Raw genomic sequence first — 122,500 nt, forward strand, 5'->3', positions numbered from 1 at the left:
TCAAAAGACATATCTCCTACGAGAGAGACCCAAGTTGCCATCAGCGTGAACATGTGAGTGAACACCTGGAGAACAGTGTACAATCCAAATGATCTTGAACTGATTACAGCTCCATTGAGGAAGAAGCAGCGGTAGTTCTGAGAAGAACTATGAATGGGTTGTTGGAGTATGCATTCTTCAATTTCAATAAAACATGAAATTTCATTCTCAGATGGAACTTGGTATAGCTCAAAGTTTCATTAGGAACCTGATTGCTGTACAAACTGGTTTAGGGGAGAGAGGTCAATGAAGTATTTCAAGCCTTCAGTTGTCTTCACCTGGAAGAGTCTATTGTATAAGCTTGGGGATCTATTTCGCGCATATATGAGCACAGTTTTTTTTTCCAACATCCCTTTCATCTCTGCAACAAAGCAAAGGTTTTTGTTGGTATTGGAGAATAGTTACAAATGCTATTTGTCAGTACAACATAAGTGTCTCCTTCAACTTTTCTCAGCCTCTTTAATGCCCCTAACCTGTCAGGTGTAGTAATAGAGCTATACAGGCAAACGAAATGAGTTGAAAAGTTGCAGCTGGTCCAGATTGGGGTCTAGAGAGGTGAGGCAACCTTCTTCCCAACCGATCCCACACCCAAAGGTTGTCCGATGACACCCTCAAAGAGCCAGAGTCCATGAAGGAGACTGTACAATGGATTAGGGAGTCCTAAAAATCAGATCTCCACTATCACCTGCATGTGACTTCTTGGCAGGAGAGACGTGGATTCCCACACCAGAATGTCAGTGATACCTCTGGAGCAACTAGTTTTGAGAATCAAAACAATGTTGCCCCCCTTGCTTACTGCCTGGTAAAAAATGAAAACCCTGTCCACCAAACAGCAAGAGTTTCCTGTTGTTACCCAAGAGTCAGGAGTTGATAAACTTTTCATCTTTGGGAAGTACATATGGCTTAGAGGGTGGCCTTAGCAGAAGTCTCCATGGTCACTGACTTGAAGACGAGAAGGGTCAACCTGATTAGGTGCTAACACAGATCCATAGAACCTTGCTGCCTGAAATGCAGAGGTTCGAATCTTGATGGATCAACTGGAAGCAATAGTTCTCAGATCCACTATGATTGTCAAACTGATCTAGGGCCAATTAACAAGAATTGAACATGGTAGCTACAGAGGAATCTCAACATGTAAGGGACACCCAAGCATCTATCATTGACCAAGGTCCTTCCTGAAACTGGTCCCATGATCACTAGATCCAGTCCATTGCAATGACAAATGAGTGCAACAACCTCCAAAGAGGCATATTCCGACTGCGTTCTCTGCTTCCATTGGTACTCGGCCAAGATCAGGTACTTTTGGGGCATGAGATTCCCGCACATCCTTATCCCTTGAAAGGAACGAAGGCATCTCAAGAGATCTACTCCCCTGCCACGAATACAAGTTTTGTCCCAAGTACAAACCAGCAACGTTGGGGTCTGATTAGGAACCAGGCTGGCGGTTATAGGGGAGAGGAAAATTTGAAGCATTGATCAAACTAGAAAGAGAAAAGATATCAAGTACCCTTACCTCTGTTGATTGTGGTAAAGAGTAATTTGAGGCCCAGATGCCATAAGCATGGGGCTTGTTACCTCAGCCACCAATATATAGCTACCAGCTTTGCGCAACTACGTCCTTGAGAGTTGACAATTCTAAATTCAGGATACACAAGTATTTCAAAACAGAGAAGGAAGTGGCACTCTCACTGTCGAGGTAGAAAAGTTAAAATAGAGGGCCCAAGCTCCTAAAAGAGAATGCATGAAAGACCAAAAGAGTTGCAAGTTTATTGCTTTCACCAGGCAGGGAAGACATTCCTCATCTGTAAAATGGTAATATAGGAACAGTGAAAGAATGACTGGCAAACTAATACAGCAAAGAGATCTGCCAAAGGGTTTTAAAGAGGTCTGGTGAGGCTTTGCAGTACCAAAGTCAAATTTCAGCTTGGAAAAATTATTGAATCACACTAAATTGGGCAAAATGACAAGACAAGTAAGACGTCCAGACATACCTGAGGGACGTTTGACTGCAGTTCAGGGAATCAATTGGTTAAAATGGTAAAACAAAATAAAAATGTTTCAATTTCTAAGATCCAATTCATTCTTGAGAAAAGCTGCATATACTGCAGAATAGAGGTGTACCCCCTTAATAGGAAAGTAACTTTTTTTTAACATAACTCAGGAAAACAAGTGAGTAGCATCTTAAAATTACTTGGGTAATCAAAGACAATGAAATTTGCCAAAAGTAGAACTGAGGCTTTGAATGGAGAACCCTATTCATTGCACCAAAGTGACTCATTGTGTCCATTTGCCCAGGTAAAGGGAAGTGGTAGAAGATAGTTGCTGTTCTGACTACTGAAAAGCCATTCTCAGGCTATTCCCAATACCCTCCAATTGCCAAAGGTGGAGAAACTGCACAATTATGAAAGTGGCAGGCATGGGGTCATTTTATAAAACTTCAAAGAGAGGAACCAGTAAGTACTGACTAGATCTAGAAGGTCCAGAACTCAGACTAACAAGCACTTACCTCACAGGAATTGAAAGGGAGAAAATGTCAAATTTGGAAATTTGCATTTTTCCTAACTTTACAAACCTGGAGCTCCTTACAGTTGAGATATATTTTGGGAATAGCTGAAACCAGCCATTAAGTATAATACGAGGTGTAATTACCCTCCGCTAGTTAGCAGAGGAGAGAGAAAAGCCACTTCGCTCAAACCTGCACTAGTAACAAACCGTCACTTTGCAATTGCGGCAGGACTTCCAGGGGAAGGTGATGGCTGGACCAGTATGTGTAAAGAGCTCCAGGTTTGTATAGTTCGGAAAAATACAAATTATTTCTAAATCTGTCATTTGCTTAGACAATATATACAAACCCTTACGCTCTTTACAGTGGAGACTCACTCCATAATGGGTGGAAGTCCAAAAATCAAGTGGCTGGTGACTGAGAATGACCCTGGGATTTTACTCTCCTTTGCAAGAGTTGTTTAGACACACCCTGACACCTCGTTAACACTTGAAGGTTAACGGCTTTAGCAATCTGTGCTAGGATTAAGAATTTAGCAACATGATTTGACCACGTAAGCGGATTGGAGTTAAACTCTACACATAACCTGGACATTGCCCGACTCACCTTGCTTGGAGATTGGGGACATAAATTAATACACATATAACAGGCTACACAAGGGACGTTGGTACCCACCTGCAGTTTGAGGAGGTCAGCTTGCAGAGTTCTTCGGATGCTGGACCCCAATGACATATGAAGTGGCCAGTCACTCAAACATCCATTTGAGACTTGCTCGCAGGTAACATCTGCCCTCAACAGACTGCTACTTGTCCTGCAAGGGAGCTGAGGTGTTAGTGACTGTTTTGTGCAGCTACAACACGCCCTCGTGTAAAAGTATTTAGGTTCCTGTGGGTTAAGTCTTGCAGGTAGTGGGCGGTGTGCATGGTTTGCTATTTCCAAGCCCACATGTAGCACCCGTCACAGAAAAATTCTTCTTGAACACCTGGGACGTGCTGGCACCCCTGATGTGAGCTTAGGGTCGACTACCGGAGGGAGAGGAACCTGGTTGTATATGGCTCATCATTATCTTCCTTTTGACCCTTCCTATGCTCACGAAGAGCCTGCTGATCTAAAGGCGAGCTCTGCAGGTTCTTTAAAGATATTTCCTCAGTGCCCTTACAGGGCAGAATAAAAGCATACCTGGGTTATCTGTTATGGAATGGATACTCTAAATCCGGCAGGGTTCGTATCTTGGATCTGCTATTGCTGGATCCTAAGTCTTAGCTGCAAACCCAGGGACAAAATTGAGTGTTACTCATCGCCATCCCCCTGAATGTAGAACAGACCATGTAGCTCTCTGACTCTTGAGGCCAGGGCTACCAGAAATACAGTCTTCAAAGTTCTGTCATGGTCTGATGACTGAATGCATGGTTTGAAAGGCTCTCCTTTCAGAAAGTGCAGTACATGAGCTACATTCCAACTAAGGGCAAGTGTGCTGGAAACTTCTTATGAGGAGAGAGCATTCCTTCGAGAAGGAAATGTTAACTCTGTTCAAACCAACGGCAAGGCTCACCATCGAGTGGTAGCCTTTCAACGCTGAGATCGAGTATATTTTTTTCCTCTCCGAGGTATAACAAAAACTCAGCTATTTTTTGGATAGTGGCTCTGTGGGGAGCAATACCCCTTCCATGACATCAACCACAAACGATGGACCACTTCACCTGGTATATGGCAGAAGACTACTCATATAGGTCTCCTGCGATCCTCCTCGCAACTGAGGTACAACAAAAACTCTGCTATTGTTTGGATAGTGGCTCTGTGGGGAGCAATACCCCATCCATGACACCAACCACAAAAGATGGACCACTTCACCTGGTATACGGCAGAAGACGACTCATATAGGTCTCCTGCAATCCTCCTTGCAACCTGTTGCTAAAAGCATGGCGCTGTGAGGAGTTGCTGGGGAACCTCCCAGAGTAAAATCGTAGCGAAGCTATTGCTCGGTGGAAGATCTTCACATGTGGTTGTCTGAGTAGATTGGGAAGTGTAGGAGCTCCCTCGGTGCCTTTGTGAGCAGATGCAGAAGGTCCGGGAATCAATCTGCTTGTTGCCCCAATGGAGCTATTCAGGTCCTCGAGGTCTTTTCAGAAACCTCCTTACTAGGCAGAAGGAGCGGAATGCTTAAATGTCCAAGTTGTCCCACAGATGTTGGGAGACTTCCTGCCAGATTGCCTGGGGATTTGGTACCGGAGGCAGTTATCTGGAAGTCTCTGGTTGAGGGACATCGCAAATAGGCCAATTGTTGGTGATCTATTGTTCAAAAACTATTCGCAGCCTACAATCAGAATTTTCCTGCTCAGATTGTCCGCCTGCACATTCTTCTTGCCTGGGCTGATAAGGATATCAAGTTGTCTTCTGTCCATCTCCAGATTCCTACAACTACATAGCAGAGGGCTTGTGAAAAGTACCTCCTTGGTTGTTCATGTACTTCACTACCATGGTGTTGTCGCTTTCCCCCGCACCACGGAGTGCCCTGAACGGAGCTGATGGAATTGCTTGGAGGCTAGGAATACTGCCCTCTTTTTCCAAGAGGTTTTATGGGCACTATTGATTAGACTCGGACCAGAGCACGGAGGCCATGTGGCGCAACAGATGAACCCCAAACCTTGTTGAGGTATCTGTAAAGATCATAAATTCAGGGGGAGGCAAGAGAAGGTCTACTCCCTTGAGAATATTAGTGTCAACACCCACCAGCTTAGGTCTGTCTTATGCTTTGACCCAATCGGAACCATGATGTTCGAATGGTCTTAAATGTTTAGACCAAGAAGTCTTCAGCTGCCACTATAGAAAGCAAATACGCAGGCGGCTGTTGGGTACCCATTTCTCCTAGGAGGCCAGGTGCCCGACCAGCCTTTGCCATTGCTATGCTGGCCAAACGGTCTGCGATAGAAAACGGGAACAGACCTGTCAGGCAGAGGAGCTTGCCCACCCTGAATGGGTGCTCAAGACTTCCTCGGGAGACTCAGGGTCTGGGCTCATACGCACCCAACTGGCAATGACCAAAGCACTCTTATATGACCTACTTCCTGCAGAAGCTTGGCAAGTAGCATTACGTGCTTTTACCGGAGTTATTCGCTTGTCAAAGGCAAGTAAGGCTGTGGGAGATGGGTTGTACTAGCAACCTTTCAGGGAGGAAAATAGTTTTCCCTTCCGAATTATCAGGGATGGGCTCTCGGCCACTTGGTCAACCAACTACCCAGTAGGGTAGCCAGCTCCACCCTGAAGGGTTGGTAAGTTCAACCGAGAGGAACAAGGAACCTTAACTCTCAAACAAAACGTTAATTCTCATCAGTTGCACCCGAGGTGCCGAGAGATTTCCTAGTAAATAAACATCTCAAGTTAATGGCTGTTGAGTCATGCAATCAGCTGCAAACGACTGTTCTGTGGGGGGGGGGGGGTCCTGTCCTCCAACTGCCTTCAATCCAATGGAAGTTGGTCATGTAAGTATGCTTACTGGCTACTAGGGTGTTACCGATCTGTTAACACCATAGTAGCCAGTATTCTCTAGAGGAAGATGGTATTACAGTGAATCCCCTTAGCGAATGCTGTCAAGCAAGAGATCGGTGGCTAACGACTGATCATATGCAACTACTTCTGAAAAGCAAGATTGAGACGTATCCTTAATCCTTTGTCAGACAGGTAATTGTATGCACAAGTCTCGCTAAGGACTAGTAACACACACCGCCAAATTTCTTTAGCAGGCAATCTCTTCTGATCTCATGCCGAGGCGGGACGAACAACACCCAAATGATTTATTGTGTCCAGAACTCGATTGGAGAACATTGATCAATGTTCGCAATTGAGACCTCCTTCTTCCTGTGAACGAGACCCCTTGGAAAAAATGAATAAGTTTTGTATTTCTCCGTCTCCAAACAGCAAAACTAGCATATGTTCTGAATGTTCCCTCCCAGGGAACAGATTCGCTTATGCAAAGTTTCGAAGCCAAAGTATTTTCAATACTTAGACGACTGATCCGAATGTTAGGGAGGAACTGACTGGAATGGAGAGAGTCTACTTGAGGGTAGACTACCTATGTCTCGTTACAGGAAGGTAAGAGGGGAATGCATTACCTGACTTCCGCCAAGGAATACAACCATCGAATTAGAGATCTAATGATTTATTAGAATGAGGTTCCAATTATATGATGGTACATGCTGTAGTTCTTGTTATTTCCCACTGGTGGGCATCCAACCGTAAGAGTATTGTAACACAAGCAACTGGCAAAGAGAACTGCCTTTGCCTGCATGCGGTTGTGTGCAAACGTTTTCGAATACAGGCAATTATTCAAAAGCAAGCTTGAGCATCGTGAACACATTTCCATGTATGAGCATCTTCATGTAGCTCATGGAGTCGCTTACGGGAATGTGTGTGGGAAAAGACGCTACATTATTGCCCATAGATATTGATCGTCAACTAGCTGCAGCATTTTTAACATGTTCGTGAGCATGTGCCCACTCACGAAAAGTACATGCAACCACTGAAGAGATCACACCTACGTTGATATAAAGTGTTTGCCCACCCGCCTTGGGGGCGGACAAGTGTCCCTGTAAGTGAATACTTGCTTGCTATCATTCGTAAACGTAAGGAGAAGCTGACTCTATCACCTTGGGACTAGAGGCTTGCAAATATAACCTTGCAAGGGTATGTCTCACTAGCCCGTTGTTCTCCGAGGGTGAGATGGGGTTAGCAGAGATTGCGAGTAGTTGGAGCCGACATCATGCGAGTCCTCTGAAGAGCTCTCCATTCTGTAGGGAAGAGAACCCTGAGATGGTAACCCTGAAGGATTACGTTTAATGTAACTCTGTCTCTTCCGAAGAACGGTGGGATGTGTCGGCCGCAAGCAGTCAGAAAGCATTCATATCTGCGGCAATAACCTAGCAGACTTAGGCCTAACAAGAATCGTTGTGCCCAAAGGCACAATGGTGACATGCAGTAGCCCCAAGCATTCGACAGTAATCCTTATTTCCAGCAATAACCCAAGGGTTTTGTCATGGGCAAACGCGCATGCGCAACCGAACCTCGTATGGGCCCCTTATTATGGGGTGTTAGCAAGCGCCTGTAGTTGTGTAGACCTCCTAAGGGAAGGGAGTTTGCCTGTATACCTCGCTATGCCTAATGTCAGGTGGGCTTTCCTCCCATGAAGAAGCGTAGTCTCACATGTAAGGGTTTGTTGGCCCAGTACGAAAAGAATACATACACTAGCCCAGTTCCCGAAGGAGGTTGGCATGTCAGGACTCGTAAACTAGTTCTTTGTCAAGGCTTGCCAGCTAGTGTTAACCCCTTCGCTACTATGACATCGGTATACGTCAAAACATGCCTGGTAATACGCACTGTGATATTGTAATATGTTGTCATCATTATTATTACCATTTTTATAACCTAAGAAAGAATATAGCACATGGTTGTATATCACACAAGTTCCTGCTAGGGGAAATTTCACTAAAAAATTCTCCTCTCCCTAATATCAGCCCCTCCTCCTGTCTTCAGCCAACCAACAAAGTTTTTGGTATTCTAGCCTTTATTTCTGAATATGTAAAAGCTATAGTCTTTTCATGTTACCACAAAATAATCACCCAATGGTGACATTCCCTACTTTAGGCATTACCTAAACCCCCCCTCCCTTACACCCCAAATTGGGAAAAGTGTTATCCTACCACCAACCAAAATACTTGCAATTTTAGTTCTTATTCATGATTACAGGTCTAATTTAGTGTATTCACATCTAACCTCATCCCCTAGTCCTTATTTATCATTATAAAAGGTCTATTTTAGTTTTTCTAAATTGTCAGTGTTCAAATCACAGTATTCTCTAGAGGAAGATGGTATCGCGCAAATCCCCTTAGCGAACGCTGTCAAGCAAGAGATCGGTCGCTAAAGACTGATCGCATGTAACTACTTACTTGCCAGTAATGCAAATTGATGTCGGAAGACGAGATTTATCCTTTTTCTTATCTTATTCCCTTTTTCTTAACTATCATTTCTACAAAAGAATATCATCACGTTTTATATATTTCATATTAGAATTGTTCAGTTTTCACGAGTAAAAGTTAGCCTAGTATGATTATTTCCATTTATTGGCATTCTACGCAGTATTCGTCATGTTCTTACATGCGCAGTCTATTTCCAAGTTCGTGAAATTCCCAAAACAGGAATGATCCAGTTCACAGTGACAGACAAACAAACAACCCTTATGTCTAATGAACTAAATTTATATCCTGTCTCTCTCGCAGAAATATGTATCTTTTGTCATCAGTTTTTTATTCGCATTTGTTTGACGTATACATACCTCATAAATTATACATTAGAGAATACTTCTTGTGTCAAAGGAAACAAATGGATATTTTCATCATCATATTATGGATCTGGAGAAAGCGTATGATAGAGTTGATAGGGAAGCAATGTGGAATGTGATGAGGTTATATGGAGTTGGTGGAAGGTTGTTGCAAGCGGTGAAAAATTTCTACAAAGGTAGTAAAGCATGTGTTAGAATAGGAAATGAAGTGAGTGATTGGTTTCCGGTGAGTGGGGATGAGACAGGGATGTGTGATGTCGCCGTGGTTGTTTAACCTGTATGTTGATGGAGTGGTGAGAGAGGTAAATGCTCGAGTGCTTGGACGAGGATTAAAACTGGTAGACGAGAATGACCATGAATGGGAGGTAAAACAGTTGTTGTTTGCGGATGATACTGTACTGGTTGCAGACACAGAAGAGAAGCTTGACCGACTAGTGACAGAATTTGGAAGGGTGTGTGAGAGAAGGAAGTTGAGAGTTAATGTGGGTAAGAGTAAGGTTATGAGATGTACAAGAAGGGAAGGTGGTGCAAGGTTGAATGTCAGGTTGAATGGAGAGTTACTTGAGGAGGTGGATCAGTTTAAGTACTTGGGGTCTGTTGTTGCAGCAAATGGTGGAGTGGAAGCAGATGTACGTCAGCGAATGAATGAAAGTTGAAAAGTGTTGGGGGCAGTTAAGGGAGTAGTAAAAAATAGAGGGTTGGGCATGAATGTAGAGTTCTATATGAGAAAGTGATTGTACCAACTGTGATGTATGGATTGGAGTTGTGGGGAATGAAAGTGATGGAGAGCCAGAAATTGAATGTGTTTGAGATGAAGTGTCTAAGGAGTATGGCTGGTTTATCTCGAGTAGATAGGGTTAGAAACGAAGTGGTGAGGGTGAGAACGGGTGTAAGAAATGAGTTAGCAGCTAGAGTGGATATGAATGTGTTGAGGTGGTTTGGCCATGTTGAGAGAATGGAAAATGGCTGTCTGCTAAAGAAGGTGATGAATGCAAGAGTTGATGGGAGAAGTACAAGAGGAAGGCCAAGGTTTTGGTGGATGGATGGAGTGAAAAAAGCTCTGGGTGATAGGAGGGTAGATGTGAGAGGCAAGAGATCGTGCTAGAAATAGGAATGAATGGCGAGCGATTGTGACGCAGTTCCGGTAGGCCCTGCTGCTTCCTCCGGTGCCTTAGATGACCGCGGAGTTAGCAGCAGTAGGGGATTCAGCATTATGAAGCTTCATCTGTGGTGGATAACGGGGGAGGGTGGGCTGTGGCACCCTAGCAGTACCAGCACTCGGTTGAGCCCTTGTCAGGCTGGGAGGAACGTAGAGAGTAGAGGTCCCCCTTTTGTTTTATTTCATTTGTTGATGTCGGCTACCCCCCAAAATTGGGGGAAGTGCCTTGGTATATGTATGTATGTATGTATTTCCATTATTACTGTCGTGTAGTTTTATATCTTTCAACGGCTATTTATTGTGGAATTACCGTATTACGGAATAACAGTCACTTCAATAAATATATAAAGTTTTTTATACACATAGAATCACAGTGCTTTATCATACCTTATGATTATAAATTATAGAATACCTCGTGTCTAACAATAAAAAGTTATTTTCATTACATTGGATGTTGATGGAGTGGTGAGAGAGGTGAATGCTCGAGTGGTTGGAAGAGGATTGAAACTGGTAGACGAGAATGACCATGAATGGGAGGTAAAACAGTTGTTGTTTGCGGATGATACTGTACTGGTTGCAGACGCGGAAGAGAAGCTTGGCCGATAGTGACAAAATTTGGAAGGGTGTATGAGAGAAGGAAGTTGAGAGTTAATGTGGGTAAGAGTAAGGTTATGAGATGTACGAGAAGGGAGGGTGGTGCGAGGTTGAATGTCATGATGAATGAAGAGTTACATGAGGAGGTGGATCAGTTTAAGTACTTGGGGTCTGTTGTTGCAGCAAATGGTGGAGTGGAAGCAGATGTATGTCAGTGAGCGAATGAAGGATGCAAAGTGTTGGGGGCAGTTAAGGGAGTAGTAAAATATAGAGGGTTGGGTATGAATGTAAAGAGAGTTCTGTATGAGAAAGTGATTGTACTAACTGTGATGTATGGATCGGAGTTGTGGGGAATGAAAGTGACGGAGAGACAGAAATTGAATGTGTTTGAGATGAAGTGTCTAAGGAGTATGGCTGGTGCATCTCGAGTAGATAGGGTTAGGAACGAAGTAGTGAGGGTGAGAACGGGTGTAAGAAATGAGTTAGCAGCTAGAGTGAATATGAATGTGTTGAGGTGGTTTGGCCATGTTGAGAGAATGGAAAATGGCTGTCTGCTAAAGAAGGTGATGAATGCAAGAGTTGATGGGAGAAGTACAAGAGGAAGGCCAAGGTTTGGGTGGATGGATGGAGTGAAGAAAGCTCTGGGTGATAGGAGGATAGATGTGAGAGAGGCAAGAGAGCGTGATAGAAATAGGAATGAATGGCGAGCGATTGTGACGCAGTTCCGGTAGGCCCTGCTGCTTCCTCCGGTGCCTTGGATGACCGCGAAGGTAGCAGCAGTAGGGGATTCAGCGTTATGAAGCTTCATCTGTGGTGGATAACGGGGGGAGGGTGGGCTGTGGCACCCTAGCAGTACCAGCCGAACTCGGTTGAGTCCCTTGTCAGGCTGGGAGGAACGTAGAGAGGAGAGGTCCCCTTTTTTGTTTCATTTGTTTAATGTCAGCTACCCCCCAAAATTGGGGGAAGTGCCTTGGTATATGTATGTGTATGTTCATTACATTATGTACAACATAAATTTCCTTATCACTTAAGAGTAGTTTTATATTTTTTGAAGGGATATTTATTGTGGAATTATAATGGAATAACATAGTCACTTCAATGAATTTAGTCTTTTTTACACAAAATCACAGTGCTTTATCATTATTTAGAGATAATTACATAAAACAATTTTTTTTAAATTATTCTATAATCACTTCACAATGAATGGAAAAACATTTAAGTTGTTTAGTGAAATACAATGGAAAATAAAATAAACTTTTGAAAAATTTATTCTGTAATCACCAGTAAAACAAATGAACATGGAAATGCAGCTTATTATAGAGTAAGTGTGTAAGTATATTGATGGTGAAAAATCTCGTATACAGTATAGTTCCAGTAGCAGATTCACGGCCTCGTAGTGAAAGAGTTAACCACAAGCACTAATGAGTGCTAGCGAACGCTGTCGAAGAGAGAGAGTTCACTCTCACCTGTCAGGATGGGTACATGTGATGTGAGTAAGTGCTGGCTACCAAAGTTGAGTGCACTTCAGGCGAGGCAACAGTAGGCTAAAGCTCAACGCGCTGGCAAGTAGGTTCTCGTAACCTTACAATGGATACTATGGTAAGAAATCTGGGTTGTTCACAGACCTTCGTCTGGTAGAAGACCTCAACCACCCATCTCTCTAGAGCTTAGTGGATGGGTGAGCAACACTGCACATAACTTCTTTGCAAGACTAAGGTCTTTGCAAAGTACTATTTGCTCGTCCTACCCCTACAGGGGATTTGCAAGTAGCCTTATGTCCTCCCCTCGCAAGGGGGTAAAAAAAAAGGATGAGCTGAAGTTCAAGAACAGCAGCTTCTTCCTTGTAAAAGGTTGAAACCATGAGGCGCAGATCCCAAAGGGCCTGGCCTCACGAAGCTCCAAGAAATTTGTTGTGCCCAACGGGAATGATGTAGGCCATAACCTCGACGAGTTACAGCCTACAAGACTCATCGATAGGCATCAACCTCTGTGGTAAAGACACCAATAGGGAAAATGCTTGCGAGACTTGTTTTGTACCCTGAGGGTAGTGGAGCAGGAACTGCAAGCAGTTGCCTAACTCCTTCATCACCAAGCTCCGAAGAGCAAGAGTAGGGCATGAACGATTCCAATTACTGCTGGAGGGAAAGGTGATCAACCCCTGTTGCCGCTGTCGCCAATTCTCCCTGCAAGCTAGAAGGTTGCTGGACGGTGGCTGGTGGAGAGTAACTCCCTCAAAAGGGAAAGTTGCCCAATACCTGGTGGAGGGTAACTCCCTCAAAAGGGAAAGTTGCCCAATACCTGGTGGAGGCTAACTCTCCCTCGGAAGGGAAGTTGTCCAACACCTGGAAATGGATCTTCAGGCATTGCAGTTTGCTTCCCGTCAATAAGCTGAGCTCAAGCTGAAGGTCAGCATCAAGAGCTGCCTGTGAAATGTAGCCAAAGCTAGGTTCTGGGTTCACCCTGAATGGATACCCCCGACTAGAAATGCCGAGGAGAACCAGTCTGCTACCACTCTCATTCCTATGCTGAAGCTGCAGGAACAAAGGTGAGAAGAAGCATAGAGTGCTGCAGTTAACTGTAGCACTCTAGGAAACCATTCCTTAGCAGGGAGACCCAAAAACCCCAAGGAAGGTGGTGGCCGCTGCTGGTTCGTTAAGGGAAGTAACAAAGTTCACACCTAAGGAAAGTCCAAGGTCACAATCTGAAAAGCAAAAGGATTTTTTAAACTTTTGGGCCAGTTGCTTTTAAATGTTAGCAGCCGGTTAAAAGGTTTTGACGGGAGAGCAGGACTATGTCTTTACTCTACCGAGCCGAAATAAAAAGTGACTGTTTGTTAACCATGAAGGTCTAACTCCCGCTAACTAGCATAGGGTAATTACGCCTAGTAAAAAACTTAATGGTTGGTTACAGCTATCGCCGAAATATACCTCCACTGTAAACAGCGTAAGGGTTTGTATATAGTGTCGGAACAAACAAGACGTTTACGGTAACCTAAACCTGAAGTAAGGTGGCAAAAGCCATGCTGCAGAATCATATGGCAAAGAATATTACAATAGTAGTCTGGCGTTCATACATGTACCAAATAGATTCTGTATATAACCTATACAATAGCCTTGCAGACATGCAGGTGAAGGCTCATTCCCAGAGAAGGATCTGATGGCCCTTGCTGAGTCTTCCAATATGTGGACTTCCAGAGCAACCTTGCTATGATGATGATTCAACACAAGGCCTGGTAAGGTGGTCACACATATTTGGTGGCCTAAAACGACAGCCCCTATCTCAATGAAGTTGATCTGATGAAACCAGAAGGGCACTCTTGAGCAGATTTCACTTATCCTGTCATCAGTGAAGGTTTTGCGGCACATCATCCGTAAGTGGAACTCTAACAAGTGGATAAATCAATAAGTGAAACTCTAAATAGTGGATAAATCATAGTTGCCTTCTAGCAAAAAGCTAGGTGGAGCTGGAGGGAGCTAATGGGGATCAAACTGCAAGGATCCAGCTTCTTCAGGAACACAAAATGTTTGACCAGCACCTGTCGTGACTTGCTTGTGGGCCAAAGACGATGTAGGAAATCCTAGATGGTGCTCCAAAATCAAAATACTCCCATCTCAAATACTGACCAACTCTGTAATGGTATCTAATTGCTTCATAAGGTACATTGAGGTGGCAAGTCTGACTCAACTAATCTATAACCCCAAGAAGTGACAGAAAAAATCTGGAGAATCTGCAGATGTTTCTTCAACTCTGCCATGGATGAATTTCACACCTATTAATCATCTAGATAATGCTAGTGGTAAACACCAAGCCAATGAGTCTCAGAAGCCAAAATTCCGAACTGGAGGAGCAGAATGCAATAACAACTGAAAGAAACAGCAATGGTGAATCAGTAAATAGGAATGGGAAATGATAACCATCATGTACCTCCTCTAATATCGGGGTTCAAATCTACAGCCTTTCAGTGCATTGTTACTGTTAACTTATTACATTGGTCCCTTATGGTTGACCATAGATACCCTGGATCCGCAGATATAGGATAACTTACTGTATTGCGTAAACAGTTTAGAGGTTTGTTCACCTAAGGGAAAAAGATATACAGTGTAATCAAGATTTGAGAAAAAATCTGTTTGTAATTCGTTAATTGTACCATGATCCAGCCACAAAATGAGATAGTAAACGAAAACAGCTATCCTCTATAACATGAAAGTACTGTACCATACTACTGTATAACAATTTTAAATGCTTTTACATCAGGGCATCCATAGTACTTTACATGTAGCCCAAATAAAGGACATGGTACTTTACATGTAGCCCAGATAAAAGACCTGGATGTAAAGTTTTGATAGCTAAATAATGAACTCTTTGAGATGTATTTTAAAAATTTCTTAGTAATAACAATGATGTATTAGAACACAATATGAATAAATGAAAATTAAAATATTACGACTCACAAATTTCCATGCCAGATGGTTCAACATATAATTATGAAAAGTATAATAAAATTTCATGAATTTTAGTAATATCCAATTATGCTGATAAAATATATTTTGCATATTTACAAAAAACCTGAATATTCAGCACTAATTATAAAAACTATACAGAGAGGAGACTTTATACTAAGGTTTCATAAGACATCTTACCAAGAAACATTCAACTTGCTCAATTTGTAATAAAAATTAAGTAAGTTTAGTAACTTTCTATTAATATACTGGTAGTAATTTACAATAAAAAATATATAAACATGAATTTACCATTACCTTTTCAAAGGAGTGATACTTATGTTAAATGCTGTAAACACACCAAAATATATATTTTCATAAAAATAAAGCCCTTCAAGTTAATGAGCGTCACTCCTTAAATCATGCAAGTTGTATTTATTTAAATTGCTTAAAATTCTGCAGTGTGAATGCACGTTTGTTAAATTTTCTATTTCATATCTAAAATAGCATTGTCAAAGCTCATCAATAGCTAATTCATGGAACAAATTACTAAAACTATAAACAATTTCATGAACGCACTATTAAAATGTAATAAAGTTAATGCTCATTAATAATCTGTTGGTCCCTAATCAGTATATAAGAGAACTGTTATTATCCTGAATGCTCTGATAAAGTATACTTATCAAGGTACACTATGCTGATTGGTGACCAGTTCTGTAATCTTATTTTCTGCAAGAGACAGCCTTTGTTCCAGAACAACAACAGTCTGTGAAAGTGTGTCCAATTGGGTGATGATGTGCTGTAAAGACCCCTTTATCTGCTGCATGGCAATTGATATATCCTCCTGATCATCAGTCTTGGATTTCTGAGAAAAAAAAAAAAAAAAAATCATAGCTAGGTATATGAAATATTCCCGATATAAAAAATTTTGTTTTTTAATTATATAAGTCATACTTTAAAACAATTTGTCTGCCATTGGAAAGATACAGAAGTACAGTAATTAAAAATGTATATAATTTACTACAGAGACTAAGAGCCACAATAAAAGATGAAATTGCCAAACAATCCTCTATTCCTTTTGAGATGAAATTTAGAGCTCTTCCAGAGACCAAAAATAAACATTTAAAGATATTCCCAAGCCTTTTACCACCCTTACAAACTGAAATAAACATAGGTAATAGTTCAGTTTAAAATAAGATTTTATCACACAAGCAACTTTTAAGGAAATTCATATATATCATGGATTAAAGTTGCTACTTTTTTCCTATTTCGTTTAAATTATTGCTACTGTTGAGAAGCATCCATTGACAAAACTATTGTTATCCAAAACAACATAAAGATCAATTTACAGCATACAATTACATAAGCACCTGAAGATATAATTATTTCTCTGAACCTCCACTGATGTTCATATTGTTTCACTCTTGAAGCTAATTAAATGTAGAATTCTACCATGAGACTAAACAATCTCCCATTTTCTTTCCTTGTAATAGTTCTTCCACTCTAGTAGAAAATCAAGAAAATAGGGTGGTGTATGTCAATACCATGCCATCTCTCAGTGATTGATTGATATTGGGGCTGGTGAGGCAAAAGCTGCAGTTAGGCGTAACAAGATGGCATTAAGAGCATTTCAGCAATAAATAGCTTACTTTTTTATCATATCTCAATGAGAAAACATGTCATAGACACTAAAGCAAAACAAGTTGTATGCAGTTTATACTGTATATAATAAAATTAATATTATAGGATTATAAATGAATGCATAGCTCTGTTACGTATTTTAAAGTGTATCAAGGTGGAGGGGATGCAAAGACTCCATCTGGAAGCCAGGGAGGCTCCAGCCTAAAAAAGTCTAGTAACCACAAATCTAGATCTTCCAACACACTGAGCCTGACAATCCATGACTGCGTTTATTCAGACACAGATCTTCCATCTCAGTTGTGCTTGAAGGTCTCAAATCTGATCTCAGCATTCGTACAACACTGAAATGTCACAACGTGCGCTCACAGTTGTTGGCAAGGATCCTCTCAAACCAAGTTCACTTGTGTATTTTCTTCAGGAAGAAGGCACCAGAGAGCACATGTTAACGGTAGGGACCTGGATGGTGACTTAAGCATGAGGACACATGTCCTGACACCTGAGTCCAATACTATGTAAGTTACTTCCAAGACCAGCCTCTATGCTACATTGAAGTTTCCTCAAAGTCACACGCTGCACTACAACCCAGGGTTTGTAAAAGCCCAAGTACAAGAAATTACCCGAACTTGATCCAATCGAACACAATGTACAAAGCATTCTTGACGCACCATTCAGAAGTCCAATGGGCCATTCAAAACACAAATAAAATGAATACGATTGCCTCCCGTTCTCCCAGGCAGGGGAGTGAAGAGATCTTGCATCGCTTACAAAATACATAGGTACGAAAGCTACAGCACGGTTCCCGCAGACAGAGCAGTCACTAGGGGGTAGTGGTGGAAGAAGGCCCAACAAGCTTCCGTTTCCTTAGATCAGTTGCTGCTAAGGGCCCATCACATCTTTAGCGGGCGCTGAAAAAGAATACGGTGACCTATGTCTATTCTTCCTCTCCTGGAAACGCTCAGTCCATTCACCTGCAACCTGGCCTTCTCATTAAAAGGGAAAGGGGAATGAAAAGCAGGAAAGATAATGGAATTCAGTGACTTCCAGCATCTCCTACGAGCAGGCATGTGCCTTTCAGGATGGGGGGGGGGGGGGGACACAATGACAACGTTCCAGACCTGCCAGCTGATTTCACTCATTGTCCACCAAAACTTGCCTCAACTGGCAACAATGAAGGTGACAGGAAGGATGACAAGAAGGTTTATCGACTTCTATAGTCACCTCTTACGAATGGAATAGTCTATGGGAAATTTGAGACAGGTTATCGATCTCTTTCCTTGGTTCTTCACATGCCATTGTGGATGGCTATGGCTAATAGAATACGGTCCATCATAAAAATGATGACCACTCTGTCCTTGTAGACCAAAGGACCCCCTATCCTCAGATCAAATATCTGTCCTGCAGAAGGTTTTTTCTGATTTGTCATTGGGAAAAGTAGCTATCAATTCAAAGCCTGGGGCTTCAGAATGGCTATCACTCCTCCAGTGTTCACGTTAGTCTCTTTTGGGCACTTTCACTCTGCTTTCATCTACAGACTTCTCTCGGCGATTGCCCATTTCTAACCCCCAAACAAGGGAGTCACTTCAACATCAAGACAGTCTTTCTTTCTCTTGACTCGATCTGTGGATTAAGATATGCTGTATCGAAGAAAGTTATTAAGGACTCCCAAACAGAGGGTGAAATATCTGGGAATACCTTAGCATGACAGCTATGGGGCCTCCCAGGCAAACAATCATAGCAAAAGGGTTAACGCAACTGTTCCTAAGCTTCTTTCCAGATCGAAAAAAGATGACACCTTCCAAGATTTCTGTTGTCAATGAAAAGGTTAATTCTGTACGACTGCCTCCCCAGTGATTGCTCCTGAAGTTTTATTGGTTAACAACCAGTGCTCCATTTTCCTTTGGCTTGGGTGACAACAAGAATGCAGAGTGATCTATCCTATTAGTTACATGACTGATACCGTTGTGAGAACTCTCCGAGAATCTACTGTCCACAGATATAGCGGAAGAGGGATGACCTCAGTCTCCTCCTGACTAGAAGATGTGATTGATGGAAGGAACGAACCTTCTTCTCAACCAAAACGAACACTTGCAGCACCTCTACTTTGTAACTTTCCAAAGAGTTTGATAAAGCACATAGTAGCGATGATGGGTGATGCTTCCATTCTTCTCCAAAGTTACAAAGGGGCCACGTTCACAAACCCTTCTCAAGCAAGTGCACACTTGTGAGTACAGTAGAAGATACGATGCAGCTGCGCAAGGTTCATTTCTGGCAAGAGCAATGTTCAATAAACACGGTCAATCGACAGAGTTCTGGTGTAGAAATTTCAGGTTATCCCTTCATTTCATGGTGGCAAGGTTTCAGTTCTCACCATCACTCAAATTGCTTGTCACGCAGTGGAACAAGAATCTTTCAAGATTCTGCCAGCTCCAGAGAGGCGGCAAAATTCAAAGAAACCTTCCAACATCCCTAGGAATCCTAGACGCTTACAACTTTCTGTCCCTCTTTTACGTGTTTCACTAATCTCTCAACTATCAGTTGAATACATCGATATTCAGAGGGACCCTCATCGCTCTCAACAAGCCACACGCTGAATGGCACTCAGATTAGATGTCAGTCAATCTTCCTTTATCAGGGAAGCTCTTCAATTTCCACAGTTAAGATACCAAAAACTTTGACCAAAATATTTTCAACTTGAATTCAGATCTGGAATCTTCACGAGAATTGACAGGACACTTGAGGAGCAGGCATGGGGAGGGGGACAGTCTTAATCTCCTAGTTGGCTCAAGCTGCAGGGAGAACTTCATGAGCCTTCAGATCTCTTAAAAGAACACTCTGCAGCCCATGGTAGCCCTGGCGAAGTGAGTAGGAAAACAGCATAGGTTTTCCAAGGTCACATCATTTGGATGGATAGAAGATCTCCATTACCTTGGGTCATGAGTGTCTGGCCAAGATCTAGAATCTAGCCAGCCAAAACTTCATCTCCTACCTACAGAGGGAACTAGTGGGAAACAGAATGACTCACTTTCTTGTTCCGGAGGAAGACAATATAACTAATCTTTCAATACAAAGGGAATAACAATAGAAATCTTAAAATTCTCTTTTCTTTCTGGCTTAATAAAACAATCAGACACGCGAAAGGACCAGCCCGGATTTGGTCACTAGAAGCCAGAATTATTGGACCTACCCTAAACTTTAGTTAAAACCTGTTAGTGGTGCAAGTGTTAAAGGCTGGAACGTCACGCAACCTTTACTGCTCACTATTTATGGGAGTATACCCACAGGACTTACAGTTACATTTTTGTTGGGACCTGTGGCAGTCACTCAAAAGGTTGTGTAGCTCAAATAGTTCTTTTGAGGCCACTATTCCATCTTATTTATCTTCCTCTTGTTTTGTTAAAAGTTTTTATAGTTTATATCGTGAATATTTATTCTAATTTTCTTACTGTTCTTGAAATATTCCATTTTTCCGTGTTTCCTTTCCTCACTGGGCTATTTTCCCTGTCGGATCCCCTGGGCTTATAGGATCCTGCTTTTCCAACTAGGTTTGCAGCATTAGCAAATAATAATAATAATAATAATAATAGTCTTGACGTTAGTCTAAGTTAAGAGGTGGAGAGTCTGACTATACCCTTTCTTTGGGTGTATCGGTCATGCTGTTATTTACTGCATCAAATATTAATGCAGAAAGGCTTCCATACCAAGCAACTGTTCTATAAGAGTAAGATGTAGAAATATATTCCCCATCCTCCTTATAGGGGAAAGAATACATTTAGAATGTAAGATAAGTTACGCTTAATTGGCCATACATTGCGATACAGATTATATCCTTTCAAGGATATACAGTAGGTTCTTCCTCAACCAACTGTCTGCGTACAGAAACCTAGCCTAACCCAGGTGTTGGGAGGTGGTAGAAATCAACACTAATGCACCTCCATCAGGTCCGAGTATATTGACATGCCGAGATTTTAAACCAGCCAGTATGGTTATAGGGGATTCCTCCCTTCTAAGGATCAGTCTCCAATTAAAGGATGAGGGCTTGTATTTGTGAAGGAATAAATCACAAAGCTTAAAAGTAATTTGAATTGTTCCCAACAATACAAACCTGAGTCCTATAAGATTCAATTTAAGCCCTAGGTGATGGTCAATATGGCTACTCAAGTGTACTGACTGGGGGCCAGAGCTTCTCTGCCGCTGCCAGTAACTACAGACACCTCATTATAAATCTTAACAGCCGAATTCCAGCCAAGCTTAAAACATACTCCTACTCAAAGACTCAGGTTTGCACTGTTAGGAAAAATACTAAATATGACAAATTCGAAGATAATTTGTATTTTTCCTAACCATACAAACCTTAGCTATTTACAAAGGGTATTACTTTTAGCGCAGCTGAAATGACGAGCCAATAGTTTTTAACGAGGGTTAATTACCCCCGCGCTAGTTAGCGGGGGGTGGGGAAGGGTAGCTTGCTACCCCTCCCCCCTCCACACACCGGTGACTTGCTTCACTTCACTTAGAGGTAGGACTTGACTTGGGGGTCAGGGATGGCGGGCACATATGTGTAAATAGCTAAGGTTTGTATGGTTAGGAAAAATACAAATTATCTTCGAATTTGTCATTTGTTCCGTAACCGAAATACAAACCACGCTATTTACAAAGGGTGACTTACCCCTTAGGAAGAGTGGAAAGTCCCCAGCCTTACTGACTTCGGCTTGCCCGGGGGCTCGATCCCTCAGTGAGCAGCACTAGAGAGAGGGAGCCCCTGTACCTCACAGGTTCCTAGCATCGCTAGGAACGAGTGGCCTACATAAGCAGTGTGAGGAGGAGAGTGTGACTCGTCCTATGAAGTTGACCTTGAGACCTTCAGATAGGAATTCTAGGATAGGACGTTCCCCATACCACCTCGTCAGGGTATGGGAGACGCAACAGTATTAAGCTTAATACTAGGAGCACAAGGAAGCATGGGTTACCTGCAGAGGTCGAGGTCAGCTATGCGAGGACCAGGATGCTGCTTCCCCAAGAGAGGGGAGAATGAAGAAAGAAGTAAGGGTCAGACATACTCTTTCATTCACGCAGACTAAGACCGGGTAACAACGCCCTCAACCTACTGCTACTTGTCCAAAAAGGAGCCTGAGGTTAGACCAGCTGTTGTGCAGCCACCACAGGGCCGATAGAGAACGTATCGAGGCTCCTGTGGGTCACGTCTTGCAGGTAGTGGGCTGTGAAGGTCGTTTGACGCTTCCAGACCCCCGCTTGAAGTACCTGCGTCACAGAGAAGTTTCTCTTGAAGGCCAGGGATGTAGCAATACCCCTGACATCGTGGGCCCGAGGGCGACGTGACGGAGGAGGGTCAGGATTCAGGGCATGGTGGATAACCCTTCGAATCCAAGCTGAGATGGTGTTCCTGGTGACCCTCCTCTTTGTCCTGCCTGTGCTCACAAACAAAGCTCGCACATGAGGACGGACTGCAGCCGTTCTCTTCAAGTAGTACCTCAGACACCTCACTGGGCATAGTAGCAGCTGGTCTGGGTCATTTGTTACAGAACGGAGACTCGCGATCCTGAAAGAGTCGAACCGAGGATCCGGCACTCCAGGATTCTGAGTCTTGGCCACAAACTCAGGGACGAACCTGAACGTTACCTCCCCCCATCCCCTTGAATGGGCGATGTCGTACGAGAGACCATGAAGTTCACTAACTCGCTTGGCCGAGGCCAAGGCGAGTAGGAAAGCCGTCTTCCAAGACAGGTGGCGATCGGAGGCCTGGCGTAATGGCTCGAAGGGAGGTCTCTTGAGAGACCTGAGGACTCGAACCACGTTCCAAGGAGGGGGTCTCACTTCCGACTGGGGGCAGGTAAGCTCATAGCTACGTATGAGTAAAGAGAGTTCTAGCGACGAAGAAATATCCACGCCCTTCAATCTGAAGGCCAAGCTTAAGGCTGAGCGATAGCCTTTCACCGCCGAGACAGAAAGGCGCATTTCTTCTCGCAGATACACAAGGAAGTCCGCTATTGCTGGAATAGTGGCATCGAGTGGAGAGATACCCCTTCCACGACACCAACCACAAAAGACTCTCCACTTCGCTTGGTAGACTCCCTCAGAGGACCTTTGCAGGTGCCGAGACATTCTCTCCGCAACCTGTTGCGAAAAGCCTCTCTCCGCGAGGAGACGCTGGATAGTCTCCAGGCGTGAAGCCGAAGCGAGGCTACGGCCCTGTGAGGGACACCGGAGTGGGGTTGTCTGAGAAGCTCGTGTCGTGGAGGAAGCTCCCTTGGGAGTTCCGTCAGGAGTTGCAGAAGGTCCGGAAACCATTCCGCGTGATGCCATAGCGGAGCTACTAGAGTCATGGAACAGTTGACCGATAGTCTGGTCCTGTTGAGCACCCTTCTCATCAGACAGAATGGTGGGAAGGCGTACACGTCGATATTGTCCCACCGTTGCTGGAAAGCATCTTGCCAGAGTGCCTTGGGGTCCGGGACTGGTGAGCAGTACAGGGGCAGCTTGAAGTTCAAGGCTGTCGCGAACAAGTCCACCGTCGGGGAACCCCACAAAGTCAGGACTTTGTTGGCTATCTGAGGATCCAAAGACCACTCGGTACTCACTATCTGCGAAGCCCTGCTCAGACTGTCGGCGAGCACATTCCTCTTGCCAGGAATGAAGCGAGCTGATAGTGTTATCGAGTGGGTTTCGGTCCACCTCAGAGTCTCTACTGCAAGATGGGATAGCTGTTGCGAAAAAGTGCCTCCCTGCTTGTTGATATAAGCCACTACCGTGGTGTTGTCGCTCATCACCACCACGGAGTGACCCGCCAGGGACCGTTGGAACTGCTGAAGAGCCAGAAAGACGGCCTTCAATTCTAGCAGGTTGATGTGTAGGCACTTTTCTGATTCTGACCAAAGGCCTGAGGCCCTCTGGTTCAGAACGTGCGCCCCCCACCCTTCTTTTGACGCGTCCGAAAACAGAGTCAATTCCGGGGGGAGGACGAGAAGACTCACTCCCTTCCGCAGGTTCTCGTCGGCCAGCCACCACCGCAAGTCCGTCTGTTCCAGAGACCCCATTGGGATCAGAATGTCCGGGGAATCGGATCTTTGATTCCACCGGGACTTGAGCCGCCATTGAAGGGATCTCATCCTGAGGCGGCTGTTTGGAACCAGACGGGCCAGGGGGGATAGGTGGCCTAAGAGACGCAACCACGATTGGGCGGGAAGTTCTTTTCGCCTGAGGAAAGGCTCCGCCACCCTCTTCAGCCTTGCTATCCGGTCGTCTGATGGAAAGGCTTTGTGGAGATTGGTGTCTATTAGCATGCCTAGATAAAACAGTCGTTGGGACGGCTGCAGAGAGGACTTCTCGCGGTTTACCACGATCCCCAGATCCTGGCAAAGATCCAGAAGCCTGTCTCGGTGCCGAAGAAGGGTCGACTCCGAGTCTGCTAGGATCAGCCAATCGTCTAGGTAACGAAGGAGACGAATGCCGTTCCCGTGCGCCCAAGATGAAATCAGGGTGAACACTCTGGTGAACACCTGAGGAGCTGTGAAACACAGCACCTTGAACTGGTAGATCTTGTTGTCTAGGCAGAATCTCAGGTACTTCCTGGAAGACGGATGGATTGGGATCTGGAAGTACGCGTCCTTTAGATCCAGTGTACACATGAAGTCTTGTGGTCTCACCGCAAGTCTGATCGTGTCTGCTGTCTCCATGCTGAACCGGGTTTGTTTGACAAACCTTTCAGAGCTGAGAGATCGATGACGGGTCTCCAGCCTCCAGTAGCCTTCTTTACAAGAAAGAGTCGACTGAAGAAGCCTGGGGAGCCGTCCACGACCTCCTGGAGAGCACCCTTCTCGAACATGGTCTCGACTTCGGCCTGAAGGGCCAGCCCCTTTGCCGATCCCATGGCATAGGAGCTCAACGACACTGGATTCGCTGTCAGAGGAGGTTGAGATGACGTGAACGGGACGCGATAACCTTGGCCGATCACTGAGACCGTCCAAGCATCGGCCCCGTGTTGCTGCCACCTGCGGACGCAACGCTGAAGGCATCCCCCCACAGGTGGACACGCAGGGGGACTGCCACCCCTAGGGCTTGCGGCCGCGGCCGCCGCCCCTAGGAGTCTTGCCTCCCCTGGAGGACTTACCGCCCCTCTTGACCTTGGCTGGAAAGGGCTGGGGCTTAGACACCACTTTCTTAGCTGCCGGTGCCTGTTTGGGAGCCTTAAGAGGCTGTTGCTGCTGTTGTGCAGGGTGCTGCTGTTGTGCAGGGCTGGAGGCTTATAGGGCCGAGTTGTAAGGGCCCTGTGGAGGAGGGAGTCCGTGCTGGATTTCCTCCACCTCTCAGCCGTTCGCTCCAAGTCTTGAGGCTCAAACAGGCTCTCCCCCAGAAGGGAAGCATGTCGGAGCCTACACACATCTACGGCGGGGACCTTCGGATGGAATCTCTCGGACACAGCATCGCGACGCTTCAACACCGAGTTGGCCCACAGGGTGGTAACCTGGTGCGCCAAAAACTCGATGGAGCGGGTGCCCGAGAGCAAGAAGGTCTCTAGGGCCTTCCTATTGGTCTCCTTGGACAAGTCCTCCGATCGCAATAGGAAGCCCAGAGATCCTAGCCAGAAGTCCAGCCACGAAGTGGCCTGCATGGCTCACTTAGCGACCTTCTCGTGGTTAAGGATCTCTGCCGCCGAGAACGACACCTGCCGGGCAGAGAGTTTCTCCAGGGGAACTCCCTTCGCCAGCTCCTCCACAGAGTGATGGAGAGGGAGAGCGAGGTTGTGCTCACCCAGGATCTCGAAATACCTCCTCTGCTGAAGGCGAGGAGGAGGGATAAGCTTGTTCCCGGCAGTGGAACGACTGGAGGAGGCAAGAAGTGCGAGCTGAGCGTTGGCCCTAGCTCTGGCACTCTTCAGCCCCCGAAACCAGGGCAGAGCTGCACTGGTCTTAGGGGCCTTCCGAACGTCAAACACTTCATCCAGAATCGTGTCTTTGCCTTCACGGGGGGCGATGACTGGATCCGTAAGTCTGTTAAGTGTCCTTATCAGGCTTAGGACCTGCCAGAAGGCATGTTCGGACTCTTGCTGTTCTCCTCCCTGCGGGCTGGCAGCTAAGTCTCCTGCCCCAGGAATCTCTTCCTGGGGTGATACGTGGACATTCCCCTGGGTAGTCGTGGGTTCCTGACGAATCCTTGCAGAGGATTTAGGGACGGTCTTGGAATCCTTGGGTTCCCTCCTGGGAGGGATACAGGATCCCAACAATGAGGTTCGAGGGGCCCCTTCCTCACGAGACGATTCTCCTGCCTGAAGCGAAGTCTCCCCCCCTGGTGCCGAGGGGAAGACTACCGCCCCACTGGACTCACCTGAGGACGGAAAGGCCTCGTCCACGGGAGAAGGAGAGAGTACTTGTGCAGGAGAAGGGACCTTTGAGACCGACCTCTTGGGAACCAACTTCGCCCTAGGGGAAGTCACCACGAAGTCCACTCCTCTCTTTCTCTTCAGCGTAGGAGAGACAGCCGCTGGTTTGTCACCCTGGCCGGCGAGTGCTGGTTTCATAGTGCCAGCGGACCAAACCAAGTCTGCTGCTCCAAGGACACAGAGTCCGAAATCCTCGCTAAAGAGAAAGGGATCGGGCGATCCTTTGGAGTGGACACGACGGTACCTGCCTGAAAAGAAGGTGGGGAAGAATGCTGTACTGACCTGTCTTCGTCCTGCACTACCAACCTGTGCTTGGATGGAGGTGATCCCGAGTGCCGTCTAGGAGCACGCGTCCCTGCTGCTACCACCGGCTGTGGAATTCGCCGCGAACGATGGTCGCGCGAGGGCGAATGGTCGCGCGGGAGTGCGGGCGAGCGATCGCGCCAACGCGCAGGTGGATGATCGCGTGGGCGCGCAGGCGAGCGGTCGCGCGGGCGCGCAGGCGAGCGGTCGCGTGGGCGCGCAGGCGAGTGGGCGCGAGGGTGGGCAGGTAAATGAACACGTGTCCGAGGCGACGAACGCAAGCGTTGGCGCGACGGCGAGGGATCGTGCTGCCGCGTAGGTGAGGAAGATCGCTGGCGATGTAGATCCACAGGCGATCGATGACGAGCTGGTGAATGCAGTCGCTCAAGTTGGCGATGGCGCGATGTGGTATGTCGACGCACTGGTGTGCGATGGTGAGCAGCATGCGCAGGTGAATGACCGCGTAATGGTAAGCGATGGCGAGCAGCATGCGCAGGTGAATGATCGCGTGATAGGGTGCGATGGTGATCAGCATCCGCAGGAGGGCGATCGTTCAGGGTTGTGCGATGAGGAGCAGCATGCGTAAGCGGGCGATCGTTCAGGGTTGTGCGATGGCGAGCAGCATGCGCAGGTGAATGATCGCGTGATGGGGTGCGATGGTGATCAGCATCCGCAGGAGGGCGATCGTTCAGGGTTGTGCGATGAGGAGCAGCATGCGTAAGCGGGCGATCGTGCAGGGTCGTGCGATGGCGAGCAGCATGCGCAGGAGGGCGATCGTGCAATGGCGAGCGGCATGTGCAGGCGGGCGATCGCGCGATGGTGAGCTAGAAGCTGGCGAACCATGTTCCTGCAGGAGCGTTGGCGAACGTCGGCGCGTTAGTTGTCGCTGTTGAATAGGCGATACTAAGATCGCCTGTGCGCGCTGGCAAGCAGGTGAACGCTGGCGAGGAGGTAATCGCTGGCGCGTAGGTGATCGCTGGCGAGCTGGTGATCGCTGGCGAGCAGAAGGTCGACGCGTGTCCTGTGAGAGGACAGATGGTGCGGCGCGTTCACGAGCAGGAACGGGAAGATCGCTGGCGCGTTGGCGAACATGTGTTTCTGACACACGCGCAGCACGATGTTGCGTAGCCACAGGATCAGGCAGATGGTGAGCAGGGAGTTCAGCAGGAACTAAAGGGTGGTCAGAGACCGCAGGGCGATGGTCCTCAAATGAGCGCTGACGCTCGGAAGAGAGCTGACGAGCAGGAGAGCGCTGGCGAGGGGGGCGAACATCAGGAGAGAGCCGACGAGCAGGTGAGCGTCGGCGAGCAGGAGATCGTCGACGAGCAGGAGAGCGCTGGCGAACAGGTGAGCGCTGGCGAGCAGGAGAGCGCTGGCGAGCAGGAGAGCGCTTGTGCGCTAGCACTGCTCGCGTAATGGAAGAATCCCTTAGCCCCGAAGGGACCGTTGCCCGTCGGGTGACGAGTTCTCCAGAAGGCGAAGATCCGGCAGGAGATGGTGAGCGGTCTGCAGAGAGGTTCAAGAAGGGCGGAGCAGTAGGTTGAGGCTGACGAGGAGAGTCCCCCCCGGAGGACGAAGACCCAAAAAGGCGTCTCTTAGTCCCTCTGTAAGGGGAAGGGAGGCCCTTGTGGCATAGAGGGCGGTGAGCCTTACGGCGGAGGCGGCCTCGGGGAAGATCGTCGGGACCATCGGTCCTCCGAAGGGGAGTCTCCGTCAAAACACTTCCCTCAGAAGGAAGCTGAGCAGCAGTCGAGACCGAAGGACTCACTTCCCCCTTCGAAGGATGTACGGAAGGAGGAGGAGAGCCTTGAGCACCATCACCAGCAACAGCACCTGCGGCGGAAGGCCCAGCCACGTCGGAGGCCTCTGTCACCACGACGTCGACAATAGACAGAGGGTCTACCTCTGCTACCACCGGCGACTGCTTAACAGCGGCCCCCAACGAGACAAGGTCAATAAGAGCGACCCTGGAGGGCAAGCCCTTAAGCCCCAGGGACGACCAAATCTGTAAAAGATCATCACTGGATAAGGCATTATTAATAACCTCCCCCGGAGGAGGAGGGGGAACCGCCTCGCTATGGGAGACGACGCCCTCTCCCCCCACCGAAGGTAGGGAAACAGAACAAAGGCCTGCGCTCCCACTCGGACGACTCTCCTTAGGAGGCGGCCGAGGGGGAGCTTCGGAGGAGGTTTGGGCGGCGGAAGAAGAGTCCCGAGAACCTTTCTCCTTCAAGGCTAACCCCGGAGGAGAACGGTCTCTCTTGGACTTCTTCTTACGCCGACGGCCAAACCTCTCCCACTGGGAGGCAGACCACTCCCTGCACTCACAGCACATGTTATCCTGGTCACACCGTCGGCCCCAACATTGAGGGCAGAGGGTGTGTGGATCCGTATTAACGTCCGACATGAAAGTCCCACAAGGACGGCCGGCAACTCCAGGGCATGTACGCATAGTAAAGAAAATAACTGAAGGTCAACTTCCAACCAACACACACGCTGAAAAGAAAAAGCAGAAAATTAAAGGCTGTCACGAAGGCGATGAGCAGACACGTCTGATCACCGCCGAGCCAAAAGTGAAGTGAAGCAAGTCACCGGTGTGTGGAGGGGGGAGGGGTAGCAAGCTACCCTTCCCCACCCCCCGCTAACTAGCGCGGGGGTAATTAACCCTCGTTAAAAACTATTGGCTCGTCATTTCAGCTGCGCTAAAAGTAATACCCTTTGTAAATAGCGTGGTTTGTATTTCGGTTACGGAACAACTTAAAATTTGTGATATTTTATTAAAAATTCATATGCATAAATGAGAAAAATATTATAACAATTGGATGTAAAACTATGGACAATGGTACTAAAGGAAGTAGAAATATATGGGTGTAGAATAACACCTCTAAGGGTAAAAACAGAAAATTTATGATAATGCATGAGATTGCAACTGGGATAAGTTATTTCTGCTGTATAATATGTAAGTTGTTGTAATGTGTAATAAAGTTCCTAAATATATCAAATTAGTGATATGTGCAAACTGTAAAAGTAAATGCAACCATACCTGATGCCTATTACTACTTGGCAGTTGATGAGCTTGACTACCATTGTGTGTTCCAATGACAGCTACATCATCATCTGAATCTTCTTCTCTTGGTACCGATACAGTTATGTCATGAGGCTTATGATAACGAGAGTCATCTGTAACTGACAAGGTTTCACATAACTCCGGGGCTTCAATATTAGTTTTATACACCATTACCTGTAATAAATTAGAGAGAAGTCTGTCATAATAACAAAATGGAATCATCACTAACCATCGTATTTATCAATATCAATGGAAAAAATCAATAATGACCAAATGATCATTCAAAGATTTATTTAGAGCATTAGTAAGTATTGTCTCGAGGCTACAGTGAAACTAAAACATACTACAGTTGAATTAATTCCGTTATTTAAAATACTATTATACCAGCCTCAAACTAAACTTACCTGTTTGTCATTGCCTCCAGATGCAAAATACTCTCCATTTGTAGCAAAGTCACAGGAGGGAACCGCACCCTGATGACCATGCAACGTATAAATTGGGCGACCTTCTAATAAATCTAATAATTTCAGAGTTCCATCTGCAGAGCTTGTTAACAGGATATGACCTAGAATCAAAATTAAGTTTATAATAAAAATATTTCCACAAACTCTTCAGTACAACCAAATACAGCCCTAATCAGCAGTTCAAGTGAAAACAAATGGATATATATCCCTATGATTTGTAGATAGCACCTCCAACCTGCCAGTAGGTAGTAGCTATCCTGATAATTTTAGAGGTGATATGATAAAGCATTATGTATACAACTGATAGGTTTGTATGTAAGATATTGTTATTACAAACCCATCAATCCCATACTGTTATTATTATCATTAAAGGGATGGAGATTTATCACCCCAATGTGTCAAACTTGACTCCTACAGTGCTGGCACAAATAAAGTTAGGAGATTATATATATATATATATATATATATATATATATATATATATATATATATATATATATATATATATATATACACACACACACACCGCGATACCTCACAACACAAAATTAATTGGTTACGTAATGACTTTCGTAACATGGTTTTTTTTCGTGGTGTGAGTCTCCTTCCACATGTAAATAGCCTAATTCGTTCCCAGCCTTACAAAAATACCACATTAAATGATTATAAGAAGGATATACTCCACTAAACTCAAGGAAATACAGTACTGCACAATCATTTGGATCATTCAAGAATAATTTAACTGTTGGTAACCAGTAAAAAATAAAAAAAAAAAAGTGTATAATTAGAGCAAACAGTAAAAATACAGTAACACGAATGTGGAACCTTACCTTTGGAGTGAGGCAATGTCCGAGAGCGAAGTGGCAGGGCAGTAGAGAAGCATGACAAACGGCAGAAAACACCAACACTTAACTTTACTAAACAGATTAATAAATGGCAGAAAATGTTAGGAAACATTTTAGGAAACTCATTAACAAGTGGCAGGAAATATTAACGCAACTTTATGATAAGCTTAAAATTAAATTTGTTCTTTTTTGCCTTTTTCTAATTATTTTTTTTTACTTTACGTTCTGTATTTTCTAAATTTAATTACACTACGTAATTTCCTTTATCCCTGCCACTTTTCTTTTGTTTTTTATCCCTTTTATTATCCTCTTGGCCTGCTTGTACCAAAGGCCCTTTTTTTATTTAAACAAATATCCAAGGAAGCTTGCTTCTGCATGCTTCTTAAAATTTTCCTGAAATGACTCAGGCAAACGTCATTTACATATTCAAGCACACAATCTGTGACAATTTATTCTGGATGTCTCTTTTTGACAAAAGCCGCCATTTTATGGTAGCAAGCTAGAGCCTCCTTAATTTCTGCTAAAGAACTGTTCCTGAACTTTGTTCAATTGCATGGCCTCCAACTTCTTCAGGTCATCCGTCATAAGTTCCTCTTGGTGCTCCTCGATAAGCTAATCAACTTCCAGACCCATGGACGTCCCAAGTGTAATGATCTCGGCAACCTCAGATTGAGCGACAGGTTCAGGATCGTCAACATTTTTGGAATTGGCTTTGGCTTTAGCTTTGTCTACGTGGAAGCCCTCAAAATCTCGTGAAGAGACGGCATCAGGCCACAGCTTCTTCCATGCTGAGTTCAAGGTGCGCCTCGAAACCTCCTGCCAAGCTATATTGATGATTTTGAGGCATACCACAATATTGAAATACATGTACTCCTTCCAAAATTCGCGAAGGGTGAGTTTTGTTCTCTCAGAGATTTTGAAACATCTCCTGAAGAGATATTTTGTATAGAATTTCTTGAGGTTAGAAATCATTTGCTGGTCCATGGGATGGAGGAGAGGGGTGTGTTAGGCAGAAGATAGAGAAACAATGAAGGAATACTCTGCTAAGATATCTTCCTCAAGGACAAGAGGGTGAGCAGGGGCATTGTCCAACACCAACAGGCATTTCAGGGAGAGGCACTTTTCTCCTAAGTATTTTTTCACAGTCGGGCCAAAGCAAAGGTTTACCCACTCGGTTAAACAACGTTCTTGTTACCCAAGCATTTGCATTAGTCCTCCACACCTGAAGCTTCTCCTTTATCACTTTGTGGGCCTTGAAGACTCAAGGAGTCTTGGAGTGATACACCAGCAGGGGTTTCACCTTACAATCCCCACAGGCATTTGCACAGAGTGCAAGGGTAAGCCTGACCTTCATAGGCTTATGCCCTAGTAGCTTCATTTCTTCTGCCGTGATGAACGTCCGATGAGGCATTTTCTTCTAGAAAAGTCCAGTTTTGTCGCAGTTGAAGACTTGTTGGAGACTATAGCCTTCCTGGACAGTCAACTCGTCGTAACTCCTAACAAAAGCTTCAGCCGCTTTCGTGTCTGAGCTTGCAGCCTCCCCATGATGCACCACAGAATGAACGCCAGACCGTCTCTTAAGTTCTTCCAACCACCCCCAAGAAGCCTTGAACTCTGGGGGTGCCTGCTTTGATGTCCATTCTCCTGCGTCAGCTTCGGCCTGACCACACACGAGATCACTGAAAATAGCGCTGGCCTTCTAGCAGATTATCGTTTCAGTGATCGTGTCTCCAGCGATTTCCTTGTCCTTAATCCAAACAAGCAGCAGTCTCTCCATCTCATCATGGAAGTGGCTCCTCTTGTTGGAGAAAACAGTCACGCCCTTAGATGTTGCCGCTTTAATGACTTCCTTCTGTTTCAGTATCATTCCTATTGTAGACGGGTTTTGGCCATGTGCCTTCGCAATCACACTTAACAGCATGCCAGCCTCGTATTCCTTGATTATTTCCATCTTCGTCTCCATCGAAAGCATCATCTTCTTCTTTCCCTGCACATCAGCAACTTTCTAAGTTTACGGGCTGGCGGCACACAAACTCTAGTCAGTCTTGAACACAGTCGAGTTCTCGTACCGTACCTCCTTTCATTGCACAAAACATTTTTCGTGATGCGAGTCGCAAAAGTCTTCGCCTCTCTTTTCGCATAGTGAAAATTTCGTAAGCAGAATCTTTCGTGTCGAGAGGTATCACTATGCTGTATGTTATATCTGATTGATAAATACATAAATTAGAAATTAAAACCTATGAAAAATAGATATTCAAATTTTATTTTTTAAACCTGTGCTTGTTAGAAACATTAAAATTTTAAAATAAAAAATATTCAGAATCAGATAAATGTCTTCTTTTTCATTAACAACCCCAGCATGGGCAGGAATCCAACATATTTAAACATCCACCTCTTGGGAATAGAATTTATCAAGGAGCTTTTCCAGATGTAATACAGTACAATCTGATTCTTTGAGCATAACATTTTAGGGCCTCTATGGCACTTCTTGAATCGGTGTAGATGACTTACTTAGAATGCACCGTATCTTCAATTGTTTTAATGATGAATGTCAATTCCTAATATAATCGCGGATAGTTCAGATATAAATATTGATGCATTACTAGGTAATGAGAGCTGACTTATTTTGTCTAATGTCAATTGCTAATAGAATCGCGGATAATTCAGATATAAATATTGATGCATTACTAGGTAATGAGAGCTGACTTATTTTGTCTGAGGACTCTGCAGCACAGCCCACACCCACTGAAGACTTAGAGCCATCAGTATATATGGCATAATGTTCCAAGGCATACTGTATTTCTTTGATAGAAAAAAAAAAAAAAGATGAGAGCAAAATTTTGTTTTCCTTAAGGTCCATGGTAGGGGAAAGAGAGATGGTTGAATAGGGTTTATTCTGGTGTTTGTAGATTGTAATAACCTATTTGCTCTTATGGAGAATGGTGATTCAAGATTGTTTATAAACAATCGACCCAACATACAAGAAAATTGAGATACAATGAGAGTTCCGAGCAAATCTTTCTTCTGATACGAGGAAGAATTTAAGATACGAGGTACAGTAGTTCCCCATATGGCCGCCAGGTGGCCGCGTGTGCGAGAGGATGCTCACGAGGACAGCATCACTCGGTCTTTCCCGTCGGATCTCCGTCAAGTAAAAGTTATCTCTGATGTCCTCCGTATTGCTTGCTTTTTTTACGTGTTTTTTGCGTGAATCAGTGCATAATTCATTAAATAAACAATGGGTCCAAAGCAAGCGAGTGCAAACAAGGGTAGTGAGACGAAAATGCGTATGATGACAATGGAGATGAAGCATGAAATAATCGCAAAACATGAGAGTGGCGTAAGAGTGACTGAGCTGGCGTGCCATTATAAGAGGAGTACATTGACTATATGTACCATCCTCAAGCAGAAGGATGCTATAAAGAGCACCAAGCCTTCCAAAGGAGTGGCCATCCTTTCCAAGCTGCATAGTGATATTCACGACGATATGGAGAGGCTTCTTTTGATCTGGATAAAGGAGAAACAGTTGGCGGGAGATAACGTGACCGCGACGATCGTATGCGAGAATGCCAGTAGAATCTATGATGACTTGAAAGGGAAGCAAGTAACTGAGAAAGGGGAGCATTCGACGCCAGCGGAAACCTTCAAAGCCAGTCATGGCTGGCTGGGTAATTTCAAGAAACAGACTGGGATACACTCGGTTGTGAGGCACGGGAATCAGCAAGTTCTGACGCGAAAGCCGTGGCAGACTTCGTCGCAACCTTTGCCTCGGTTATTGCCTAACAAGTCTTCAACTGCGATGAAACTGGCCTTTTCTGGAAGATGCCCAGGAGGACTTTCATCACGGCAGAGGAGAAGAGACTACCGGGCCATAAACCCATAAAGGACCGGTTAACTCTAGTCTTGTGTGCCAATGCCAGCGGTGACTGTAAGGTCAAGTCACTGCTGGTGTACCACTCTGAAAACCCACGTGCTTTCAAGAGCCAAAGGAACTTGAAAGAAAAACTGCAAGTGATGTGGCGCGCTAATACTAATGCTTGGTTACCCAGCATTTCTTCACAGAATGGGTTAATCTGTGCTTTGATCTGGCAGTCAAAAAATATTTGGCTGAGAGAAACCTGCCATTGAAATGTCTCTTGGTCCTCATCAATGCCCCTGGTTACCCTCCTGGTCTCGAAGAGGACATTCTTGATGAATTCAGGTTCATCAAGGTCCTTTATCTCCCGCCCAACTCCACGCCACTCCTCCAGCCCGTGGACCAACAAGTTATTTCCAACTTTAAAAAACTGTACACGAAGTACTTGTTCAAGAAATGCTTCGATATCACAGACAACACCAATCTCACCCTTCGGGAATTTTGAAAGGAACATTTCAACATCGTGCATTGTTTGAAAATTATTGACGATGAATGGCAGGGTGTCACAAGACGAACTATTAATTCAGCGTGGAAGAAATTGTGGCCAGCTTCCGTCGCTGAGAGGGACTTTGAAGGGTTTGGTACGACAGACCCTGATGACCCCGAATCTGTTGTGATGGATGAAATCGTGTCTCTTGGAAAGTCCATGGGGCTGGAGGTAGACTAGTTAGACGTGAACAAACTTGTCGAGGAGCATCAGGAAGAGCTCACGACACAGGAATCGATGGAGCAAAGACATGTTAGTGAAGTGGCAAGAGTTTTCTAATTTTATGGAAAAGAGGCACCCAGACAAGCTGGCAAGTGGTCTTGCATTAGCCTTGTGTGACGACACTTGCGTGTGTCATTTTCGCAACATTTTGAAGGGGAGACAAAAACAAACATCCCTAAATAGGTTCCTTTTAAAAAGACCGTCAAAAAGTGCAGGTGAAAGCGAGGCAAAAGGAGCCAAGCCGGAAGAAGAAAAGTAAAAAAATGAAAATGAAAACAAAATGTAGAATTAAGTTTAGTGTAACGTAAGATTAACATTTCATTTTTAAGTGTGAGTACAGTAAGCTAATTTCATTCAAGTTAAACTTGAAGTTGAATTTCATTTAAGCTGAATTTAAAGTTAAGGTTATGTTACGTAGTGTTGCAAAAGTGTTGCGTACCGAACGTGTTGCCGTCAAGTCTCTCTCCTTCCCTCCCTCTCTCCCTCCTCCTCCTCCGCATACACCGCCGTTAGCTGCTACCGTCTGTCTCGAAGGTAAGAACTCCATAATAATGTTACATTTCATAACCAGTTCATAGCTATTTGTTTATTTTGTTAGTGTAGGATGTTGATTGCAACCATTAAAAACATGTTTTTCCTCTGTAATATACTGTTTTTAAGGTCTTTTTCAGAGGATGGGAACGGATTATTTCTTTTTAGTAATTTTATATGGGAAAAATTCATCTGAGATACGAGAAAATTGAAATACAAGCTCGGTCCCCGAACGGATTAAACTGTATTTGAAGAGCTTCTTTGTTTGAGAATTGGTGGATAGAACCTTTAATGCAATTTGCATTGTTACAAAATCTCAATGCAAGGACAAGAGTGGTGTGGTCTTTCACATAATACTGAGATATTTGGGGAATATCTAAAGGCTCCCCTAAAAATTTCAGACCTTGAGAGTGTATTGTATCTAAAGTCTTCAAAGTAGCTTTAGACCCTCTTCCATATATTTGACTACCATACAGTAATCTATTCTCAATAACAGTAATGCTTTTTAATCTCTTTGCACCCAATATTGTATTAGACAACTTTTTTATTAGGTTTAGAACATTATTACATTTGGATTTGATGTAAGATACATGGAGTATCGAATATTAGTCCCAAAAATGTAACCTTATTTTGGAATTGGATTGTATCATCCAAAGCGAGTTTTACTCCTGAATCTGCAGAAAAAAAAAAAAACTTGAGCAATAATGTTTTATAAGAATAACAGATACACGCAAAACCAAAAAATCAATCAATCCCATAAAGCCTATATCACAATTCGATAAAAAAGTTTAAGAAGTTGAGAGCCCCTCTATATACATATCAACCAATCATTCATACACTTCTGCAGCCTCATGCCAGAAAGGTGTGTCAAGGTTAATGTGAGTGCCAAATCTCAAGGGTAGAACTGTAAGGCTGTTAACAGGTCAGACAAAGCAAAGGTACTTCGTTCATGTTAGATCAATCAGGAACTTGTCTTATTCTACAAGGTTCAAGACTTAACTATCTAAGGGCTGAAGAGTACAAATGGAGAGATAACCTACTTAACCGAATCTAATTTAGTAATAGTGAAGTTAACCAGGATATAAAATATCAATGTCACATAGAGAATCAAGGGCCTTCTAATATACAATACATCCCCCTGGGCATAGTCACCACTGATATTTATTTGACCTTCTTGACTTACAGAACTGATAGTGTTTATGCTCTACTATTACAAGTTCATGAAATCACTCAAAAGCCTCTCAGTTGTATCATCCTCAGTAAATAATAGAGCAAAAAAGTTTGAGAAATTCTAACAATATCTTCCAACAGGGAACATATTATGAATCTACATTAAATAAACCTAACTGCAACTGAATTTAAGAAGTCCATGAACAAGCAAGATGAAAATTGTGGGGTTAGCCAATAAATGAACATAGCTAAGTGGAAGAAATTGTACCAAACATTTGTAGATCTTGAAAAGGCATCTGACAAAGTAATTAAATGGATATCACAAAAGCAGGGAATAGAGGAAAAAATCATAAAACTAGTGACGTTCCAGTACCATTAAAATACTTCTAAAGTGAAAGTAGATCACTGAAAATCTTAAAAGGCTTTCTCAATAAGCAAATTTTTTGTGAAATAAATTTGCTGTCGAATGAAAGAGGTTAAGGTTGAAGCCTCCAAAGGCGCCGACTCAAGAGGCCGAGAAGGACGTGCCTTCCACCTAGAGCCCTAAGAGCAAACGCTGATGGATCAATCTGCAGAGGTGCAGACGCAGCATTCTCTGTCATATAGAAACTCCACTGCCTGGAGTGTATGCGTGTGTTAGGGGGGAGGGGGGTTCAGGATCTTGCTTGACTAACTGGACTGAAATCCATAAATCTGATTGTCCACTCGATCTTGGGCCAAGTTCACCAGATCCACCCATGGCAACCCAAACGAGGCCCTAGATCCTTAACCCGCCAAGTGCTAGGGGAATGCCACCAAAGGACAACGGTCGCATCATGGGTTTCACGATTTTATTATAAAACTAATATTTTCTAATTTATTACGAACTACAGTACATTACCCAATATTTATATATCAAAGGAATGTCCTTGAAATGGAGATTAATAACTAATAATTAAATCTCACAGAAGTGTAAAGAATATATTTTTTTTAATTTAAAAAAATTAAAAATGATATTTTAATTATAAAATAAATTTTTGAATATACTTACCGGGTGAATATATAATAGCTGCAACTCTGTTGCTCGACAGACACATACATAAAAAACTCGCGAGCGATCGCTATGCAGGTTGCGGGTGTGCCCACCAGCGCCAACTGTCGGCCAGATACCACTCTCGGATGTAAACAAAACCTTCAATTTCTTCTCATCCCACTGCGTCTCTATTGGGGAGGAAGGGAGGGTCGTTTAATTTATATATTCACCGGGTAAGTATATTCAAAAATTTATTTTATAATTAAAATATCATTTTTAAATATTTAACTTAGCCGGTGAATATATAATAGCTGATTCACACCCAAGGAGGTGGGTAGAGACCAGAGTTAATTATGTTTATAGCGTATAAGCTAAGAGTTTTTTCATTTTGGCAGTTATCAATATAACAAAACCAAAATAAATAGGTACCTGGTGAGGAAGTTGACTTAGACGATTACTCTGCCTTGTAAGTCTGTCTTCCTCACGGAGCCCAGCGATCCTCTTAGGATGCTGACAGACTCCCAGGAGCTGAAGTATCAAGGGCTGCAACCCATACAACAGGACCTCATCAAACCCCTAATCTGGGCGCTCTCAAGAAATGACTTTGACCACCCGCCAAATCAATCAGGATGCGAAAGGCTTCTTAGCCTTCCGAACAACCCATAAAACAATATTAAAAACATTTCAAGAGACAGATTAAAAGGATATTGGAATTAGGGAAGTGTAGTGGTAGAACCCTCACCCACTACTGCACTCGCTGCAACGAATGGACCCAGTGTGTAGCAGTCCTCGTAAAGAGTCTGGACATCTTTTAAGTAAAATGACGCGAACACTGACTTGTTTCTCCAAAAAGTCGCGTCCATAATACTTTGCAGAGATTTATTTTGCTTGAAGGCCACGGAGGTTGCTATATCTCTAACTTCGTGCGTCTTAACCTTAAGCAAACATCGGTCTTTCTCATTCAAGTGAGAATGAGCTTCTCGTATTAAAAAAATCTGATAAAATATGACAAAGAATTCTTTGACATAGGCAATGAAGGTTTCTTAACTGAGCACCATAATGCCTCAGATTTCCCTCGTAATGACTTAGTACGAGCTAAATCGAACTTAAGAGCTCTAACAGGACATAATACTCTTTCCAGTTCGTTGCCTACGATCTCTGATAAGCAAGGAATATCAAAAGATTTAGGCCAAGGACGAGAAGGCAGTTCATTTTTGGCCAGGAAACCAAGTTGAAGTGAACAAGTGGCTTTTTTCTGTAGAAAAGCCGATGTTCTTACTGAAGGCATGAAGTTCACTGACCCTTTTAGCCGAAGCCAAGCACACTAAGAAAAGTGTCTTGAGGGTGAGATCCTTCAGGGAGGCTGAATGTAATGGCTCAAACCTGTCTGACATGAGGAACCTTAGGACCACGTCTAAGTTCCATCCAGGAGTTGCCAAACGACGTTCCTTAGAGGTCTCAAAAGACTTAAGGAGATCTTGGAGATCTTTATTGTTGGAAAGATCTAAGCCTCTATGTCGAAAGACCGAAGCCAACATGCTCCTGTAGCCCTTAATCGTGGGAGCTGAAAGGGAGCGAACCTTTCTCAGATGTAAAAGAAAATCTGCGATTTGGGCTACAGAGGTACTGGACGAGGACACAGATGCTGACTTGCACCAGTCTCAAAAGACTTCCCACTTCGACTGGTATACTCTAATGGTAGAAGCTCTCCTAGCTCTTGCAATCGCACTGACTGCCTCCTTCGAAAAACCTCTAGCTCTTGAGAGTCTTTCGATAGTGTGAAGGAAGTCAGACGAAGAGCGGGGAGGCTTTGATGGACATTCTTTACGTGGGGCTGACGTAACAGATCTACCCTTAGAGGAAGACTTCTTGGAAAGTCTACCAGCCATTGAAGTACCTCGGTGAACCACTCTCTCGCGGGCCAGAGGGTAGCAACCAACGTCAACCTTGTCCCTTCATGAGAGGCGAACTTCTGCAGTACCTTGTTGACTATCTTGAATGGTGGGAATGCATATAAGTCCATAAAAGACCAATCCAGTAGAAACGCGTCTATGTAGATTGCTTCTGTATCTAGGACTGGAGAGCAAAAGATTGGTAACCTTTTGGTCAACGAGGAGGCAAAGAGGTCTATGGTTGGTTGACCCCAAGAAGCCCAAAGACTCTTGCCCACGTCCTTGTGGAGGGTCCATACCGTGGGTATCACCTGACCCCTCCGACTGAGACAGTCTGCCAAGACGTTAAAGTCCCCCTGGATGAGTCTCGTCAACAGAGAGATGCCTCGAATTCTAGACCATAAGAGAAGGTCCCTTGCGATCTCGAGCAGCGTGAAGGAGTGTGTGCCTCCTTTCTTGGAGATGTACGCCAAAGTTGTGGTGTTGTCTGAGTTGACCTCTACCACTTAGTTTCGAAGACGCTTCCTAATATCATTAAGGCCAAGTGGACTGCTAATAGCTCCTTGCCGTTGATGTGCATGCTCTTCTGACTTGAGGTCCAAAGACCCGCGCATTCCCGACCGTCCAGGGTCGCACCCAACCCAAACCCGACGCGTCTGAGGACAACACGTGGTTTGGGTTCTTGACTACTAGGGATAGTCCCTCTCTCAGACTGATATTGCTGTCCCACCATTTCAGGCATGCCTGTATTGGTTCGGAGACTGGGAATGATACCGTCTCTAATGTCTTGTCCTAGTTCCAGTGAGAGGCTAGATGGAACCGGAGAGGCAGAAGGGGTAGTCTCCCTAGTGAGACAAACTGCTCCAGGGATGAGAGAGTCCCTACGAGACTGTTCCAACTCCTGACTGAATAAACGTTTTCTTTTCAGCATTAGTTGGACTTCGAGCAGGGCTTGACTGCGAATCTCCATCCCCAAAAATAGAATAATCTGGGATGGGATCAGTTGGGACTTTTAGGTTGACCACAAGTCCCAACTCCCTGGCCAGACTCAACGTCCAATGTAGATCCTGCAGACAGCGAAGGCTGGACGATGCTCTGAGAAGCCAGTCGTCCAAGTACAGGGAGGCTCGGATCCCTGATAGCTCGAAACTGGTACCCCACATTCCTGTAAACAAACCTCAGAAACGGTTGGGAATCCGGGTGTATAGGAATGTGGAAGTATGCCTCCTGAAGGTCGAGAGAGACCATCCAGTCGCCTTCCATAAATGCTGTCAAGACAGCCTGGTAGACTTCATCGTGAAGTTTGTCTTGACAACGAAAACATTGAGCGCACTTGCCTCTTACGTACTCCTGCAGTGAACATGGCTGCCAAATCATGGAGCCATCCCTGAGGGACTTGTTCCTGCAGAGAACGTGGCTGTCAGATCATTGGAGCCATCCCTGAAAGCCTTGTTTATGCATGACATAATTGTACAGCAAAACTTCAAAGGCTCGAAAACAGCTGTGAAGTTGACCTGTAAAATCTTGGAGCGTCTCATGGCCAGGCGCCAGGGAGAGTCTATGAGGTTTGAGAAGTCTATCTGGGCAGAGGCAGGAACTCCCAAGCCGAGAACTTCTCTCGTGTCATATCAGACTCTCGCTCTATAAGCCAGTTTAAAAGAAGGGAAAGCAAAGGCTGTATCCCCCAAACTCCTCCTGGTGATAAACCAGTCGCCTAGCAAACGTAAAGCTCTCTAGGAGAGCGAGAGAGCACTAGCTTATAAAACAACGGCTTCGAAGTAGCTAGGCCTAGTGTAAGCTCTGACGTTTAGGCGAACGAGGAGCAGCAGTTACAAAAAGATCCGGACAAAGATCCTTAAAAATCAGCATGATTTATTTAAAGTCCATAGAGGGCTAAGCAGCTTTAGGCTCCTCTCCGTCTGACAGAGTCCTCAAGGGAATATCAGTAGGAGGGGGAACAGCAACTTCCTCATCTGAAGGAACCTTGTCCGATAATAGCTGAGTCTTAAGCAAGGGAGAGACCTACCGTGGTGGCAATGCTTTACAAGCAGAGTCCACACGCACTGGTGCATTAGTAGCGGACCAGGACGCAACGTCATGTAACTGCTTGACAGTCTGCGAACTGTCAACAACAACAGGTGCGAGAGACCAGGACGCAACGTCATGTAACTGCTTGACAGTCTGTGAACTGTCAACAACAACAGGTGCTTGAGGACGCACAGCGTCCACTCGAGACTGCTTTGACCGCCTAGACTGAGCAGTCAAAACAACTCTAGAATGCGGAGGTTGACGCTCAGCGTCAAAACAAGTCAACTCCGATTGTTAGCGAACGTCCTGAACGTCAACAGGAGCATCAGCAAGTGGCCTAACGTCCAAATGTGGCTGAAAATCCACACGAGACCGCATCGAGTGTGGTTCTAAACAACCTGACTGACGTGACTTAGCTACGCCAACGTCAACAGGACGCACAAAGGAACGTTAGGGTGGCTGAAAGCCAGGATCTCGATGAGATAAACGGCTAGGCTCAACGGACTTATCGGCAGAATAGTCTTCCATAAGGGAGGCAAGCTTATTCTGCATGTCTTGCCGTACAACCCATTTAGGATCAACGGAAATGGTTGCGGTAAGAGACGAGGGTAACGTCTGTGACCGCAAAACCTTGCCAACAAAAAAAAAAAAACTCTCGGAGTCTGTGTTACGCTTTTGTTAGGCGGCGAGCAGTCTTCCGATGACTGCATAGGGTCAGAGCTGTCCTAATGGCTACAACCAGGACGCTGGACCTGTCCTGAAAGGACTGACTTTCGCTTAAGGGCCTCGAAACCTTGTTTCAGGTTTCTTATGCGAAAAGCCTTCGGATGACGAGGAGAAAATCGTCTCTCTCGCCTTATGGTAGGGGTGATCTTGGTAAGATACACCCGATACCATAGAGGGAACGTCTGTTCGCTGATCAAGGCCTCTCGAACCCATAAGTCGTACGACATTACTTCTCCCCTGGGCTTGGGAGCTTGCAAGAGGTCCCGGACTAGGCGAACGACAGGCACGAACAGACGAACCCTCGGTCGCAACACTGATAACACTTTGCGCAATATCACTTTATCACTACGATTTTCTGTTTTGCACTTATTTCACTGAAATCGAAACTTTTACTGATTTCTACCTGAAGCACGCAATTCTACCCTCATCAAAAGGTAGTAATTGCGAAATCAATCGTATAATGCAAGCACATTAATACCAGAAAAAAAACAGTAAACATCTTTTAAGATAAAAAATTCAGTGGCTGGGGAAGAGACTAAACACTAGTTCATTCAAAACTACGTTTTCAATCTCTCACCGTACATTGCCTGGGGACGAGAATAAAAAACTAAAAACGTTTTATCCTTTCTCCCCGTACAGAGACTAGGGACGAGAGTAACTCGAGAACAACGTTACCCGCTTGAACGGAACGTTTTCTCTCCTCTCTCTCCCTCCGTCTCTATCTCTCTCTCTCTCTCTCTCTTGATTTCGCACCTAAGAGAAGAGCCCACTGACGTTTCGTCAAAAAAACATGTTATTTGACCAAATGAAAAAAACTGAAAGGTTTTTCAATTAAAAAGTTCCTTTAAAATAGAATTTAAAACATTTAAGCTTTGAAAGAAGAATGAACAAAACGTCAGAATCGATTTACTCTTTCTGCAAAGTGAAACCGTGATACTCTCTCTCTCTATCGTAACGATAGAGCGCAAACTGCGTAGTATAAATAAACTAAACGTTAGTTCATCTTTGAAACAGTACGAAGACTATTCAAAGAAAATCTTTCATAAAATATCTATTAAAAAATATTCATTTAAAAAGTTTTAAATCATTAGCTCTTTAAAAGTTATTTACGATTGAAAGGGCTCAACGTTGTTTAACTTCGGTTTCCAAGTTAGGACCGCCTACTCTCAGGAAAGGTCGCATATAAACAAATCATAAAAATTTATTTTTATGTTTATTATAAATGGAAAGTTAATCGAAGAGGCCTAATAAAGGCGGTGAGATATAAAATATATAGAGGAAAATCTATAATTAATTTATAACGTGATAAGATAATTGCTAAAAGCCTAAACACACTTCCGTCTAAGGGAAGGGTCGGCCATTTAAAAGTCAAAGAAAGTCCATACTCTCTTTGTCATCAAAAATTAAATCTATCCAAAAACGAGTTCAAGATTTAAGATGAAGATAAAATACCTGCACTGCGAAAGCTCAAACCAAAATGAAGTACTTCACCAAATATGTTGAGAAAACTCCAGGTTCTACAGCGAGTATTGATACGTCTTGTCGACACGTCGACAGAGAAGAAATTGAAGGTTTTGTTTACATCCGAGAGTGGTATCTGGCCGACAGTTGGCGCTGGTGGGCACACCCGCAACCTGCATAGCGATCGCTCGCGAGTTTTTTATGTATGTGTCTGTCGAGCAACAGAGTTGCAGCTATTATATATTCACCGGCTAAGTTAAATATTTAAAAATGATAAATACATATAAAGAACTTTTTCATTTTTGATGGCTTGATAAAATAGTTTTAGATGCATTTTAATTTTTTTTCATGTCAGAATGTTATCAAATTTAGTGAACAATCATATGAAAATCTATAATGAATATACAAGAAATAATTGTGTTGAAGGGATGTGTTCATATGTGTATTTGTAAGTGTGAACTTGCATACACACACTCAGGCCATCACTATTATTACCTACCTTATGAAACAAGAAAAAAGGCATAATCATAAGTAAAAACTATTCATATTTGTATGCTATATATCTAAAGACTTCAATTTTGTTTTATTCATCCTTTACAGATCCCTCTTCATGCAGATTTTTTTGTACTCATAAATTTTACAGAATGCATTTGGACAATCATCACTTTCATCATTTGATATGTCACAATCACAGTCATTGTCAATGTCAAAATTACTAGTATATGATAACGAATCATTATCATCATCATAAAACACCATTCTAATGAATAAAAACACAAAATAATAATAAAATGTGTTGGAAATGAAAATTCTTACCGCTAGCCCATAAACATATGCCGATAGCTCCACCCCCTGAAGTTGATGCTACCTTTTTCCTTTCATTGTATGTAAAACAATGTAATATCTGGCTACTCTTTCCTCCAGCTGCAAGCTGATTGGTTAAAAAATCTATTTACGTCACTGAGCTAATCCTAGGAGGTCCGAGAAAGAATCCCACAAAATTTGAAAAATGAAGCAACGCTAATATCGACGTCGTCCTTTGACAGCTCATAATGCATTGATAAGTCGATGCATAGCATGTTTTGGGTTAAAGAGCACCAAAGTTTCAATCAATGATCAAGGACCTCACCAATGGAAGTGCCACGGTTGCCTCCCTCAGGCCATTCCACTCATGAATGAAGGCAAGGACCTTCATGATAGTGGAGCAGATACCTGAAAAAATAGTTTATTTTATGATACAAGCATAAAACTTAGCACAAAGTTTCCCTGTGATGTTCTTAAAGAAATAAAACTGTGAGCCACTCAATTTTTTCACTTTTCAAGATGGCCGCCACATTTTTTAAAATGGCGGCAAAATCCAATTCTAAAATTTGACAAATTGACCATACAAAGTAATTTTGATGACCAGTGGCCTAAATTTGAGGTAAAACATCTATATTTAAGTCAATATTCACTGTAAATACAATTATGTGAAAACTCTGCAAAGCGCATGCATGAAATTACACTGACAAATTCATACTGATTCAAGTACCTTCGCATATACAGGTTCATAAATCTGTGCATTGCAATCCTGACCTATAGCACTTACAATTCCCAGTACAAATCCTTCTACATCCACATTCTCAGAGCTGTTAACATGATGCTGCTATTGGCTGCAAGCTGGTCCAATATGGCGTCCAAACATTGTCGTCTTTTTGCCAACCCCAACTTTCAGGTGAAGGTAATTTCATAATGCGAACCACAGACTGACTCCATGTATCTAATGTTCTGTATTAGGTAGTCTTGGTTCTGAACTGTAACTGGTGTTGTCTCTACTACAAGAGGTGTCGGCTTGGACTTCAGAAAAGCAGGTGGTATGTTGGTGTACGATTCAGGCAGATTTGATACTTTCTTTGATGGAAGTTTCTGTTCTAGAAATGGAAATTCGCGAGGATTTTGTACACTTTGTGCTCTTGTTGGATGTTGAAACACAGATATCCCTGTCCCATGAAATAATGTCATAGCAGTTGTTGAAGAGGTATTGTGGTCAATATTATCTACAGCTGACGTGGTGAATATATCTTTCTGTAAAACAGCTGGACAAACTATTCCTTCCTCTAGATAGATATTTTTGCACTGCACCGTCACTGAGCCTTGTAGATATTTCCAAAATAAGGTCATACGAAATGTAAATTCCGTGTTGAAAGAGAATATCTATGAGATTACGTTTCCTTGTCTTTGCAAATATAAGGAGCCCGACATAAACTGCAAATGGAGGTTCATGATCTGAAGAGTGTTTTTGGCGAATGCTGCTATCTTTGACTCCCTTTTTATGGAAATTGAACAGCAATAACCGAGCAATTGCGATATCAGAATCCGTGACCCCATTTTCAATCTGGGATTCGATGTCAGGGCCATGTTCAATCTACTAAATCTAGCAATGTATCTGGAATTGCTTCTGATATCAATTCAGGTTTAAAAGTACCAGTAAATTGAACCTTGTGCCGTGACATTTCTTTCCAAACGATTTCTGCTGCCTTTGCCAAAAAACATGGCATCGGTATACTTGCAGGCAGTGCTTTCCCAATATCCTTCTTGAACACAAGCACTACCTCTCGACCTTGATGGTATGCCTGTAGGTCTGGCATCTTGGACAGAATTCTCTCTTTCAATCTTGTTGTGTTTACCTTTATTGCAACTGATGAAAAATCACTTAGTCTTCGTTCATATAGCAAACAAAGATCTGCCAGTTTGAAAACTATACCTCCAGGATTGGCTCTTTGGCATTCCACTGTGTGTTATTAGCTCTGCAAATGCCAGTTCATCGCTAGAGTCGACTTTTTCTTGTCCGTAGTTGTTTCAAGACCATGTAGTAACTTATTTTCTCTGTTGTATAGAGCTGTTGAGCATTTTGGATGGTACTTGAACTCCTGAGCTACATCACCTGAACTAAGCTTTGCAAGCAGCGCCTTATCTTGTAATGTTTTCGCACAACAGTTAAGTCTGTCATTGAGCTGCATTGTCATTGCTTCATGAAGTTCTGATATGGGATTCTCTTTGTCACATAAAAAACATCTCGCAACAACCATTTTACCTAGCTCTTGAGAGGTCTTTTTTCTCATATATTTAGTTGAATCACTTTTATCATCATTGTCCAATTCTGATCTTTGTTTTCTAGCTCTATCTAGTTTAGTGTTGTTAAATTCTATTCCACACGAATGATGACACTGTACATTATTCCTGATCAGTGTTTCTTCTAGTCCTTGACCATCATCAATTCGTCCAACATCTAAAGCAATGGGCATTTCATTTAGCTTTCTGAACTCTAGAATATTCTTGTTAATAAAGTATACCCCGATTTGCTCTTTTCTGAAGTATCCTTGGGTGACATCAATGTTTCATCTTTGTCTACCTGACAGATAAAGCATTTAGTCTAATCAATTTCCCTTTTTTCATTGGAAGATATTAACAAACAAAGTCTTTTTGACATTTCAAAATGAAATAACACAATGCATATACAAAACAAAATTCTTCAATTGAGATTAACTATCCCAAGTTTTTTTAAGCAACTACAGCACAAATTTGATACTTCAACAGTTGAAAGGCCGAGGGATTATCCTTTTACCACCTTCAACTTATAAATACACTTTACTGTATGGGATACGACTAGGTTCGATGCTGTTACCTCTACGCCTAGCCCCATCGTTCATCTAGCGCCATTTAACTCCCGTGCGATCTGTACACCACCCAAAGGAAAAAAGCCCTATCCTTCTTGGCTCGGCTTTCCCTCGTTGGCACACTCCCGTCAATTCAGGTACGACAACTTGACTATATATGGGATGAATCAAGATGTATTTGGAAGACTTAATAAAGCTGACACTAAACCCCATGCCGACTTTCATGGCAGCTAGTTGCACCAATGTACCCTGGTAGTGTAAGCAACTAGCTCATTAAAATTGTAGGATCCCCTGCAGTAGGCTAAAATTCCGGACCTTACCCATCCCTCCATTTAACAGTCTAACCCGGTTGACCCTATTGGCCTTGTGTTCCACCCCACTTCATCATCATTTCATGTTCATTTTATCATCCTTTCATGTTCATTTTATCATCCATTTCATGTTCATTTCCCTGATATAGCCGAAGTCGTGCTGCTTGGGAGTAAATAAATAACTAACTTTTTTATGCTGCCATTTTGTTTTTGAATGCCATTTTGTTTTTGAATGCCATTTTGTAAGAAACCCCTGGTGAGTTATAGGCGATATCAATTACACTATTAGAATTTTAAACTTGCAAATCTGTTTAATTGAATTATCAAAGAAACTAATTTGGTAAAATATCAAGTTTAACCACCCAATTACTAATAAAATGAATAATTCAGGTCAAATTTTGCGCATGCGCACTTTAGAATTTTCATGACATTGTATTTACAGTGACTATTGACATAAATATAGTGGTTTTCCTTCAAATCTACACTACTGGTCATCAAAAGTGCTTCATATGACCCTCTTGTCAATATCTTACATGTAGAAATTCGGGGGTTTTGCCACCATTTTAAAAATGTTATTTTCATTAGTAAAATAAATTTTTGAATATACTTACCCGATAATCATGTAGCTGTCAACTCCGTTGCCCGACAGAATTCTACGGAAGGGATACGCCAGCGATCGCTATACAAGAGGGGGGTGTACTCACAAGCGCCACCTGTGGCCAGGTACTGCAGTACTTCTTGTTGACACCACTTCAATTTTTCCTCGGTCCACTGGTTCTATGGGGAGGAAGGGTGGGTCAATTAAATCATGATTATCGGGTAAGTATATTCAAAAATTTATTTTACTAATGAAAATAACATTTTTCAATATTAAACTTACCCGATAATCATGTAGCTGATTCACACCCAGGGAGGTGGGTGAAAACCAGTGTACATGTATATCAAGAAGCTAAGTATCCCGTATTTCATATTATCAGTTATTCAAAATAACAATGAAATTACAAGTACCTGGTAAGGAAGTCGACTTGAGCCATTACTCTGCCTTAAATAAGTTCGTCTTCCTTACTGAGCGCAGCGTTCCTCTTAGGAGGCTGAACAACTCTAAGGTGCTGAAGTATCAAGGGCTGCAACCCATACTAAAGGACCTCATCACAACCTTTAACCTCGGCGCTTCTCAAGAAAGAATTGACCACCCGCCAAATCAACAAGGATGTGGAAGGCTTCTTAGCCGACCGTACAACCCATAAAAAGTATTCAAGAGAAAGGTTAAAAAGTTATGGGATTATGGGAATGTAGTGGCTGAGCCCTCGCCTACTACTGCATTCGTTGCTACGAATGGTCCCAGGGTGTAGCAGTACTCGTAAAGAGACTGGACATCTTTGAGATAGAATGATGCGAACACTGACTTGCTTCTCCAATAGGTTGCATCCATAACACTCTGCAGAGAATGGCTCTGTTTGAAGGCCACTGAAGTAGCCACAGCTCCCACTTCATGTGTCCTTACCTTCAGCAAAGCAAGGTCTTCTTCCTTCAGATGAGAATGTGCTTCCCTAATCAGAAGCCTGAATAGTAAGAAACTGAGTTCTTAGAACTTGGAAAAGAAGGTTTCTTGATAGCACACCATAAGGCTTCTGATTGTCCTTGTAAAGGTTAAGACCTTTTTAGATAGTACCTAAGAGCTCTAACTGGGCAAAGTACTCTCTCCAGTTCATTCCCCACCAAGTTGGACAGGCTTGGGATCTCGAACGACTTAGGCCAAGGACGTGAAGGAAGCTCGTTTAGCAAAAACCGAGCTGCAAGGAACATGTAGCCGTTTCAGATGTGAAAACAATGATCCTGCTGAAGGCGTGGATCTCACTTACTCTTTTAGCTGTTGTCAAGCACACGAGGAAAAGAGTTTTTAATGTGAGGTCCTAAAAAGAGGCTGATTGGAGAGGTTCAAATCTTGATGACATAAGGAACCTTAGGACCACGTCTAGATTCCAGCCTGGAGTGGACAACCGACGTTCCTTTGAGGTCTCAAAAGACCTAGGGAGGTCCTGTAGATCTTTGTTGGTGGAAAGATCCAAGCCTCTGTGGCGGAAAACCGCTGCCAACATACTTCTGTAACCCTTGATCGTAGGAGCTGAAAGGGATCTTACTTTCCTTAGATATAACAGGAAGTCAGCAATCTGGGTTACAGTGGTACTGGTTGAGGAAACTGCATTGGTCTTGTACCAGCTACGGAAGACTTCCCCTTGAGACTGATAGATTCTGAGAGTGGATGTTCTCCTTGCTTTGGCAATCGCTCTGGCTGCCTCCTTCGAAAAGCCCCTAGCTCTTGAGAGTCTTTCGAAAGTCTGAAGGCAGTCAGACGAAGAGCGTGGAGGTTTGGGTGTACCTTCTTTACGTGAGGTAGACGTAGAAGGTTCACTCCTAGAGGAAGAGTCCTGGGAATGTCGACCAGCCATTGCAGTACCTCTAAGAACCATTCTCTCGCGGGCCAGAGCGGAGCCAACCAACGTCAGCCGTGTCCCTTTGCGAGAGAACTTCTGAAGTACCCTGTTGACAATCTTGAACGGCGGGAATACATACAGGTCGAGATGGAACCAATCCAGCAGAAAAGCATCCACGTGAACTGCTGCTGGGTCTGGAATCGGAGAACAATACAACAGGAGTCTCTAGGTTATCGAGGTAGCGAACAGATCTATGGTTGGCTGACCCCACAGGGCCCAAAGTCTGCTGCAAACATTCTTGTGAAGGGTCCACTCTGTGGGGATGACCTGACCCTTCCGGCTGAGGTGATCTGCCATGACATTCATACCGCCCTGAATGAACCTCGTTACCAGCGTGAGCTTTCGATCTTTAGACCAGATGAGGAGGTCCCTTGCGATCTAGAACAACTTCACGAAAGAGTCCCTCCCTGCTTGAAGATGTAAGCCAGGGCTGTGGTGTTGTCAGAGTCCACCTCCACCACTTTGTTAAGCTGGAGGGACTTGAAGTTTATCAAGGCCAGAAGAACCGCCAACAACTCCTTGCAATTGATGTGAAGTGTCCTTTGCTCCTGATTCCGTGTTCCCGAGCATTCCTGTCCGTCCAAAGTCGCACCCCAGCCCGTGTCTGATGCGTCCGAGAGGAGACGGCGGTCGGGTTTCTGAACAGCCAAAGGTAGACTTCCTTGAGAAGAAAGCTGTTCTTACACCACGCGAGAGAAGACCTCCTCTCTTCGGAAACAGGAACTGAGACCGTCTCTAGCGTCATGTCCTTTATCCAGTGAGCAGCTAGATGATACTGAAGGGGGGGAGGTGGAGTCTCCCTAACACGATGAACAGGGCCAGCGATGAAAGTGTCCCTGTTAGACTCATCCACTACCTGACTGAGCATCGGTTCCTTCTCAGCATGCTCTGGATGCATTCTAGGGCTTGGAAGATCCTTGGGGCCGACGGAAAAGCCCGAAAAGCTCGACTCTGAAGATCCATACCCAGGGAGACAATGGTCTGGGATGGGACGAGCTGAGACTCCTCAAAATTGACCAGGAGGCCCAGTTCCTTGGTCAGATCCATAGTCCATCTGAGAATCTCCAGACAGCGACGACTTGTGGGAGCTCTTAAAAGCCAGTCGTCTGACGGAGCCGGACACAAGATCATGGTACTGCTGCACAGTCTGTGAACTGTCAACCATGGGGAAGCGAGGAAGTACAGTGACAACCCGAAGCTGTCTAGACTGTCTGGGTCGTACAGACAACTCCTTATCGGGTTGCTGAGGTTGCCGCACTGCGTCACAACAAGTCACTTCTGCTGGTTGTTGAACGTCTTCCCAGTGACACACTGACTCCGTAAACAAAAAATCCTCTAACAAGGACTAAGCTTGGACTGCATGTCTTGCAACACAGCTCAAGGTCTATGGGAGCAGGTGTGGTAACAGACGGGGTTAGCGACTGAAGTGGAACCATTACCTTCCCTGGAAGCATGTTATGCTTAAATAAAAGTCCATATGAGGCTACGCAGCTAAAGGCTCCTCTCCAAATGACAGAGTCCTCAAGGGAATATCAGAAGGAGGGAGAAAAGCACTTTCTCATCTACAGGGACCATATCCGAGAAAAGCTAAGTTCTCTCAGTGAGGGTTTCACTGGTGCAAAAGCAGCAGACTAGAAGGCAACGTTATGAAACTGCTTGACAGTCTAGTGAGTTGGCAACAACCAAAGATGTGTGACTGAGAAGCATGCGGTAAGGTATGCAGAGCATGTTGTATGCAGAGCATGCTGTATGTAGAGCATGCTGTAAGGTAAGCAGAGCGTGTTGCATGGCGTGTAACATTTCTCAGAAATTCCATGACCAGTGCTAGAGTGAGTAATATCGCATTACTGTCCATTGAAAGTGCACGTGCCGAGGGAATTGATTTAGACTGTTTTGTTGATGAATTTGATAGCCGGCATGATAATCGTAGAATTAAGCTGCACTAAATGTACTATAATCTACTTCACCTCAGGAAAGGGAAACTCGCCCTGTTGGCAACACTGCATTACTTCATGCATGCTTGCATGGGGTTTTAATATCAACATAATATTTACCTTACATTCATAACTCATGATTCATTTTTGTTTTGAAGATATTTTTGCCATATTTTGCGATTTTGTTAAAAATATATTGCAAGGAATACATATATATTTTTATATTAAGTAATACAAATAACCTCCATTATCATAATGTTTGTGTAGGCATACATGTATATGATTACAAATGCAAGTTATGAAAGTAATGAGGTGTTATTATTGTCATTTGTTATTTCCAAGTTGAATGGGAAGAGGCTCAAGTTGAGGAGAAAGTGGCAGATGCATGCGTTGAGGTGGCTGACTCATAGCATGAGGTTGCTGCCTCAAGAGTTGCGCTTGCTGTAAGGGTTGCGGATGCGCAGTAGCAGGCTCCTGAGGAACGAGTTGAGGTTCCTGAGGTGTGAGCTGCGAGAGTTGTGCTAGCCTAAGGAGTTGAGGCTCTCGCCTTGAGGAGGGTTGAGGTCGCTGCAGCGAGTGCTGAGGTGGCTGCCTCATTGATGGAAGAGGTTGTCGTACCTCAAGAGATTGTTGCCTCGCTGGTGGAACCGCAAGCGGAACCGGAGGAAGTAAGGCATAAGATTCCTGCTCCCATTGCTGAGGTTGCCTTAAGGAAGGCGGAGGTTGCTGCACACCGCTGGTAACTGGCAACTCAGTACGCGGTAAGGTATCCTGAGGAACCTCAACATCGTACGCCTGGCAGACTGGACTGCGGTGAGGCGGAGCGATCGCAGGAGGAGGTGTAACCTTCTCAGCCTGACACTCACGCATTAAGACCGCAAGCTGTGACTGCATGGACTGCAGCAAAGTCATCTTGGGGTCGGCAGACGCTAAGGTCTGCTGAGGCAAAGCCTTAACAGAAGATGAGGTCTGTTGCGGCATCACCTTACCTCTCTTAGGAGGTGTGCAGTCACCTGATGACTGCGGAGAGTCAGAGCTAACCCAATGACTGCATCCGGGTTGTTGAACTCTAGAGGTCTGGACTTTACGTTTAAGAGGTCTTGAGACCTGAGTCCAGCGTTTTCTCCCCGAAATTTCTTCTGCAGACGAGTAAAATAAGGGCTCAATCGTCTGCGGGTGGGAGTGACGGTCTCTGTAAGACACGCCCGCAACCACCGAGGATACTTCTGTGCGCCGATCAAGGCCTGCCGAACCCTTTTGCCCTTCGACATTGCTTCTCCCCTGGGCTTGGGAGCTTGCAAGAGGTCCCGGACTGGGAGGACGACTGGCACGCACAGAAGTACCCTCACGCACAACACTGACACACTTTGCGCTAATCACTTATCACTTTTGAATTTCTGTTTGCACTTATTTCACTGAACTCGAAACTTTAAGTGGTTTGTACCTGAAACACGCAATTCTATCCTTCCTTAAAAGTTAGTAATTGCGAAAACAGAATTACAATGTAACAGAAAAATCTAATGAAAGATAAATAATTCAGTGGCTGGAAAGAGACTAAACACTAGATCAAATAAACTACGTTTAAAATCTCTCACCGCATAAAGCTTGAGAACAAGAATTAACTCTAGAAACGTTTACCTTCTTCCCCTAAAGAGACTAGGGAGAAGAGCAAAAAACGATAACAACGTTACTCGCTTGAACGAAACGTTTATCCAGCTCTCTCTCCCTCCGTCTCTATCTCTCTCTCTCTCTCTCTCTTGACTTAGAACCTGAGAGAAGAGCCCAATCATATATACTCGTTAAAACATATTATTGTTAAAGGAAAAAAACTGAAAGATTTCCCAAATAAAAAGTTCCTTTATTAGAATTAAAACCATTAAGTTAAGAAAGAATGAACAAAACGCTATAAACGGTTTACTCTTACTGCAACGTGACACCGTGAAAATTCTCTCTCTATCGTAACGATAGAGCGCAAGTTGAACGTTCTGAACGTCAACAACTGCAGAGACAAAACAAAACGTTAGTTCAACTTTGAAACAGTACGAGACTATCAAAGAAATTCTTTCAAAAACATTAAAATAGCATAATATGTTAACAGGTAAAACCGAAATGACGGGCTCAATGTTAATTAACTTCGGTACAAGAAAAGACCGCCTACTATTAGGAAAGGTCGAATATAAACAAATATAAAAATTAATTTTAATAAATTTATAAAAAAGGAAGTTAATCGAAGAGGCCTATAAAAGGCGGAGAGATATAAAATAAATCTATAACTTTTGTTAAGCAAAATTAAGAAAGAGAGTCTATACTCTCTTAGACACCAACACTTCCGTCTAAGGGAAGGGTCGGCCATTTAAAGGTGAAAGAGAGTTCATACTCTCTTCGTCACCATAATTAATCAAATTAATTCCAAAAGCTAGCTAAGCTAATAATAAAAACTTCCTGAATAGCGAAAGCTGAAATCTTAGAGCAATACTTCACCAAAAACCGTGAACAAGACTCCAAAATTATAAGCGTATCCATGAACGTCTTGCCGGAAGCACGACAGAGGAAAAATTGAAGTGGTGTCAACAAGAAGTACTGCAGTACCTGGCCACAGGTGGCGCTTGTGAGTACACCCCCCTCTTGTATAGCGATCGCTGGCGTATCCCTTCCGTAGAATTCTGTCGGGCAACGGAGTTGACAGCTACATGATTATCGGGTAAGTTTAATATTGAAAAATGTGGCGCCCATCTTGATAAATGAAAAATTTGAGTGGCTCACAGTTTTATTTTCATGAGAACACCATAAAGAACCTTCATGCAAAGTTTGATATTTGTATCATAAAATTAACTATTTTGATAAAATCTTAAGGTTATCCGCCCTACTATGAAGGAACTCTCTGACTCAGGGTAGTCTGCCACAGCGGGCGCCGGGCAGTAGTCTGTAGTTGAGTAATCCTGCCCCACAGCACCCTCAAACCTTGCCAGTGCTAGAAACTAGCATTACAACATTACTAAATTAAGCAATAAAACTAATGAATATAAAAATAATAATCATCTAAATAAAATCAACAAAACCCCCACAGACTACAGAACCGAAAGTCTATCATTCTAAAGGTTATCCAATCTTCTCTCAAATACGGTTTGGCAAAACTTGATTTCACATCCCCTCAACTTCTCTTAATACCTTTCATCGAGAAAAATGTTTAACTCACGAGCAGAAAGATACTCTGCAATCAAACTTTTGATGAGCTTGAGGGATTAGGCCTTTAATAAGGATAACTAGGTACAGTATCTTTCTCTCCAAAAGAAATTAGGGATACTCACTACACCAGGTTTTAATATACTCAAGTAAGATGGAGTGGAGCTATGCACTTATTGTGTGAAAGGTGTAGGAGTGTATTAGGTACAGTGCCCTGAAAGTAACAAATGTAACAAGGTGTTCTGGACTAAAAATCCATATTGATAAGATTTTAGATGACTGGAATGTATAAAAAAAGCAAATGGGCAAGACAGCAGTATTCTTAAAAAAGGTAAAACATATTTGTTACCCTGGAGAAAAAAAAAAGAATGAATGTGCAGCATTAGTTGATACAGCAATAAGAGTGCTGACAACATGAAAGAAGTGGAAAGGCAGTGTCTAAATAATGGTAAACAAATGTTTCATAATAGTAAAGAAAGTAAACTGATGATGGGTACATAATGCCTACACTCTAATATGCAGCAGAAACATGTGTATAAACAGGAAATGGAAGAGATTTGAATAAGGAAGATCTTTTAATGAATGAGAAAATGGTGGAGAGATGCATTGTTCAGAAGCTGGAAAAAAGGATTTGAGTACAATACATGGATTGAGATGGCTCAGGCATGTGATGAGAATGGACGAGGAACAGTTACTGAAGTCAGAAAAAACTATAACTGGGGAAGGGGCAGGAGAAAAAAAATACTACTACTACTAGTAAAATTCATGACATGTCATACAGTAATCAATGTCTTTTCAGCAGCTAACAGTTAAAGATGGTAAAGCAAACAAGTGCTTAAAGAATATTATAATTCATACTCACCAGAGGGATGGAAAGATAAGCAGAGAACAGGAGCAGAGTGGGCATCATAATGCTGTAATAGCTTGCGTGTCCTTATGTCATAGATCTACAATGAGATAAAATTACTTTTAAGAGAATCATGTTAAATACTTTCCAAATTTAAGACCAGTCATTCATATACCACTTTAAAAAATAATTACAATTATATCAATGAAGGTGACACAGACATGAATTTACTTGAGAGTAAAATGTTTGGCAATTCACTAAAATAAAAAAATGTATTAACCTTACTTTAACAGAATTATCAGTATTTGCTGCAGCTATACATGTACCAGATGGATGGAATGCAACATGAGTAGATGATCCTCTAAGATCTGGAAAGCTGTGCAGAGTACTAGCAGTGTGAATATCGTGAAGTTTCACTGTTTTATCGTCAGCACAGGAGACTAGCATCCGGCCGTCAGGTGAAAAACGAACACATCGTACCTGTAATGCATATATAATACAGTACTGTATTGATTTAAAACACTATAATATCAATACTTATAGCAAAAAACTTGATATACATGTTAACCATGGAAGAAAAAACCCTCCATTGGAATTTGAAGGTCAACTTAAGGATACTGTATCTACATTTTACAACCATATTTAGGATTTGTACTTTGTTATCCATTTCTACAAAAGCATCAATAACTAAAGAAGACTTTACTGTACTGGAAATGACCTCGTGAGACAAAAATATCTGCAAAGTAATTGATTTGGAAATAATTCTTTTTAATCTGCACATATTCACAGTACTCGCAACCTGATAAATTGTAATTTACATTGTAAGTGGTAAACTTGAAAGGGTGGCAACCATCTCTTCTCTGCTTGCTTAATTACTTTTCCCCAGTTCAGCAATTTAAGATTACTGTAATCTGTCCGAACAGGATTAACCACTTCTCTACGACATCAAAACATGTTCGGTATTACACATGATGACACCCCAGATACGTCATTTACAAATAAAAACCATATGGGTTCAAATCACTCTTATATCCTACAAAAAGAGTACAAAACATAGTCTTATATCACATTTAAGGAATTTCATTAAAAAAGCTACTCCTCTCCCTGATATTAGCCCCTTCTCCTTTCTTTAGCCAACCAACGAAGTCTTTGGGATTCTAGCCATTATTCCTGATTGTGTAAGCGCTATTTTAATTTGTTTTGTTACCATGTACAATCATGCAACTCTCTGTAGTTAATTACTCAAACAGCCACTGACAACCCCCAGCTTAGAGACGTAGGGATCCTTACATCGCACCCTATCATCAACTGAAACACTTGCAATTCTAGTCTTTATTGATGATTATGTAAGAGCTATTTTAGTGTATTTCTATGTTGGCATACATGCTCAAATCACACAGAAAGACTTTTGCAGAGTGTAACGTAGTGTGTCATTCTTCAACCATCCCTGGTTCTCACCCTCCCTGACTCCAACCCACAACGCCACCAAAACACCAGCCATGCAAGTTCTTGAAAGCTCTGATAGCTGTAAACACGATTTATTTTTTCATATTTTGTTTCTTATTTTCTCAATCATAATATTTTACAAAATCCTATCATTTTCATGTCATAGATATGATATACTTCAGATTAGCATTGTTCATTGTTTTCACATGTAAAAGTTACCATAATATTATTATATATATATATATATATATATATATATATATATATATATATATATATATATATATATATATATATATATATATATACATATATATATATATATATATATATATATATATACATACATACATACATATACCAAGGCACTTCCCCCAATTTTGGGGAGTAGCCAACATCAACAAATGAGACAAAAACAAAAAAGGGGACCTCTACTCTCTACGTTCCTCCCAGCCTAACAAGGGACTCAACCAAGTTCAGCTGGTACTGCTAGGGTGCCACAGCCCACCCTCCCCCGTTATCCACCACAGATGAAGCTTCATAATGCTGAGTCCCCTACTGCTGCTACCTCCGCGGTCATCTAAGGCATCGGAGGCAGCTGCAGGGCCTACCGGAACTGCGTCACAATCGCTCGCCATTCATTCCTATTTCTAGCACGCTCTCTTGCCTCTCTCACATCTATCCTCCTATCACCCAGAGCTTCCTTCACTCCATCCATCCACCCAAACCTTGGCCTTCCTCTTGTACTTCTCCCATCAACTCTTGCATTCATCACTTTCTTTAGCAGACAGCCATTTTCCATTCCCCTTGCCCTAAGAATTGCATCACATTTCAATATGATATTTTAATTATAAAATAAATTTTTGAATATACTTACCCGGTGAATATATAATAGCTGCAACTCTGTTGCTCGACAGACACATACATAAAAACTCGCCAGCGATCGCTATACAGGTTGCGGGTGTGCCCACCAGCGCCAACTGTCGGCCAGATACCACTCTCAATGTAAACAAAACCTCAATTTCTTCTCATCCCACTGCGTCTCTATTGGGGAGGAAGGGAGGGTCGTTTAATTTATATATTCACCGGGTAAGTATATTCAAAAATTTATTTTATAATTAAAATATCATTTTTAAATATTTAACTTAGCCGGTGAATATATAATAGCAGATTCACACCCAAGGAGGTGGGTAGAGACCAGAGTTAAATATGTTTACATCGTATAAGCTAAGAGTTTTTTATTTCATTTTGACAGTTATCAATATAACAAAACCAAAATAAATAGGTACCTGGTAAGGAAGTCGACTTAGACGATTACTCTGCCTTGTAAGTACGTCTTCCTTACGGAGCCCAGCGATCCTCTTAGGATGCTGACAGACCCCCAGGAGCTGAAGTATCAAGGGCTGCAACCCATACAACAGGACCTCATCAAACCCCTAATCTGGGCGCTCTCAAGAAATGACTTTGACCACCCGCCAAATCAACCAGGATGCGAAAGGCTTCTTAGCCTTCCGGACAACCCATAAAAACAACATTAAAACATTTCAAGAGACAGATTAAAAGGATATGGAATTAGGGAATTGTAGTGGTTGAGCCCTCACCCACTACTGCACTCGCTGCTACGAATGGTCCCAGTGTGTAGCAGTTCTCGTAAAGAGACTGGACATCTTTCAAGTAAAATGACGCGAACACTGACTTGCTTCTCCAATAGGTTGCGTCCATGATACTTTGCAGAGATCTATTTTGCTTAAAGGCCACGGAAGTTGCTACAGCTCTAACCTCGTGCGTCTTAACCTTAAGCCAAGATCGGTCTTCCTCACTCAAGTGTGAATGAGCTTCTCGTATTAACAATCTGATAAAATATGACAAAGCATTCTTTGACATAGGCAAGGATGGTTTCTTAACCGAACACCATAACGCTTCAGATTGGCCTCGTAAAGGTTTAGTACGAGCTAAGTAGAACTTAAGAGCTCTAACAGGGCATAAGACTCTTTCTAGTTCATTGCCTACGATCTCCGATAAGCTAGGAATATCGAAAGATTTAGGCCAAGGACGAGAAGGTAGCTCATTTTTGGCTAGGAAACCAAGCTGCAGAGAACAAGTAGCTTTTTCTGACGAAAACCCGATGTTCTTGCTGAAGGCATGAAGCTCACTGACTCTTTTAGCTGAGGCTAAGCATACCAGGAAAAGAGTCTTAAGAGTGAGATCTTTCAGGGAGGCTGACTGTAAAGGCTCAAACCTGTCTGACATGAGGAATCTTAGGACCACGTCTAAATTCCACCCAGGAGTAGCCAAACGACGCTCCTTAGAGGTCTCGAAAGACTTAAGGAGGTCTTGCAGATCTTTATTGTTGGAAAGATCTAAGCCTCTATGCCGGAAGACCGAGGCCAACATGCTTCTGTAGCCCTTGATAGTAGGAGCTGAAAGGGATCGTACTTTTCTCAGGTATAAGAGAAAATCAGCTATTTGGGCTACAGAGGTACTGGTCGAGGATACGGAAACTGACTTGCACCAGTCTCGGAAGACTTCCCACTTCGATTGGTAGACTCTAATGGTAGACGCTCTCCTTGCTCTAGCAATCGCACTGGCTGCCTCCTTCGAAAAGCCTCTAGCTCTCGAGAGTCTTTCGATAGTCTGAAGGCAGTCAGACGAAGAGCGTGGAGGCTTTGGTGTACCTTCTTTACGTGTGGCTGACGTAGAAGGTCTACTCTTAGAGGAAGACTTCTGGGAACGTCTACTAGCCATCGAAGTACCTCGGTGAACCATTCTCTCGCGGGCCAGAGGGGAGCAACTAACGTCAACCTTGTCCCTTCGTGAGAGGCGAATTTCTGCAGTACCTTGTTGACAATCTTGAATGGTGGGAATGCGTAAAGATCTAGATGTGACCAATCTAGGAGGAAGGCATCTATATGTATTGCTGCTGGGTCCGGGACTGGAGAACAATAGATTGGAAGCCTCTTGGTCAGCGAGGTTGCAAAGAGATCTATGGTGGGTTGACCCCAAGTCGCCCAAAGTCTCTTGCACACATCCTTGTGGAGGGTCCATTCGGTTGGAATTACTTGACCTTTCCGACTGAGACAATCTGCTAGGACGTTCAAGTCGCCCTGGATGAACCTCGTTACTAGGGAGATGCCTCGATCTTTTGACCAGATGAGCAGGTCCCTTGCGATCTCGTACAAAGTCAGTGAGTGGGTACCTCCCTGTTTGGAAATGTACGCCAAGGCCGTGGTGTTGTCCGAGTTTACCTCCACCACCTTGCCTCGAAGGAGATTCTCGAAGCTTATCAAGGCCAGATGAACCGCCAAAAGCTCCTTGCTGTTGATATGCATGCTCCTCTGACTCGAGTTCCACAGACCTGAGCATTCCCGACCGTCCAGCGTCGCGCCCCAGCCCAAGTCCGATGCGTCCGAGAAGAGAACGTGGTTGGGAATCTGAACTGCCAGGGGAAGACCCTCTCGTAGGCTGATATTGTCCTTCCACCAAGTCAGACAAGACTTTATCTTTTCGGAAATCGGGATCGAGACCGCCTCTAGCGTCTTGTCCTTTTTCCAGTGAAAAGCCAGATGGAATTGAAGAGGACGGAGGTGTAGCCTTCCTAGCGAGACAAATTGCTCCAGGGATGACAGCGTTCCTACCAGACTCATCCACAGCCTGACTGAGCAGCATTCTTTCTTCAGCATCTTCTGGATGGAGAGCAGGGCTTGATCTATTCTGGGGGCCGACGGAAAAGCCCGAAAAACTTGACTGTGAATCTCCATCCCTAAATACAGAATAGTTTGGGATGGGACCAGCTGTGACTTTTCCAAGTTGACTAGGAGTCCCAATTCCTTGGTCAGATCTAGAGTCCAATTGAGATCCTTCAGACAGCGATGACTGGAAGAGGCTCTGAGAAGCCAGTCGTCCAAATAAAGGGAGGCTCGGATGTCCGATAAGTGGAGGAATTTTGCCACATTCCTCATAAGCCTCGTAAACACGAGAGGAGCTGTGCTTAGGCCAAAGCACAGGGCCCGAAACTGGTACACCACATCGTCGAAGACGAATCTCAGAAAAGGTTGGGAGTCTGAGTGAATGGGGATGTGGAAGTAGGCGTCCCTTAGGTCTAGAGAGACCATCCAGTCTTCCTTTCTGACCGCTGCTAGGACTGACTTTGTGGTCTCCATGGTAAACTTCGTCTTTGTGACAAAGACATTCAGAGCACTGACGTCTAGCACCGGTCTCCAACCTCCTGTCTTCTTTGCTACTAGGAAGAGACGGTTGTAAAACCGCGGCGATTGAAGGTCCGAGACTTTGACCACCGCTCCCTTCTCTAGCAAAAGAGACACTTCCAGTTTCAGGGCTTGTCTCTTTTCTTCCTCTCGGTACCTGGGAGAGAGATCGATGGGGGACGTCGCTAGAGGAGGTTTGCGTACAAAAGGGATTTTGTACCCCTCTCTGAGCAACCTCACAGATTGTTGATCTGCGCCTCTCTTCTCCCAGGCTTGCCAGAAGTTCTTGAGTCTGGCACCTACTGCTGTCTGAAGTTGCGGGCAGTCAGACTCTGCCCTTAGAGGACTTGGATCCTTTTCTCTTCCCTCTCTTCCCTTCGGCACGAGCACCTCCCCTGCTGGAGGCTCTGCCACGAAAGGGCGGGATAAACCGAGACGCTGGAGTGTCTATCCTAGGTCTAGCAGACAAGGCAGGCAAAGGGGGAGCTTTGCGAGCCGAGGACGCAACTAGATCGTGGGTGTCCTTCTGCACTAAAGACAAGGCAATTTCCTTAACCAAGACTTCAGGAAACAGGCACTTAGACAAGGGCGCAAAGAGTAGCTCAGATCTTTGGCATGGCGTCACTCCAGCAGACAGGAAAGAGCACAGAGACTCTCGTTTCTTCAGGACTCCGGACGTGAATGAAGCGGCAAGTTCGTTGGACCCATCACGGACGGCCTTGTCCATGCAGGACATAATGAGTAAGGAAACATCCTTATCTGCAGAAGAGATTTTCCTACTCAGGGCTCCTAAACACCAGTCCAGGAAGTTAAAGACTTCGAACGCCCTAAATATGCCTTTAAGAAGGTGGTCCAGGTCCGAAGGTGACCAACAAATCTTCGAGCGTCTCATGGCAAGGCGGCGGGGAGAGTCTACAAGACTTGAGAAGTCGCCCTGGGCAGAGGCAGGAACTCCCAAGCCGAGAACTTCTCCCGTGGCATACCAGACGCTCGATCTAGACGAGAGTTTAGATGGGGGGAAGGCAAATGCTGTCTTCCCTAAACTCCTCTTGGTCTCTAACCAATCGCCTAACAGCCGTAAAGCTCTCTTGGAAGAGCGAGAGAGAACGAGTTTAGTAAAGGCAGGCATGGTAGTAGGAACGCCTAAGACAAACTCTGACGGCGGCGAACGAGGAGCCACAGAAATAAAGTGATCAGGGAACAACTCTTTAAAAACAGCCATGACTTTTCTAAAGTCCAAGGATGGTTGAACTGCTTTAGGCTCATCTAGTTCTGAAGGTTGATCATCAGGGTGTGGTTCAGCAACGTCCTCATCTGACAGTTCCTCATCCGATAACTGATGAGAAAACGGCAAAGGAGTAGGCAACGTTTGACTCGCAGAGTCCGGTCGCACTGGTGCATACGTGACGGAGCCGGACGCAGCGTCCTGTAACTGCTGAACAGTCTGGGAACTGTCAACAACCACAGGTGCGCGAGGACGCACAGCGTCCACCCGAGACTGTTTAGACCGTCTGGGTTGTGCAGTCAACACCATACCGGGTTGCGGAGGTTGACGCACCGCGTCAAAACAAGTCAACTCTGATGGTTGATGAACGTCCTGAACGTCACCAATCACATCAGTGCGTTGCCTAACGTCAACATGCGGCTGGAAATCCACACTGGGTCGCATCGGTGGAGGTACTACCCCAACTGGTTGACGCGAGAAAGCTACATCAACGTCAACAGGACGCACAACAGACCGCTTGGATGGCTGATGGCCAGTAGGTTCGGCGGAAATCTTCTCAGCATTGTAGTCCTCCATCAAGGACGCAAGCTTGGACTGCATGTCTTGCAGTAACTCCCATTTAGGGTCTACGGAAGCAGGTGCGGTAACAGACGGGGCTAGCGAATGAGACGGCACAACTTTGCCTCTCTTAGGCGGCGAGCAGTCATCAGATGACGGCAACGGGTCCGAACTGTCCCAGTGGCTACAACCGGGACGTTGGACTTGTCCTGAAGGGACCGACTTACGCTTTAAAGGTCTGGAGACCTTGGTCCAAGGTTTCTTACGAGAAACACCTTCGGACGACGAGGTAAAAATGGGCTCTCTCGTCTTACGTTGGTAGGGGCGATCTTGGAGAGATACGCCTGATACCATAGAGGGAACGTCTGTTCGCTGATCAAGGCCTCTCGAACCCATGAGTCGTACGACATTGCTTCTCCCCTGGGCTTGGGAGCTTGCAAGAGGTCCCGGACTAGGTGGACGACAGGCACGAACAGACGAACCCTCGAGCGCAACACTGTTCACAACACTTTGAGAAACACTAGGCACTTTAACACTTTCCGCCGTGGCACTTTGACACTTGAGTTCCTTTACGTCCGCCATGAGTTGATTTCGGTCACTTGCTAATGCCTCAACTCTCTCCCCCAAGGCATGAATAGCACGCATCATGTCTTGCATCGACGGATCCTGAGTGCTAGGAGGGGGGTTAGGAACAACCACTACAGGGGAAGGATTAGGTTCAGGGGCATGTGGAGAGGAAAAATCTACCGACCTAGAAGAACTTCTCCTTACCCTATCTCTCTCTAGTCTGCGTGTATATTTATCAAATTCGATAAAATCGAATTCCGAAAGGCCCACGCATTCCTCACACCGATCTTCCAATTGACAGGTTTTACCACGACAATTGGAACAAACAGTGTGAGGGTCGAGAGAAGCCTTTGGAAGACGCCTATGACAGTCCCTAGCATTACATTTTCTGAACTTGGGAACTTGAGAAGGGTCAGCCATTTTGAATTAGTCAAGGGAAAATTCCAAAAAACGATCTAAGTCATCAACAATTAATCCGATTCAAAAAAGAGTTCAAGGATTTATTTGAAGAAAAACACCTGTACTGCGAAAGCTCAAACCAAATTAAAGTACTTCACCAAATATGATGGGAAAAACTCCAGGTTCAACAGCGAGTAAAGTACGTCTTGTCGACACGTCGACAGAGAAGAAATTGAGGTTTTGTTTACATCGAGAGTGGTATCTGGCCGACAGTTGGCGCTGGTGGGCACACCCGCAACCTGTATAGCGATCGCTGGCGAGTTTTTATGTATGTGTCTGTCGAGCAACAGAGTTGCAGCTATTATATATTCACCGGCTAAGTTAAATATTTAAAAATTACTGTTTTCTTAAAACCTGCAATAATGAGCTGAGATCAGTGCCTCATTTGAGAAACCAAAGTTTCTGAACATAAAAGAATATCTTACTGTCTGGAGGTAAATGGAAGGCCCTGAATACTGGCATGCAGTCCACAAACACTGCAATATAGTAAATGACCCTGGCAAAGTCGAGGATATACTGGTTCTGGATTTTGCTGTCTCCAGATAGGATAAGGATTAAAAGCAATAAAAAATTCATTATACTTGAAAACAAGCTTTAAAATAATGATAAAAACAATATTGACAGAAATAGATAAAGTGACAGATACAAACCATAGACTAAGCATAAAATGTTGGATAAAATTAGTTAACATGGCAGAGCCAACACACCATGCAAGACTAAGTATCCTCCAGGATAGCCACTTCAACTGAAGAGAGGACAGTAAGGATGGTTTTGAAAATGAATAATTGTGAGTAATATAAAGAAACGGATAAGGAAAAGGCCAACTCTTGATAAACATCCAGGCATCCATGGCCCTTCTATTAAGCCTGTCCAACACACCATTTAAAAAAACAAGAGGAAGAGAAAACAGATAACATAGTGTGCCCGAGTGTACCATCAAGCAAGCAAACTCTACCCCAATAGTGGAAGACCATGGTACAGAGGTTATGGCACTGCCCAAGACTAGAGAGCAATGATTTGATTTTGGAGTGTCCTTCTCCTAGAAGACCTGTTTAACCCAGCTCAATTCTCTCTTCTACCCTTACCAAATGGTAAGCAGCCACTGAACAATTAAAGTGCAGTAAGGAAGGAGGCATGATCCTTACTCCGAAAATAAAAGATGGTATTTGAGCACATATCAGCAACCAGGCAGCCTCTACTCCAGTATCAGTATTGATTTTCAACTATGTGTCATTGTGTATCCAGCATATTACAGCATAAGAGGTGCTGTGATGGATTCAATAGAGCCTGAATCTGTAGGTCTTCCTTATACTTACTAAGTCTGTGTTGTGCAGGTTGATACACTGGCCATGGAGCAGGAGGGCAATATTTCTTTGGTATTTTCTTGTCCTATTGGATTTCTTGTTCTAGTCTTTCACAGGAAAGATCACACTCTTCACAAGCCTGAAAACAAGCAAGTGCATGGAAGCTTAATGTAAATGTACATATTAAATCAAGACCACTTTTTAAACTTACCCAGTTTGTATGCGTAGGCAGAGAACACACAAACTTATGCCGATGGACATTCCATATCTTGATAGTCTTATCATCAGAACCAGTAACTATCTGTTGACCATCAGGCGAGAAATGCACTGATCGCACTGAGTTATTATGAGCTCGAAATTCTGTAGAGTCACCTAAAATGAGAAAAAATCTTTAGTATCTTACAGTAAACTTTATGACCTGCTCTTTCTAGACTTAAGAAACCCACCTGCAATTGCTAGTGCAAAAACAATTAGACCTATTTTTCTTGTCTATCCTAACTAGCAATTTAATCAGCATCTAGAAGGCAGCTAGATTGAACTGGTAGTAAATTCATGTTGTTAAAATGTTGCACCCAAAATTATTCCACATTTCTTTCTTTTCAGTTAATTATATTTCTTTGTCCTTACAACTATAAATGATGACCGAATCTTATGGGAGTTTGAGGATCATAAAAGGAATGCTTTCAGTTTTATCTCTGCTGCTTGCATGAAATATTTATTATGAATGACAATGTGCCACAATTGTTTGAATATCAGTCTAGATGAGACATTACTCCTACAATAATTACTTTGTGATGAATGTGGCCAAAATGAAGATTAGAAAGACAAAGATCTTAGTCTGGCTGTCCTGACAAAACTATGGAAGGCTATATAAAATAATCAAAGCCTTGGAATTAATTTGCAAGTATTTAAAAAATACTCAACACATCAATATGATAAAGGTTAAAAACAATAGCGGGTAAAAAAGAGAGATGGTACAATAAAATACAGCAGTAACAAAATGAGTGACTAATATTAAAAGTAGCACCAAGATGAGAAGCAACAGATAAGAACAACATGTATTTATCATACACAGCAAATTTAAAGATATAAGTGACTTAGTCTACCCTTATATAGTGGCCTGTCAAAGATGCTTAGTGACAGGAACCTTGGAAAGAGAATGAAAAAAGGCAGAGCAGGAAGGGGAAGACAATTTTTACCCATAAAGAGTATAAGTATAATTTCTTTAAATATATAAAGCTCATAAAAATACAAAGCTAAAGCTGCGATATTGAAATTGGAATCATACAAACATAACTAGAGGATAAAACCAAATAAGACAAATTTAAAGTAATTTGTATTTTTACTAATGACACAAACCTTGAGCTTTTTATTAGGGAACATATACTTTCGGCAACGCTGGAAGACTAGCCATAAGACTTTTAGCAAGGTGCAACTACCCCACCGCTAGTTAACGGGGGGTAGGGACTAGGGGGTAGTACCAGCAACCCCGCTCACATACACACACACACCAGTGTTGTCTTGTCACTTTTGATTGAAGGCAGGACTTGGAGGGGGATAGGTGATGGCAGGCCAAATTTGTATAAAGAAGTCAAGGTTTGTATTGTTAGGAAACATACAAAGTACTTTAAAATTGTCATTTGTTCTGACACTAATTACAAACCCTACTGGCTGGCTTTTGACCTGGGGTTTCCCCCCTTTGTGCTATGCATGTAAAAGGGAGAAAACCCTAATACCTAGCTAAATCTTTCATGCAATAAAAAGCTTTAGTGGCCAGAGCAACCTGTGTGATTGATGTAATACTAGCAGTGTGACTAGTCTAGGTAAGAATTCTTAGAAATGTACGAATCTTTGAACCAACCACAGACGTTACCCAATCCCACTTCGCCAGGGGGTATGGGGATGTAACAAATATATATTTCTATACCAGGTTACACAAGGGAAATGGTTTACTTGCAGACAGAGGAGACCAGCTTGCAGAGTATTGTAGGTGCTGTTCCCCAAAAGTGGGGAAGATAAAAGAAAGAAAGAGCCAGTCATTCTCATCATTCACCCAGACTTAATCCTGGGTAACCTATGCCCTCCACAATCTGCTACTTATCCATCAAGAAGCCTAAGGAGTCTAAACCCCTTGTTGTGCAGCCCCCACAGGAACACTGGAGAACGTCTCCATGTTCCTGTGGTTAACATCTTGCATGTAATGGGCAGTGAAGGTCATTTGACCCATACACCTCCTTGTAAGACCTGTGTCACAGAGTGGTTCTTCTTGAATACTAGGGATGTACTAAAGGCCCTAATGTCATGAGCTCTGGGTCATCTTGCATGTGAAGTATCAGGATTTAACGATCGGTCTATGACCTTGCGAATCCATGCAGAGATCGTGTTTTTGGTGAACTTTCCCTTAGCATTCCTTGTGCTAACGAAAAGTGCTGTCACTCGGGGGCGAGCTCCTACGGTTCTCTTGAGGTAGTACCTCAGACTCCTCACTGGACAAAGTAGCAGTTGATCTAGATCATCGGTTGCATTTCGAAGACCCCAAATCCAGAAAGGACTGAATCTAGGATCCGCTACTCCCAGATTTTGAGACTTGGCGATAAACTGAGGGATGAAGACAAGCATTACCTCTCCCCAACCCCTTGAATGGGAGATATCGTAGGAAAGACCACGGAGTTCACCAACTCTCTTGGCCAAGGCCAAAGTGAGAAGGTAAACCGTCTTCTAGGTCAGGTGAAGATCCGATGTCTGGTGTAATGGTTTGTAGGGGGCAGCCTTCAAAGACCAAAGGACGTGAACCATGTTCCAAGGAGGTGGTATAACTTCTGATTGAGGACAGGTAAGCTCAAAATTCTGTATGAGAAGAGACAATTCCGAGGAGGAAATGTTAACTCCTTTCAGTCTAAAGATGAGGCTCTAGGCTGAGCAATAGCCTTTCACCACCGAGAGAAGCTTTTCCTCCTGAAGGTATTTAACGAACCCCGCTATTACTGGAATAACGGCATCGAGGAGAGAGATAACCTTTCCACAACACCAACCACAGAAGACAGTCCACTTAGCCTGGTAAACACCAGCTGAAGATTTCCGTAGGTATCCAGACATCCTTCTCGCAACTTGTTGCAAAAAGCCTCTCTGTGTGAGGAGATGCTGGATAGTCTCTGGCGTGAAGACGTAGGGATCCTACAGTCTTGTGGAAGATGTTCACATGAGGTTGTCTAAGAAGGTTGCGTTGTGGAGGGAGTTCTTTTGGGACTTCTGTCAGCAGCTGAAGAAGGTCTGGGAACCATTCTGCACACCATAGCAGAGCTATGAGGGTCATTGCCAGGTTTGAGGATGATTTTACCCTTGTTGAGCACCCTTCTTATCAGGAAGAACGAGGGAAAGGCACAGACGTCGATGTTGTCCCACCGTATTCGGAATACATCCTGCCAAAGGGCCTGGGGATCCAGAACTGAAGATCAGTAGAGCAGGAGTCTGTTGTTCAGTGACATTGTGAACAGGACCACTGTTGGGGAACCCTAAAAAGTCAGGACTTTGTTGGCTATCAGATGGCTCAAAGACTACTCGGAGCCCACTATCTGAGTCACTCTGCTCAGATTGTCCGCATTCACACATTCCTTTTGCCTGGAATGAAGCGGGCCGATAGAGATACGGAGTTGTCTTCTGCCCATCTTAGCATCACTGCTAAATGGCAAAGGCACTGCAAAAAGGTACCGCCTTGTTTGTTTAAGTATGCCACTAATGTGGTGTTGTTGCTCATCAACACCACCAAATTACCCGCCAGGAACTGATGGAACTGCTGCAAGGCTAGGATGGTTGCCCTCATCTCTAGGAGATTTATGTGCTGGTAACTATCGGACTCTGACCAGAGCCTGGAGGTTGAGTGATGCAGCACGTGGGCCCTCCACCCTTCTTTTAACGCAAAGAAAGAGGATAAATTCGGGGGGGGGGGGGGGGGGGGGGGGCAAAAAGGTTGACCCCTTGACGGAAATTCTCGTCTGCCACCCACCATATCAGGTCTGTCTTCTGCTCTGGCCACATAAGGATCATTGCATCCATAGTCCCCGTGCTTAACCCATCTGGATATTAGCTGAAGTGAAGAGATCGAATTCATAGGCGGCTGTTGCGGAGCGGACTAGACATTCCAGGGATGATAGGTGACCTGGTGGGCTGAAAGTGTGTCTCGATGAAGTGAGGGACTTACCACCTTCTTCAGCCTCTGGATCCTGTCATCTGAAGGGAAGACTTTCTGTAGGCTGTTTGTGATGGAAGCAGGGATGATTTCTCGAGATTTACCTCAATCCCAAGATCGCAACAAAACTCGAGGAGTCTGTCTTGGTGTTGAAGAAGGGTAGCCACGAGTCTGCTAGGATCAGCTAGTCATCCAGGTATCTTAGGAGACAGATGCTGAAGTTGTTGGGCCAGGTTGACACGTAGAGAAAAAAACTCACGAAAACCCGAGGTGCTGTTGAGAGAACGAAGCACAGCACCTTGAACTGGTAATTCCTATTGTTGTGGATGATCCTTAGATACTTCCATGATGAAGGGTGCACTGGGATCAAGAAGTACAGGTAGTTGTCAACTTACGACCAAGAATTAGGATTGAGAGACACGTCTCAAGTCAATTTGGACGTATGTCAAACTTAAAAAGTGAAGCCTCCGTAGATTTATTATGCTGCATCAAGATTCTTCAATCATGTAGTCATATTTCATCAATATTTTCTTACTGTATATCCTAATATTCATTTTCTTGTTTCAGAGGCATTCATATGTTCTATTAAAGCATTCTTTTTTAAATTTCAGGAGCATTTTACCAATGAACAATTGCCACCTATTTTTTTTTTACCTTTGGTTGTGATCAGCTGGTCTGAAGGTCCCGCTACCGTATCGAGAGACTGCTCATATACGAATAAGCCATATCTTGTATATAATTTCTTAATTTATTTGAAAAATCTTCAAGATAATTATTACACCAGCACCAATATGTTACAGGATATCATAGTTTTCATACAATTCGTTTATAGCCAATATTATTAGTTACCATACGAATAGGATACCTCTTTTTCTGAGTGATTGTGAACGCGTGCGCGTACGGATAGTTCATTTTCAAAGCGTCATGCAGTATTTAACTTTTAGTTCACTATTAAGCCTTCATATTTTATTAGAGATTACAGTTAACTCCCAGTCAAATTTATTGAGATATATTCTGTTAACACGAAATGTCCGATGTTACAAGAGTTGAATTTTCTGCCTAAGAGCGAGACATTAATAAGAATCTATTTAAGCTTAAAAACAAATAAATTTTAGTTTTTAATGTAGTACCAAAAAAGTAATCTAATTTTAAATTACTGTATATTGCGAGAGTAAAAAATAAACAACTGATACATTTACCAATATCTATATTCAATATCTTTGTTTATGTCACAAAGGTAGATGGCTGTGGATCGTCAGCGTCAACAGCCGATTCGTCTGTTGTTGTTGTTCGATACGCATTTTAATAATAAACTGGTCGAGAGTTCATTGAACAGTGTTCTTTTTCTCAAGGATTACGTGATAGGGAGCAAAATCACATCAACAATACTCTGTTAACTATGTGAGCATAATCGTGATACCGTCGGGACCTTAAAAACAGCTGACAATAAAACCAAAATAAAAACAATCGGTAATTGCAGTTGTTAAAATACCTCTTGAACAGTTAATAGAAAAGTGCAAAAATGATTACACGAAGTTCAGATAATATCAAATACCATGATTATTTTAGACATCTTTCAGTTCATATACGTTATGTTGTCGGCTAAAGCTACAAATCGGCTGACGAAATCGAATGACATCTTCATCCCTGCTCACGGTCGAACATAGATTTAAGCAAAGTAAGTTTATATTGAGTGTAGTATTTATCCGATATGTTCTAAAGAAGCAAATATTTCTGTTAAATCTGTTGAGAGAGAGAGAGAGAGAGAGAGAGAGAGAGAGAGAGAGAGAGAGAGAGAGAGAGAGAGAGAGAGAGAGAGAGAGAGAGAGAGAGAGGGGAGGGGGGATGAGAGCAAAGCAGGCAACAGCCGACAGTGGTGACAAAAGTGATGCGTCACAGTGTGAATGTACATGGGTAATAACTTATTTTACTATAAAATAAATACAAGTAGAGTAAGAATGTGTGTTTTTATTGTTTCTGTGACCCTCAAATATATCAATACTGTATGTGTTTGTTCAAGTTTCGTAATAACAAAATCCCAAAATAGACAAACTTTCCTAATGTCAAGGAATGTAACACCCACTATTACCATTATTTCTTATGGAGAAATTATGTTCCGTTAACACGACCTCTCCAGGAACATAACCCTCGTATTAACACGGAGTTAACTGTTTTGTGTTTAATTGTGGTTTACTATTTTTCAATTTCGGGAGAATTTCAATAATCAACAATTACTTTTGTTTTACTTTTAGTAGTCATCAGCTGATCTCAAGTTCACGCTACCATATTGCGATTGTGCGCACATACAGAACGAATAACAGTGTAGTTTATATAATCTTCTTAACTTATTCGCAATATCTTCATAATGAATATTACATCAGTACCATTATGTTATAGGATATCAGTTTCCATACAGTTCGTTAACATCCCTTATTATTAGTTATCATAGTCTCTATCTCTCTCTCTTTTGATAGACAGCCAACATGGTTTTAGACGAATCTTTTGGAATTTATTTATGTTTAGCATCTATGACAAAAGCAGGGCAAGACATCATAGACCTAGGCTTTCAAAGGGCTTTTGACAAAATTCCTCAAAAAAAAATTAATGGTCAAAATTAGAGCACTAGGCATCATTGACGAGCCTGCTGAATGGATCGAAGATAGGCTAACAAACAGAAAACAAAGAGTTGTACGTAATCAATTGAGAAGCATCAGAGTAGGCAGCCGTAACAAGCTAAGTACCTCAAGGATCTGTTCTTAGATCATTGCTATTTCTGATCTACATTAATGACAGATTTAGGATTAACTAGTAGAAGTTCAGTGGCTACTTTCTTCTTGGTAAGGGTAGAAGACTCTTTGACTATGGTAAGCAGCTCTTCTAGGAGAGGGACACTCCAAAATCAGACCATTGTTCTCTAGTCTAGAGTAATGCCATAGCCTCTGTACCATGGTCTTCCACGGTCGTCTTGGGTTAGAGTTCTATTGCTTGAGGGTACACTCGGGCACACTATTCTATCTAATTTCTCTTCCTCTTATTTTGTTAGTTTTTACAGTTTGTATAGGAAATATTTATTTTAATGTTATTTTAGTTCTTGAAATGTTTTATTTTTCCTTATTTCCTTTCCTCACTGGGCTATTTTCCCTGTTGGGGCCTCTGGGCATATAGCAAGTTGCTTTTCCAACTAGGGTTGTAGCTTAGCAAATAATAATAATAACAATAGCCAAATTTGCCGACAATACTAAATTGGGCATAAATGCTGTGAACTCAGAATACGTAGAAGCCTTATTGGAAATTTAAAGTCATGCACATAGGTCATAGTAACCCACAATCAGATTACTCACTGCTGGGTAATGAAGATCTCGGTACAGTATTATTATCAGCATGGATTTGAAGTTCACCAAACAGAACATAAAAGCTGAAAAGAAAGCATAGAAACTAATATGCTACATAAAAAGGGCATTTAAAATACAGAAACAAAGACACTGTACTACAGCTGTACACATCACTACTAAGACCCCATCTAGAATATAGAGTCCAATTCAGAAGGATATAGACAAACTGGAAGGAGTACAAGCTAGGGTCACCAAACTAGTTCCAACACTTAGGCAATTTGGATATAAACGGAGGATGGAACGTTTGAACTTATTTGATCTACAAACTCGACGATTAAAAAGACAGTTAAGAGGCAATCAAAATTCATAAAGGAATAACAAATGTAGATCCAAACAATCTATTCACAATTAGGACAGACATTTATATATTGCTCTCTCTCATTTTTTTCTTTAAATCTCATGATTATTTGTTTACCATGAATTTTATTGTAACAACAGAAAAGGGATTTTGACGTAGGAAAAATCTATTTCTGGGCGAAGGACCTGTGCCGCCCAGTGAATAAGCTCCATTTAGCACTTATTCTTAGGTAATTTACTGCTAAATATACCAGAGAAAAAATGTAAAGGAGTGCTAGGTTAACTAGCTCGCTCACCTATTGGTGTCGGTATAAAATTGGGCGTATATTCCAGAGGTCCCGCACTATTTAGATTAATCCACGACAGAGAACCCCAATAGAGGAGAGCCGTTCAACCTCACTCGGTACTACTACAATGCATCCGCTCAGAACCCAACTCCTTAGCACCCAAAGTTTGGGGACTCCAAGGGAGAGGAGCTGGGAGGGTTCACTGGGCGGCACAGGTCCTTCGCCCAGAAATAGATTTTTCCTACGTCAAAATCCCTTTTCTGGGCTCGAACCTGTGCCGCCCAGTGAATCTATACAAGAGAAAAATGTCACCAAACTTGCAAAATAAAGGAAAAAACATAAGCGTAAGAGAAAAACAGGATGCTTTAATCAGAGATGAGTACCAAAAAACAATTATAAGGGTATCTTAAATATGAACATAAATCCAATAAGGTAGGTATAATAATGCCGTGAGTGATAATATATACAGATACTCAGGAGCATAAAATTTACAAATATAATAACAGTATTCAGGTGCGCGACCAACGAATACAATAGGGTATAAATGAGGCAGGTAAGAGGGAGAGATAAAGAGTCAAGGCATTAACCTGAGAGTTACTCGTGAGTAACTACGCTCCCTGCGGCTACTGTAGAAAATTTTAGGGCTTCCAAATGTTTAAGGTAGTGTTTCTTGAACACTGACGGTGATTTCCACCCTGTATACCTGGAAAGGTCTGTAAAATTCATGTGGTGAAAGAAGTTCACCGAGGTGGCAACCGCCCTGATATCATGTGCAAGAGGAAAAGAGTCAGGGTTAGCTTGTTTAATAAAATACAAAATTTGTTGCCTGATCCCTTTAATAGTAATGGTACCGCCTTGTTCTCTAACGAATAGAGGCCCCGAGGAGTTAGAGGAGGTCCGGGATACATAAGACCTAAGAGTAGTGACAGGGCACAGCGACGGATCTTGCGTGAGGGGAACAATTTTCCAGGAGGTCCATCTGTTTTGAGGGTCTTCATTCTTAGCCAAAAAGAATTTGTTAGGAGAAAGAAGGACCTCTCCTGAAGGCAGAAAGTCAATATGACCCGGGTCTCTCGACAAGGCTGCCAATTCAGAAATTCTTGCCCCGGAAGCCAAGCTCACTAAGAAAAGTGTTTTCCTGAGAAGGGGCATGTAACCACAAGAACTGTTAATGGTATCAGAAGCCAATTTGAGTACGTCATTAAGGAACCAGGTCACCGGGGTAGGACGAGTAACCGGTTTCAGTCTGGCACAAGCTTTCGGAATTGAAGCTAACAAAGAGTCGGTTAAGTCTATGTTAAAACCCACTAGGAAGATCTTTTTCAGAGCCGATTTAATAGTGGTGATAGTATTGGCTGCCAGACCTGATTCTAATAAAGATCTAAAGAAAGTGACTGTAAGGTTCAAGTTCATACAGTTCACGTCTGAGTCTATTAAAAATTTTGCCAACTTTTTAACTGCAGAGTCATACTGACGGATGGTGGAATCCCGTTTATCCGATTCTAGGAACAAGGTGTTTTGAGGATCAATATTGGCACCATGCATAGCCGCAAACTTCATAAAGTCCATAAAGTTAGGGCGCTCTGAATGTTTGAGAAAGCGTACACAACGCGCGTTTGTACTATCTGAGACAGAACCGGATTGGGTATCGGGCGAGGGTATAATCTCAACTCCCGCAGGAGAGGATACCAGTTGCTCTTGGGCCAGTTGGGTGCGACCAAGGCTACTTGTCCCTTGAAGGATCTCAGTTTGTCTAGAACTTTCAGCAAAAGATTCACCGGGGGAAAGAGATAAATCTTTTCCCAGTTGTCCCAATTCTGTGACATGGCGTCTGTGGCGTAAGCCTGAGGGTCTAGATTGGGAGCCACATATACTCTCAATTTGTGGTTGGATTCCGTGGCGAAGAGGTCCACTTGGAGACCGGGAACCTGAGAGAGAATCCACCGAAATGACTTTAGATCGAGTGACCATTCCGATTCTAGAGGGGAGGTCCGGGACAGGGCGTCTGCCACTACATTCCGGACTCCCGCCAGGTGGACAGCTGAAAGATGCCAACGGTTCGAGGCTGCTAGGGAGAATATGGCTACTAGAACATGGTTCAGAGGCCCTGACTTTGACCCGCCTCTGTTGAGGCAGCGGACCACCACTTCGCTGTCGAGGACCAGACGAAGGTGTTGTTTCTTGGGAAGAGCGAGACGTTTCAGGGTTAGAAGAACTGCCATGGCCTCTAGCACATTGATGTGAAAATGGCGGAACAAGGGAGTCCAAAGACCTTGAACTTTCTTGAGCTGAGAATAGCCGCCCCAACCTGATAGGGATGCGTCTGTGTGAATGATTAATTCCGGAGGCGGAAATCGAAGGGGAACTGACTTTGACAGACTGTTTGCTCTTGTCCAAGGAAGAAGTCTTTCCCGTAGAATGGGAGGAAGGCGGACTTTCCTGTCCCGGAGCTTCCGGTTCGCCCTCGAACGCCAGACACGATTGATATCTTTCAATTTTGCCTTCAGAAGAAGATCCGTCACTGAGGCAAACTGAAGGGACCCCAGAATCTTCTCTTGGAGTCGTCTGGAACTTACTTTGTCTTTGAGAAAGCGTTTGGTGTTCCTTGCAATCTCTAACCTCTTGGGTCTGGGAAGACACAGAGTATGAGATATAAGATCCCATTGCAGGCCGAGCCATTGGAACTTCGATTTTGGAAGAAGACGGGACTTCTTGAAGTTGATCTGGAAGCCTAGAGATTGAAGATAATGGATGACTTTGTGAGTGGCTTTTAGGCAATTTTGGGAGGTGTCTGACCAAATGAGCCAGTCGTCCAGATAGGCTACTACTTGAATCCCTTGATTCCTGAGTTCCTGAACAGCGACTTCTGCTAGCTTTGTGAAGATCCTTGGGGCAATGTTGAGCCCGAAAGGCATCACCTTGAAGGAGTAACTTTTGTCCCCTAAGCGAAAGCCTAGGTACGGACGGAAGTGTCTCGCTATCGGGACGTGATAGTAGGCGTCTGTAAGATCGATAGAGGTGGTGACGGCCCCACGGGGAAGTAAGGTCCGCACCTGCGAGACGGTAAGCATTCGAAACTTGTCGCATTGAATGGACAAGTTGAGAAAGGATAGATCTAGAATAACTCTTCTCTTGTCTGAATCCTTCTTCGGGACACTGAACAGCCGACCTTGAAACTTCAGATGTTTCGTTTCTTGTATGGCGTTCTTTTGTAAAAGATCCTGGACAAATTCGACCAGGTCCGGAGTGGAATGTTGACGAAATTTGTTCGGAGGAGGAGGTCCTTGAATCCAACTCCACCCTAGTCCCTTGGAGATGATACTGAACGCCCAAGGACTGAACCTCCATTTGTTGCGGAAGGCATAGAGCCTCCCCCCTACCTGCTGTACCTCAGTATTGGTTTGAGGAGTTGCCTCCACGTCCGCCTCGGAAGTTCTTTCCTCTGCGAAAGGCTCTTCCCCTGCCTTTGTTCTGGTTAGAGCCACGGTGGTAGCCTCTACCTCTACCATAACTCTGGGAAGAGCTATGAGCCTCGTAGGACTGGTTAAAGGCAGGGACATGGCGGAGGCACCAGAAAGCTGGCTCTTAGGTAGCAGAACGGTGACATAGTCATCCGAAGGAGCCCGAGAGGTGGAAGGCTGTGCAGGGGCAACAGAAGATGGAGGAAGAGGCAGCCGGAAGTTGGATGAAGCACTCTGTTGTTGCCTGAACTGGGTGGAGGTATATGGTCTAAGCTTCTTCCTACCCCGGGCTTGATAATTTGCGGGGTCATACTTGCGTTTAGGGGTCAAACCCCAACGGGCTTTAAGGCTCTGATTAACCCTAGTGGCCTCCGCCAAGACTTCCTCTACGAGATCCTCGGGGAAGAGATTTGAACCCCAACAGGAGGACCGGATGAGTTTATTAGGTTCATGCCTAATCGTCGCCTCAGCTAGAACATGCTTGCGACATCTGCGTTTAGCAGTAGCGAAGTCATACAAGTCATAATACAAAGACTGTAACGTAGCCTTGTTGAGAGACTTAAAAATACTCTCCGTATCGTAAGTCAAGGCTATCGACTCCGTGGATGTGGCCAGGTTTAGAGTACGGCCCACACGTAGGCGGGAATCATATTCCTGTTTAATGAGGGATTCCGGGAGACGGGGAAGCTTCTCACTAAACAAGACTGAGGCACAGTCTGCTGCAAGCTTGCCGGAGGTAAAGGTGGTATGGACGTTGTCCCAACACTCAATACCTGAGGGAAGAAGGAGGGAGATTGGATCCACCTCTCGGATGGGAGGCAAGGGCTTCTCCTCCAGAGCATATTGAAAGGCAAGCTCTGCCACTTTATTGACGCATGGAGTCAAGGTGGTCTTGTCCATTAAGAACATCGTAAAGGAGCTTTTATAAGGCGTCAGCATGGTGTTAGTGCAGCCGATGTCATTCAAAAATCTGGCCCAAACAGATTGGGCTTGCTCCTTCGGGAAGATGACCGTCTCTTTGGGGACCTTGTCTAATCGGACTAAAGCTTCCTCGGTAAGTCTGGCATAACCATGAAATGGAAATGCCAGACCCGGAGGAAAGAATTCAAAGTCCTCTAGAGGACGAGTGCCAAGGCCCTCCAGAGTCAACATTCCGTCTGAGAACGGGGAATGAAGAGCCATCCGCCAGGGGTTGTTCTTGGCAAACGGCGGGAGCTTAGAGGCATCCGGTATGAGAGAGCTTTGGACTCTCTCCGGAGCTCCTTGCTCTAAAGCCCCAATTCTCTGACCGAAGTTAGAGAACATCGTGTCCATCCTCGACTGCATCTCCGAAACCAACTTTGCCTGCATCTCCGACACGATGCGAAGCATAGTTGATTCGGAAAGGCCCGGGCTAGCAGCAGGAGGGGCGGAAGGAACTCCCGGGTCATGAGACTTAGAGGAGGAACCAGAGGTCTTTGAAGACGGGTTCGTACCATGTTTAGAGCCATGAGAAGTCTTGTGAGGCTTGCGAGCTTTGGGTAAGGTCCTTGAAGTAGACTTATCCTTAGGGGGAACCGGGTATGAACGTTGAGACGAATCACGGTCCCCAGAAAATCCAAGAAAGGAAGAGCGATCAGAAGAAGAAGAAAGAGCGGGGCTGAGGATAGGAATCTCAGCGCCGGACACACCTGCCTCACTTACCACCCTACCTGTATCCGGCTCGTCTAGCAACATTGGTTCGACGTCCAGGTTCATGGAGGCAACATTGTCCTCCAGACCTCCGTGGGCGTCCGATGGATCTTGCTCTGGGTCGATGAGACCCGTTATAGTGGCATCAATGTGGGCAATGATGGGAGCTGCCACATGCCTAGCCACAGCAGCTGAAGACTTGGCGTTGGGGTAAACCATGGTGCAGTAGTCCTCAGATAGGACGTACGGCCGCTTAGACTTTACATTCCGGGCAAACCCACCAACCCACACCTTCAGTGTGGCCCGAGCCGCAGACTTTTGCTCCGGGGATGCCTGAAATAATAGTGGGAATTATAAAAGGGAGACTCCCAATGGTCCTTCAAGACCATAGATATCTTACTAATAGTAAATAAAATAAGAAGGCAATATAGCCAACGGGACTCACCGAGTCAGATCCAAGGGTAGTGATGAGGTCGAAGCAAATCACACAGTTATCCGGGTGCCATACCACAACGTCTTCCAGTTGAACCCCACAAGGGGCGTGAGATCGGCAGACGGAGTGGCCACAAGGCTGGTGCAGAACAGCTGCACAGGCCGGCGTTAGACAATGCACCATCTGTAAAAAGAATAGTATATGAGAAACTGTAATTCTCTTAAGTAGGGGCGGGTCTGGAGGACCCGGGCCTAACATAGGTCTAACACAAGATTAAAGCTTAACTGTACTATTCTGTAAGTGGCCTAACATAGGTCTAACACAAGAATAGAGCTTAACTGTACTATTCTTTCAAGTAGGGGCGGGTCCGGAGGACCCGGGCCTAACATAGGTCTAACACTAGATTAGAGCTTAACTGTACTAGTCTTTAAGTAGGGGTGGGTCCGGAGGACCCGGGCCTAACATAGGTCTAACACAAGATTAGAGCTTAACTGTACTTTTTTTTTTTTTTTTTAAATTAATTTTTTTTTTTTTTTTTTAGGGCGGGTCCGGAGGACCCGGGCCTAACATAGGTCTAACGCAAGGTTAGAGCTTAACTGTAATAGTCTTACATAGGGGCGGGACCAGAGGTCCTGAGCCTAAACATAAGTCTAACTTGAAACTAAAGTATAACCATCCATTCCGGTCAAGCCGGGAGCATAAAAAAGGATGCAATAACAAGGAATTAAGACACATAGTGTCTGATTTCCCGGGTGGGGTAGACCCCGGGGCCGGGAAATAAAGGTATATTCAATACCAATTCCTTTAGGGACTCCGGGGTAGTGATCTGTCATATATAATCATCATAGGAAATGTTATAAAATAATAGGGGGGCGGAACTGTAACTAAGAACTGCCAATCGAACCCGGAGGGTTTCGTATAACATAAGCCAGAATGAAAAGTGAATATAAAATAGGGTACACCGGGATCCAACTCTGTAGACCGGTGGCCAACCAGACTAGACAGAGACTAAACCGCCGGGCCACCCGGAGGACAAAGTCCATAAACACTTAACTACCCCCTCTAAAAGGAGGGAAGGCAACGGTCCCTTAGTGGAGGGGGGAGAAGCCTAGCCTCCCACCTAGCTAGAGGGGGAGCGTGGGGGAGGATCACGTGATACAAGGCAGCAGGGCTACCAACTGACGATCCCCAATCAGACAGATCAAACGGAGTAATGGCACAAATATTCATTATAATAATAATAATAGCGTTAAATATATGAATAAACACATAGAAAATTTTTGGGCAAGGCATGCAACATAAATAAATAAATCACAAAAGACACACCTGATGGCTAAAATAACATTGCCGCCTTAGCACGGTCGGCAGCCATAGCGATACGTAAATGATATCGGCCCAAAAATTGAACCACGAGGATTCTAAACGCTAAATAATGAATATTCACAATAACAAATAATATTTGATAATAAAAATAATACACATAGTAACCCCGCAAGTGAAAATTAAAAGCTCTCAAAAACAGGAGTACCAACTGTAGTGAAATCAAGCAAGATCGGTATGAACGAAGAGAATAACTCCTATAATATAAATATTAAACGATCTAGGTTGCTCAAAACACAGTAAAATCCAGCTTGGTACTTAACTTAGACGGTGTCTCCTGGGAAACCGACGAAGCCATAATTCACTAGAAAATATCCAAAAGCGAGAGCACCAGAAAAAAGCGGGTTACTTTGAACGTTGTGCTAAAAGGAGTTGGGTTCTGAGCGGATGCATTGTAGTAGTACCGAGTGAGGTTGAACGGCTCTCCTCTATTGGGGTTCTGTCGTGGATTAATCTAAATAGTGCGGGACCTCTGGAATATACGCCCAATTTTATACCGACACCAATAGGTGAGCGAGCTAGTTAACCTAGCACTCCTTTACATTTTTTCTCTGGTATATTTAGCAGTAAATTACCTAAGAATAAGTGCTAAATGGAGCTTATTCACTGGGCGGCACAGGTTCGAGCCCAGAAATGCTTCATTTAACTGAATAGTAATTCCCTTGACAATTATTGGACTTATAAACGAATTAGTTTTCATCTCATCAAAATGTTATGTTAGCCACACGAGGTTGAGATGGCGTAGAATCGAGTGTGCATACACAGAGGTGTAGAGAGGCGTAACAAAGGAGTAGTTGTGTCTGCGGTCAAGAGTTTGTGATTGAGTGCACAAGGTAAACAAAGGCGTAGTTGGGTGAGCCTCGGCGTAGCTGTGCTAGGTAAGCTCAGAGCGCACTCTTCAAGTCGACAGCTATCAGTGTAGAGGGGAAACGGTCTTGCTCCCCTTATTATTATGTGAAATTCTTACTTTCACCCTTGTAAAAGGTATGCACTTGTTTTAGTTATAATTTATGTGTTTTAACAACACTTGATATTGTCTATTGTGGTTATCTTTTTAAATGTAATAACAGAATTATCAAATTAGGTTACGATAATTTTGCCAGTATTAAAACTGCTTCATGCTGTGCTTACATGTGGTTAGGATTTTGCCCCCAACCGTAAGTTAAGATGTGCAATATTATTCCCAAATTTGTGAAAGTGTTTGTTCATGAGTTGCCAGGCTAACTGTGCAGCGTAACCAGTAGGTTAGGTTAGAGTTCAGTATAGCCTAGGCTACGAATTGCAAGTTGTTTGACATAGGATCGTTGTCCTAAATGAAGACTTTGTATTACAGGATACCTGTTTGAGTACCTGTCATGTACTAGCACTTGAAGAAGAAATAAAAAAGATCCCGGGAACCAGCCTTTAACTAAGTCTAGACTTAGAGTATAGTCTATGCCTATGATATATACGGTATTAGCCTATGCCAAGACTTGGTTTGTTATAGATAGGCTAGCCAGGAATAAGTTGATTGTCCTAAATTGAATGGTAGCCTCCGAATGTAAGTCAGTACAATTGACGATGGTAAGAGAGTTAAGTGAAAAGTCATTGTTGGAAACGGCATGACATATCAATAAGTACATATTTAAGTTAAAAAACAATAAACAAAACTATAGTAAATAACATATTGTAACATATTTTCATTTTAACCTAATGATTATCTATTTAAAATTAATTCTATATAAAAAAAGAACATATTCAAGTTAAAAATCACAATGAAGTGTACTGTGTGGTAGGTACGAATGCACAATGCTACTACGTATGCATATCAAACACATTAACAATTTATTTTCTTTTTCATTTCAGTAACTGAATAAAAGATATCAATACATTTTTCCTTTTAGTTTAATGGATATTCATTTACAATTAATTTCATATCAATGAGTACATATTCAAGTTAAAAAAAACAGTGAATATTACTTTCTGGTATGTACGAACACACAATGCTACTACCTGTACTCATAACAAACACAGCAATTTATTAATCTTTCATTTTGATAAATAAAAAACATATCGTGACATTTTTTCCCTTTAAATGCCATACTTTTTTATTTACAATTAATTTTATATTGTGGTTTTCATACATTTTGTTTTAAGCTATTATTATTAATCATCATATGAATAGGTTGCCCCTCTCTTTTTCTCTCTCAGAGGTGCCTTACTAACCACATAAAATAGATTTAACAGAAATCTTTGTTTCTTAAGAACATATCAGATAAATGCTACACACAATACAAACGTTGGCTTTGCTTAAATTTAAGTTCAATCGTAGGCAGGGATTAAGACGTCATTCGATTTCGTCAGCTGATCTGTAGCTTAATAGCCAACAACATCACGTATATGAATTGAAAGATGTCTAAAATAATCCTGGTTTTCGACGTTATCTAAACTTCGTTTAATCATTTCAGTACTTTTCTATTATCAATTCAAAATGTATTTTAACAACAGCAATTACCGATTGTTTTAATTTGGTAATGTTGTCAGCTGTTTTCAAGGTCCCGACAGTATCACGATTATGCTCACATATAGTTAAGAGTATTGTTGATATGATTTTGCGCCCTATCACGTAATTCTTGAAAAAAAGATCACTGTTCAACAATCTCTTGACCAGTTTCTTATTAAAATGCATATCCAACAACAACAACAGACAAATCAGCTGTTGACGCCGACGATCCACAGCCATTTACATATGCGATGTAAACAAAGATATTGAATATAAATATTGGTAAATGTAACAATTAAGTTTGTCTTATACTAACACAATATAATTTGTATAACTTAATTTGTTATTCAACCTTTAAAAAATTTTCTATTTTACACTATCTTACAGCAAACCACAATCATAATTAGCCACAATGTGCTGTAAACATGCTAAATTGTAAACAACTACATTTACAAGTATGGATGTACATTAATTTGTAAAATTATATCACTTTTTATGGTACTATATTAAAAACTAAAATCTATTTGGCTGTAAGCTTAAATAGATTCTTATTAACCTCTCTCTCTCTCTCTCTCTTGCTTAGGCGAGAAATTCAACTCGTGTAACATCGGACATTTCGCGAAATCAGGTTAACAGAACTCGTGTTAACGGGGCGTTAACTGTTGCTGTGTAGATTTCCTCGAGGAGGGGAGTTTGCCTGCACACCTCACTATGCTTAGTGTCAGGTGGGATCTCCTCCCATGAAAAAGCGTGGTCTTACAGGAAAGGGTTTGTTGGCCCATTACGCAAACAATACAAACCCTAGCCAGGTTCACAAAGGGGGTTACTAAGTCAGGACCAGTAAACTAGTTGTTTGTCCAGGCTCGCCAGCCAACACAAACGAGAACCGGCAACCGCCAGTCAGCGTTTGCGACCACCAGTGAACACTGGCGGGGAGTGTTGACTCTTATGTATAAGGATGGGTACAGGTAATGTAAGTGCACACTGGCAATCAGGGTCTCGCAAACTCGCATAGGTACTAAGGCGAGCAACCTTGGTTGTTTGGAGACCTCTGTCAGGCAGAAGAGCTCAGTGAATGAGTACGCAACATTGCGCATGATTTCTCTGTAGGACTAAAGTATTTACGAAGTACTCATGCTTGTTCTACCCAACCACAGGGGGTTGGTGAGTAGCCTTATGTCCTCCCCTCACAAGAGAACGAAAAAAGGCAGTGCCGAACTCAAAGAACAGTAGTTTCTTCTTTGTAAGAGTTTGAAACCATGAGACCCAGGTCCCAAAGAGGCTGGCTTCACAAAGCTCCATGAGCTTTGTTGTGCCCAATTATTATTATTATTATTACTATCCAAGCTACAACCCTAGTTGGAAAAGCAAGATGCTATAAGCCCAGGGGCTCCAACAGGGAAAAATAGCCCAGTGAGGAAAGGAAATAAGGAAATAAATAAATGAAGAGAACAAATTAACAATAAATCATTCTAAAATAAGTAACGTCAAAACAGACATGTCATATATAAACTTATAATCCCGAAGTTATAATCTAAGAGATTTGTCAATGGAAGAGGCGGCAACCGCAAGCGGTCAGCGGGCATCACAATCTGCAGCAAAGACCCCGAAGGAAAAATGTTTATGTGATTCGATTTTGTTCCCTGAGGGTACGACAGCGAAAAGCAGGAACTTCATGCAGTTGCCTAACTCCGTCATGTCCCAGCTCTGAAGAGCTAGAGTGGGCATGGACGAATCCAATTCTTGCTGGAGGAATTCCAAGGAGGAAACCACTGAGGAGAAGGCAGTCTCTCCCGCAGGCAGGAAAGGTGACCAACAATTGTGGCCTTTGTCGGGAGCTCTCCTAATAAGCGCTAAGATTTCTGAACATTGGCCGCTGGAGGGTAACTCTCCCTCAGAAGGGGAAGTTGCCCAACACCTGGAGACGGACCTCCAGACAGCGCACTCTGCTTCCCATCAACGAGCTGAGCTTAAGTTGAAGGTCGACATCGATAGCTGCCTATGAAGCATAGCCAAAGCTAGTTTCTGGATTCATCCCAAAGGGCTGGGAACAGGTTGCCAGTGCTCTTGTTCCTACGCCGGAGCTGCAGGAACGAAGGTGAGCAGAAGTAGAGAGTTCTGCAACTAACTGTAGCACCATTGGAGCTGCAACAAAAGAGACTCCCCCAGTGGTGGCCTCCATTGCTTCGTTAAGAGAAGCGACATACTTTAGTCTGCACCTAAGGGAAGTCCAGGGTCACAATCTGAAAAGAAAAAGGACTTTTAAACTTTTAGGTCAGTTCCTTCTAATCGTTAGCTGGTTAAAAGGTTTTGAAGGGAGAGCAGGACTATGTCTATACTATACCGAGCTAAAATAAAAAGTGACGATTTGTTACTAGTGCAGGTGTGAATAGGGTGGATGGTCTACCCACCGCTCCTCCTCCGCTAACTAGCGGAGGGTAATTACACCTCGTAAAAAAACTTAACAGCTGGTTTCAGTTATTGCCAAAATATCTCTCCATTGTAAAGAGCATAAGGGTTTGTATAATGTTGGAACAAATACTGCTGCTATCTAAGAGGTTTGACAGTGGGCCAGCTATCAGCAGGTAGTGCGTGCCGGTTGTTGACACCTCGTTATAATTTCTAATCGCCGTTTTATAGCTTTGCTGTTATCATTTACTTATGTAAAAGGATGATAGTTTGTAATTGTGTAGGTACAAATATGAATTAAAGAAACCAAGTAAATAAGATATAATTACAAGTGGCACAAAAATCAACAATGAACATAAAATGAACATAAAAGGAAACAAGCTATACAGTTTTACGGTGGCGAAGAGTACTACAGTATAGTCTAGTAAACCATAGCATTGTTACAGCTGTTAAAAAAGCAGTGTAATTACAACTGACCGTAACTCTAAAAACTAGGCACTTTCTAGGCTTTCTACTGATGAAGTAGACAAAGTTAACTAATAATGAATTCCAAACGAGGGATTAAGTCGAGAAAAGAGAGGAAAAGGCGGTGCATTTTAAACATGTGTTATGGGTGAACAAAGATAACTTATAAATATGGGAGCAGCAAATAATAGAGCACCGGTATAGGGCAATACCAAAATTACAGCCTATGTTAACAAATAGATAGCATGGTACACTGCAAATTAGGTCTCTATTGAATCAAACTTTTTTTTTATTCTCATCACATTTAACCCATAGAAATAACACTATGCATAATGAAAAATACATGCAACATTTTTATAATTCTAGATAAAAATCAAAATAAATAAAATTTTAATACTGTACTGTACGTTAAAACTAACCTCTAACATTGGGCACCCAGAGGCGAACTGAACGATCACGAGAACAGGAAGCCATGAGATTACCACTTGGTGAAAAACAAACATCATACACCGAATCAGAATGGCCCACAAATCTGCAACCAAATAAACATGAGCATAAATATGAATACTCTAAATCAGGCATGGGCAACATGAGGCATGCAAGACTTTCTAGATTACTGAAACATTTTAAATTATATTTATTTATACCAGTAATCACTATTACTTTCTTTAGGAAATAATGAAAAACAAACAAAACAAGGTAGAATTGCAAAAAAAATCAACACTGTATATATTGGGCAAGTAATATTTCTTGCATATGTGTATTATGCAGCCCTCTCTCATTTGGATATAATAAAATGCTGGCCCCCAGTTGATAAAAAATTGTCCATGCCTGCTGTAAATCCTAAATTAAAAAATGGGTTGAGGTGGGTAAAAAGATATAGATTGAGTAAAAAGATCTGGTACTGTAGAAAAGAGACTTCTAAATTTAGTAAAATTGACTGATTGAAAATTTCATGTCAAATTGGTGTCACAGCAATGGTCAGTAATAATAAAAAATAATATTTTCTATAATTGAAATTCATTACCACAATTATTAGTTTTCATTGTTTCATTTTCAAAGTATTGGAAAAATGTAAAAGAAAGATTTAAAAGAATTTAAAAAATTAAATATTCCCAAATTTTATTACCAATTTTGAGTGTATAAACTTGTTTCTTACAAACGCTGTAAAGATAGAATTTTAATGATTTTATCTATTACTGTATTTTGATATTTACCTGTAAGTCACACTACTAATATACTTGAAGCGTAAGCTTTTTAACCTTAAAAATCAAAGCAAAAGTTTTCCCCCTCACTCCCCTATATCCCTACCATCTGGAAGACCAGCTCGACCAAGAATATACTCTGCTGGAGTTACAAGCTTAATAATTCATATCACTCTCCTTGCATCTTCAGATAGGTAGACCTGTTATGATCTTCACCATTTTTTTTTGGAAAGGTTATCAGTTTTACCTTTTATGTTCATAGCATCTAGACTAAGATTAGCAAGAGATACCTTCTGGTTTTAACTTGCATTTTTGTGCTAAATGTTCAGTGGATAGGCTGTTATTAAAAGGCATAACCCACATTCTCTTTGTACATGTGTCTGGGCTAACAATGTCATCTTCACAATATATTTTGGAGAATGTTTTAAAATTTCGGAGAAAGATATGTCAGGAGAGTTGAAAGGGATTCCTTTGGTTAGACTTTCTTCGTCCAGCTATCAAGTAAGATTGGCCTGTACCTCCTGTCCTACTAGAGCAGGATAGAACGGGGATCTCTGGTAGAGATGACCATGACTCCCCTGAGGAACAAGCTTTTCGAATAAAGATAGATGGCTGAGAAGACTTGACAACATCGAGTTGAAAGTACTGTTTTGGACACAACAATTGTGATACCTATGGGAACTTGCCGTGTGATCGTCTGATGGAAAGACTCTTGTTGCTGCTGTGCTTATCAGATTGCCCAATACTTTAACTTTGCTCGGGGGAGATTCGAAACCTCCAAATTTCAAATGATCCACCGACAGCGATAAAGGTAAGGCGATCTTGATCCTGCAGCTACTACCTCTGAGAAAGCAAGAATCAACTAATTGGCGAGATACATCAAGACATATACCATATTAGTGGAACCCAAGCTGCCAACAGTGTGAACACTTGAGAGAACAGCTGAGAAGCAGTGCATAGTCCAAAACACAAGGTTTTGAACTGTGTACCCAGCTCCAGTATGGAAGAAACAGAGGTACTTCTGAGAAGAGTGATGAATGGGTACAGTACTTGGAAGTACGTTTAATTCAAAGCCACTGAAAGCATGAAGTCTCTAATGGAACTCAATAGTACCATTTCCATCCAGAACCTGACTGCTGTTCAAGGGAAAAGTGGTGAACAATTAAAATATTTTAAGAAGAGTAACCACATTAAAACATCTTTCATATGTAAACTATAAAATCTTTTGCTGCAAGTTTGAACTTTTGAAGTTCTCCCAATTCAACAACCCAATTAGGAAGATCATTCCACAACTTGGTCATATCATCATACATACATATACGAAGGCACTTCCCCCAATTTTGGGGGTAACCGACACCAAGCAAATGAAAAAAAGGGGAACTTTCCTCTCTACGTTCCTTCCAGCCTGACAAGGGACTCGACCGAGTTTGGCTGGTACTGCTAGGGTGCCACAGACCACCCTCCCCAATTATCCACCACAAATGAAGCTTCATAATGCTGGCGTAGAAGATTAGAGCACACAGAACTCCAAAGTGGTGTGGGCAGGATCTGGTTGGACAAACTGGGAGAGTTCTTAGATCCACAGACCCGATCAACAACTCAATTCATAGCTAAACAAGCAAGATACGATCATGCCAGCTCCAAAGGAGACCTCAGCCCTTGAAGGACACCAAGAGCTGATCTGTGAATACCTTGCAAAAAGCCTTTTGCTTGGAGGTGATGTGGCTAGTCTCCAAGTGTGAAGTTCCAGCAACTTCACAAACTAAAGGTAACTCTGAAGGAGCAGCTGACATAGAAGTGTGGACTGTTGGGGTAATTCTCTTGTGAATTCAACTAAAAGTGCAAACAGATTGGGATACCACTTTCCAAGCAGCCATCTGGGAGCCACCAGGGTTATCCTGAGTCCTAGCGTAATCAACATTTGCGGATCAGACTGAATGGAGGAAAGGTGTAGGTGTCCAGGAGATCCCACGGGTGTTGGAAGGCACCTTCAAACACAGCCAATGGGTCTGGAATGGGGAAGCAAGATACAGTCACCTTCTAGTTTAGCCACACGGTGAACAGGTCGATCACTGGAGAACCATACAGAGCAAGAGGTCTCTCCACTACACAAGGAAGTAGGTTCCACTGACCCTACAACCTGCTCATGAACATTAAGTATCTGCTAGTATATTCCTCTTGCCTGGAATGTACCTGTCATTTAACTCTGCTGAGTGAAACACTACCCAGATGTGAACCTGCTTTGTTAGCTAGTAGAGAGGTCATGAAACCACGCCCCCTTGCCTGCTGATGTAAGTCACCATAGTGGTGCCTCCTCAAACATTCTCGGAATGCTAAAAGTATTATAATTGCTGCTTGCATTTCTAGGATATTGATGGGCAGATTAATTTTTTTTTATGACCACATCCCTATGATGACCAAGTCGTTCAGATGTGAGGCCCACCCATCTTTCAAGGCAACTGAGAACAGTTGCTTGCCTGAAGGTGGGGAGTTGAATGGGATATTACTGGTGAGGTTTTCCTAGTTCAGCCACCAGGTGTGATTGACATGAGCCTCCTGTCCTGCTGGAACAGGAAGGTATAGGCAATTCATCAAATACCACAGAAGAGATCTCTGGTAAAGACACGTTGAACAAGATTTTCCAGCGAGGAGAGACAGCCGAGCTGAGAATAATGTACTGTACTATCTTTGACAGAAATGGTTATGCTCCTCCTTGAGCCTGCTGATGCAATCGTTTGACAGAAAGGTCCTCGCTGCTGCCGTGCCTATCAGCATACCCAAGTACTTCAACCTTCTCTTGGATATGAGATTTGAATTTTCCCATTTTATCAAAATTCCCAGATCATGACAAAAGAAGAAAAGCCAATCATCTTTTTGTGAGTGGGCCCAAGCTACTACCAAGGTTAACACCTGAAGAGCAGTACATTGTCCAAAGCAGGCTTGAACTAGTACATCATATCATAGAGGGAGGAGCGGAGGTACTTCTCAGAGGATTTGTACACAGTTACTTGAAAAGTGTCCTTCAGATCAACTAAAAGCATGTAGTCTCCATCTCTGATGAAACTCAGCACAATGTACTGTTTCTATCCTGAGCTCACAAACTACTTCTGTGAAGAGAGGTCAATGACTAGTCTCCAGCCCCCAGTTGACTTCACCAGGAAGAGTAAACTATAGAAGCCCAGAGACTTGTCTCAAATAACTTTGAGCATATTCTTCTCCAAAATCCTGTCTACCTATCTCCACAAGGGCAGCAGTTCTGGCAATGTTAGAGGATCAAATGAGAACACTATCGGTATGAGAGATGGGGGATGGCATTCCAGGAGCGTAGTAACTAACCATCTTGAAGAACACTAAATACCCAAGGTTTGGCCCCGTGTCTCTGCCAAGTTACCACAAATCCCTTCAAAGGGCCAGGACCCTTTAAGAAAACTGCACGCTAGATCGGGAAGTCCTGCAAAGCAGTTCTCCCCTTCTCCACTGCTGCTTGCACAACTCCTCAGGAGAGACGTGGGCACCCGAACCAAAGTGTTCCATAGCATCAGAGCTAGTCTGAGCCTACTTGCTTTGAGAATCATTACATCAATGCATCCCTCCTCTTCATAACAAAGTTGGCCCACTGGTTTGTGACTGATGTACCAGTAGCCACTGCCTTCCCATTAGACAGCAATAGACTCCTGCACTTCTCCACAAACTTCATGGCTGATAAACCCTTTGACATTGTGAAGTACGTCACTTCGCCTGACCTCTGGTCAAGCCAAGAGACAGCTTGGATGGAGGCCATGGCTAATGAGTCAATGGCCCCAGACTCAGAACTCAAGAATGTTGATCCTTCTGCCTAGTCTCTCTACAAGGAGAGTTGGGGTCAACCTGAAGAGGTGACGACGCAGATTGCTCTGGTGCGTAGAACCTTCTCTACCTTGAGTGGTGGTGGGGGGATCTTGTTTGACCAGTAGGAGGAAAGAGTTCTCAGATCCACAGATCTGATCATCAACTCAATCCACGGCCAGACTAGCCAGACCTGACCAGGGTGGCTCCAGGAATGGCCTCGACCCTTAAGGGTGCCCCAAAGTGCCAATCAATGGCTGAAGTTCTCCCTGAAGGCTGAGCCAAGGTTGCCCCTCCCCCCTAGTTCATTGCACTTACATATGAATGCAAAAACGTTTACAAAGTAACACCTTGACTTTGGATTGTCTTTCTCCGTCAATACTAGGCAAAGGTCTGGTACCTTAAGGGCAGATGTACACCTGAGTACCCTCATACCCAGCCAGGGCAGAGGGTGCGGCAGGCTGCTCTGGGGTACTGGCCCTCAGACGCCGACTTGTGGTTTTCCATTATACGCATGCCAGCAATGACAGCCTCGAGTGATGCCATCCTCTCAAGCAGGACTACCAAAGTATCGTGACTCGAGAAGGGAGTAAGAGTGGACCCACCATCCACGTAGGAAGGAGGGGTGCCAAAGCTCCTGTGAACCTGAGTAACAGACGCTGTAACCTCAGACAAACCCGGCTACTGTGGTGGATGGAGAAAGCCGGGCCATGGCGTCAAGCTGTGACACAATGTCCGAGCTCAGCCACACAGGACAAAACAATGCGGAGCTGTGGCTCCGGTCCCAGGAATCAAAATGGTATTTTTATTATAAAATAAATTTTTGAATATACTTACCCGGTGAATATATAATAGCTGCTACTCAGCGGCTCGACAGAAAACACACTCAAAAAACTCGCAAGCGATCGCTATGAAGGTTGCGGGTGTGCCCACCAGCGCCAACTATCGGCCAGATACCACTCTTGCATGTAAACAAACCCTTCAATTCTTCTCATCCCGCTGCGTCTCTATTGGGGAGGAAGGGAGGGCCTTTAATTTATATATTCACCGGGTAAGTATATTCAAAAATTTATTTTATAATTAAAATATCATTTTTAAATATTTAACTTAGCCGGTGAATATATAATAGCTGATTCACACCCAAGGCGGTGGGTAGAGACCAGAGTTAATTAAGTTTACAGCGTATAAGCTAAGAGTTTTTGACAGTTATCAATATAACAAAACCAAAATATATAGGTACCTGGTAAGGAAGTTGACTTAGACGATTACTCTGCCTTGTAAGTCTGTCTTCCTCACGAAGCCCAGCGATCCTCTTAGGATGCTGAAAGACTCCCAGGAGCTGAAGTATAAAGGGTTGCAACCCATACTAACAGGACCTCATCAAACCCCTAATCTGGGCGCTCTCAAGAAATGACTTTGACCACCCGCCAAATCAACCAGGATGCGAAAGGCTTCTTAGCCTTCCGTACAACCCATAAAACAATATTAAAAACATTTCAAGAGACAGATTAAAAAGGGTATTGGAATTAGGGAAGTGTAGTGGTAGAACCCTCACCCACTACTGCACTCGCTGCTACGAATGGACCCAGTGTGTAGCAGTCCTCGTAAAGAGTCTGGACATCTTTCAAGTAAAATGACGAGAACACTGACTTGCTTCTCCAAAAAGTCGCGTCCATGATACTTTGCAGAGATCTATTTTGCTTGAAGGCCACGGAGGTTGCTATAGCTCTAATTTCGTGCGTCTTAACCTTAAGCAAAGATCGGTCTTCCTCACTCAAGTGGGAATGGGCTTCTCGTATTAAAAATCTGATAAAATATGACAAAGCATTCTTTGACATAGGTAAGGATGGTTTCTTAACCGAACACCATAACGCTTCAGATTTACCTCGTAATGGCTTAGTACGAGCTAAATAGAACTTAAGAGCTCTAACGGGACATAACACTCTCTCCAGTTCGTTGCCTACGATCTCTGATAAGCAAGGAATATCAAAAGATTTAGGCCAAGGACGAGAAGGCAGTTCATTCTTGGCCAGGAAACCAAGTTGAAGAGAACAAGTGGCTTTTTCTGTAGAAAAGCCGATGTTCTTACTGAAGGCATGAAGTTCACTGACTCTTTTAGCCGAGGCCAAGCACACCAGGAAAAGAGTCTTAAGAGTGAGATCCTTCAGGGAGGCTGAATGTAATGGCTCAAACCTGTCTGACATGAGGAACCTTAGGACCACGTCTAAGTTCCATCCAGGAGTAGCCAAACGACGTTCCTTAGAGGTTTCAAAAGACTTAAGGAGATCTTGTAGATCTTTATCGTTGGAAAGATCTAAGCCTCTATGCCGGAAGACCGAAGCCAACATGCTCCTGTAGCCCTTGATCGTGGAAGCTGAAAGGGAGCGAACTTTTCTCAGGTGTAAGAGAAAATCAGCGATTTGGGCTACAGAGGTACTGGACGAGGATACAGATACTGATTTGCACCAGTTTCGGAAGACTTCCCACTTCGATTGGTATACTCTAATGGTAGAAGCTCTCCTCGCTCTTGCAATCGCACTGGCTGCCTCCTTCGAAAAGCCTCTAGCTCTAGAGAGTCTTTCGATAGTCTGAAGGCAGTCAGACGAAGAGCGGGGAGGCTTTGGTGTACATTCTTTACGTGGGGCTGACGTAACAGGTCTACTCTTAGAGGAAGACTTCTTGGAAAGTCTACCAGCCATCGAAGTACCTCGGTGAACCATTCTCTCGCGGGCCAGAGGGGAGCAACTAACGTCAACCTTGTCCCTTCGTGAGAGGCGAACTTCTGCAGTACCTTGTTGACAATCTTGAATGGTGGGAATGCATATAGGTCTAGATGAGACCAATCTAGAAGAAATGCGTCTATATGTATTGCTGCTGGGTCTGGGACTGGAGAGCAATAGATTGGAAGTCTCTTGGTCATCGAGGTTGCAAAGAGGTCTATGGTGGGTTGACCCCAAGTCGCCCAAAGACTCTTGCACACGTCCTTGTGGAGGGTCCATTCCGTAGGAATTACCTGACCCCTCCGACTGAGGCAATCTGCTAAGACGTTCAAGTCGCCCTGGATAAACCTCGTTAACAGGGAGATGCCTCGATCTCTTGACCAAATGAGCAGGTCCCTTGCGATCTCGTACAGCGTCAGGGAGTGGGTGCCTCCTTGCTTGGAAATGTATGCCAAGGCTGTGGTATTGTCCGAGTTGATCTCCACCACCTTGTTTCGAAGGAGACTCTCGAAGTTCATCAAGGCCAGGTGGACTGCCAAAAGCTCCTTGCCGTTGATGTGCATGCTCCTCTGACTTGAGGTCCACAGACCTGAGCATTCCCGACCGTCCAGGGTCGCACCCCAACCCAAATCCGACGCGTCCGAGAATAGTACGTGGTTTGGTTTCTGAACTGCTAGGGGAAGTCCCTCTCTTAGACTGATATTGTCGTTCCACCAATTCAGGCATGCCTTTACTGTTTCGGAGATTGGGATTGAGACCGCCTCTAACGTCTTGTCCTTTTTCCAGTGAAAAGCTAGATGGAACTGGAGAGGTCGAAGGTGTAGCCTTCCTAGCGAGACAAACTGCTCCAGGGATGATAGAGTTCCTACTAGACTCATCCAATTCCTGACTGAGCAACGTTCTCTCTTCAACATCAGTTGGATTATGAGCAGGGCTTGCTCTATTCGGGGGGCAGACGGAAAAGCCCGAAAAACTGGACTGCGAATCTCCATCCCTAAATACAGTATAGTTTGGGATGGAATCAGCTGGGACTTTTCCATGTTGACCAAAAGTCCCAATTCCTTGGTCAGATCCAATGTCCAATGAAGATCCTGCAGACAGCAATGACTGGACGAGGCTCTGAGAAGCCAGTCGTCCAAGTAAAGGGAGGCTCGGATTCCCGATAAATGGAGGAATTTTGCAACATTCCTCATAAGCCTCGTAAACACGAGAGGAGCAGGACTTAGGCCAAAGCACAGGGCCCGAAACTGGTACACCACATTGTCGAAAACAAACCTCAGAAAAGGTTGGGAATCTGAGTGAATGGGGATGTGGAAGTATGCGTCTCTTAGGTCGAGAGAGACCATCCAGTCTCCCTTTCTGACCGCTGCTAAGACTGATTTCGTGGTCTCCATGGTGAACTTTGTCTTCGTAACAAAGACGTTTAGTGCACTGACGTCTAGCACCGGTCTCCAACCTCCTGTCTTCTTCGGTACTAGGAAGAGGCGGTTGTAAAACCCCGGTGATTGAAGGTCCGAGACTTTCACCACCGCTCCCTTCTCTAGCAAAAGAGACACTTCTAGTTTCAGGGCTTGTCTCTTTGATTCCTCTCGGTATATGGGAGAGAGGTCGATGGGGGAAGTCGCTAGAGGAGGTTTGTGTACAAATGGAATTTTGTACCCCTCTCTGAGCAACCTCACAGATTGTTGGTCTGCGCCCCTCTTCTCCCAGGCTTGCCAGAAGTTCTTGAGTCTGGCACCTACTGCTGTCTGAGGCTGCGGGCAGTCAGACTCTGCCACGTGAGGACTTGGCTCCTCTCTTCTTTCCTCTCTTTCCCTCGGCACGAGTACTTCCCCTGCTGGGAGCTCTGCCACGAAAGGGCGGAATAAACCTGGACGCCGGAATGTCTATCCTTGGTCTTGCAGAAAAGGATGTCGAAGGAGTCCCTTTGCGAGCAGAGGACGCAACCAAGTCATGGGTGTCCTTCTGCACGAGTGACAAAGCTATGTCCTTAACCAAATGTTCAGGGAATAAAAACTTCGATAAGGGAGCAAAGAGTAGTTCAGATCTTTGACAGGGAGTAACTCCTGCCGACAGAAAAGAGCAAAGGGACTCTCGCTTCTTAAGGACTCCTGAAGTAAAAGAGGAGGAGAGCTCATTGGAACCATCGCGGATGGCTTTATCCATGCAGGACATAATAAGTACGGAGACATCTCTATCAGCCGATGAGATTTTCCTACTTAAGGCTCCCAAACACCAGTCAAGGAAGTTGAAAACTTCAAAGGCTCTATAAATGCCTTTCAGCAGATGGTCAAGGTCCGAGGAGGACCAACTAATCTTCGAGCGTCTCATGGCTAGGCGGCGGCGGGGAGAGTCTACAAGGCTTGAGAAGTCGCCCTGGGCAGAGGCAGGGACTGCCAAGCCGAGAACTTCTCCCGTGGCATACCAGACGCTCGATCTAGACGAGAGTTTAGATGGAGGGAAGGCAAAGGCCGTCTTCCCCAAACTCCACTTGGTTTCCAACCAATCGCCTAAAAGCCGTAAAGCTCTCTTGGATGAGCGAGAGAGCACAAGTTTTGTAAAGGCTGGCATGTCAGCAGGTACGCCTAGAACAAACTCAGACGGCGGCGAACGAGGAGCAACAGAGACGAAGTGATCGGGAAACAACTCCTTAAAAATTAACATGACTTTCTTAAAGTCCATTGATGGAGGAACTGTTCTGGGTTCATCTACATCTGAAGGATGATCCTCAGGCTGAGGGTCAGCGACGTCCTCATCTGAAGGTTCCTCATCAGACAACTGCTGAGAAACAAGCAAAGGGGTTGGCAATGCTTGACATGCAGCGTCCACCCGCACTGGTGCATTAGTAGCGGGCCAGGACGCAACGTCATGTAACTGCTTGACAGTCTGTGAACTGTCAACAACAACAGGTGCGTGAGGACGCACAGCGTCCACTCGAGACTGCTTTGACCGCCTAGTCTGAGCAGTCAAAACAACTCTAGACTGCGGTGGTTGACGCTCAGCGTCAAAACAAGTCAACTCCGATGGTTGGCGAACGTCCTGAACGTCAACAGGAGCATCAGCAAGTGGCCTAACGTCCAAATGCGGCTGAAAATCCACACGAGACCGCATCGAGTGAGGTTCTAAATAACTTGACTGTCGTGACTTGGCTACGCCAACGTCAACAGGACGCACAAAGGTACGTTTGGGTGGCTGAAGGCCAGGATCTCGATGAGATAAACGGCTAGGCTCAACGGAAACCTTATCGGCAGAATAGTCTTCCATAAGGGAGGCAAGCTTAGACTGCATGTCCTGCAGTATAACCCATTTAGGGTCCACGGGAATGGGTGCGGTAACCGACGGGGTTAACGTCTGAGACGGCACAACCTTGCCTTGCTTAGGCGGCGAGCAGTCATCCGATGACTGCAACGGGTCAGAACTGTCCCAATGACTACATCCAGGACGCTGGACCTGTCCTGAAGGGACCGACTTCCGCTTAAGAGGCCTAGAAACCTTGCTCCACGGTTTCTTGCGCGAAAAGCCTTCGGAAGACGAGGAGAAAATGGGCTCTCTCGTCTTATGGTAGGGGCGATCTTGGTGAGATACGCCTGATACCATAGAGGGAACGTCTGTTCGCTGATCAAGGCCTCTCGAACCCATAAGTCGTACGACATTACTTCTCCCCTGGGCTTGGGAGCTTGCAAGAGGTCTCGGACTAGGTGAACGACAGGCACGAACAGACGAACCCTCGGTCGCAACACTGTTCACAACACTTTGCGCACTAATCACTTTCCCACTATTTTCCGCTGTGGCACTCTGACACTTAAGCTCCTTCACGTCAGCCATGAGTTGATTACGATCAGTTGCTAACGCTTCAACTCTTTCCCCCAAGGCATGAATAGCACGTAACATGTCTTGCATAGATGGTTCCTGAGTGCTAGAAGGGGGGTTAGGAACAACCACTACAGGGGAAGGATTAGGTTCAGGGGCATGTGGAGAGGAAAAATCTACAGACCTAGATGAACTCCTCCTTACCCTATCTCTCTCTAGCCTACGTGCATACTTATCGTATTCGAGCCAATCGAATTCCGAAAGGCCCACGCATTCCTCACACCGATCTCCCAATTGACAGGTTTTACCCCGACAATTGGAACACACAGTATGTGGGTCGAGAGAAGCCTTTGGAAGACGCCTATTACAGTCCCTAGCATTACACTTACGAAATCTAGGTACTTGTGAAGGGTCAGCCATTTTGAATTAGTCAAAGAAAGTCCAAAAAAACAATCCAAGTCATCAACAATTAATCTGATTCAATAAAGAGTTCAAGAGTTTATGTTGAGGAAAAACACCTGCACTGCGAAAGCTCAAACCAAAAATGAAGTACTTTACCAAATATGTTGAGAAAACTCCAGGTTCTACAGCGAGTATTGATACGTCTTGTCGTCAAGGTCGACAGAGAAGAATTGAAGGGTTTGTTTACATGCAAGAGTGGTATCTGGCCGATAGTTGGCGCTGGTGGGCACACCCGCAACCTTCATAGCGATCGCTCGCGAGTTTTTTGAGTGTGTTTTCTGTCGAGCCGCTGAGTAGCAGCTATTATATATTCACCGGCTAAGTTAAATATTTAAAAATAAATTTTTAAATATACTTACCTGGTAGTTACATATATATAGCTTAAATCCCGCGTTTCGACGCGGCACGACAGAAATTCAAAATTCGTGGCGATCGCCGTCATGACAGTAGGTGGTCATACATTAGCGCCATCACTCGTAGGTTATTAGAACCATTCCCAACATCTTAAGAAATTCGATGTCTCTGTTTTCAGAGGGGAGGAGGGAGGGCCCTTTTACATATATAACTACCAGGTAAGTATATTCAAAAATTTATTTCATAATAAAAATACCATTTTTAAATATGTAACTTCCCTGGTAGTTACATATATATAGCTGATTCACACAGTTGGAGGTGGGTTGAAAACCTCATCCCCTTGGGAATTCGTATAATTATTAATAACTACAACAGTAGTACTAACAATTCGGTTCTAACCTGATAAGAAAGCTGGCTTCACAATGATACTGCCTCATTTCGCCTGTATTCCTTAAGAGACTCGGTGATCCACTCAGGGGGCTGAAAAGTCTCTTGGGGCTGCCACAAGGTCCAAGACCCTTAGAGTGGCTAGACCACCACCCTTGCAAACCTGGCGTAGCCAAGGATACTGATTTTGACCACCTACTCCATATTAAAACTAATTTGATTTGCTTCCCAGATTGACGGAAGGCTGCAACAAGCTTCACAGATAACTGTGAATGCATTAAAACTAACTTGACTTGCATCAGAAACTGACGGAAGGCTGCGACAACCCTCGCAAACAATCTATGAACAAGTACGATAAAAAAAAGGCAAGGGTATATATAAAGTTATAGGGAAGAGACAGTAGACCCTTCTCCAACTAAGAAGACGGAGGTAACGTACGGACCCAGGGAATAGTAATCCTCATACTGGGTCTGGACATCTTTGAGATAGCAGTCTGTGAAGATTGACTTACTTCGTCAGAAAGTATGCTCCAAAATTGACTTCATTGACCTATCGTGTTTGTAAGTCATAGAAATTGCTACAGTTCTAACCTCATGTGGTTTTACCTTAAGGATAGGGAAAACTTCCTACTCACAATCTTGGAGTTTCCCTTATTAAATCCTTAATGAAAAAAGCCAGGGTATTCTTTGATAAAGGGAAAGAGGGCTTTTTAACTGAGCATCATAGGCTGTCTGTCTCGTGTTTGAAAAGAAAGCCTAGCTGAAGGGAGCAAATTGCATTGTCTCCATTAAAGCCCATCTTCTTGCTGATGGTTTTAAACACTCCTACTTCTTTGACTGAAGCCAATGAAATTGGGAAAAAGTCTTCTTGGTAAGATACTTCCAAGATGACTTGTCCAACTGTACAAACCTACTTTAGGTTAAAAAGTCCAGGACTACATCTAGGTTCCACAAGGAGGTTGGATTGTCCTTCCTCTTGGTTGTCTCAAAAGATCTAATGAGATCTGAGAGGTCCTTGTTACCTGACACGCCAAAGTTTCGGTTACGAAAGACAGGGGTTAATATGGTGAGGTAACCCTTGATGCAAGGCATAGCTAGCTTCTACTTTTGTATGTAGATACAACAGAAAACTCTGCTATATTGGTTATAGAGGTATTGGTCGAGGAAAATCTATTATTCCTGCACCGCACTCTAAATATGTACCACTCAGATTAATCAACCCTAATAGTGGTCATGATCTGGGGGAATCTACCAGCCACTCCATCTCCACAACCCAATGTCTAATAGACCAAAAAAGGAGCTATCATGGTAATGAGGACGTTGGCCGAATCCCTGAATCTTTTCAGGACTCTGTCCAGGATCTTGAATGGAGGAAAAGAGTACACATTTAGACCTTTCCAGTTCAGAAGAAAAGCGTCCAGTGCGACTGTTTCCTGGTCTGGTACTGGAGAGCAAAATACCGGAAACCTCTATGTCATTTGTGAGGCGAAGAGGTCTAACGAGTGTTGACCCCAAAATCATCCAAAGGTTGGTGCACACCTCGTGATGTAGGGTCCATTCTGCAGTAAGAACTTGCCTTCTGCTGAGAAGATCCCTTCTGACGTTATTCTCTTTTTCTATGAAGTGAGTAATCAGGGCTCCGTGAATGGCCACTAGATCTTTGATATTTATGTCATTTCCTCTGAGACTCTATCCAAGGATCCTTGTCGCAAATCGTATGTGTCAAACAGGGACGAAATCGACTTCTCTAGTTAAGACAGACCAGACACATGAAGCGCGCTGTGTGCGCGAACTAAACCGTGTGCTGATTGCTGCGAGGGATCGTCAACCGTAGCCGGGTGACCACCAGGGGAAAGTCCTTGCGACATTTCCGGAGCGCCTTGAACGCGAACTGAATCGACTATCATCCCAAGAAAAATTAAATTCTGTGAGGGTGTTAGTTGAGATTTGGCCAGATTACCATCAGACCTAACTGTTGCGTTAAGGGCATTAACCTTTGAAGAGCCTCCAGACACTTTACTTGTGATTCTGCTCTGAGTGGTCAGTAGTCCAGGTACAAAGAAGAAACCTTACTCCCTTTATGTGTACAATGGACTGATGTCCAGAACAGGTTTTCATCCCTCTCGAGTGTTTCGGAACTAGGAAAAGTATGATGTAAAGACCCCTCCGATGAGGTGACCTCTACATTACTATGAATGAAGCTGACAGCATAAGGCTCACTTGTTCTTAAAGAGCTGCTGCCTTGTCTCCTGAGTGGACTGTTGTCAGCTCGGTTTGTTGACTTGAGAATCTGCGAGCTTGATCTCCAGTTGCAATCCTCTGAGGTCTTTTTAAGAACTCCTGCCATGAAAAGGGCGGAGAGTTCGATGGGGACATCCCTCCAGGCCTTAACCAAACAGGCAAACAGATGCATCTGAGCCTCGTTCCTAGGGTCTGTGGCTTCTGCGAGAGTTCCGAGAGTCCAGTCCATAAGGCTGAAGACTTTTATTTTCTAAAAGTTTACTTCAGCCGATGGTCTATTTCAAAATTGGACTACAAACTACGACTTGCTCATGGTTGACCTGAGTGAGGAAAAGAAAAAGGAGGCCTTCCCTAGAACCTTCTCTTGGACGTCCATTGGTTGAGGGTTGAGAAAACTCTCTTAACCCATCTAGCCAGAACCATTTTTTTTTTTTAGTAGACTGTAATGAATCCTGAGATTCGTCTTCTAATTCGGCTAATGGAACATCGATTCTCTGATTCGAATGATTAGGAGACAAAACCTCGTCATTGTGACAGTTATTATCTTCCAAAATAATTCATCTTGTCTGGAAGAAATCTCGTGAAGGATATCGTCCAGTTGCGAAGAAGTATCACGTTTAAGTTCGAGGGAGAGACAGGTTCTAGTGCTTCTAGCATAAGATCATCATGCTGTAAGGGAGCAACAACATCTGTAAACCCATGTGAGGGAAAATCTATGAACGCATGCGTCCAGCATGTTGTATGACAACAGCGTGAAGCGAGGGAGCGTTAGTTGTGGGTTCAGAAAATCGCAAAGGAGAGATAAAAAACTTGTCTATCCTGTTGCGAGGACAAGTTCTGACCATATGAGTCCATCATGGGTCTAGCTTGAGACTGTTGCATGTTTCTCTGAGAGGTATCAGTCTAATGCATGAGTCCCGAATGCCGTGAGTTTGCCGCGAGCGGCGAGGAAACGCGTCCAGTCAATCGCAAAGAAGAGACAAATGTTTGTCTACGGTGACGTGTGACAAAACCTGACTGCATGCGTCTAGTATATGTCCTGCGTCCAGATTGCTGCGTCCGCCGTGGCATGTGTGTCTGCGTCTGCCGTGAGGGAGAGACCAGACTGCTGCATATCGTCAACTGTCGATACTTCTATGTATCGATTGTTGTGAGAGATCTCCCCCGAGAGACCAGACTGGCGTCTGCGTCTGCTGTGAAGGAGAGACCACACTGGTGTCTGCGACTGCCGTGAGGAAGAGACCAGACAGACTGCCGCATGCGTCCGTCCTAACGCTTGCCGCAAAGCGAGCTGATCACTGCGAGGGAGCGTTTCGCAGAGAGGTATCGTCAACTGTCGATACTTGTATGTATCGATTGTTGTGAGAGATCTATCCCGAGAGACCAGACTGGCGTCTGCGTCTGCCGTGAAGGAGAGACCCGACTGGTGTCTGCGTCTGCCGTGAAGGAAAGACCAGACTGGTGTCTGCGTCTGCCGTGAAGGAAAGACCAGACTGGTGTCTGCCGTGAAGGAAAGACCAGACTGGTGTCTGCGTCTGCCGTGAAGGAAAGACCAGATTGGTGTCTGCGACTGCCGTGAGGATGAGACCAGACAGTCACATGACTCCGTCCTCACGCTTGCCGCAACGCAAGCTGATCACTGGGAGGGAGCGATGCTGAGTATCGGAGAACTATGCTGTCTGATACTATCGGAAGACCGTTTTCTTGGTCTATCGCTGTGTGCCCGAGAATCGTAAGCGTCAACAGAGACGAAATAGACGTCTTTAATTCTGACAAATCAGATACATAATGTGCGTCGTGTGGTTCAACTGAACTATGTAGTGATCGCTGAGAGGTATCGTCAACTGTCGATACTTCTAGTGCGCGATCTGAATCGTATTACGTGTATCGATTGTTGTGAGCTGAGCACCTTCTTTATCCGACGGACTATGCGTCTTACACAATTGTTTCGGTGCTGACACGTAGTCTTAGTCCGAAAGGAACACCTCCGGTGAACACAGTCACTGCAGGAGGGTTTATTAGGAGACATAAGTCTCTTGCGTGGTTTAGAACGTAGTCGATTTTTGCGTCCGATGAAGACGCATACATTTTTAACCTCGTTTTTACTATTAAGATGGAGCGATTTGTACATTGTTAACATGATCGTTCGAGGGGACGTTCGTTCGCTATCAAGGTCTGCCATATCCTTTTGCCTTTCGACTTTCCTTCTCCCAGGGGTTGGGGAGCATGGAAGAGGTCCCCGGCTGGGATTATGACGGACACGAACGAATGCACCCTCCACTGCACTGACACTGAATACTAGCACTTTTAATTATTTCACATTAGATCTAAATAGATCTACCCGTTACGAGAGATTATACTCTTTCGTCAAGGGCTAGAAAGAAAATACAATAGATTATATGATTAATATTAGTATTTTCAAAATCGAAATATAAAATAACGATACCAGTAATTGTGAAAACAAAAATCAAGTGACAAGAGTATTACTTATCGTTGCTTGACTGCATTGCGTCATTATATGTGCCATTGAACACTAGGTCTTTAAACTATTTCACATTAGATCATAATAGATCTGCCCGTTGCGAGAGAATATTCTCTTTAGTCAAGGGCCAGAATGAAAATACAATAGGATATATGAATAATATTAGTATTCTCAAAAGCGAAATATTAAATAACGATACAAGTATTGTGAAACAAAAATGATCTTTCAATATCGGACATCTCTCTTAGTCGTACTACGAGCGTAAAATGACTGTACGCTCGAGAAAACTCTAAATCGAAAATTGACTAAGCGAAATATACTAATAGGACAAATATATACTTGAAAATAATATATTTCCTTACATTATAAACATACATATGCTTAGAAAGCTAATATTTTAAAAATTTCTTGCAAGAAAGAAAATAATTCATAAAATGCGAGTTATACTAAACGGATTACGTCACATGACTGTGACTTCATAACCAAGGACTGAATTCCTACAAGTTTATCACATTCCGCTTTGCTAAGAGTTACGTTACAAAATAGTAACATCACAATGTTTAATGTAGAAAATGTCTTCCTTCCATTATAACTTTAAGAGTTGTTCGTTAATAAAGTAGGGGGAAAAAATCTTTGATCCCTCAATACAAGGAACGAAAAAAAATACATACATGCTCCCTGTTGATTACAGTGCGGGAAGAAAGAGCAGCTCAAAAGCTGGTCTAGCCCAACAACCAAAGTTTAACAACAGAAGAGCCATTACTAGGTCTGGACATCTTTGTATGAAATCAAGTTCACTTAAACTGTCCAAGTTGGACCCGCAAAAAAATTATCCTATATAAAATCTTCGATAGTTGAAAGGCAGCAAAAGCTATTAGCAATAATCAGACAAAAGGTACTTCACCAAATTGTAGAATAAAGTAATATATCCACGAAAAGAATTCCCGAGGTGTTGACACGATCAACGACAGAGAATTTCTGAAGATGTTGGGAATGGTTATAACCTACGAGTGATGGCGCTCATGTATGACCACCTACTGTCATGGCGGCGATCGCCACGAATTTTGAATTTCTGTAGTGTCGCGTCGAAACGCGGGATTTAAGCTATATATATATGTAACTACCAGGGAAGTTACATATTTAAAAACAAAGAGCTGTGACTATGGCCCCTTAAAAACCATTTGGGTGTCAGAAGGAGAGGTAGTTTAATAGGGAGCCCTTTCCTTAAAACTACGACTAGCCTTCCTGGACTACTTCGAGTTCATCTTAAGAGAATCAGAGTTGAAAGACAAATCTGGACAAGGAAGAGGAGTAGGAGGATGATGAAGAACTCGTAGGATTCTTCCTCTTACTAACCCACACCTCAGGGGGGAGTCAATACTGGGGCTATCATCACTGCCTGTGATCCTAGGGACCGGAATCACAGGCACAATGGGAGAAGGGGCCATGGGCCCTGGAATCACAGGCACAAGGGTCGGGGTGACGGGCACAAGGATCGGGGTGACGGGCACAGGGGTATGGGTGATGTGCACAGGGGTACAGGTGGCAGATATAAGGATGATTGGATCAGGGGTGATAAAAAGGTGACACCAGGCACTGGAGGAACACACACAGACGATTTCGGCCCTGGAGCCGACTTACACCTAACCTTAGCGATGGCACCAACGTGCCAGTCTTTTCTCCCAACACTAGCAATGATGTCGTAGGGTGTGCCTTCACTGTCCTTTTGGAGTTGGGGATTACAGGGGGCACCAACACTTGGGTAACTACCACTAAGTTATTAATCACTGTCGTCACCACGTTAGATGCTGGCACTAGGTACAACAGGGGAGATGTAGCCTGAGCCACTAGCCCCCTTATTAAAGTCATAGAGGTCCTACCTGCCAGGCCTAAGGAAGCCCAAGGATTCCTTAGGTGAAACTTGTCGGTGGCAGTCTTCACAGCAACAGAAGAGTGTACAGCCTCTGATTTTTGCAGTCATCACTGGGGGAACCCCACACGCCATTAAAACCTGGAAAAATTACTGACGTAGATCTGAGGCCTCCTAACTCCTCAACAAGTGCAGCCATTCATAGTCCACAGATGGACAAAGGCCTCCGACAAGTCCTTATTTATGTCTGGGCTTTAGCCAGCCGCATACTCACCGAGAATCGAGCCAAGGGAGGATGAACAAAAGCAGAGGTAGCAATTGCACTTGATGAGGTTAAGAAAGAGGGGAACAACTTCCAGTAAAATTACAGTTTCAACCATTATGGGGAAACTGGAATAAAAACATATTTGTTGCATCAGAAATAGTGTAGTTCCAACGGATTTAACGTTTATTTTGACCGCAAACCATCCGATTAAGAGATTTACTATGTAATTGGAGTTAAAACAACAAGTTGTTCCAGAAAAATCAGTGTTTGTAACCATGTTTTTATTGTTTTTGTTTCATATTATGTTGTAATGCAGAAAGACCCTACTTCATCCCAACAATTATGGGGGACACCAGGTGGGAACCGGGGTTTTGGGTGGGGGGGGGGGTCAAATTATATTTGCAAATGAATACTTATCCTTCCACCACCCCTCCCCCTATACCCCTACCTAGCCCTACCAGGGGGGGCTCTGCCCCCCCTGCGACCCCCCCATAAGGCCACAGTAATTTTCAGGGCACTACTGAACCTAATAAACCCACCTAACCTAGCCTAGGGGCCCTGTACCCCTACCTCGGCCCCCCCTTAAGGCCACAGTGATTTTCGGGACACTACCGAACCTAATACAACCACCTAACCTAGGGCCCTGTACCCCTACCTAGGCCTAGCCCCTGTGACCCCCCCCCCTTACGGCCACTACCTAACACATCCATCAAACCAAATCCAAAGTGATGGTAGTGCTGTATACATCGTTATACTATCACCATTATAATATACTCTATAAGTTAATGAAGCTTACCTTAAACTGTTGGTTCATAAAGATGTGCTGCTGCTTTGAGGAAAACGTGAAGCCGTTGCGAAGGTTCCTTGACATGCAGGACAATTTTTATTTTGTAAAATTAAATTGTGTCTCTGGCACAAATCCACTAGTTTTTCAATATTCCCCGAATAAGTTACAACAAATTCATTGTAAGTTAGGAAACAGTCAGGACAAGAAGATGGAATTTCAACTTCTTGTGCAACATGAGATGACGTACTTGCTATGGCCTCCATGTCTAAGAACGAAATGAAATGCCTGGGTAAGATAATGTATTGTCGCGCTGTGATTGGCCAAACATGTATGAAGTCATAGTGGATAGGCGCTGTGATTGGCCAAACGTGTAAGACTTCATAGTGGACTAGTTTGTTTGCGGATTATAGTGGTTACAGGGCTCATTTGAGCAAAAACAAGACACAGTCAACAATAACAACAGACTTAGAAAAAATCTGGGAGGAAGACATGAGTAGCATGAGTTTGATCGTCGATATATAAAGAACTAGGCATTTGCGACAGATAATATTATACAGAAATACTACAAAAGACTTGCTTTACTCGGGAAAAATATTAATATAATAGATTTCCCATAATGGTTGAAACTGTAACAATACCCAACTTCCTTAGTGTCTTCTTGGTTGTTGTCAAAACCAACTTCGGAGAAAGCTTAGGTCTCTTCGTCCCTTTCAAAGCATACGTCTGCTACTACACAGGAGGCCACGATCTACTCTCAGCCAACGGGGATAACTGTGAACAATCCTGCCCCCTAGATGAACAGTCTGTATCTACAGCCACTTTGGGTATAAACCGATTGTCGCGTCCACCCTTTCCCCAGCATGTATGAATCTCTTGCTTCACATCCATAATCATAAATAGCAACAGGCAACATTCACTTTCTGCATAGGAAAAGAAAAAAATCAAAGCCTTTGGTTCAAGTGTGCATCAGTACATCCGTACTTGTTATGGCCAAAGACAAAAGTGAAAAGCTTCCAACAGGTGGGAAGGGTGGAGCTACTTGCCCGTGCTTGCCACCTGTTGTCAAGTACCTTGTTAACGAATTCAATGCCCATATAAGCTCTGCTGAAGAAATTTCACTTTTATTCAAAAGGACAAAAAGTTTGTATAGGTGTATGAAATTCTTTTCAATCTTACAGAGAAGACAATAAAAAATATGGTAAATATACCATACCTGTAAGCACGAACTTGCTGTTTGAAGTTCCACACCATTACTGTGTGGTCAAGAGAAGCAGAAACAATTTGCTTTCCATTAGGACTAAAGTTGAGAGCTGTCACAACATCTCTGTGGCCTTTAAAATGACGTTCAAGACTTGGATCCTCGCTCATTTTGTATTTTTTGCGTCAACCTGAAAATGAAATCTTGTCCATTACACAAAAATATCACTTTAATCTTGAAAATAAAAAGTAAAATGTAAAAAAATTGAGATTTAAAAAGTAATTTTTATTATTCCTAACTATACAAACTGAGATCTTTATGTAGTTGAATAATAACAGAGAAGCTGGAATACGACAATAAAAACTCTCAACAAGGTGTCAACAACCAGCTGGTAGTGGGAAGGTGACAGGCCCCTGCTGGTTAATGAAAAACCACTTTGATAGCAGTTGGGATTTTTTAGGGGTTGGTGTTGGCAGGAAAGTATGAGTAAAGGACTCAGGTTTGCATAATTTGAAAAAAACAAAACAAATTACAGTATATTAAAACACTTGTCATTTATTCCTATACAAATACAAACCACCGTCTTTTACATAGATGACTCATGCTTAGGTGGGAGGAAGTTCCGGTTCTATAGCTGGCAGAAAACATTAACCCCAAAACTTAAAAACTCATGCATCTGCAATGCTAAAAGAGTTAGGGTTTCTACCACCACTTGTACCAGTGGTTTAGTAATACTAGCGGGTTCATGGCCCTGGCTTCAAATATTGTTCTCAACCAAAACTCTGTGTACCATAGACATGGTATAGATATGTGATGGGTTTGCCTGGTAACGTCGCACCCTTTCCAAAAGTGTGGAGAAAGGACTCTTCTGTACTTAGGTATGGAACAGCCACATGCTGGGTGGGGCTTACCTATTAACCAGATCGAGTCTAGCTGGAGAGACTCTCTGAGGCTGTGCCCCAAGAGAGGGGATCATTGAAAGATAAGAAAGGCCGGCCATTTCTAATTTCATCCCAGTCTTACATGTAACCCTTGCCCTTGATCGGAAGTTGATGGTTCTGTAAGAGAACACAAGGTAGCTATACCACTTACTGTGCAGCTACAACAGGCCCCAAAGAGAAAATATCTAGGGACCTGTGAGTCACATCCCACAGATAATGATCAGTAAACGTCTGACATTTCCATGTGCCTGCGTTATCTTTTCTTTCGCCCTCCCTGGGCTGATGAAAAGATGCTGCAACTGACGTTTAACAGCAGTCGTATGGTTGAGATACCACCTCAGTGCTCTCACAGGACACAATAACAGCTAATCAGGATCATCGGTTACCTTTTTGGGACTCGTGGTCTGGAAAGATAGACACCTGGAATCAGGTATCGATAGATTTGTTATCCTTGCTACAAACTCAGGAACGAAGGAGAGCCATACCTGCCTCCACCCCCTTAAATGGGTAATGTTGAAAGAGAAACCACGAAGTTCACCGACTCATTTACCCAAGGCTAAAGCAAGCAGGAAAACCATTTTAAGAGTAAGATCCGTATCTGAAGCTAGCCTCAACAGTTCATAGCGTGCCCCCTTCAAGGAACATAAAACCTTGACGTTCCAGGATGATGGTCTCACTTCAACTGAAGAGCAGGTTTGCTTAAAGCTTTATATGAGCATAGATATTTCCTCTAAGAAAAAAATATCTACGTCCTTTAGTTTAAAGACTTGGCTTAAGGCTGAGTGATGGCTTTTCACCACTGTAATGAACAGTTTCTTATTGAAGAGGAAAAGTAAAAGTTGGCGATTAATAGTACAGTACAGGTATGAAGTTAGTCTAAAATTTATGAAATATCATGATTTAGTGTTACCTTGCCAACTGTAAAGCCATTTTGGAAGCAAATAGTCTTAGGGTTAAGGATACAGAAGTCTAAGGGGGTCGTAGCCCTGCCAGTAGGCAAGTAGGTAAGGATAAAGAAGTCTAGGGGGTGTAGCCTAGGTGAGTAAGTATGAGTAGGTAGGATACAGCAGTGTAAGGGGGGGGGGAGAGATAGGTAAGGATACAAGCAGTCTATGGGAGTTCACAGGGAGAGAAACCCCCGCCACAGGAGGTATGGATACGGCTTCTAGGTTAGGTTAGGTAAGGAACTTTAGGTTAGGGAGTGTTCTTGAGTTTGTTTTCTTTATAAAATTTGATTTTTTAGTCATAACTTTTAAAATTTTGACACTTTGACATCACTTCCATGCTACATATATTTTTTCAACTAGTAGTACTTTTCCATTTATTATGTTTTTCTGGCCATTATTATTGATGCAAATCACTCATTTTTTTGTCATTTCCCCAAACAAAAACCATGGTTTCTCAATGGGGTCTCCCATAATCATTCTCATATAATGGGGTCCAAAATCTAATATAACAGGTGATTTTCCCCAGTAATCATGGATGGCCAGAAATGCACAAAACACAGGAGAGCAAGTAGGAAAGTATAAGGTTCATGAACTTGGCTAGATTAAAGTATATATTTATCATATGAAGTGTACTTTTCATAGTCTTCGACATTGGGTTATTCAGACCATTCATTTTAATAACAAAATGAATGGCGGACGCAGTATTAAGTAATTCTTTTGTATGCAAGTACCTTCCTTTCATTTGCAGAGCCTTTCTAGAATGAATAATGTTGGGACAATCATTAACAAGTGAATCTATAGCCTAATTTCATATACAGTACATTACATACAACGTCATACACAAAAATATGTATTTCGTGATTTTCAGAAGGATATCACTAGCTTTGGAGACCTGTCTCAACTAACTAAAAAGACTCGGTTTCATTGTATATTATTACATCTCAATGTATCCTAGTATTCCAACTACTTTTTCTTATAGGAAAAATTACGCTCCCTTCGAAAATAACACTCGTTCCCGTCGCAAATGAATAGTTACAGAAATATATATACATCTATATCCGCCGATAATGGGGGACCCCCAGTGGGAACTCGGGGTTTTGGGTGGGGAAAACATACTGGGGAATCGATATATAACCGTAATTCAGTCCTTTTCTTCTCTATACATTTCTTTCTGGTATTTATTATAACCGTAGAAAAAGACAAATCAGTATACCTGGATATATTTGGGAGGAGCCGTTTCAAAGGTTATTTCTTGTAGTAGTAATACAGTAACCAGTGCTGCCAACGCCTGATGTAGATTAAATGTTATCATTCCATACCTGATGTAGATCAAATGTTAGCGTTTCATGCTAACATTAGCACCCATTTGTTCGTTTGTTCGTTCGCCCCACCTTCCGTCCTTCGTTTCTCTCCATTATTACTCTTTTTATTACCGTATTATTTTCTCATTTTATATTCCCATTCAATATAATTTATCATACATTCCATTTTACCTTCCTATATTGGGTTTATTTGTTTTGTTATTTCCTTTCCCATTTGTACATACGTTCGTTTCACCAGTTTCCGATCTGCGCATATATCCCCCCGCCCCCTGCGCAGGAGTTTCCACTCCCCCTTTTACTCTTTTTATTAGTGTTATTTTCTCATTTTTTATTCCCATTCCATATTATTTATCATTCATTCCATTTTACCTTCCTATATTGGTTTTATTTGTTGGGTTATTTCTTTATCCCTTCCCGGTTTCACATAAATACTTACCCTGGACTAGTTTTTTTATCCAGTTAATTCTCGGTATGATCTCCTCATTTTATATTCCCATTCACTATTATTTAACGTTCATTCCATTTTATCTTCCTATATTGTTTGTATTTATTTTTGTTGGTTAGTTCCTTTTCTCTCCTCTGTGTCTTATAAAACTTTTCTTTCGTCTAGTTTCCGTATTTAGTTCATTCATGTTTTCTCTTTTGTTCGTTGTTTTTCCCTTAACCAATCATCACTCTAGGCCTATTCAAATATCTCCCTACCCCCCCCCCCCTTCCTTTATCTCTGTATTTGCTGTTTTCCGACCCATTGTTCCCCTGCCTTTCCCGTTTTAACCTTTGACCTAGTTACTCGTCCTTCGTTACTAGTGCGTTTTTTTTCACGTATTTTGAGATGGATCATATTATAGAAACTTGTATCGGTTGCAGCATTCCGTATCTAAAAGCAGTGGCTCAATTCCATGGTGATTTTGGTGATAATTCAGGTTATGTTGACCATTTTCTTAATCCCAGTCATAGAAGTTAATCCGTCAGTCTCTTCCTTCCGAGTCCAGCAAGTTTCGACGTTTCCTTCATAAAAGTAAGTCATTCCTCAATAGTCATTATTCGTGTTTTGTGACCGGGGTACTTCTAGGCAAGGTTAGGTGGGTTTGTTAGGTTCTGTGGCCTTTCTGTACTTTTTATATATTTCGTACCACTTATATGGAGAAATTATTGAATATATCTGAGGAGATATTTAGCAGTTCTAGCTCTAGTAATGCCATCGTGTCGTTGGTAGTTCTGTGTACCATTCGTCATCGTTGGTAGTACTGTGTATGAAGGTAAGTCATTCCCCCATTCTTATTATATGTGTTTTGTGACCGGGGTACTTCTAGGCAAGGTTAGGTGGGTTTGTTAGGTTCTGTGGCCTTTTGGTACTCTTTATTTATTGTGTAATAGTTTTATGGAATCATTATTTAGTTTACGTATGGAAATATTTATTATTTCTACCTCTAGTAATGACATCGTGCCGTTGGTAACACTGTGTACCATTCGTCATCGTTGGTAGTTCTGTCAACCATTGGTAACGTTGCTAATGTTATCGTCCCCGACATCTGTTGTTTATATATTTTAACTCAGTATATATGTCCACAGTGTTAATATTTATATGGTTCATTTGTATTGTATTTCATTGTGTGATTTAGTACAGGAAATATATGATTTCCTATAGTAGATATCGTGATTTAACTGGTTTTCTCATTCATTTCATCCGTAATAACATCAACCAATTCGTCAACTTATAACTAACCGAATTGGTTGATCTGTTTGTTTGCGATTGAAATGGTCATCAAAACCGGTTAAATCTCGTTATTTGCTATAGGAAATCATATATTTCTTGTGCGTAGTCACACGATGTAATAATATACAAAATTACCAAAGACTCAATGGAATGAAAATAGACCTTTACCTGTAGCTTTGCAGTCTACTCTGTCAGCAATGACAGTGACAGTACACGTAAGCTAGTTTTATATGCAAACTGGTTCTATTGATTGAACAAGGAACTGGAGCCAGATATTGTGTAATCAAAATCATCGAAGGTCTTGGATTAAGATGGCCATCTCTTGAGCCTAACCCCTACAGCCATTTACTATAGTCTTGTCAACTGAATAGCCTATTGTAAGGTAGTTTAACTAAGATTTTAGACATTTATAACCTAAAACTAAGCTAAGTGCTACCGTAGGTTGCCTATTCACCAGGGAATACAACAAATCTTTCCCAGAATTTGGCATTGTCGATGAAAACAAAACCTGTAAGTGTTGATTTGGTAGACGAACTTACCGTAGGTAGTTAGACCTTGGCTACTATAAATATTAGACTGTAGATGCTTATTCAGCTAATCTGCCTCTGCTACAGCCATGCTAAACAGTATGATGATCAAAATATCATGAAAAAAAATACAAGAATCGCTAATCAATCACAGAATATAAACGGTTAACTGACCTGCACTACGTAAACTATGCAACGACTTTTAAATCTTTGTTTTGGTATGACGACTGTTCGGACCTTCGGAGGAGTGACGTGAATCAACAGGCTTTGAAATGGGCGGTAAACAGCCGATCTATTACTATACCTAGACAGCTGTTTTCTTGTAAATTTTGTAACGCTCAACGTGTTATTTGCTTGTAAATTTTGTAACGCTCAGCGTATTATTTGCTTGTAAATTTTGTAACGCTCATTGTGTCATTTGCTTGTAAATTTTTTAACGCTCAGCGTGTTATTTGCTTGTAAATTTTGTAACGCTCATTGTGTCATTTGCTTGTAAATTTTGTAACGCTCAGCGTATTATTTGCTTGTAAATTTTGTAACGCTCAACGGGTTATTTGCTTTAAATTTTTTTAACGCTCAACGTGTTATTTGCTTGTAAATTTTGTAACGCTCAACGTGTTATTTGCTAGTGCAAAGTTACAACCCACGTTGAAAAAGAATAATTCTATAAGCCCTATGATTCCATCAGAGAAAGCAGCCCAACTGGGAAAAGAAGTAATGAATAATAAATAATTAAGAGAAGAATGTTATGAGCCCTATGGTCGGGACTAAGGTCCACCCAGAGCCAAAGCCAAAGTCCTTCAAAAAGAAGGCAACCGTGTTTCCCCATACGAATGGGGAAAAAGGCACGCTAATAGATGATGATGAAGATTCCATCAGGGGAAACAGCTCATTGGGGAAAATGAAGTAAGGAATTATAAATAACTATATATGTGAGGTAATGAATACAGAAATACAAAATATCTTAAGGTCAGTAACAACGTTCAAATGGACCAGTCGTATATGCGCCTAAAAACATTATATTATTCCTTTGAATAATTGAATTATACTTGAAATGCAACAAAAACAATACGAACTACAGTCATGCTTGCAGTTCATTTATCATCTAAGCTCGATGTAATAATAATATAATATAGTGATTGTAAGTAGACCAAGGAGAGTAGCTCCTGAACATCTGGATCTCAGCACTAATAATGTTTTTATTTTTAACTCTATATGACTCTTTTAAATTTTAGGAGTGATTCTTGATAGCAAATTTACCTTTGAGAAACAGTTGCACAAAAAATGTGCTTATTGAGAAAATCTTTTGAGATTTTTTACAATCAATCTATTCAGAAGAAGTGTTTAATGCTTTTATCCTTCCTTGTTTCGAGTATTGTTCTCATGTTTGGTCTTCAGCTACTGAATCTCATATTAATTTGTTGCGCAGAAATTTAAGGTATATTAAGTTTCTTATCCCTGGTCCAGATACTAATTTATGACACCGTCTTTCAATTAATTCGTTATGCGTGTTGCAAAAGATTTTTCATAATTTTGACCATCCTTAACACTCAGATCTTACAGGACAATACCATCCTGTTCGTAATTAAAAGTATGCAGTTAATTTTAATCATCACGTTTCCTCCACCACGAAGCTCAATACTACACAGTATTCTATGACGAAGTTGTAGAATGATCTTCCGAATCAGGTAGTTGAATCGATGGAACTCCAAAAGCTCTAACTATTGTTCTGTCGAAGATTGCCTGGCCCTTTTGGCCAGACACGGGCTTTTGCAGTCTTGCAGCCCGTGGGTGTTTGGGTAGGATATATTGGGATAGGTAGTTGGGTAGGGGATATTCTGCAACATTTATTTTAGGATATTGGGATAGGTTTTGGGTGGTGATGGGATGTTTGAAAAGGAGTGATTGACTGTGAAGCTCTAACTAGTAACGAATGTTTTCTTGTTGAACAGGCTGACATGTAGTCTAATGTTGTTATTGTTTTTTTTTTAATAAACTATTTCAAGTGTGCATTATTTCTCTCGTGGTTTACTTATTTCTTTATTTCCTTTCCTTGCTGGGCTATTTTCCCTGTTGGATATAGCTTCCGGTTTTTCCAACTAGTGTTGTAGCTTAGCTAATAATAATAATAATAATAACAATAATAATAATAATAATAACAATAATATTAATAATAATAATATTCGCCACGTATAACTCAATACCTCACTTAAACCTCACTTATCAATCAGTTAGATTTAGACAAACTGTAAACCCATCTGACACCTTATGACATCCCAAAGACGCATTATTCTTAATAATACTAATCACTTTATAAGTTCAATAAAACAATAGTATTTATTTGGACATCGAATATCAACCACGTTTTACTCAATACCCTGCTAAAACTAGCAAACAAAACTAATCAGTCACAAGCTTTAAAGTTCATCCTACTCCTTATGACGTCACAAGGACGTATTTCTGTTAATAAGAGTAATGATTTGGTAATTACAGTGTATTCACCTAATAAATTATGTTATTAAAATATCTTATGTCCATATGTTTCGTAAAAAAAAATATTTATAATTAATTTCCTTATCACCAGGTCCGTTCCGTCCGTCCTCCTCCTCCTTAGGTAGAACGCGTGAAAGCGATATTAAGAAAATTCAGGCATTTTTTCAAACAGCAACTCATAAATTCCAGGAACTCTCTCCTCATAGGATATTCCGGTCCTCCGACTGGCTGTATAATCTCAGCTGTGATTGGTTGTTGCCTTTGTATACAAATTCCTATTTACAAATCTAACATCGTAGCCAGAACACAGTTAATTATTTCTTCAAAAATGATGTACTGATTTAGCTTACACGTGTGAAAAATATCAATTATTTATTGAATTACTAAATTATTAATATTATGAGTTTGTTTTCATGAAATTTGCAATGTTCAATCATTAATTTATCTACAATAAGTATAGACATTTCAACTCCACCCAGTTGAATTCATTCATAAAATATAAGATTATGACGTCGCCTACAGCCACCAATCACAACAGAGGATGAATCAGCCAATGAGACGCCAGATATTTCCCGCTTAGGAGAACCATACGATGAGAGGGCAAACGAATCAAATTCACACGAGATGTTTTTGATTCAAATGCTCGAGTTTGTCTCCTTGAGTCATAACTTATCTGAAATATGTACAGGTAGGTAGCCTATTCTTCATCACACTACCCAGTTGAATTTATTCATAAATACGATCATATGACGTCAAATACAACCACCAATCACAACAGAGGACGAATCAGCCAATGATGTAAAGGATATTTCCCGCTAAAATGCAGAAAGGGAGAGGGTCCCTCTCATTTATGGCTGCTGTTAGCGAACGAATTAAATTCACATATTGATACAAACGATCCTTCTTTATTACTAACTAAATTTGTTTTGAGTTTGTTTCCATGAAAGTTACAACTCTCAAGTCGTAATTTATCTGAAATATGTATGTATACTGTTGATAATTAACCGCACAATGACCTATTTCTTAGTAGATCTGTTCATTTACATTAATGTATACTTAAAATATAACAAAATCAGAAATAAAGTCATATAGTTCCTCCACCATTTAACTCGATATGATGATAGTGATCATAGTGTCTATCACGTGTTACTCAGTACCTCACTCAAACCAAACAAAGATTATCAAATCAGTCATTTAGACCAGCTGCAAAATTCATCCTACTCAATATGACGTCACAGACTTTATTTTTCTCGATATAAATATTTGATCATACGAAATTATCCCTATAATAGAATGTGCCCTTGGAATGTGCTATAAAAACATCCTATACGTGACTGTTTGTATATAATTTGAAGAAAATATATAACTAATTTCCATAAAGATAAAAAAAAGCTTCAGTCAGCTCTGTCCCCAATAGCTTAGCGCATTTAAATACGATTTTATTGAAATTCGGGTTGGTTTCTCAAATAGCAACTCATAAACAACTTCGCTGATGCTCTTTCGGCGGAAAATCCCAGTCCTCTGATTGGATATGTCTTTCTCAGCTGTGATTGGTAGTTGTCTTTGCTTATATAACTTCGCCGACAAACACACGCACATCGGACATCGTAGCCAGAACACAGTCAAGTATTCCTTCGAATATGACGTATGTATTTACCTTATACTTTTTAACGAGGTCGATTATTTATTTATTAAGAAATAAATAGTAATTTTGAGTTTATTTCCACAAAAATTGTAATATTTTAGACATAATTATCTACATTAAGTATATGTTTTTCACCATTACCCAGTTACATTCATTCATAAAAATACGATTCCATGACGTCACGTACAACCACCAATCAGAGCAGAGAAAGAATCAACCAATGAGACGCCAGATATTTCCGGCTAAGGAGAAACCTATGGTGAAAGGGTTCCTCTGGGTTATGGGCTGCTGTTGGCAAACGAATCAAATTCACACGAGATGTTTGATTCAAATACTTTAAATTTTCATTCTTAAGTCATAACTTATGCAATAACTTCATGCACATCACACTACCCAGTTGAATTTATTCATAAATAAACATACAACCACCAATCACAACAGAGGCTGAATCAGCCAATGATGTAAAGGATATTTCCTGCTAAAATGCAGAAAGGGAGAGGGTTCCTCTCATTTATCATGGCTGGTGTTAGCGAACGAATTAAATTCACACATTAATACAAAAGATCCTTTTTATTGCTAACTAAATTTGTTTTGAGTGTGTTTCCATAAAAGTTACAACTCTCAAGTCGTAAATTAATCTGAAATATATATGTATACTGTTGGTATTAAATCGTACAACGACGCATTTCTTAATGGTAATGATCTGTTCATTCACATTAATGTAACAAAATAGGAAATAGTCATATAGTTCCTTTACCATTTAACTCGACATGATAATAGTATCTAATACGTGGTAGTCAGTACCTCACTCAAACTAAGCAAAGATATTATTAAATCAGTCATTTAAACCAGATGTAAAATTGATCCTACTCATTATGACGTCACATACTTAATTTTCTCAATGTAGATTTCTCAATATAGATAATTTGGTCATACAAAAATATCCCTATAATAGAATGTGCTATAAAAACATCCTATAAGTTACTGTTTTTATATAATTTGAAAAAAAATAATTTCCATAAAAGAAAAAAAAATAGTTCAGCTCCGTCCCCCATAGCTTAGAGCGTTTAAATACGATTTTATTGAAATTTGGGTAGGTTTCTCATACAGCAACTCATAAGCGAGTTCGCTGATGCTCTTTCGGCGGCAGATCCCCGTCCTCTGATTGGATATGTCTTTCTCAGCTGTGATTGGTAGTTGTCTTCGCTTATACAACTTCACCGACAAACACACGCACATCGGACATCGTAGCCAGAACACAGTCAAGTATTCCTTCGAATATGACGCATTTATTTACCTTATAACCTTTGACAAGATCTATTATTTTTATGTTAAAAATATATAATAATTTTAAGTTTATTTCTACAAAATGCGCAATTTTCTGTTATACTTTATCTGCATTAAGTATAGGTTTTTCACCCCTACCCAGTTACATTCATTCATAAAAATACGAATCCATGACGTCACTTACAACCACCAATCAGAGATGAGAAAGAGTCAGCCAATGAGATACCAGATGTTTCCCGCTAAAAATACTCAGACTGCTTAAAATAATAGAAATAATTAGTTGTTAAGTTAGTAAAATAAAAATCCATCGTGTGAATTTAACTCGTTCTGCAACATCAGCCCATAACCCAGAGGAACCCTCCGTTCCTCTGGGTTATGGGCTGCTGTTGCCGAACGAGTTAAATTCACACGATGGATTTTTATTTTACTAACTTAACAACTAATTATTTCTATTATTTTAAGCAGTCTGAGTAGAATATTTTCTTATCTCTAATATATTTTAGATATTATTCGGATGTTTATCAATTCCAGACTTTCCCTTCAGTAATCACACTTTTCTTTCTTTTACGATCGAGAAACGTATGTAATATGATTTTTATATAATTTTTACTATCATCATTAGTTTTTATCATAGTCATTATTATTATCATTTTGAATATTTTGTGAGATGAGATTGGGAATTTTGAGTTTATATTTATTTATATAGATATAAAGAATAACTACCTCGAACCAGAAGCCTAAAAATAATGTAGTAAACAGCGATGTAGGCCTATAGGCTATGTACAGTATAGATAGATCTGAATTTCCTTTTTGTATGGTTATTTTGTTATAAAAATTATTAAAACAATGGCTAAAATACAGAATACAGAAGAAGTGGTATTCTCAGCGGAAAAATTTCATAGTTAGAATTTCATTTTGCCAAGGATGTAAGGTTCTTGCTTTCTTCTCAATTTCTTTATAAACCGGAATCATTAGTCTGTTAACAAATCAAAACAGCATTTACAAAACCGATTGTTGAATAGGCCTACTTGTAACATTTTCAGTCTCTAACACCCAATTTCTTAACCTAACCTAACCTAACCTAACTTAATAAGGTGCATGTCTCCTTAAACTAATGATTGCCAAATAGGTTTTAAATTATTCATTTCCTGATATCAAGTTAAAGTTAGGCTATAGATAGAAGTAGGCCTATTAAGTGATCAAAGTGAAAAACTTATTTTTTCTTTTTATATAGAAGGTCCAATCAGATAATAGGTTCAGTCACCTAACATTCTCAAAAAGTTTGATTTTTACTAATTGATGAATTTGAGATCTAGCCTATTATTATTATTATTATTATTATTATTATTATTATTATAACAAGCTAAGCTATAAACCTAATTGTTAAAGCAAGATGCTATAAGCCCAAGGGCTTCAACAGGGAAAAATAGCCCAGTGAGGAAAGGAAACAAGGAAATAAAAAACTCCAGGAGTAGGCCTAATAAGCAATCAAAATAAAATATACAAAGAACAATAACATTACATTAGATCTTTCATATATGAATTATAAAAACTTAAAAAAAAACAAGTGAGAGAGAGAGAGAGAGAAATAAGACAAAACAGCGTGCCCGAGTGTACCCTTAAGCAAGAGAACTCTAATCCAAGACAGTGAAAGGCTATGGTACAGAGGCTATGGCGCTACCCAAGACCAGAGAACAATGGTTTAATTTTGGAGTGTTCTTCTCCTAGAAGAGCTGCTTACCATAGCTGAAGCTGAAGAACGGAAAATATCCCACTCGAAACAAGGTAAATTGAACGAGTTCAAATATTTCGTGTGGATGGACTAATCGCCAAAAATCTTAAAAAGGCTTTCTTAGTAAGCCAATTTTAGTACAATTGGAGGGGAAACAGATCGAAGGTGCTTTTCAAAAGTAAATTTGCAATAAAAATCACACACAGAACTTTATATGTGTTGCATATTGTTAAAGAGACATTATCACTGCAGAAATATAGATGTCGAAGAGCCACTGTCCTTGCCGTATACTACTTACAATCATACTTTAAGTTTCATTAGGGTTCATTGCCAAAAATTTGCCCAATTAACTAATTTTAGCTAGATCTCTGTTTAGGGAGTTAGTAACCATAGGTCTACATTCTGGAGATTGACTGATGAAAAGAGAGTAGCATCATGTGCATATACGAGATTGATTTCTAGACTAAATCACATATGCATATATAATATGAAAAGAAATGGACCGAGAACATTACCCTGAGGAACGATAGATATTACATTATTATAGTCACTGTATGGTGTCCATCAACAATTACTCAGCAGATTATTACTTAAGGGCGATGGCCATCTCTTTTTTTCGTTTCTGATGTTGCTTGAGGCTTTTAAAGACTTTATTAATGACAAATTATTTTCCTTAGCTTTCCATTGTCTCATATTTCTTCTTAGAATATACAATTTTAAGGTCACCCATCATTGTCAAATTTGCTAAGTCACCAGCTAGGTCCAACAGTAAATGTTTTAGGTCAGCCATTTTAACTCCTCGCTAAGCAACCGTTGCTTTGCATTCAGCAATAGCTCTGTCTCGCTGTTCAAGTTCTGCTTTCATTTCAGTTATTATATTTTGTATTTTTACACTTATTTTATATGCAGGGCATTAGCAACATATATTTGCCTTTGTCTACCGTTCTACCATGAAATTAGAATAAGAAAAAACTATTTAGATGGATTATGGCTGCTTTCAAAGAAGCCTGATTTATAGTGTGCATTTTTTAATCGTTTACAAAACTTTATGACTACATAAAATAAAGACTAGACAGAATTCTAAAAGATATAATTAGCAAAATCTGTTGAGAGCCAATATTACCTGACGATGATTACACGATAAGCCCAATTTAACAGCAGGGGAAAATGTGGGACAGCTTTTGATGTATCATGTTTGTTGAAAGGTTCTATTAAACAACAAAACGTAAATAACCAAACAAGGAATTCCATTTGACATGATGGTAATAATATTGTTCTTGTTCTTGTTCTTGTGTTAATGTTAATGCTAATGTTAGTTATCACAATGTTAATGTTAATGTTAAGGTTAATGTTATTGTTATTGTTATTGTTATTGTTTGTTGTTGTTGTCAAATGTTAGGGAGACGT

The 122,500-nt window shown here is 42.7% G+C and overlaps 1 protein-coding gene across 3 annotated transcripts; it reads right to left on the minus strand.

The window, feature by feature from the left end:
- Window positions 1-14,730: 14,730 nt before the first annotated feature.
- On the minus strand, window positions 14,731-114,234 carry LOC137654652 (POC1 centriolar protein homolog A-like). Of its 3 annotated transcripts, none has more exons than XM_068388476.1 (9): window positions 114,111-114,234; window positions 108,498-108,672; window positions 87,297-87,409; window positions 66,626-66,786; window positions 56,936-57,130; window positions 56,666-56,750; window positions 29,875-30,035; window positions 29,447-29,644; window positions 14,731-15,930 (listed from the first exon to the last, which is right to left on the minus strand). In XM_068388476.1, the coding sequence occupies exons 2-9, from the start codon at window positions 108,650-108,652 to the stop codon at window positions 15,748-15,750; spliced, it is 1,251 nt and encodes a 416-aa protein (XP_068244577.1). In that variant the 5' UTR covers window positions 108,653-108,672; window positions 114,111-114,234; the 3' UTR covers window positions 14,731-15,747. The 3 variants fall into 3 exon arrangements, with proteins under 3 accessions (XP_068244577.1, XP_068244578.1, XP_068244579.1); XM_068388477.1 differs by lacking the exon at window positions 114,111-114,234 and adding an exon at window positions 113,949-114,098; XM_068388478.1 differs by lacking the exon at window positions 114,111-114,234 and adding an exon at window positions 113,578-113,774.
- Between the last annotated feature and the right edge of the window lie 8,266 nt (window positions 114,235-122,500).

This window comes from Palaemon carinicauda, chromosome 15, assembly GCF_036898095.1.
Source record: "Palaemon carinicauda isolate YSFRI2023 chromosome 15, ASM3689809v2, whole genome shotgun sequence".
Taxonomy (NCBI): domain Eukaryota; kingdom Metazoa; phylum Arthropoda; class Malacostraca; order Decapoda; family Palaemonidae; genus Palaemon; species Palaemon carinicauda.

What these genes read in the sequence shown, in the direction of transcription:
- LOC137654652 (XM_068388476.1), bottom strand. Translation starts at nt 108,652, where the DNA reads ATGAGCGAGGATCCAAGTCTTGAACGTCATTTTAAAGGCCACAGAGAT. An exon ending in TGCCTACGCATACAAACTGG is followed by an intron (nt 57,131 to 66,625) that starts GTAAGTTTAAAA and finishes TATGCATTACAG; the next exon opens with GTACGATGTGTTCGTTTTTC. An exon ending in CTGGAGGCAATGACAAACAG is followed by an intron (nt 29,645 to 29,874) that starts GTAAGTTTAGTT and finishes AATTTATTACAG; the next exon opens with GTAATGGTGTATAAAACTAA.